This window comes from Uranotaenia lowii, chromosome 2 (assembly GCF_029784155.1).
Source record: "Uranotaenia lowii strain MFRU-FL chromosome 2, ASM2978415v1, whole genome shotgun sequence".
NCBI classification, from domain to species: Eukaryota; Metazoa; Arthropoda; class Insecta; order Diptera; family Culicidae; genus Uranotaenia; species Uranotaenia lowii.
Genome location: NC_073692.1, coordinates 436,512,307 through 436,631,728, shown reverse-complemented (window position 1 = coordinate 436,631,728; position 119,422 = coordinate 436,512,307). Strand labels below are relative to the sequence as shown.

Sequence of the window (119,422 nt, the reverse complement as noted above, 5' to 3'; positions counted from 1 at the left end):
TTCCATCTGATCGCCCGCAATTAAACCAGTATTCAAATGATATATTAACCCGAAACTTGACTTTCTTCGAGCGATTCAACTGGACAAGTAGGTACATACGTTTGAAGTTAACTTAACTAACGTAGGCATATACAAATTCGAGTTTTTTCTTCTATCATGCATAGAACGTAACTCATCCGAAGGATACGTCTCATAATGAGCAAAAACCCTAGAATAAACTGGTGGTTCGTTATCATCAACAATTGAACATCCGAATAAGGCAAACCGATTCCACCATTTGAAAAAAAAAAAGAAGTCAGCATTCGAAAACAGAGCTGTGCAAAATAATGTCTTCATTTCCGAAATTGGTTTATTTTGGTTTTAAATGTTAATGTTAAAGTCATTTTTACCTACCTTGGAGCTCTGAAAAGTTTTGAAATGTAAGATAAAGTTGGTCAACACAAAACATTCAGCAGAGGCTAAAGTGAAATTATTCGATTCTTGCAGCTTACTTTCAAATTTGTAACCTGTTTTTATCTTATGTGCGACCATTTGGAATAAAAAATGAATCGAAATTAATTTTTGCCCTGTTTTTTTGTCAAAAAATACCAGATGGCTCCGAAAGAATCGCGCAGCTGGACAAAGGTTTATGATTCAGGTGGATGTGAGTAGTCAACCAAGCTAAGCTAAGCTAAGCTAAATACAAGATGGCTCCGAAAGAAAATTTGTACAATAAACTCTCTGGAGCCACCTGGTATTAATTGACAATTTAAGGGGCAAACATTTATTTCCATCCATTTTTTTTCAAATGCTCATAAGATTATCTTGTTATACACATTTACGGATGTCTTGCAATACTTTTAAGTATTCATTGTTGATAAATGTTCCTAAATCCTTCATCCGATTCGAGTCACTACATTATGCTCGGTACTGTAACAAGGACTACCGGCAAACTTTTCCTCAATATCATCTCATTTGCAAGGCGAACGAGGAGAGTTATGAAGAAGGTTATAAAAAAAGTGATTGCCACAGAAAGTTGCAAATGTGCCGTCCCGTGAAGTTACCATTTGAAAAGGTAAACGAGTATGTTGATGTTATTGTACCTAGGTAAGCAATTTCTAGCTGCGCACTTCAAAGCCCGACTGACTTCACATTTTCTTCTGTGGAATGATAAAACTTGGCGTGGCTAGGTACAAGTGGTCGTGTGCATCCCCATTTGCGACGGTTGTTTTTTTTTTTCTTCCAACATATTGGGTAGGATAGACCATTTCAATCTCATCTTTTAGCTAAAAAAATACTGAAAGAAATCCCATCCTATCTTTTTGTAGAGTTTAGAAGAATGTTGCTGACACGTTGTGTTTAGAAAAAAACATCGAAGACATTTCCTTTAATCTGTAAACAGTAATAATAATTTTCAACAAATTTAAAGCCCGAGCGCCTTTCCAACGAAATTCGAAACCTATGCTCAGCAATCAGCATTACTCTGAAGAAAATACCTTTTAGACTAGACTAGCAATAGGAAATGCATTTGTGTGCCAAAATCATAAGCCTGAAATATGAGCACCAATTTGAAAAAAAAAGTCAGCATATATGTTTTCAGTTTGAATGTTGGGACTTCTTCAAAAAGATAAAATAAGGTAAATTCACAAAAGCTGGTTACTTTTTCAACATACTCTCACCAAAATCTCAATTAGACCGCTGAATAAATTCACCTTTCGAGAACACGAATAAGACCATAATGGAGTCACTAGCTAGCGCTTGGACTCTTTTCCTCTAGAGATGGTTATGATTTTGAGTCTGTAATATATGCAGATGATGATGATGATGAGATGGCTGGATCATTATAAACAGTTGAAGATTGTGTGTTATGGTAACGATAATGATTCTAGAATTGTTTGCAATGGAGGTTATGGTTTTACTTGGCCGAAATTTTCATCTTTCATCATTAAGTTCAAATGGATAAGAAAATTTAAAAATTAAATATAACAATAACAGTTAATTTAAAGAATAATTCACGTACTTTGAAATACAAGATTTAAGTAAAAGATTCAAATATTCGTTAGAGATTAACTGTCAATGCTCTTCGAGGAAACCGCTAAAGTTGCCTTGTTAAATTGTCGTTCACCATCCAGAAGCACGAAACCTTACTCCTGTAATTTCCAGAATTCCACCTAGTTAGCGAACAATCTGAGAACTAGCCTCTAATTGCATTCCCTCCGATCAATGAGCCGGATGGTAGTGAAATAATTTCACGTTCCGCCAAATTCTTGACACCACTTTTCCTTCGTCCAGTTGTTCCGTTTCCGACCCATTTGAACAATGAGAACTTCCAAAAGCCATCTAAGAGTGGATATGGGGATGGGAAGAGAATTTCAGGTGTGCAAAAAACGTAATTAGAAATCGAAACTCTATTGATTCTTTCTCCGGTTGGGGGGACTATCATCGGCCGGTTCGAGATAGAGCCCTCCCCTATCATTATGAATGTACCTACTAGGTGCAAAGTTTGCTCCTCGAGACGTTTGCCTTCGTGCTCAACGGGCGATAAGATTGGTACCATCAGGGTGGTTGTGAGGATTGTTTTCCTTTTTGCTATAATAGGTGGATTTTTAGACTGAATAAGACAAGTATATTTTAATTAATTATTCGATCCTGTAACATAAATAGAGGTGGACTTAGAAATAAGATAATTCCACCACCTTAAAAACATCCACCCTAACAGGAAAACACAGACTGTTTCTTCCCTACTATATACTCGCTTTAACAATGAAAACGAATTTTCGGCACAGCTCGCCGGAAAAAAAACTACTGAGCTCGAAGATCTCGAATGAACAGGTCGATTTTCCAATATCCACGCCAGGCATGAAGCATCAGCAATTGGGCGCAAACAACACGGATCAACGCGCCGAATTAATTGGATTCGAGCACTTGATTTTTAATTTTCCAATGCTTTCTGTACTTTTTTTTGTTCCTTCGAACGTCCCTATCTTGTCCAGGTGAGTCTGAGGAAAATGTGGATTGAGACCATCTTTTGGAATGCCGTTCGGCATAGTTTCGTTGAAACTTTTCAATTCTAATATTTAATTAAATTTTAATTCGCCATTGCGTTGCCTGCTTTTGTTTTTCGAAGACAATTACCGAGTTGCTTAAATAGACAATAATCAAAACAGTTGTAAATTGATTACGTTACCTTAATTGAAATATTTGCAGCTGTGTAGTTTTGCTTAAGCAACTTTTCTGGATTTAATTAACTTGCACAGGAAAATAACAGAAAAAATAGCCTTTTTAGTCTTGTCACCAACTTCTTCTCTTAGTTTTTATTTTGAGATAAGGCCTTCAGAATCCTCGACATAATGTATTTTAGGCTACTCTGATGAGCACTAGGGTGTCCCAAAATTGCATAATTTCTGGAAATCTGGGGGCTCAACCTCCAAATGGTAGATAAGGATGTGGAGAACCAACATTTGTATGGGGCCAACTAAAAAAAATTACGCTAGGTACACATTTTGGTCAGTTAAATGCCAAATTTGGCCCAAAACATTTTTTTTCTTAAAAATAGCTTGCTTATTTTCAATTTCGATACAAATTTGGTTCATTTTTCATTTTTAACATGTAGTATTTAACCTAAACAAAATTTAAAAAATATAAAATATAGAAATTTTGTGGAAATTTTTGGACCCAGAATTTATTTAAAATCAAAAATGGACTTTTTTCAAAGATCGCCCTTGCGGAACCTCTAAACATGTTTTTTTTTTTAGTCGGCCCCATGCAAAAGTTTGTTCTCCACATCCTTATCTACCATTTGGAGGTTGAGCTCCCAGATTTCCAGAAACTATGCAATTTTGAGGCACCCTAATGAGCATTTGTTGATAGCACTGTTTAAAATCTAGAAAAGAAAACAATTCTGGACTGAACTGAAATGAAGAGAAGAGTGGCCAGGGTGGCCAATGGGTTTACATTTTCAAATTTCCGTTTTTCCCTTTGAAAGATTTTATGTTTTTCACGGTTTTAGAATACACTGTTTAATACGTTTTACAAGATTTATTGACCGAACAAATATACATTTTATAATATTTGTAAGTGAAGTGTGTGAAACTGAAAATTTTCAGTGTATCAATTTTGTAATTCGAATTCATCACAACTGCAAAAATTGCGGTGAGACTTGTTGGATTTCGTACCGATAAAGAAATATTAAAATGTTGTATTATAAAAGGGTAAAAAAATTAATTCCGGTATACCATTTGTTGAACGAAAATTGTCACATTTTTTTTTATTCGATTATAGTAGTTTTAACATTTGTATGTCATTCGCGACTTATATCAACGATGCAGTAGGCAGACAGTAATTGAAAAACTTATCCGGTACAACTGTGATCGATGTTTACTCTTGGTCTCGATCTCACGGACATCGGCTCAGGAAGCTACTGGCTTGCCAACTGAGCTATATCTCAAGCCCTAACATTGTCACCTTGGTTTTATTCTTTGATAACAACTTAATCCAACTTTGACAACTGGTTTTTCGGAAACTTCTTTATTTTAATAATTTTAAAAACCATTTTAAAACCATATAATTATATCGCGTGATACATCTAAGTTGATGTTCTGGATCTCAAATTCTTTGGAATATTTTAAATTTCGTCCAACTAATCAGAACCGAAACTTCCATTTGACAATAAAAAAAAATTTGGGGTTCAAAGGTTTTTAAAATTATTGCGAGAAAAATATATTTTCCGAGACATTTAAGGTTAGATTTTTTCGTGAAAATAATTAAACAATGTCTGAAATGCAAATCATTTGTCATTTTGATATGCGATACCTTAATTTTTATGAATTCCAGGAAAAATCATGTTAGATTTGTTAGAATTGGACGCAAAAATAGATATTTATTGTCATTATTTCCTCCATAACTTTAAAAGGAACAAAAAGCCCAATATGATGTCTTAAAATGAAAGTTGCAATAAAAAGGGCTGGAAAATAATGTATTTTGCCGAATATTTGATGATACAAAACTTCCATTTGACAATAAAAAAATTTTGGGGTTCAAAGGTTTTTAAAATTATTGCGAGAAAAATATATTTTCCGAGGCATTTAAGGTTAGATTTTTTCGTGAAAATAATTAAACAATGTCTGAAATGCAAATCATTTGTCATTTTGATATGCGATACCATTATTTTTATGAATTCTACGAAAAATCATGTAAGATTTGTTAGAATTGGACGCAAAAATAGATATTTATTGTCATTATTTCCTCCATAAGTTTAAAAGGAACAAAAAGCCCAATATAATGTCTTAAAATGAAAGTTGCAATCAAAAGGGCTGGAAAATAATGTATTTTGCCGAATATTTGATGATACCGGTGATCCTTTTTATTAGATTTCTCATGTAGAAGTTTACTATATGTTAATTCAGAACCTGATAAAATTTCAATTTATTTGATTTTAATAACAAAGTTATAAAGTTTAAAATGTACATTTGAAAAGGGGTTCATCAATCTCAAAAATCTCATATAATAAAATCGATAAAAATTGCCAGAATGAATCAAATTTGAAATCATTATGCTCAGAGAAATAAACAATGCATATTTCGTGCTGTTATGGTATTTTACTTTTCAACTCGGACTTTAAAAGTTGAACTCAAATTCTAAAATACAAACGGTATTGAAATTCTGAACCATAAATGTCGATATTAGTTTTAAAATTCTAATTCTGAGACTTAAACTTAGAAATTTAGATTATTTTGAATTGCTTAAATAGCATTCCTACTGTTCTGATTTTTTTTACTCTGAATATAGATATATGATTTTCAAATGTTATTTGAATAATTATTTCTGAAATCATAGTACTGTATACTGGTCACTGAATTATGGATATAGATTACTAGTTAATAGTTTCTTAATTTTGGTTTCATTTCTGTTCTAAAATGAGTATGTTTAATCCAGATAATGAGTCTCAAATCTCAAGCTTTGTTATATTTTTACATTTTGAAATTCAATTTTGAGCCCGATTACAAAACTTGAAATCTCAAACTTATACCAGAACCTTTTTAAAAATTCATCTGCATTTTCAATCCAACTTTTGAATGCATGATTACAGTCTTAACACAGAGAACTTAATTCGAGCTACTTAATTCTGAGTTCAGAATCTATATTTTAAATATCATACTGAGCCTGAGTTCTTAATCAAATTTTTCTATATCAATTTTGAATCCAAAATTTGGATTCTGAAATTAGAATTTAGAACAACTCTGACATTAATTTCTAGAATGGAAACACGCTTAAATTTTTCCCATTTCGTATTTTCATCATAGAAATACAATTAACGTCTATGTCAAATTCTCAATAAAAGTTTACTCGTGATTAACTTCAACCTTCTCTATACGTAGGATTTAAAGTTGCGTTCTAAGATGAATAGAATCGCTTGAAGCTGCGCACTCTCTTCCAACTTTGACAAGCTGCAATTTCTTCCTCGGTTGATATTTTTTCATGAAATTTCCACACAATTTAGTTCAATCATCCAATTAACGCTCTACAAAATTTGAAATCTTTTCAATGACTGGAAACAAAGATACAGCTTTTCTCGTAAATAATGGAAATTGGGAATCGCTTTACTAAATTTGCTGTATCCTTGGGAATTTTCATTGAAAAATCTTGAAATTTGGTACAAAGATGTAAAAATGTTTGATCTAGTACCTGGCCAAGTTTCGTCAAAATCAATTAACGCAATCAAAAATGATGCCGAATAGAAATTCAGATTCATTACTATTATTATTTCATTCTTTTTTGGACGGATGTTCGTTATCAATGTTTTCTTGGTTTTTTTCTTTCAAAAAATGAAATGCAGAATTGATATTCCACCATAGAATTCAGAATAAGAAATCAGAACTTTAAAAAAAATCGTAAGTTTAAAACAGAAATCGGATTAATTCAGGTTTCAGAACTAAGAATAAGAGTTTATAGGACATATTTCAATAATCAAATTCAGGATTATGATTGAGAATCAGAACTATATTTCGGATCAGTATCAGCATCTAGAACCATAACTAAGAAAAAGATTGGAACTTGGAACTTTAATTTGAAATAAGAATTCAGTAGGTAGCAAGATAATAATTCAGAACATGTTAATGACAAAAAAGCTTAGACAGAGCAAAAGGAATTGAAATTTAGAATTACAATAGATTTGAAAATATATTTAACCATTGTATATTAACAATCAATTTAAAAACGGAAAAGGATAGTCAAAACTTCGAAATAAATATTTTGAAACGGCCATCAAATTTTTATAATATGATTTGATCGAAAATTGCCTCAAAGATTTTTCGGAAACTGATCGGAACGTATTAATTTTGCGAACAAGATCCTGTTAATCGTTCGTATGATGAATCACACTCCCCGATACGTGGTTTACAAGCCGGTCAAAAACCATGGGCAACAACGATGTGACCACATTTCACGCCTCAATCGGCAGCGTTAAAAAACACAGTGTCGAAATTAATTGATTTATTCTCCTGTCGTTCGGGATTCCTGACATTCCGTGTCCCTACAGTCTACAAAACAGCTCCAAACGACCAACCCGAGCCACGGTTGTCAAATGTTGGTTTATTTTATTTTTGCATCCTATACGCCCACATTTATGCTGTATCAAAGCTAGGAGAGAGCAAAAAAATTCAAAAACCAATAAATTAAAAGCGGAGAAACGATTTTGTCAATTTTTTGCGGAAAAAAATGTATCTCTTGCCAATGATGGAATGGTCATCAGATTCTGTCAATGGAGATTGGATAGGGATCTAGCGTAAAAAAGCCATAAAATCGCGTCACGCTTTTCTGCATTTTTGCTGGCTTTTTGATACGCGCGGATCGCATCAGTTTTGCATCAATTTCAACGATAATGACATCCAATCAATAAAAATAAAGGTGTAATGTGGTGAAATGAGAGCTCTTTTATAATCGATCCCGAAATGCCCTGTAGGGTTTTGCGGGGATAAACCAACACACGAATACCCACTGCCACGTGGCTTTCAAGCGAGGCCATGGGCGTCGATTGGAAAAAAAAACTTCTCTAGCGTAACGTACCTATCTATGTATTATACAATGCTAATATATACTCGAACAACTATTGAGTTAAGTTTAGCAAATTTTGAAGACAAATTAGTTTTAAGATGACGAAATTATTCATTAGATTAAAAGAATCTCACACTCTAAAAGGGGAGTGGGGGTGGGGAGATTCATGCTAAATCAATGTACGACACACCTCGAGCAATTTTCAAGTGTTTTTTATGAAATTAGAAATCCGTAGTATGTGAATAAAGGTATTGATGTGTGTAACTGCAGAATTTAACCCTTTAATGCATAATGTTGTTTTAAAACAACAGTGAAAAAAGTCAACTTTTATGCATACCTTCTCAAATAACTTGTATATGGTTGCAAAATCAGTTTCAACAACATCCTTAACTGATTTGTTGTAATCTTTAGCACAACTTAAGCAAAGGAACGTTCCGTGAATATCAATGCGTTTTAGAGATAAATTTGATTTAATAAGTGTTGTTTTAAAACTGCACTATGCATTAAAGGGTTAAGATGATAAGGCTTTCCATCTATAAAGGGTTGTTGTAACGAAACGTCTTGAAGAACTATCTTATTCGCGATTTGCGAACGACAAAATACTTTTTCATTTGACATCCCTACTTCTAAAATGGAAAATTCTGTGATATACGAAGTTAAATACAGTTGAAATATATTACAGTTGACCACCGTCTACAAAATTTACATGCTTCACAAATCTTTGTCAGAAGAATTCTGTTGATATGACATGACACTACTGTTTATATTAACTCCACGGTATTATTCATAGAAGAAGCGAAGGAAGAAAGGACAGGTGCCAGAACAGCTTGACATTAATAGGTACCTTTCCATTGGATTTGTGGTAGAACAAAGTCTGCCGGGTTAGCCAGTATATTACTAATTTCAACGACTAGATTTTTATGATAGAAAAGTGAATAAGGTATTTTTTAAGCTGTATGAAGTTGTTTGATATTTACGCAAAATGTTTCCTAACGGCGCTCGTGCTTTGGAAATCCACTCCATCTGTCACCTGATGGCTCTGAAACGGTGGCACCGATCCAATCCTCATTAAATTGGCGCTATGGTTAGACTTCCTCTCCACTTCTCTCATACCTGCATAGGTGGTAGCCATACAGCCTCTTTCTGGATAGTCCTCCAGGGTAGGGATATTGAAGGGAAGTTAAACCCAGCACCGATAATGGGCAGAGTTGGTAGCAGGGAAGCAAATAACGATTTCAACCGGTCATCAATTTTAACGGTAAAACAATTTGTCAGATTATCCCCTCCATGTGGCCCCTTTATTTTATTTTTTTTTTTACTTTTGAAACTCGGTGAGTGCATAATTTAAGTCGATTTGAGCATATCATCAATGAAAATTGCGTGCGTGTGCTTGTCCTCGCACATCCTTTTTTGTCGATGCGATTAAACTGCAATAATGGTTTTAGCAATTAATGAGCGGCATTCAACGAGTATCCATTCAATCTATAAAAACAATTGTTAGACAATCTGTCAGCTGGTAAAAACTGTATCATAATCCAAATCAATAGTGCAGAAGGTTTAAGTTTGCTAGAAGCTAAATGTTTTCTGAATTTGATCAATGAAAAATCTAAATTGTAAAAATGAATAACAGGGTTGCTAGCGATATTTCGTTTTCAAATTCCAAAGTTTTTCCCGGTTTTTCCCCGGCTTTTTCCCGGTTATAAATGATGATTTTCCTATTTAATATTCTCGTTTTTTTAATGAAAAACCATGGTGAATAAAAAAAATAATCGTGAAGGGCCTCAAATTTCTAACAATTGTATCCCAAAACTTGTTAAACGGTTAGAAATCATGACAAATACTTTGGCTACTAACACGTAATCTTTTCGTATCAATTTTTTTTCATGATTTTTAAAAACAAATCTAAAGAAATTGGCCTCTATTCGTTGTTTTGCTCTACAATTTCAAAAGTTTTACAAAAAAATGAGGTCAAATGATCTTGAAACTATAATGTAGCACTTTTGAGCCACTGTGAAATTTTCTAGAATTTTTATAGAGTTCTAGAAAAAAAAAATTCATAGTTTGTATAGAAATATGTAAAAAAAATACATCGAAACATAATATAAAATCAGTTTGTCAACTTGAATAGGGATTTGTCTTACAAAACTCATAATCATTAGATTGCAGGAAAAATTTTAGTTACTATCTGAATGCGGTTAAACTTTTTGAGGAAATCCAAAGACATATTTGAAAAAAAAAATGTTTTTTTTTTCTATACAAAACAATTAATAACTTTAGTAGTGCCCTAGTCATTTGAACTAAAGATTCGTGAAAATATAGAAAATCGTGTATAAGACAGGGCTGAACTTTAATCGTTTGGATGTGAGATATTATTCTGTAGGGTAAAGGGGACCTTATATTTCGGCAGGAGCTTGTTTTCGATACAATTTTTACATAAGACATATAAACGAGAAAAAATGTTCAGTTCTTTGGACTCTTACTTATCCAGGTTCGAATGTAGTAAGTTTTGTCGATAAAAGTTTCATTATTTAATTTACAACATTGGAGTTATGCTTGTAAGTATAGCATACTTGCGGAGAGCGAAAAAATTAGATATCTAATTGCCCCGCAATTTGTTAAAACAGCGATTCAAACTTTGTTTGTTTACTAATGAACGAAAATAAGCGTTTATGAGACAAATCTATATCAAGACTGCCAAAAACTATTCTTAAATTTAGAAATAATTTTGAAAATATTTTTGAAATTCCGTGAGAAAATCTCAAGCATGACAATTTTCCCGGTGAGGTGCCGAAATTCCCGGTTTTTTTCCCGGTTTCCCGGTGACGAGATGAAATTCCAAAGTTTTTCCCGGTATTCCCGGTTTTCCCGGTTCGCTAGCCACCCTGGAATAAAGAATAGACCAGAAAGAAATAATAATAACGCTAAATCCGGAATTGATACTATTTCATTAAACATTGTTTAGATTAGTTAGATTAAATCAGTTTCAATGAAAATCTGTCAGATCTTTATCACTAACGACAAAAAAATTGTCTTAAACACACTAAACACAAATTCAAATAAATATCGATAGCAGGATATTGCAAATACTTTGCGGACCAAATACGATATACCCATTTCGTTTTTTTCTCTTGCCATCCATGTGCTCCACTCAGAGGCAAAACTCAAACGTAATAAATTAAATCATGAAAATAGATTTTACAAAATTTTATACAAGATTCTCGGTGAGAATAATGATTTTTTTAACAATGTCTTCGCGACCTTTAATGTGTTAAGAACCCGATAGTAGAAAAAAAAAATCCATTGGTTTTGAAAACTGATCATATTATTGGTTCAGATTAGTTTGATTCAAACAAAAACTCAGTGAGCTTCAAAATTCGCCGTACATCCAGGCGCTGTGTGCGTGCGTTTCAACTTTGCCCTTTCATAGCTTTTTACTGAAATGGTAATTTTCTCACTGGTAGAGTAACTATCTCACTATTATCTGACGTCATTTCACGTCTTTTGAATTTATGATGCTTGAGGTATATCACTTCTACGAAAATTTGACTGTTTTGGATTCCTTTTATTCAAATTATTATGTCTCACATGTTACTCAGCGCAGTTCGCTAATATTTCACTAAATGATAAACAAAAAATTAAAATAAAATTGATGAACGATCATCATACCACATTTTCAGATTTCTCTTTCAAAGGATATTTCAGAACTGATAATAGAAATTTCAAAATTTTCGATGGAAGACTGAACTTCCCCGCGTAACTCTTATTTTCCCGCGATTTTTTTTAATTTCACACACGATTTCATTTCATTTCAAAAACCTTTCAGTGAAAATTCAGCTAAATACATTGAGTAATATGCTAGATACTGCATTGAAAGAAGTCCAAAACAAACAAATTTTCTGAAAAATGTATCCAAGTCTCAAAATTTTAAGAGACGTCTTATCTCGGCAGATAGTGAGATAATTATCCTATCTATAATAGAAAGTAACGAGAGAAAATATCAATGCAATTAAAAGTTTTGGGAGTGAAAAGTTGTAGACACACGAACACAAGCTATCGCGACTTTACGGCAAACCCAGTATCCAGAAGGGGGTGAAGGTTGGCTGGTTACGCTGGGTAGGACATGTTGCGAGAATGCCGGACGACTGTCCTACAAAACAGGTGTTTGCTGCTAATCCTGTAGGAACGAGATGAGCAGGGGCGCAACGAGCAAGGTGGTTAGACCAAATGGAGCGTGATCTGGCAAATGTGGGATGTCCAAGAAATTAGAGAACGGTCGCCATGGACCAAGTGAATTATGTTCATCAAGTTATGTCGTGTGACGGGGAACTATGTTAAAAAATAAATGTATATGTCTACATGAATTCATTAAGAAATAGTCGATGTTATTGTAGTATGATCGTAGTGCTGAACATGGAACCGGAATACGAAAACAATAGTTTTGACCGATCCAACAAACCTTACCATCGGAGAGGAGTTGTGTTTAAAGTAGACGCTCTCTGGAGCCACTCTTGATGAAATTATTCTCCTCGTACGACGGGCATGAACCCCCTCTTTTTCGAATTTCACTGAATCTGCGGATGAAAGGCTATTAGTTACATTCAGAGCAGACATTTTTCAAGCATCATAGTTGACATGGTTGCTGATTTTCCGTAGTCACGTTGACTACTAGTCAAGCTTCAAGGGACTAGAAAAGCTTGACTTTCGTCATGGATTTCTGTTCACGTGACGGATGTTATTTTTCAAACGACGGTCGTCAAGCAAGTTGACGGCGTCGGTTCAAAGCATTTTATGTATGATTCAAAAATTTGTGTGTATTTGGATTGCTTGTTGGGCGATTTGCCAGTGTCAAAAACAAATAAAATTCAAATACAAAAAGTACTACCAATTGCGGAATTACAATATTGTAAATGAATTTTTATATAAATTATTATTAAAGGCAATTTTTTGCGTATAATCGATATTGTCCTTCTAGTCCCTAGCGAATTCTCATCGGTCGTCACAGTTAATGTTACGTTCGAAAATGTCCCGGTCCCGAACTATCCTGGACTGATCTCCAAAAACGGAAACGATGATCGTTGTTTTCAGATTTTTTTCCAGCCATGATCATAACGAAGCTTGTGTTTTTCGGCGTCGTCTTAAGATGTTTTTTTTATCTATACATTATTCCGTCACAGTCAAAAAGACGACGATGGGCTGAAGGCGACTATGATCTTCCGACGCTTCATTTGACTGAAGGTTGAGGCGAGATTGTTTGCTTGGTTACTCATTTGAAGGCGTCTGTTATGAATGCGACTGCTTTAAATTTTTCACAGTCACAGTTTTATGACTCTGCTACATTGTTCATTTACTGGTTACATTGTTCATTTACAAAAACAAATCGAATCACATTTCATTGACTTGGAAGACGTGAACTTCACAAATTTTGAAAATTTTTAATTTGCAAACATTCAACTTTTCTCTGTTACAAAAAAAATTAAAAATGTTTCTTCTTCTAGAAATTGTTGTCAACACTGCACTGTTTGATTACACACGAATTCAAGTACGTACTACACAGAAAAAAATTTCTAAAAGTATACGGAATCTAAAACACGAGTAGTCTAATTTTTTACAAGTGTAAATCGAAGACGATGTAATTTTCAACTCCTTTTGATGTAATTTTAGTCTTTTTTCAAAAAGTGAATAGAAATACATTGTTTTGCTATAATTTTACATTCCGTGATGTAAAAATCAAGCGGTCGATGAATTTTATATCACAAACAGTGTAAAATTGTATGTTTGATTTAAAATTAAATGGAAATGTGCAACTTGTGTGGAGCGCGTCGGATAAAAAGTAAACAAGTAAGAAAATGATTCGAAAACGAGTCGTAGGCGTAGCTCTAGCATTTCCAGAATCCTTCAAAAGCTGGTAGGTTCATAATTATGTCATATTGAAAAAAGAATGCTGTTGAAATTAATCAGTTTTCTCTCCATTGCAGCAAGATCCGATTTTTCGCAGCGGCAGTAATTTTTCGGAGAAAGTTTCGTCAGGCGAAGGTGACGCTGACCGAAAAATAATGGTGTTCTGGGACGAATCGAGGATCCTGGTGACTGCCATCTGTATAACATCACCGTGCTGGGAATCATCGGATGAAACAAAAATTCCAGGCTGACGCTGTGCGTGATGGTGTATATCTTTTTAGGTTATTTTTGGAAATATATGCGAAATTAAAATTTTAAAAGCAGCGTATTCATTCATAGACAACAGCAAAACCTGAATATTTAGCAAAGATTTCTAATATTTACGATAATAAATTTTAAAATTTACTCCCAAGTGTATTTTTACCCGACGGCTTTCGTCGCCCGATTTCGTGCATTGTTTTCGATCTAAATTTACACGCCTCAAAAATTACATTCTTGAAAAAAATACATCGTGATAGAATTTTACATCAAAATCGATGTTCCGTTTTCGTGCATCGTTTTCGGTCTAAAATTACACGAATTTTTCTTGCTGTGTAGACATGAAAAGTGTGTTTTTGTTTTGCATATTTTGACTAATAAAAAGGGCATACAAATCCGATTTTTCGAATCTGTGATAAAATTTCTCAAAATAACTATGTAGAATCAATCACATATGTATGTATTTCTCTGTGATATCCATCAACTTTGCTTTTGGCATATTGTGTTGTAAAAGTACTAATTAATTTTTTTTCATAGCTTCGTTATTGAACAAGATAAATTACTTTTTTTTATTCACAAAACAAAATATTTCATAGCTTCATAACGAAGTAGTCGGAAAAAATTGTTGGCATAAGGTTTTTTATCTGTAGGAAATCCGCAAAAAGTAGTGGAGGTTATGGAGTTTCGAGAAATTCTATGCATTTGAACGTTTTTTTTTTTTTCATTTCGAACAAGTTTTCTTCGTCTGTTTATTTCAACATTTATCATTCCTGATCGCGGTCTACTTCGATTTATTTCTCCTCATCGTGTGTTATATTTATCTTTATTACGCTAGATTCAATTGTAATTATGTAAGTTCATTAATCTTTTATTACACTGCAGTGTTAGCAACATGGATTAGTTTGAATCGGTGAATATGGTAATCTGCGTATTTTTCTCTCTATCTGTTTAGTTCTCAGCCTGGTGTGACATGCTTTTGGGGCCTCTCTAGGTCGCTTTCAATTTTTACAATTCGATTCGATGATTCTGGCAACGACTTAAACCTCCACCTAAGTTGTTTTCTGTTATAGCTCTCTACCACACTTAATTGCGTCTAAATGTTGCATTGTAAGGGATAGTAGAGGAAGTTCAAGTATTCAATTTTTCGTATTTAATCCTTTATTTAGACTAAGACAGATAGGCAACGAAGTTTACGGGATGGGTGCGCTTTTTTAACTTATTGGTGATGATGAACAACATCAATATAGATCTATTAATTCTGAGCATAGAAAATTATGTGAACAAAAATGTACATCTCACTGTCTTAATTTACAATTATGGAACAAATATAAGAACTTTCAAACTTTTTATGATCAAGCATTATTTTTATTCATTTTTTGCTTATTTTTTAATGTGTCACAGCGCTAACTTTTGTTGAGAAAGCAAGGTAAACTTCTGCCTTTTTTAAACCATGAAATGAAATCATTGTTATGTTACGATAAAACGTTTGTTTCTTTTTTATGATGCAATAGTTCAACGATGATCAACAGAAAGGAAGGAAGTTGTACTGCTAAAGATGTTGCACGTTCGTAGTTGACATTTTTGAGATTTTTAGAACTTCACCCTTGGGGTTGCTTTTACGATGTTATCAATTAGGCTGGGATTTTCAATTTACGGTTACAAAAATTAGTAATCATAATCAAAAACTCACGCCATGTAAGCATTTATGCAAATAGCGTATATTTTCTCGCAGTAAGATGCTTAGTTTTTAACAGAAAAAGGAATCTCGCAGTATTTGCCGAAATAAATTTATGCTTCCCTTTTTGCTGAGTTATTTGCATAATTTTTCGAGCGAATCCATGAGCAGCTATCTATCGTGTGATGATGAATGGGTTCGCCTCTTCTTCCTTTACCTCCAACCCTTTACCAAATCATACACCCCATTCGAGTTCAACTTTCCGAACTAGATGAAAGAAGGGTAGAAACCCCTAATCGGAAAAGTGTCGTTTCTAATGTTTGTTTCAAATTTTTACCGTTACCGGTACAACTTCACATACCCACAACCACTTTCCCCCATAAATCAAGGATGTGAATTGTGTTTGATGGTGAAGGAAGAATGGTGCTCTAGCAAAAGGTTCGGAATTGAGCCAAAAGGATGATTGTGGTTTTCCGTAAAGGTTTCCCAGCGGAATCTGTTGTGGCTTTGCGGGGTTGAGGTGGAGCTCTGTGGTGGGGGAGTACCTTTTGGTGTTTCTTGTTGTATAGATTTATTATTGCTGTATTGTTGTTTTATTTCGTGTTATCTCCGCACAGCACCAATTTTCGACATTTGCTCTTGTCTATCCGGTTGTTTATACTTCTGAGAATATTTTTATGAGGCATTCAAAAGGCGATAAGTTACGAATAATTTAAAAAAAATGCAAATGAACACTTACCGATTTTTAAATAACTATTAAACATCAAAATTTTCCTTTTTTTGCAGAGTTTGTTCAGTTTAAAAAAATGTCATGATTGTAAAAAAACGGCAAACTTTTAATTATTACTTCAAATCTATACAACATACATTTTTAAATTTGAGTAAAATAACAATAATGACGATCCAGATTTTTTTTAATGGGGATGAAGAAGCAGATATCCTCCTTTCTTCCTTTCGGCATCGGTTTAATCTTTTAAATTAATTTGTGTTACAGGCAAAGATGACAGGCATAATGAAAGCAATTCTCGACAACTTGATGTTTCAATTGTATTGTTATTCATAGTCTTATTGACCAACAGTATTTTTTGTTTCGTTTCTATAAGCCTAGTTCTAATCTGTAACCTGTAATCATACATCTTACAACTTAAAATTTACATACATTATTTTCAAAATATCACACAAATTTAAATCCTTTCTTTATTTGTTTCACTTACTACATACTTTCGTTTTTCCTAAACGCTTAAAATAATTTTACTGTTAAACTCGATAGTTGAACCGTGTCTTCGGAGAAGGTAAATCAATCTATTTTCTTACCAAAATGGATTGATTTTCGTAGATGAAAAAAAAACATGTATCTGACCTTCATTTTCTAGAGCAACACCATGCAGAGAAAGATCTATATCAAACTACGTGGTTCTCTCGACTACGGGTTTGCATATTCATTTATAAATTTTGATTTACTATCAAATTTTTCAATATCTCAGCTATAACATCGGCAGGTGCTATTATCTATCTAAAGAACGTTGATATCTTGCTGCTTAGTTTCATTTGAATCTATTTTCTTCAACACCAGTGCAAACGCAAAAAAAATGTGAATGCTTTCGACTGTTTTCTATAAACACGGATACTAAAATAAATATGATAAATCTGATTTATTGCGTTCATACGCATTTAAAAATTAAAAAAAAAACTAATTGAAAACAAAACTAATGTAGAACAGCTGAATGTAAGGAGAAAACAGTTCTCTAAATGACAAATGCTATGTCATTGCTCAACAACGTCGATTGCTTGATCTATTTTTTTGCTGAACTCTCTTTAATACTCATTTTATCGACCATTTTTGTAAGCGCTGGTTGATTATTTTTATTGTTCATGGTGTTGCCACTGGTGCCGGAACTGGATAACGCTGAAATCGCTGATGACTTAGATGCTGCCGAAGCTGTTGTGGTTGTTGTAGTGGCCGTTGTAAGCGGTGCTGATGTGGTGGACAGTTTTGAAGCGACTGTGTTGGTAGGACCAGTATTGGACCATGCTGTTATCGATGAGGATGTTGCAGCTGTTTGAATGTCTGAAGAAGAAGATGACACCATCGAGAGAGGTTGCGCAGTTGCTGATGATGGTGCTACTGTAACAGGAGGTGCTGCGCCGGAATTTACCGACGGTGGCGTAGCAGTAATGATTGTTGAATTCTGATTAGAACGCCAAACGCCGGGTACTTGAGGGGTTTTAAGTGGCGTGTTGCAACACAATGGAGAAAGGACACATTTGCTCTCAGCTGCGCTTCTGGGGTGTAATCTATCAGGAGAAAGTGCTCGCCGAAGTAGAGGAGAACTTGGTTCAGCAGTTTTAGCTCGAGGAAAACTTTTCTTTGCCGGTGGTGTTGGCGATCCAGTTATGGCTACGATGCCTGGAACACCAGATTGCGTTGATGAACTGGAAGCATTCGGTAGAACTCCAGGACTGTACGACTGTGTTGTATTGGATGAACCATGCGGATGGACCACGGGGAATGCTAACGGACTGGAGGAACGCGTTGGTGAAGCTGGAAGTGGCGAAGGACTAGGTGTTCGTGCTAGTGGAGACAATGGCATGTGATCGGCAGATTTTCGTCGATTTGGCCGACCGGCGGCTGTTGTTGCCGAGTGTAGAGCTTTACTACTAGCAGCACATGGCGAAGAATGGAGCTTATGCTTCAAAACATGCAAAGTCGATGGCCGCTGATAGAGAGGGGCTCCGTCGTTGTATGTGAGAGTACCTGTTGGAGTACTGGGAGCTGAAGTGCTAGGCGATGATGAAGGTGACGATTGATAAGCGCTGATCGTATTCAACGGCGATAGACTAAGCCTATTAACAGGGGATGCCGTCAACGAGGTTGATGGAACCGCTTGAATAGCATTTAACTGAGTATTTGCGGTTGTTGCCAAATTTGGTTGACTACCTTGAAGCCGCGCAAACGACTGGAAACTTCGACTAGGTGGTACTGATGTGGGCGATTGGATTCCCGCTACCATCTGTTGCATTTCGGCACTTGCTCGTTTACTACTGATGCGTCTAAATAAGGACGTTTTTCTTTTCTTTTCGTTATCTTTTTTCTGCTTTCTTCGACTATGTGTACTCTTTTTTGCAAATTTGCTCTGCCACGGTTCTCGCTTACGACCTCCACTCTGAATACTGGTATGTTCCAAAGGAGTTGCTCTTAAACTAACAAGCTCAGCACCACCCAAAAGAAGCTGTAATACCTGTGTATGGTATAAACCTTGCACAGCTTCTCCATTCACATGAGTTATCAAATCGGCAGGCCTCAAACCGGCTTCAAAAGCAGGACTTCCTTCGTCAACGGCCATCACTAAATGATGCATTGTATAAAAATCTGTATCACCGTAATAAACTCGAATTGTGTGAACGGTAAAGCCAAAACCACGGGGTCCACGTCGTATAATCATCGGCGGTTTAAGATTAGTGACTAGAGGACTCAACTCCCGACATGGCGAAGTGTCACGTGAACTAGCAGTACTGGAGCAGTTGCCTGCGGAATGCATAGTTGAGGCCATTCCGGTACTACAACCAGATGATGAAGACAAGTTTGAAGCAGTAGTAGTAGCATTATGAAGTCCAACACCACCTCCCATGATTCCGCTTATTCCGCTAGGTCCCGCAATAATAGCCGTTGAAGAGTCGTCTGATGAGGCGGCCATTAAAGACAATCCCAGTGCTGAAGCGCTTTTAACGATATGGCGAGCATTGTTGTTCAAATTGTTCAATGAGCTTGATGGTGATGTGTTAACTACTTGGGAGGGTGTCGATGAAGATGTTTCGTGACCGCTCTGATCGTCTTCTATGGAAATAGAAAATTTGGGTAGAATCCCACGATTGTGAACTGTTCGTCGTTTCCGTTGAATTTGTGGCGACACGTCGTCACTGTCAGTTTGCGAAGATTCCGGTGTCGAGAGCTGTTTTAGTGATGACAGCGGGTAAAAATCACTGAAACGTTTATTGGTTTCTGGAGTTTCTGGAGTCGTGGCCAATGGCGGCTGCTGAAGATGTTGAGGCCGTAGATTAAGATGACTTATGAAATCTTCACGATCAGGAGTTGCCAGTTCTGGTAAATATTCCAAATCTGGAGTTGATGGCATCTTGTATCTAGATGGATTGGTATTAAACTTACGCAGATCCGGAGTGATGATAAGTTTGCTGACGTCGGGAATGGGCTTCGGTTTAGTGATATCAAATCCATCTTCAAATAGAGACGGTAGCTGTGATTTCTCTTTTGCCAACGATGAAATGGGAAGTGCACTCGGTAGGGGAGCTGCAAGCGATTCCTGTAGTTGAGCTGCTAAAGCCGATGTATTTTGTACCGATGGAATACTATGCTGTTTCCTATATTGTGGCGAATAGGAGTTGAATGAACCGAAAAGCGGTGAGTCTTCCATGTCATCCGTATCATCATCACATATATCATGATTGTACCGATCGACCCGCGTATCAAAGTAACTTGTATCTTCTTCGTTGTCTAGTTGAGGTACAAACTCAGCTTTCTGTCGCAATAAATTGTTCCAATCTAAGCCATAGAAGTAGAAATGCTCCTTCACTTCATGTGCACCACCCGTTCCCAGTCGATCTCTTGGCAGATGTTGCAGTAACGCTGAAATCAAATCTTTCACCTCGTCCGGAATGGGCCAATCATCATTATCCGGCCATTCTATATCATCATTGACCGTGTGTGCAAACAGCTCTTCTGGAGTCTCCCCGAAAAACGGAACACAGCCAATAAGAAATTCATATAATATAATTCCCATGGACCACCAATCCACGGGTTTTCCGTAACCCTGTCGCAAAATTACTTCCGGAGCAATATACTCAGGAGTTCCGAAAACCTGCTTATCCGAAAATTGTCTTGTTTCACTATCCAAATATCCTTCGTACAAATTGGTTGCTAGCGACATTAAACCCATCTTAGACAACCCAAAATCAGTCAACTTGATATGACCTAGAGCCGTGATTAAAAGATTGTCAGGCTTTAAATCTCGATGAACGATCCCATAACTGTGCAAATATTCCACAGCCAGTACTGTTTCGGCAAAATAAAATCTCGCCATATCAAATGGTAATGGGCCGATATTCTTCAACAAAGTGGCGCAATCTCCACCCTCTACGTATTCCATCACTAAACAAAGATGCTTTTTAGTTTCAAACGAACAGTACATGCTGACGACAAAAGGGTTATCCGCGAAACTCAGAATATCCCGCTCGGCGAACACCTGCTCCACTTGGTTTCGTAACATCAAACTATTTTTGTTGATTTTTTTCATGGCGAATCTTTGTCGAGTTTGCTTGTGCTTGACTAAGTAAACCGCTCCGTAGGCCCCGTTAGAAATTAACTTCAGAATATCGTAGTCTTTTTCGTTCGGCACTGTGCTAGTCATGCGGGCTTTCAGAGTTTTACTGTTATTCGCTGCCATGCCACTTGTGTTAGAACCTATACTCGTATTGTTGTTATTGGACTGGTTTTGATTAATAGTACTAACAGTGCTATTGTTAAGCGATCCTGCACCCTTTGGAGTGCTGCATGTTAGAGAACCACTGCGCCTTTCTCCCAAAAGTGACTGATTGGGAGAAATGTATGAGTTATTATTATCCGAGGAATCACCACCACAATTGGTGGTGTCTAGAGATGAGTTTAATGAAACCGATTCCATCAGCTCTTCTTGCAACTCTGCCATAGGATCTCGATTCAGTCCGAGTTTGGTAATGATATACTGCGGAATGTCTGCCTTAATGCCTTGGGTAACCTTTGCCTGTCCCTCAGCTACCTCAAGTAATCGATAGAACTCTTCCGGATCGAATTCAAGACATTCCAACAGTCTCGCCGGGCGGGATATTATTAGTAACAGTTTCTTTATGACCGCTGTTATCTCCGGGGCAGCTTCCGGTGATTTTTCTTTTGTTTCCATAAGAAGACGTTCCAGGTTCTCGTTCATTTCATAAAAGTAACGTGATGTAATGAGTTTTGCGTGCGATTTATGAAGACAATCGCGTGCCATTTCCAGCACTTGATGGTGAACAAAACGCATAATCGGTTGCGAGATTCGAGCACTATCGTTGATGATGTTTTTATTTTCATTTATGAAATGTGATAACCGTTCTTCCATCTGTTGGGTTGCTTTTGGAAAGCGTTCTTTATAGAAGGTATTCATAAGGGATATTTCGTTGTCCGTAATCGGACTATGGGAAGGACTACTGAGGCTGCGGGATCGTGGACGATGAATTGGGGATCGACAACCGCAAACATTGTTTAATTCATCCTTACAGCTACTTCCAGATTTCATTGAATGAGGACTGTTGCAGTGGGTTGGTTGTGATTGAAGACTCAGCGGCTGATGCGTCGAATGTTGTAGATGGATAGCATGCGGAGATACTGGTGGATTGAATCCACTGCTACCGCTATGAGCATGTGAGTGATGTTGGTGCAACTGGTGGTAGAACGGGTGGTGGTGATGATGGTGGTACACATTACGGCCTTCCAAACCTGGGTTGCTATCGTTACTCGAGAAATGTAGAGACAGCATATGCAGATCATCATTGGTCGGAACCGGTGGAAATTGATGAAGTTTTTCCTGACTGGAGCATTGCGAAGAAATATTGGAGCTGCCAGGTGTAGTCACGTAACCAGAGCTTGGTAGTGAAGCAACAGACCATCTTCTACTGTCGCTATTTTTGTTGGTTATTCTTTTTATAGGAACAAAAGGGAAGTGGATTGTGCTTGGCGAGTTGATTCGAGGACTGTCAATTGGACTAGCGGGAATGGGTGAATGAGATCGCGGTGAAATGTTTGCCACAAAACTAAGCCGATGTCGAGCTACAGCGCCACTTCTTGCTGCCGAGGAAGAAGTTGATCGACGTTGTCCAAAGCCTCCTTCTTTGGAAGTAATCGATAATGTTGGTGCAGAGTTTCCAAGCGTAGAATTACGAACTCGAACGAGATTGGAAATGTCGCTTCCGCTACCAGAATATCGAAGCGAGTGGGAATGTTGTGGTTTATAAGATGATTTTCGATAGGAAGCTGACTTCTGCAATCCTGATCCAGATGATGGTCGCAGCACAACAGCAGCTGGTGGAGCCGTAGTAGATGTTGGAGACGGCGCTATAGTGGTTATAACCGGGGCCGTCAGTGCACTAATCGGATGCGTTCCAGGTAAAGCTTTGGCCGGTAAATCGACCGCAGCATTACTCAAAGCTGATGATGGTGCCGGAACGGACGACGATTTCAATAAGCAAGGTTTCGGGTGTTGCGGTTCAATCTTTACCGATGATTGTGGTTGTATCTTTTTTATACTGGATTTTGATGGGCTCCCAGGAGGTTTCATTTCTGGATCAACTTGTTTCGCAGAACTACTATGTGGTGGTTTTGATGCCGATACTATTACAGGATTAGCAGAAACAGCAAGTGATGGAGATATCACTGATGGCATAGCAGCAGTTGTTCTAGTTGTTTGATCCTTCTTAGGTATGGACGGTTTTGATGTAGTTTTGCTTTTGGCTGTATCAACTTGTTTCGTGCATGGCGATTCATCTCTTTTAACAGCCTTTTGATCGGAAACTTTCTTACTAGCGCCCTCCGCAGTGCTCTGACTTGGTTTGTTCACCTCAAGATCGTCGAAGTTTAAAGATCGTACAGTAGGTGATGATTTGCATCGATCCTTGTTTGTATCGTTTTCAGTGAATTTCGATTGATGAACTACTTTGGTTTCATTCTTCGAATCACTTGAATTATTACTGTTATTTGCCACCGATACCACAGTCGCTGGAATCGAACTAGTCAAATTACTAGCTGTGGTTGGAACAGCTGAAGTAGAAGACACTGACTGCTTACTCGCAGGTGCACTGGATGCCCTTTGACTCATGGTGGTGTTTCGTTAATGGATTTTGAGCACCAACAGTAGAACGTCACACACAAACGTTGAGGCGATTATGTGGGTAACCTCTCCACACAATGCACACCACAAAACCAGTTACGCCTCGGCCGGTTGGCACGTTAGATTGCCACTGTTTACTGCAGCTTTAGATGTAATCAAAGTATCTAAAGTGGATATGTATAAATATTGATCAGTTGTTCTACCAACTTAATCTGAACTACATCATAACTTTGAACGTTTCAATGCCAAATCGATGTACACTGAAAGTTTCAAAATTTCAAGGCAGTCTGATGGAATATTCCCAAAACCACTATTTGCACTTACCTGTAATGTGAAAACATCATCTTGAGGCCGCAGAAAACGTGCGCTAGACAAGTTTTTCAATGTTGTGATCGGTTCTCTATTGATAGACCAGTCTCGCTTTTCGAAACTGGTAATGGGGATGACTCAAACCATTATGCCTGTAATAAAAAAAAAATAGGAAACAATTAAGTAAAATACTTTACCTCTCATTTATTTAACAATTACTTTAGTTTATTGTGTTCCGTTTGATAATTGTATGCATCGTTCTATTCCGGTTGGATCCATCATATCAGTTAACCTGTTGGATAAGTCAAAAAGGCTCAATTAAATTCAGCTATAAGGTTGCTTGTTACAGAACTTTAAAATCTCTGATGATTAATTTTACAATATATCCTAGTATCGTTACCGGATTTAATGGAATTTTTTAATGCGTATTTATACATTGGAAAATTTAAATACTCCCACAATTGGTGAATTATGCATAAAAAAACCAATTCAAATAACAATGTTAAACCTCTTTCGTCATTCAACACTGACACTTTGGAGCAGTTTAAGGACTTTTCTACTCCGATGATGATAACTTTGAACGGTTCGTTGCAGACTAACTAAAGTCGACTAACCGATCGTTCTTACTTATGACTCGGCAATTCGCTTTCTGCCACAATAAACATTACTCACAGGCATTTCCCTTTTGGCAGCAGCCAGCCGAAACGCATCTGATTCTGCTGCTGCTCGATGGTGGTAAACTATAGGTTTTTCTGGTTTTTTTCGCATTGTGGAAGCCCATTTTTCTACACTGTGAAATTTTTGGTTTTTTACGTAGAAATTAAGGATTAGTTGGTACTTTAAAATTTCAGATTTCTTAGTAAAAGATTTATGTAATAAGGAAACATTAAAAAAGACTTTTCGACAGATGGCTTTGTCAGCAAAAGTAGCAATTCTTGCTTTAAAGAAATAGTAGTAATAATTGCCGTGGCCGAAGTAATTAATTTCTCAGAAAAAAAAATTACAGATTTATATCTACTAGTTAGGACTCAATGAATGTTGGTAAGATATGTTGTTCAACTATTCGATTGATCAAATTTAGTGTTGAATTGAAGAAACAGAGTAAGAAAACAATAAAAAATCCCATCAGTATCGAATCAAGTATGGTTTAACTTTTTTTTAACTGTGCGTAGCTTTCATATAAACCAGTTCATATGTATGAGTGCTGGAATAAGCGCCGTATATAGTACTACGATTTTCTGAATTAAAAAACAACCCGTTTTAGGGCAAAAAATATCGAACCAACAAACTGAATGCGTTGAACATGTGCCTGATGGTGTCTGCGATGTCGAAGACGAAGATCAGGATACAGGCAAAATTGCAAACAGTTTTTCAAGAGGCACGATCAGACATGCGACGGCTAGTAAGTCATGTCAGACGCAGACGGACATTCGCCCGATCGAGCCGAGAGACGAAATGAGTCATTCATCAGGGTCTATTATTGCAAGATGCGTCGCGCACCCTACCAGCCAATGAAAGGAGCAGGCAGTTAGATATCTACCAGTTTTAAATCAGCACTGATGCCTGTCACCTAATTGAGGGGCTTTACCTCCGAGCGCACTCATCAAGTGGTTTGAAAATAACCCAAGAGCTTTTAGGTAGTAACCCTGGCTGGACTCAACCAAAATATTCGTCACTCATGACATGAGTCGGGGCAAGTGAAATTTTAGGTTGGTAATTTGACACAGTTTTGACGCTGGACGAGGTGATATGAAAGAATTAAATGAAATAAAATATTTTGCCCCTTATTGGACGCAAAACTATTTATTAGTGTTAACTTTGATTATAAAAAAAAATTAAATAGCCCTTTTTAACTGGAATTAGCATAAGTTAGTGTGATCTATCTGCCAATTCAGTGAACAAGTTTCTCTTTAAAAAAAACGAAAAAATAACCAACCTCTGAAACTATGGCAGCTATGGCAGTTGAAAAACAATAAATCCATAGAAAAACTTACATAACAAAAACATAGACAGAAGCTTGTTGCATTTATAGTTAATATTATACAGAAAATAAAGCACCCCGGAGAAGATTAGCTAGAGACAGTGTATAAACAAAAGGAAAAGCGAAGAAGAAAAATCAACTAACGCAGTACACTTCCTCCAGTTACGTGACTTTGACAAGGCTGCACCATATTTTGCACTTTAAGTCGAAGCGTTTTCCTGCTCATATTGAACTTAGGCGGTGTCAATATTTATTTTTGAATTTTAACACCTTCACTCAGAAAAAAGATTTTTTATTTCAAAGGAAAGTGCCGCAAAAACAAAGGATTTTTTCCTTTGATTTTGGGATAAATAAAAATTCCATTGGTTCAAGGACATTTTCCTTTGTTTCAAAGAATTTTTCTTTTGAAAAATCTTTGAGTCAAAATCTTAATGCTTTGAAACAAAAAACAGTTTCATTCGATGCAAAGTTGTTTTCGTTTGCTACAATGTAATTTAGATTTAGATTTAAAAGGATTGGTTCATTGAAATATTTTCCTTTTATTCCAATTGGAAAAAAATATTTTCTGTTGTTCAGAAGTTCCAATTAGGAATTTTGAACAATAAAAAGAAACAATTTACATCTTAAATTCATTTTTATTACAAACTTAACACAAACACTGGTTCACTATAATGGAATTAACCGGTCCTAAATATTGGCCTGAGGGCATTCTTCTTGGACCGCTCAATAAACTTCCGGAAGCAACTCCGGTCATCCAACTGGTGATTGCCGCTGAAGATCGGCCCGAAGAGAATCAGACCGCTGGATTTTGGGCGGAATCAGCCGTGGTCCTGTAACAATGTAAAAGTTTATATAAAATCTTAAATATTCACTTTTTGACTAATGGATTAACACGCACTTACCATGGTATGCATTCCTCATCCTGAATCCTCCTAAATAGCTATCTCTGATTCACTAGTTTTGATTTTTAACACGACCGGCGAAACTTAATTCGAAATTCGGTACTTGCTCAATCCAAATTATCTTCTAAGTTTGAAGTTTTAACTTAAAGAAATTATTCCTTTCTGTTGAAAACATTTTTCTTTGGTTGAAAGAAAATTTACTTTGTTTTAAAAGACATATGCAATTGAAAAAATGTCTTTTGAATCAAAGAATTTGTTTAAAATCAAATTCCAAAATTATTCGGTTCAAAAAATTAATTCTTTCTTTCAAAAATTATTCATTTGAATCAGAACGAGAATTCATTGATTCAAAGAAAACAGGAGTTTGATTAAAAAAACTGAGTGTTTTGAATCAAAGTCAGTTTTGTTTTGTTTCAAAATCCAAGTTTTCTCTGCGTGTTATTTTCAAAATTCTTGCCGGACAAAAAATAACCTAATAGCAGTTTGAAGTTGTTAGCACTATGATCTTAGTCAAATCATGCATTTATAATATAAGCTTATAGCAATCTTCGGAGCAACATCTTTTATCAAATCATCTTCTATTTGTTTTATGATTTGCAAAAAAAAATCAACGTGCCCTAGGGAACAACAGGGCTACCCCAACATATGTACATATGTGTGTATGCCAACACACCGAGGCAGACCCATTTTTAGTGCACTTTGACACGATTATTGGCTCCCAAATGCGCTGTTGGCGCGGTGCGTCGACTGGAATTCATCTGTGGCCAGTGTGTGTGGGGCAACGCCATTCGGACAGCAGCAGCAAAACGGCCACCCATAGTTATTACCGTTTTTGGTGATGCATAATCCTACGTAACAGAGCAGTACGACGGCGCGCACAAGTTTGTATCAATTCAGTGAACTCTCGCGCTCCTTATCCAGCACCATCATCGTTGTGTATTGGATTCCGGTCTGATCAAACCTTCTAGCGATGGACGTTCTGAAACGGGGAGCTGTTGTTGGCCAAATATGATGATGACCAAACGCTGTCTACTGAACTCACGGTAACGCAACAAGAGTGAACGCATCCGGTTTTGCGGAGAGGTTCTTAAAAAAGCACTATCAGAATTCTGCAATTCATGCTCTTATAGGGTAATGCCACGAACCTTTACGGTGGTCCATGATCTCGTTTCACCTTATTCTAACATGTTTCGTGTACTCTATCATATATTCAACAAAAGACATGATCATCTACCTATAATAAGAAATGACAGTCTTTGCAATACAGTTTTTGAGGTTACGACGAAAACTGATCGTTTTGAAAAAAATTGTTTCGAAAAAACTGTTTGGAAACTAAAACGCTAATTCTCCAAAACCAAAAAAAACCATCATGAGTTCAAAAAAAAAACTGATAACAATATTTGGAGAAACTGTGCAAATTGTTTTTTTATTTACGAATGGTTTTATTAAGGCATTTTCTGTGCAAATTGTAAAAATTGAAAAAAACAATAATTAATATTTAAAATAATTAAGTGTTTAATGCATTTTTTTTGCTACAAACAGTCAATTGCCTAAATATTGTCACTTTTATAAAAGTAACACTCATTTGTAAATTATTCAAAAAATAAAGCCCAACTTTTATTGGTATGATCATAAAATTTTATGAAATTATTCTATCGGTTATATCGGTGAAATTTTATATTCTTTGAGAAAGAACATTTAAGAATTGGAAAATAATAGACGGATAAAAGATTAGAATAAGATGGATGATGCTGAAAATGAGCGGAAGGGTATTTTTAAATTTGAAAAACTTTCATTTCTTTGTTCCTCACAGGTCTACTAAGTTGCAGTGGTAGATACAGATAGAAAGTGTAGCTACCACCACACAATAGTAGGCCATGCGTGGTTCAACTCACAAGCGGAAACTAGCAGTGCAAACGAACAAAAAGATGACATGTGATCGCTCGAAAAAGCTTCAAAAAGACAATTAAGAAAAATTCGATAAATTATAAAAATATTCAAAGAATTCCAAGAGCAAAAAACTAACTGTGGAAAGTGGGACCTTTTGTAATTTTTGTATTCGTTTTTTATTTTTTATTTATGATCGAAAATAGCTCAATTTTACGATTCTGTTTAATGTGGATTGTCCCTCCAAAGAAAGATTTGATTTTTTTAAACGAACACGCTGGCCGCTGTTCCAGCCTAATTAAGCGACGCAAGATAAATCAATTTCTATATCATTCGAGTATGAGAAATACACATGATTCAAAAGATCAATAGAAACAGAAAAAAAGTTTAACGAAATATATGACCACATTTAAAATCGACGAGGAAACAAACCATGAACCACCGCATTATTGTTTAGAAGACCCTCGGACGCATTCGCGTTCATTCGAATTAATTCGTTCATTTCCTCCCCAGCTTCCGTCCGGAAAATGATGGTAGCAACTGTGTGATGATGATCATCATGGTGCTGGCAACGATATGATGAGCATCCATTCTGTCCCATGTTTTAGATGGAATATTATAATTCTAGAACAGACTGTTCGGGTTTTCGGACGAACTTGACCTCTGATGATGTCTGTTTTCATCTCTCACACGGTCTGGTTCAACTTTATTTTGGTGATGATCTGGACAGTTCAGCAAAATGACCATGGATGCAGTTGTCGCGTTGGTCTGCGATCTTGAAATAGTCGACGCAGCTCAATTTAACTATAGGAAAGGATTTCAAATTTTCAAGTTTTGATGCCATTCTCAAAACAAGTAGGTTCAAAAAGCTCACAACTGAATGGAGTTAGATTGATTCATTTGCTTTATTCATTTGACGATACAATGAGGCATGTCGAGGAAATTTTGTTGAAACATTTTATTCATTGTTTTGTTACTCACATACATATCGATAAGAAGTATGTTCAAAACAGCATAGCAATTACATACAGCAGGTATCATTTTCATTCAGAATTCGGTGTCTAGTAGTGTGTTTGCTTTAAGATGAATAAGATAAATTACAAATTGAAAGCTCTCTCACAACAGAGCTCATCCCAACCACAGTAATATCCGATGAATAATCAAAAGCAAGTTAATAAGCAACAGGAAATCACAGATCAGCACGGAAAAAATTGTGTGCAGCTGTTGCATTGTTACGTATGCTTGATTCACCAAATACTAAATGCTAACAACTACCGGTTTGTGATGAACAGTTGACAATTTGCAAAGATCTTGTCTTATTTGTTCTAAAAATGACTCGTGATATCTCTTAGTAACGAGATTTGATGTAGTATGAATTACAAATAAAGAAATGTAAACACCGTTAGGGCGTCTTGGTTAGCTCCTGCTTTGTCCACTCAATCGGTGCTCAGTGCTTTCTCATGTAAATGTAGCTCCACTGCAATATACTGATGGTGATAACGACCCCTTCTTATCGCGGATTGAGTAATATCTGCTAACCCCGGCCACGTTCGCTATATATGTAGGTATAAGTACATACTACAAATGCCTCTCGAGTACCTACTGGACTTGCAGAAATGGTCGTAATTTTGCATAAAAAAAACACAATATTGCATCGCAACTTCCGGCTGGAAAATTCTGCAAAAAAATAATGGATGGGTTTTGAACCAAGACGAAGCTTTTTAGACCCCAGGGTTTGAGAAATTCAAAAATGACCACAAATTGACTCAGTCTACACTGCAAAAAATCGACACTTTGATTTTATGTTTCACCACACATACGCTCTTTGAATTCATTGGCTATATGATACAAATAGGTTTTATTAATTGACACATAACATTAATAATTTTCAATTTTGAAAGATTTCACGAATTCAAAATGGCTGCAATTGGGAAAAAACTTGAGCTGTCGAAGGAGCGTGCAATCTTTGTTTTTGCTTCATACACTTAAAAAATTCTACCGTCTGCGGGAGTACCGGTCGGCCTTTCAACGATGATAACAAGGTAGGACGGTTCACTAAGAAATGAATGATAATCGCTTGCAAAGGTCAGTTATTAATTCAATTGATTTGATTGATTCTATTTCTATCGAAATCATCTGCTTTCAGATCAAAATTATCAAACCTTCGAATTGGATCGAGAAAAAAAAGCTTGAAACGGACAGCTCAGACAATGACCCACCGATGATGGACAGCAGTTGTTGAATTAGAAAAATCATGTTAACATTTTGAGAAATAAATTATATCAACATAAAGAACGAATTTAGAAAACAATCGTCTTCGCAGTTTTAATCGCCAGAATGTAGACTCAAAAACTAACTCCAATCGAATATTTCACACATTTAAAACCTGTGTGAAATTTTATAATGTTTATGTCATACATATACCACTGAAATATTTCCTGAAATCTATGTGTGGCACATATTTTTTAATTGGCAGACAAATTGCAAAAATCTATATAGGCAGACACATACCCCTAATGTGTCGAATTTTTGCAGTGTAGTGTACATATCTTATAGCAAAAACGCTATGCAAAAAAAAACACAGATAACTTTTTATGTCACAATGTTAGTGTTGAAAATCATTAGAATGGGATGTATCTGAGATCAGAAAAGAAAAAATATTTTAAACTGATTAAAACAAAACGTTAGAAAATCAAAAAAAAATCTCTATACTCCAGGAAGACACTTTCTCCGCACTCATATGGAACTATAACGACGCAAATTGTTTCACGCGTATATGTATGTATGGATGTAGGTAGGTATCATTTGATCTAAGTGACGCAGACAAGTGGGTGGTATTAATAAAACTTGATAGTCCTCCCTCAGTCTAGGGGTCACACAACTCGGGGGCCGCCCAGCACTTATTACTACAGGTGGCCGAGGAGCTGGCGAACCGCTGGCTGATGTGCTTCTCATAAAACTTGCTGGCATTGACCGTTGGCAATTTGCGTTAAAAACAAAGTCTCGGCCGTCTTCTCATTTCGTTGATCGGGGTTTTGCCACTCGCCAGCAGGCAGGCAGGGTTGAAACACAAGATTGTGAGAAAGAGGAAATCAAGGGATGTTGTTTGAAACTGAAACATCTCCTAGATCCCCTTCCTATGATTGAGATTTCTATTTATGCGATTTTGCGTAAATACCTTAGATCTAGACAGTACACAAAAAAACCTGCTAGAGAAGTCGGGTGTGCTGAAATTTGAAGATACCACTATGTACGTTTCTAGCAAATATTCGGCAGACTTTTTTAACTTTAAGTTTTTAATTCTGTTTAGCTTACGATGAATAGAACGAGTGCTCCTTAGTTGGGAGACAACATCTGAGGCTGCCACCACTGTTTACGAAAACAAAATTGAAATCGCGCTATCAAATCACAATATCTCGTTTACAGCTCTGTTTCGAAAAAGAAAACCAGGAACATTTGGAAAATTGGAACCAGAATCCATCAGTAATTAGTCCGGATATTTAAGGAAGGTATTTGAAAAAATACAAAACTTTGTTTTGTTAATTTCTTCTGCATGCATGAATAAACATTAATGAAATTTTAAGTGAAGTTACCCACTAGTGTAATGTTCAAGTACATGTGCAAATTTTTGTGACGTTCTGTTAAGTGGTTTTTGAGAAGGTCATTGAATACATTTTTTGGGCAGGATACAGAAAAATTAGTCCCAGTGGGAGACTCAAAAACAGATGGAAATCAACTATTCGTTCATATGGTAAATCGTTGAGGAATCCCTAGAGGATCTACAAGTGTGTTAATTCATTCTAATTTTCACTATTCATGAAGTGAAGATGATTGATTCCAAAAGGTAAGGAATATCGGAGGTTTTATCAAGCGGAAATAAAAAATTTCAACAGAAGATGTGACAAAAAAAACTTTTCTTTCTAGTTCATCTTGATGACATATAAACAAGCCTGACTTCATTTCTGCAAGAAAAAAAGCTGCCCACCGTAGATATAAACAAAATACGGTAGTCAAATCGTGCGCAAAATATTGTAACAGCTAGCGGTAAATATTTTGAAAAATTACGTAAAGGACAGCAAAACAAACTTTTTAGCCTGACAGGTTTCCAGCCACAAACTTTTCATTGACAAGTCTCGCCTGAATGTTCCGGAGATCAAGAAATAAAATCATTAATTTGATGTGACGATCTGTGAAAGCTGCAAATCAGTCAGTCTTACATAAATGAATGGCTAAATATACAAAGAAGGTTGCCTCAAAATGCAACTTTTTTTCCTAAATAACACTTCCATAGATCCTACAAAGTTGATACTACGTTTTGGTTGGATCTGGAATGGTGCAATCAGTCGAAAACAGAAGTGGAGGGATTAAAAGTCAAATGTGTTCTTTTTGTTCCGAAGGAGAACAATCTGCTTAAATTGTCATAACTAGTTTTGAAAGTCATGCTTAAGGAAACAAAGACTTGATTCTCAAAAATATGTAATAGTGAGTGGGACGTAAGAAAAAGAGTAATAACGACTGTTAGAACGTCTCACTGTGGGGCTTTCACAAACCACGGAATGAATTGTCATTTCCTTACAGTAATTAAAAAAAGTCTTCATTTGGAAAAAGGGTGGTTTATAGAATACATTATAGATAGCACGTGTGGTGGCCAAAAATTGAAGTCGATGAACTTCGACCACTTGACAGAACGTCACAAATATTTGCACGTGTGAACAAAACATTGCTATACTCGCTAATTTTGAAATAGGGGAAAAGTTCATATAACGCCCCACGTGGCTAATACGCGCCACCCTTGTTTTGAAGATTCTGAAACATTTTAAGCCTGCAAAACATTACCAATTTGTTTTAAATGCTGCGATACGCCATGGCAAGTATGAATTTTTGCTGAAAATGCCCCTGTGTCGTGATAATTTCACAATTTAGGTTTTTCGTCATTTTGATCTAAACTTTAAAACATTTTCAATAAGGTTTCACCAAGCAGAAAAAACGAATAAGACAATATTTTCTGACGCATCGATAGAGGAGAATCTAAACTATGATTTTATGCTAAAAAATCATACTGAACTCGCAAAGGTATACTTTTTACTGGTATGTTCTATCACGGCCCATGCGCTCGTTATAACGCGCCAATCGTAGTAGGCTGAAAATAGCTTAAATTTTTCAAAAAGGCCAATTTTCATTGAGAATGAACAAAAAGTATAAAACCATATTTTGAGCGTTAATTCAGCCCAAAAAATTTACTTTTCCATTTTTTTTTAAATTTTGATTAGTCCATTTTGGTTTTCTTTTCAGTCAAAGTGTCTGTAAGCAAGCATGGAAAAAATCTGATCGAAGTACATTCAATCTGCAATCCGTGGTGAACTCATTCAACTCTAACTGCCAATCGAAGCAATCGGGAAAGGAAAAATTTAACACACCACAATGAACACTAACGATTGCAATCCCGAATGAATGAACTTTTAATAAGTTCGGGTGAACGAAACGAAGCCCGAAACATTCGCCGCGTTCAATTGGATCGTTTTTTATTTTCACCACGACGTTCGCAAATGATTGTCGAAACACAATCGCCAAACGATTGTAAGATTGCATTCGCGAATGTTTCCGTAACCGGTAAAGGATTGCGCCATCAGGTGCTTGTTTTTCGGCTAATTTTGTGCGTGTTTTAGCCCCCGCGCTCGCTGATGGTTTGTTTTCTCATGATGTTATTTTAATTTATGTTTGAATAGGAACATTCAACATATAATTAGTAAAAGTGTGGACTTTTGCACATTGCGTAGAAAACTAAACTGACAATGGGGGGTTTGAAAATAGGAGGCAAGGACGTCGGCCTGGTGTCGATCAAAGCCGTCGATATTGTTTCAGTCGAATAAACGTCGTCTTAGCTGCTGATTTTCCGGTGCGGAATTTGCTTTTATGTCCCAATGGAATACGAACGCGAAACATACGCACGTATTAGGCTTAACATTTTTATAGTTATTTCAATTAACAATAAAAATTTAAAAAAAATTCGAGCCAATACCTCACAATTTTTTATTTCCTTCCGAAAACCAATTCGAACAAAACAAAACGCCTTCAAGTAGGCAAGCACGTAATCGCCCAGATGTAGGCAGATATTTGAGTGCTATGTCGGCTTACAATATTTATGTGTGGGATTTTATAACTTTTATGTGACGCATATAAAAGTAATAATTTTGTATTATGTATTCTTGCAATCTCAACATAATTAAATGATTATTTGGCAATTTTGGTTAAAAAAAATGTGCCAATAGCCAAAAGCTAAATCCCTAGGCTTCGTAAACAAGAGCGGACATTTTCAAACCCCCCTTTGTCAGTTTAGTTATCTACGCAATGTGCAAAAGTGCTGAATGTTCTTATTCGAACATAAATTATAATAAAATCATGAGAAAACAAACCGTCAGCGAGCGCGGGGGCTAAAACACGCACAAAGTTAACCGAAAAACAAGCACCTGATGGTGCAATCCTTTACCGGTTACAGAAACATTCGCGAATGCAATCGTGCAATCGTTTGGCGATTGTGTTTCAACAATCATTTGCGAATCAATTCACCCAACGATCGTCGTGGTGAAAATAAAAAACGATCCAGTTAACTGCGGCGAACGTTTCGGCCATCGGTTCGTTCACCCGAACGTATTTAAAAGTTCATTCATTCGGATTGCCAATCCGACCAATCAGCGGTCGTTTGTTCACGCTCGCATCGCCGATGCTATCATTGTGAACGGAGCGGTGATTGAGAATCATTAGCGTTCATGCTGGTGAACGAATTTTTCCATCCTTGTCTGTAAGTATTGGTGTGTTTTCGGTCTTCGGCTGCTTTCGGGTGTGTTCGGCTGCTAGGCGAGTATTGAATACACAGCGGCGCGTATTTGCAACACAGTTTTGTTCTGTGGCTTTGAATATGGTTTTTAAAAATCAAATTTTTGAAGCAACTATAGCAATTTGTGTAATACAAAATCAAAGGCATTTGTAGAAAACACTTTTCCTCGACGATTTCACCCATTTTTAACACAATTTGTACGTGGAATACATAGAAAATCAGCGATTCGCTTAGGTGGCGCATAATAGGGCATGTTCCCCTACTCAGAGCCCGCCTCCATTTTACTCAGACATCGCCTTTTGTATGGCGCAGCCGTCGCTTGATCTAAAACGACTCAGTTTTTCCGAGTAACGGCTACTCAGACGACTCGAAAATTGGCACTCAGCGAATTCGAGTGCTTGAAAGCGACAACTGAGTAAATTTGGATCAGTTACTGCGAGGCAGTCGTTTTAGTTTGTTTTCGACTACAAAGAATTGGGAAATTGATATGGTAAATGTATATACATTTTTAACGGTAATCTTATAATATTAACGTGCTTTTGATAATTTTACAGGGAATTACGACGATTTTTTGTCGAATCAGAGATGCATAAAAAATTATCCTTCGGAATGCGTTGCAAATTTACCGGCGATAAAGTCCAGGAACGAACAAAAACAGCATCTTGGAAAAATCAGGCGTACTGTGGTTGCGTTGGTTCCAAAATAATGTTTCCCAATCCGGTAACGCAGAATAGGTCCCGGAGGAAGCGTAACCCGGCGCGGGATAAACAGAAAAATGAAATTGTTTAAGATATTTTTTAAATAAAGATTTATGTGCAATAGTTCGACTTTTTATTCATTGAATCAACCAATCCATAATCTTTTCCGAAAATTATACAGGTTTTAACTTTCCCAGCATGAAAAATCCGATCAAAAACCGACCCGAAAGCATTCACGCATTCTGAGTAAGGGGCCGTTCACTAATTACGTAAGCACGATTTTGGAAATTTTCAACCCTCCCTCCCCCTCTGGTAAGACAAAGTAAGATTTTTCGAAAACCCCCCTCCCCCCCTAGTAAGATCTTACGTTTTTAATTCTATAAGAAATTGACACGTTTTTTCAAAAAAAAAACAGCTTGAAAATATTAGAAAAGTGTAATCCATGCTTCAAAGTAGAGCACTTTATAAATAAAACTTAATAACTGCATTTGAAAAGCATAATTTATACAAAATAACAGATGAAATGTCTTAAACGATTATAGAAAACATTAAGTTCTAAGAACATAGCATGTTCGGGGTTACAATAATCTTCAATAAATTTCCACAATCGAATAAACAATATAAAATCTATATTCCGATTTAAAAACAAGTGAGAGATCAGGTTAGCAGAAGGTTCCATCAAAAATGTTTGTTTTTGAACTAAAAATCATAAAAATCAAAATTGGTGCGAAAATGTTTAACGACAATTACGTTGTTGATTAACCTAGAAGCTGAGATTTACTTCAGCGATTAGCGATAAAGTTTTACAATTTTTTTTGGTAAATAGTTTGTAAAAGTTGGTAGTGGCTTGGTTGGTATCACTGAAAAAACTGTCTAGAAATTTATTATCTAAAATCCCCCATATCGATTTTTAAAGATTTCTACTTGATGAAGTCATTTTCGAAATAAAATGTTTTCAAATTGTGTTGTCAGAACGCTCCATTTCCCTTTCTGTTTCTATAAATTTTCAAATTAAAAAGATTGTTATGATGAAAAGCGAATAGCGACGATCTTTTAAAATAATGTGATTCAGTGTTTCTGATGACATGTTGGTTTGAATTGGTTCTCTATTAATTTTATAGAATCAGCATCTTTTTTTATTAATTAAAACAGATTAAAAGATTAATAACATAACATCAAAAATTACCAACAAACAGGTAGTGAGAAATCAAAATAAAACCTGAGTAATATGGTTTCGTATGGCTGTGACGAATTATCGATGTAACATTTCTTACGTAAGATTTTTGGAAACCCCTCTACCCCCCTAGTAAGAGATCATAAGCAAATGTGAAAACCCCCCACCCCCGCTATGTGCTTACGTAATTAGTGAACGGCCCCTAACCTCGACTCAGAAGTCGCGAAAAGGGCAGTTAGTCAGATCTGAGTAAAGGCCGTTTAGTCAGAACTGAGTAAGTGCGGTTTTGGCGACAACTGAGTAACCGTCACTCTGAACTGAGTAGCTGAAAGTTAGCGAGTAGATGGCTTCACAGAAAATTTCATCAATTTCCATAAGTGTATTCAGCAGTTATTCACAAAACAAAGTGTGATGTGTTTCGATAAAAATATAAAGATTCAAGTGTTTTTCTTCTTGATATGTGTTCAATAAATCCTGGGTTTTGCCTCAACTGCCAGGATTTTGCAAGGTTTTATGATAAAATAGCACTGATTTCCCCGGCCCCGATACGTGCGTGAAAAAATTCTGGAAATCTTAATCTACATACATAGGTAAGGAAAAAATCCAGCTTGAAAGAAATGTTAAATTTTTTTTAAATATATAGGTAGGAGTTCCAAAAAATAATTTTCTTTGTTTGAACACTATGATATATCATCAATCAACTGAGACTTGGTGTATCTATACGAAGAAAAAATCAATCGTAGTATCGAAATTCTAGATGTTATTCAGTAAAATCTATTTCGAGGTAATTCATCCGCAGCATACTGTACCGCAAATCAGAGTACAAATTCGCGATCTGATCACGTCAGAGAAACGACGAAAAACATAAACAACCGATATAATAAAGGGTGCTATTTATAGGCTCGGGTAAAAAATGCCAAGAAGCTTTGTATATTCATGTCATCTTAAAGAACAGTTGGGACATTTGACGAGAGAATGATGGGTATGGGACGGGACATCATGAGACGAATTCTGACTGCCTGAGGTGTTTGGCGGTCGGATGTGAACGCATGAGCCGCGAGGGAGCCCTTGTGTACAAACTAGATATAAAAAAGATTCGTGCGGGTGGTTTGCCATAAGCAGGTCTATTTCTTTTTTCGCGGTCGGTAGGTCGCAAATTGAGGTGTCTTGTATACATGATGGCTTTACTTCGGTGATTGTTTAGCACCATTACTGGGGGATTAGCAAATGTAGAATGAAAACAAACGCTTTAATAATAGCGAATATAGCCCGCCAATGTTTTGTGTGGTAAAGCGAGCCGTCCGAGGGCAACCGAGGTTGATTTTAGAAGGTTAACATGATTCTTCGGAAACGCGATGTAAAATTGTTGGCATACGTTTCAATTTCAATGCTCTCAATGGGAAAAATTCGTCTAAGTTTAATTCGTCTAACTAGCTCGTGCTTTTTCTAGTAGGTTAATGAACTCACATATATGAATCTTAAATACCGGAGCTGAAAATTATATTTAGTACAACGAAGGGTGTCTAATACTATTCATTTTTTACATGGTTGACATTTATATGGATAAAATTGAGAGACGTGATGGCCCTTGTTAAATTAATGAAGTTTCAATCGCTGGTGAAAAATACAACTCAATTTCAATGATCGAGTTTCGTCTTTTAATAGTTTCGGAAATGCATCGGAATTGCATTGGGACAGTTTATGATAGCGTTAAAAAATAAAAAAAACTTTTTTAAAATGAATAAATTTAACTCCCCCGAATTTCGGTTCATTAACAAAAACAGAAACAGCATTCTTGATTGATCAAGTGGTATTCTCGTAATGTCAGTAAATAAATTTAATTCTCAAGTTCATACCAGCGAAAAGCAATTATAATTTGAGAAGATTTTCCAAGAAAAAAACAGACATTATCAGTATTACAGACAGATTTATTGCAAGTCAACATTTAAAACTTTTTGTTTACTGCATACTTAATGCATACAAACGGAACCGAAAATATCTTTCACTTTAATGACGACAACCGATACTATCTGCCAAATGTGCTGCATGTTCCGAAGCCTTGCAGACACTTTCATTATTTATAGGCATCGGGGATCTATTAAAAGTAACCGACAGAGAAAAAAAAGAGAGCTGCAATTCACACCTTCGCATATGGACGAAACGTTTCTGGTTGAGATTCACTTTCCGAGACAAAAAGGCTTATGTGCGGCAAGGCAAAGCAACTCATTCGGCAATTGAGCCGCTTCAGATCGACAATTAGCGAACGAATTTCATCAAAATGCCGATTAATCCACCCACTAAACATCGGAAGCTATCAACAACGCAACTCGGTACAGTAGCAAGTGTTGCAGTTTGCCGATTTCTGGTGAAATGCGGCTATCCTCGATAGGTTTCGAGGCAATAAAAGTGAAAGAAAAGTTGCATCAACCAATAATTTAAGCTTGTAAAAATCTTATGTTTCATGAACTTTTATAAAGGATAATAAAAAATTGAATAAAGGTGATTAACAAATTTTGTAAGAAAAAATAAAAACAAATTGCCTAACAGTTGACGACTAATTAGAATTTCATTGTCTAATTTCGAGACAATTAGTGGTATGAATAAGGTTTAGCAATTGCTTCGGTAGCTTTTACTTAGCTCGAAATCAATCAAAGCAAAAGTCCAAAGCATTTGCTTAGTTTGGTATGAATAAACATTTGCTTAGCGGATGTGTACTAAAGTCTTAGAACATAGCTTTTGCTTCGAAAAATAGAGCTATCCAACCAGCAGAATCTGAAGTTTTCTAAAGTAAAATGAAAGAAGGCGATCAGAAAATTGAAAAGTACGGCTAAAGTAGCCTTGAAGTCGACGAAGCGGGTGGTGCGTGTAAGAACGACTGGATTTTTTTGTTAATGCGTGCTCGTATGTTGATGTTTAAAGAAAAATGAATACATATTCGAATATTGTCAAACAAAAAATGGCCTAACTTTAATATTTATCATAAGCTCTCCCACATGTATTCGGATCGGGATAATCCGATGTATAAAAAAAATTGGCAATAGGCGCACATTTTAATTTAGATTTTTTTTTAAATCTTTATAAAAAATTATATAAAAATGAGAGATCTGTATAATGTTTTAAATTATTACAATTTATTTCTTACTTTGAGCCAATTGGGACTTCTTCCACTATAGCCGGATTTTTTTAATATGAAATATTTACTAATTGATTTGTTTATTGTCATCTTAGACGAATGATTTTATACAACGACAGGAATATGAAAAAAGTTGGGTTATCACTTCGACTTTTCTTCATCCATGTTGAAAATACCCGTTTGAATTGTTTTGAAGTGAAATATTGCTAATTTGATAAGTTCATGACGTTATTAAAGATTTTTTTTATTGGAAAAGTCTGCTACCGAGCATGCTTAGAAAATAAAGCAATTGCTATGAGATTTGTCGAGCAATTGCTTCAGATTTGAGCTTTATTCATACAAAACTAGCTTGTTCTAAAAGTAAAAGCTCCTGACTGAGAAAACAGCTGTCAAGAAAAACTTTATTCATAACAACCGAAGCAATTGCTTTAAGCGACTGCTCGACTGCTCGATTCAGTTTAGCAAAAGCAATTACTAAGTTTTTTTCATACCACCCAATGAAATTCCACAAAATTTTAAACTTTTTATTATTTCAAACCGAAAATAAATTGCTGACAGAATCAAGAAAACTTGAACGGCATCAGGAACGTGTGGCTTAATAATGCATGAAACTTTTTTCTATGTACATTGCTACAAAAATCAATGAAAATCGCTAGCAAAATAAACACAAGAAGCAGTGTGGATTAACAAGCTCGTAATTCACCGACCGTCGAGCCGATACACAAGCTCGTTTGCTAAATTTTGACTTAAGCACTTTGTGCTGGCTACCTTCATTGGAGAAGTATGTAGTGTGTTTTTTTCTTTAACTCATCTCACCACACCAACAATATTGCCCCGTATAAAAAATACTCAGTACGCACCTCGAAAAATCCTCCCACAAGCAAAAGCGGCAAGTGTGGTGTAAAATTCGGTTTCATTTCAATTTTATTTGGGTTTGTTTTGGTTTGGTGGATTTATGAACCACCTTTGGCTTGGTTTATTATTCACTTTTGGCCAGCGTCTATCCGGACAACAGAAACCACGGTCGATGCAAGGAAAAATCATCTCTAAATAATTATCAACAGTTTTTCCTTTATTAGGATCTTGCGATTTTTAGAAATGACTAGTGACGGCAAAATATTAAGCGTATTAAACATGTGAATTCCGAAAATAATTTATATTACTTTCAAACTCTCTGAAACCTGCGATTTTTTTGCAAATAAAAAAACATTTATGCTGAACTAGAATAAGAAAACCGTTTCAAACACAATCAAGGATTGAAAAACTCATTCAAACGAGCGACGGAGCCTGCATCGCTCCGATTTTTGCTCATAAAAAATGCCCTGGAACGCGAATGAGATGTGAGTGAGAATCTCCTGTTCTCACGAATCAAGCCCGACCGAAACGAAAACACGACCAAGGCTCCTGATTCCTTTTTGCCTTGCTTCCTTCTCCGCACACAAAATCTAGCATCAACCCGACGATTGCGTAGCAGCGAGCCGATTCGTGAAACTTTTTACCAAGCCGCTCATGAGCCGTGTTAGTAATGGTATTATTCTTTCCCGTGGAAAAATATTCGTCCCTTTGCCTTGAGCTTGAACAAACACTAACAGCAACAAAGATAACGCCAAGCCTTGTTGGCTGTACACAGTAAACGAAAATTACCGAGTTCGGTAATTTTTTTACCGAAATCCTAACATGTGTAAATCGTTAAACTGTTCGGTAATTTTTTCGGTAAAAAATAAACGAACATCGGTAAATGAAGAGTCGATTTACCGATGTTCGTTTATTTTTTACCGGAAAAATTACCGAACAGTTTAACGATTTACACATGTTAGGATTTCGGTAAAAAAATTACCGAACTCGGTAATTTTCATTTACTGTGTAAACACGCGTTGGCCAAAAGGAATGGAAAATAAGAAGAATGCATACGGCCGGCACATCTAATCCATTTTAGTGATGTTATTATTCTTTTCAAGCAAATATGCCGAGCCAAAAGAATCGTTTAGCTTCTTGCTTTGCTAGTGCTGTTATTATTGCTTCCTACAAAGAATGTGCGTCACTTTTTGAAGCTACGAGCTTGAAAGAACATCAGTAACATCAACAGCAACAGTGTGCACTTGTGTAGGCCAAGTCAATCTTTAAACGATCGGTGCCCGGACGGTACGGACGGTTTGTCTCTGAGAAGGACGAGCCGAAAGATTCCTTTTTCTTTTTTTTCTTCCTACTTTTTTTCTTCTGAACTGGCGTACTTCCTTCCCTAAACAGACAGCAAGCTCGGTATCAAAATTCTCATGAAGCAAATTCGAGTCTCTCGTGATCCCGTTTCTCAGACTCGCTCATGAATATTTTTCAATACGAGTAGCATAGAAACCGCCGTCGTAGAATCGTTTTTGTTGCTGTTCGTGATTGTATTGAACACAAACGAATAGTGAGCCGGTGGCGATGCATTTTCGTGTGCGTTTCGAGGAGTGAGCGATTTTTATAGTCCTTGAACACAATCGATACTGGCTAAAAAATCTACTACTGAGTCTCGTGAAATTCGACCAAGTTTCCCAATATGGTGTTGAAAGTAGATCCTACGCATTTCGACATCAGCTAAACAACATCGTAAATATCATCAATCGATTTGCCATCAATTTAGCACCATTAGAGGCACTTCATCCAGAACAACCGAAAACATTCGAACCTATCAACAGCGAAAAGTCAAAACAACCGAGAAGGTATACGACTTTGTGTACTATTCTACCGGTAGAAGTTTGTCGGTAAACGTTAGCTCAAATGCTATGCGGGTCTCGCCTTTACTGTAAACCAAATTATACGAGCTAACCCGACGAAACGGAACAACAATAATAATAATGGCAGTAAAAAAAGAGGTTGGTAATTCAGCAAATCATAGACATTTCGAAGTGAAGCGTTCCGTAATGTATTTATACCTACATCTACCAATATACCTCGAGTCACGAACCGAAATAGTTCAAGGAACCACTTTTGACACTTGCCGATGGATACTTTACTGTTCATTGTTGTCAATATTGTACGCTGTTCATAGTGGAAGGATGTACTGAAGAACTGACTTTTTTTGGTACTTTCATTATTCTCCTCAATGTATCTTTCAACGACTCTCCCAAGTTCGTATTAATTTTAAACTGATTAACATGCTACTAGGGACTTCATATTAATCCGAACGGATATTATTGGTCGTTCATAAGAGTTTAATTAATCGATTTGAGGAAATGAAATAGGACTATCAAATTCAGGTTCAAAAAGATAGAGCTTCTTTTATTAAAGACATTCTAGGAACGAAAGGCTTGTGATTTAGAACATTTGCTTGCTGCTCCATGAGTTTGAGCCCAAAGTACACATCAAAGACACTTGTTCCAGATAAGTTTTTCAGTGACTATCCGCCAACTACACCGTTGTTATAAAATCGCTAATGACAGAAGGATGTTAATACAACTGTAATTAAAAAAAATTAAGAAATTTTATATAAAATGTTTAAGATGTATGTGAACCTTTTTCGTTCAACATGTAACTGGAAAAGTGAAATCGAAGAGGTTTCTTAATTACACCACGGTGGGGTATTTTGAGTTCGTTCACAAATATATTTCGCTAGTCACTAACAAGCATTTTCCAGTGAATGTTATCGATTGTAAATCTATTCTACTCGACATTCACTAGAAAAGTTTTTTTAATCAGATTTAGATTTATTTCGTACATCAATGGTGGAACGCATTGGTGTTGATGTTATTAAAGTGGTTTTACATAATTTGGTTAAAAGGAGACAGTATTGCACAGCACAGTTAGAATTATACATTTGCACAACAATAGGATCGGTTCCAAAGCAGAAAGAAAAAACATGATCGCATTATAGAACAAAATTTAAACTTTTTTAAGTCAACCTTAAATTTAAAATTAAGTCCTGAAAAAGTTTGTTTTAAAATCTAGAAATAGGCATAGATGAAATGCAAACGCTAAAAAAACTTTCAGGACCTCAAGATAAAAAAAAAGGAAATGCTTTCGAGTAGATTCAATCTGCACCATTTGGCGGATAATAGAATGTGGTTAATTGTAGTTTTAACACCCATAAAAGAGGTTACAAAACTCCAATGCCTATTTAGCAAATCTCTGTGCCGAAAATGCGCTGAAAAGTGTACTGTGTACTGAGATGATATGGTTAAAAAAAACACTACTGGCATAAAGACTCAAGTTTCCCAGCAAAATAATGCATGACCACTACATTCAATTGAAATAAGAAAAACGCTTTATGAGATTTTCACCCTATGGGATAATTCATCCCGGAAACAAGAAAATTAAAATAAAAACAATGTGTCGTATGAAAGTGAGAATCGAATCACAACACCACTTTTATATCGTCTTGCCATCCGACACCTTAACCAGTCTACTACCTGGGCCGGATAGAGGACGAGGAATATTTGTCATAGGGTTTCTGCCACCGATCAATCACCAAAAAAAGCTGGGCAGCTTAGCCGGTGGTTGTTTGCCTGCTTGTTTGAAACAATCCTTTTGCTTCTGTTACATATTTACACACTGGAGTGCCCCAAATGACCCGACTTTTAAAAAAGTCATGCGCTGCAGGCTAAAATTCATCTTAGGCCTAGTACAAGATCTCGTGCCAAATTTGGGCCAGATCGGATCACGGGAAGGGTTGCTCAACGACCCTGAATTTTGTATGGGATTTTGATACGCTTTGTTTGGGAGGAATATAAAAAACTAGTTTTTCATCAATAAATTTAGTTCTCTTCGATTTCTTTTGAATACGGTTTTTCTTAAAGCCCAAATAGTGACAAATATTTCACTAGTGAGGTTTTATTTACACTCGAGAGCAAAGAACAAATGTAGGAAACTCACTACAAATTCCAAACGGCGAGGGGAAAACGATTAAAAAAGGTGGTCAAAATTGTTTACGCCAAAACGAAGCGTTTGATCGTGTCTTCAGGATATTTTACCTACATTACAAGTACTTTAAAATGAGCTTTTGATAAAAGTGATTAAATCACATAGTAGTGAGATAAAAAAAAATTGTTATTTTCATTTTAGAGCTGTCGTGTCTTGAGCAAGTTTTTAGATTGTAAAAAGTGTAGTAACATTGTTGAAGACGTCAACATAGTAGAAGCTAACTTTAAAAAGTTAAAATCAAAAAAAAAATCAAAATTTTCATTTTTTTTAACGATATTTTTTCAGACAGAGCTTATTGGGAGTTGGGGGCTAGTTCGGGTAAGTTCGGTTAATGTTTTGATTCTATTATAATCAGGCAGATTTCACGATTGTAAATATTTATAGTTTCCAACGTTGGACCGTTTTTTTAAAAGCTTTGAACGTGAACGTGTAATTGAACGTGAACAAATCTTATTTTGTCAATTTTATTATGAATTTGCATCATGACGAGGGAAATGGAAAAAAATCAATGAAACCAGTGGATTTTCATCCATGTTACAAAAACGAAGATTAAAATTTTGATTGCTATGATGTAGGTACTCCGTCAAGGATACAGTTACATTTTCAACAAATGTTGCCGAAAAAGCAAAAATAATTTGAATGCATACCGTCAACATGCAACAATTTTTAACTTCAATGGCTTCTAAAAACTCCACACATAATCATACCGCTTGTACATAAAAAGTTCTAAAGTTGATGGGACATCAAATTGACGTAGTAAGAAAAATTATTGATTTCACCAGTTATTTTTTAATTTACAAAAACATACGATTTTACCCTACTTAGAAAAAGGAGTAAGTTGCCATTAACTTTGTTTTTAATGAAAAATCAAATGAAAACGTTTGAAAATTCATAGTTTTTGATATATTTGTGATGTCATAACTCATAAAGCACCTATTGCAGTAATTTCTGGTTTTGTTCGAATTAAATTTTACATTTTTCATCTATTGCTCGATTATTTAAATTTTCTATAAGAATCAAAAACTTATAAAAACCATCTCTCGATGTGCGAATTTATGTCATTATCATTTTGTTATCTATAAATGATAATTTTATTTCATTATATCAAAATAATAATTGAATAAGTGTTGCGGCATACAAATGTTGCATCTAACCCGGACCCTTATAGTTTGTACGTCACAGCTGGTTATATCGAATATTAAGAAGTTCCATACCTTTTTAACCAAATTCTAGCAAATTATGATACGTCAACAATGCCTACTTTTGCTAACAATTGAATTTTATATCAAAATGTCGTAAAAATCAACATAAAAAATGATGTAAATGTTCAGGTGTATGCACTTCAATAAATCATATAAGGTACACCGGGGTAAGTGGGGACGCGGGGTAAGTGGGAACGGTGGCTATTAAAACAATACTGTGAACTATGTTTTTAAACTTTTAATGCAGAATGTTAAATTTACTTGTAATCTATCCAATAACTGTAAAAGAGATACGGTTCCGACAATTGCGTATGTTTACGGTGACTTTTTTGTAAATTTTCTATTTTTAACTACGATGTGGAGCTGATGTGCATCTTTTTCAATAGCAAATTTCTCGTAAACTAGCTGGCTCTTGACGAAAAACTCTACATTGAAACAATCCTTACATTCGAAACAACCAGTTAGGAAAAGAAACGATGCGACGGTTCAAAATTGAGAAATTTGCAAAAATCTAAAATTTTGTTTCCAAACCCTACCTGGGGTAAGTGGGGACGGCCAGTGTTCCGAATATCACTCAATTTTCATGAGAGACACTGATACGTTTTCAACAGCGAAAGCAAAAACTAAATTGTCGGTTTGTTTATCTCCCAGCGGGGCAAAGATTGTGTTCGACAGCGCTGCTCCGAGAATCAAAGAAACAAAATTTGAAAGAGAGACGATCCTTCTCCAGTTGGAATTCTCAACTGATTGAGGAGCTACCTGATTTTCAGTTTCTTTTTTCGCTCAATAACTTTTCTTGATCACTCACTCACTCACTCATTCATTTACTGATCGATGATCGAATGCTGTCTGCCTAAAACATCTTGCTTTGTTGTTGCTGTTGTTGCGGAGGATCAAAATAGCCATTCAAACAGGCAGGCAGTATATATGTACATAAGTATCTGCGCTATGGCAGAAAGTAGGCAGGCAGTATGAACCGATGCAAAGCCGCATTGATTGAGTTTGAGTGAGTGAGTGAGTGGATTTTCGAATTGGATCTTGTATCAGTAAGTGTCTCAATCACTTCTGATACACCAGGTAGTGAGCCTGAGAGATCGACTTTGATGCGAATCCACTCTCGCTTTTGAATCTTGTTTACATTGACTTCGCATTGTCGTTCTGCCGACTCTCAGGGAACTACAGGCAGCAGCATTCGGCTTTGAATTTTTCCAACTAGAAACCTATCATGAGCGTTTCTTCCGAGTGATTATCGGAACTCTGGGGACGGCTTTATAAATACTTGATGTTTACACATTTTTTTCAATTTTCTCTCCTTCATTCAATACAATTTAGCTTTATTTAGCATTCAGATCATGAAAAGTTGGGAAATGTACTTGTTTTTACTAAAATAAGTATATATTTTCGATAATATCGGATTACACACAATAATCATTGAAAGATGCCTTACCATGAACTCTTTTCAAAATTTCGAACGGTTCGAGCAATAAACTAACATATTCACGTATTCAACCAAAAAAAACACAAATTTGTTGAACATTTCTTGAGAAATCGAAGGGAAAATCTACCGTCCCCACTTACCCCATAAAGAGGGGTAAGTGAAGACACCAGCAGTCCATAACAATTTACGTGATAACTTTTTTCGCTTTGCGTCTATCAAGCTCATCTCTTCAGCATTTGTAAACAACATATTCTGCATCACATTGAACGCGATTTTAACAAAATTGACCCACTGCTGATTTTTTAATGATTTTTAAAATTTGAACTATACGAAAAACCGTCCCCTCTTACCCCGATGTACCTTATTAGATAAACCTATCATCTTTGTACAGTCAAAATCTTATTTGAAACGTTCCTCATGATCTTTAATGGTTTTCGAGCCACCAAGTATTCCAAAGTATACCTATATCCGGTCAATTGGTTTAAAAGCTAAAACACCAGAAGAGTAGTGTACGTACAACCAACTAAATAGCGAGCGTGTTCATTTTTTTTCGGTTTGCCCCGATTAGTACATGTATCTAAGCGGCTTGCTAAAGGTAAACATTGCTCTTGCCAGTCACCCCTGTTCCGTTGGGGGTGTTGGGGCACAGTCGTGCATGTAACGAACGAATAACGCTTACTGACGAACGTCTTACTCATCAAGCCGTCTCGTCATCAGCTTTGGCAAAGTTGTATGCGTAGCTCTGGCATTTGCCTCGGAGCAAAAAACATGGAATCATGCTGGCTGTGTTGGATTCGCCTTCAAAGTCACTGACTGAAACGCGCCATGTCTGGAAGTAAACTATCCCAATGTTGCTGGTGAACTGACTAGACGTTTGTGTTTCAAAAATGTAACCAAAATCTTTAAAGCCTGTCTGTCTCCACGTTACAAAGGACCGAGTAACCTTAACTACCGAACCCCACTGATGTGTAGTTAAGGCCTGCACAAAACAATCAATCGACCACCCCACCCCCACCCCTAATTGAACATGACACAGCAATGCTTTGCAATACCCCCTCCCCATTAAGCGCGTTACGTAACATGTAGGAATGTAAATGCCAAAATCATCTATTTTGAGTTAAGTATACATCTCAATCTACATCTAATGCAAAACTCATTCTAATATGTGTTGTGAGACTATTTGGTTGAATACTTCTACTGAATCACAGCAATCGAAAGATTCCCTTTAATTCAACCACGGTAAATGAGAAGTTCAAACACCGGTATTTCGATAGCAACTTACTATCTTCTACAGTGAGCGTTTTCGATTGATGAATGTGTATCGTTTCCCTCCCTTATATTATTCGAGTTAGGTAAGCTACTGATAGGTAGCAAAAACCTCCGAATGTTCGGCAGTTGAGCCGTTGTCTGTTTTTTAGCTACCCTATTTTGGGTGTTTTCTGGTAGTTCTTTATTATTTTCTACCCGATTATGGGTATTGTCAGGTAAATTATTTCGTCTTACCTAAGAATTTGAACAACCACCTGACCTGGTCCTGTGTCTCCGTTTAAGTGATGAACTGATTTTTGATTGAAAATTTAAATGCTTTCAGCAACATCCAATTTAAGCGAATAACTATTCAAAGACCGAATTAGCGAAACATTTCCTCGATCAATAGAGTGATCAGATTCACACATGTGTAATGCTACTGTAGATCTAGGATTCGTTGAAGGAAGGAATTTCTTTTTTGAGTCAGATTTAGTTATAGCGAGTCTATCAACCAATTTTCTTTTGGTTTGTCCAACGTACACCTTATCACAGTCGGAACAACTGGAGATCTATGAAGGAGATCCACTGGATCTTTAGTCGATCTTAAGATGGATTTCAGTTGATAATTTGAGCTAGTGAAGTTCAATATCAAACTTTGTCAACTTTTGTCGCATTTCAACTGTATTGACACTGTTGAACTCCATGGACCTCCGTTGAAACTCCTTCTGAATGGTGCTCGGTATTACCCTCATGGTATTTGTCGGCTTTCTATAGATTTCGAATTGGAATAGGCCTTCATATCTTCTTACCAGGACATCCAGAAAAGGTAATTTCCTGTCTTCTTCTATTTCGCAAGTTTATTTTATATTCTTAGTTTTGATCATTTTCATCACTTTTCGATTGAATAAAAACTGCTCGAATTAATACATGAAAAGTCGAGCATCTTGACAACTTTGAAGCGCGTTTTTCCGAAACTACACCCCTCTGGTCGTATAAGCACCTCAGTTGTATTTTTTTTTGTTTCGATCAGGGTTGGTCGGCTCTTCTCAAACAACAAAGAGCCGGGAGCAACCAACACTGTTTTCAGTTCGGCTTCCGAGTGTAATCCTCTTTCGCTGATCGTGCTCCACTCGTTACCCGAGTTTACACGAGCTGTAAGTGACTCGGACGGCAAGTGTGAGAGCATTTGCATCCGAGTGGGAGAAAGAGAATTCTAAACAAAGAGCGCCCTGTGTTTCAGTCATACACCTCGGAGTAAAGAAGGAGAAAATTATTTAGACTCCCACCACACAACGTAGAAAAAATATAAACAATTTCTACTCCGCTACCATGCCTACTGCTGTTAGCTGTTTTGAATTTTTTTTTTTTTGCAAAAGGTAGCGTTCGAAGAAGAGGTGACAGGTGGTTTCATCAAAAAATTAGGACACCGCGAAGAACAAAAACCAGGATTTTTCAGGACCCCAGTAGATTGGTGGAAATCAAATGCAGCTCTTCTTAGATTGCATAAATTAAGGCGAAATAGCGGTGCAGTATACGCCTTAATTTATGCAGCAGAAGAGATATGAAGTTAGGTGGCTTTTCGTTTATACCGAAAAACACCGTTCTAATATCATCTGAACTGAAGATTACCATTGGTTTAAGAGGTTAAACTGTTTTTATTGCAAAATCAATTGCAATTAAGATCAGGACGGCTTCTAGAAAATAAGGACACCGCTGGGAGCTTTGATTCGTAAAGTAGCATCTTTTCTCGTGAACGTACCAAGAATAAACTGAGTTAGCTCTCGAATTCTCCTCAGCACATTGCGCAACAGATTTTTCCGGAGAAGGGAATTCTCTTCATCAGCGGATATGAATGCTCTCGCTCACTCTTATGTGTTGACAATCTCACTCCCAATTTCAGTGCGATTTATCTCTCCCCGCACCGATTGGGGGAGCAGACGAAAAAAATTGCACTCTCTTTCACAGGACAAGCCGATCTGAGGAGTTTTGCCACCCATGGTTTCGATTATAGTCGTTTTAACATCTTTATGTCATCCGCGACTTATATTAACGATGCAGACAGTCATTGAACAACTTATCCGTACAACTGTGATCGATGTTTACTCTTGGGCTCGAACTCACGGACATCGACTCAGGAAGCAACTGACTTGCCAACTGAGCTATATCACAAGCCCCAGTTGTAATTATAAGTTTGGATTTAGACTCTTAAATACTGTTACCAATCCCTTGCTTCGAATTCTGATTTCAAAGTCTTAGTTCTCGGTATGAATTTAGATGTTAGATAGGTAACTGATTAAGATTAACCCTCTACTGCATAAAATATGAATGCGTTGAGAATAAGAAAAATTAATGCTTGAAAAAACATTATTTCCCTCTCTAAGAAATTTATTTCAGAAAAACAAAATTGTTTTTTCTTATATGTTTAAAAAGTGTTGGAAATTTAGGCATTTTTTTAAGGTTTACCAACACCGAGCTCTTGTCGATGATATTTTTGGTGTATTTAAATGATTTGAAATAAACTAAAAAATGAAAGTAAAACTTCGAGTCCATATATTTGCTCGTATGCAATAGAGGGTTAAGTACTCAGATTGAAAACACTCTTATTCTGAGGCAGAATTTAAATTAATTATTTTTTCCCAGAATTCTTAATTTGTATTCGAACTTCAAGTTTTGAAATTGTAGAACAGTTGATAGAGCATAATCACAAGCAATAAAAATGTACTACATTACGATTAAAAAAACCAGAACTTCATGCATGGCGTTTGCAATTCTTTCAACAGAGTGTCCATCGGCTCGCGTACACATTGCAAAGTGTAAGTTTTTAAGCAAACGTTCATATGTAGAATGGTCATTCCACAAGACCATGGGGTAATGATGATGGCATCGCTATGAACGTGCACAATGCTGCAATCTGCTTTTCCAAAGCTGAGGAAATCGAAAAATTCTTGTGCTGAAAAACCTACCGAGTGGTTCTATTTTTCCTTGAAAGCAGCAATTGCGGGGTCATCTTTTTCAAAGCAGAATCGTAGACTGGGTCGATTGCTTTCTCACCCGGCAGGATCTTGTTGATGCAGGGTACGATTTTGGCAGATAATCCTGTTGTCGGCAATAGCACCGTCGTTCGATTGAATGCACTCACGGTTCGGTAACGATAATTTTAAGGTGTGAGTCATTTAAAAAATCAACCTCATAAGCACCACAGCCAATAGAACTGATTTACCAGCAGTGTTTTGTAATTTCTTCAGTACAATCAATTCACCAAGAACATTTTGCCAGGATCACGCGAATCTACGATCAGGCATAGACGACGGCGCACACGATCGCTCTCGATGCCACTCGGCACAGGTAAACCGCAAAACTGAATTGAACTGGCCACAGTATGATCGACTGATTCGCCAAAACGTCGTCAGCATGGCAGAAGGTAGACGTAGATTGTGTTCACACACCACACGACGACCTGTCTAACCAATTCCGATTCGAATCGACTCGGGCCAACTTAGCTCAAAGCAAAGGTACAGTGAGCGTTGTTCAACGTTTTGCTGTTGGTTGTTGTTGCTGACTATGACTATGACCAAGTGCGATGTTTTTCCTCCTTCCTTTTGCTCGGTATAGTCTCAACAACAAAATATTGTCTGAACGGTCTGAATGATACAATCACAACACACGATGTGAGCTTACTACATCTTTACTCTCACTCAGGCTCGTTGAGAGTTGAAAGCATATTCGCAAAAAAATCGACCATATAAGTGAGTCATACACATGCACAGTGGTACAATGTGCTATGCAAACTTTGTCTGTATGTAGTGAAATTTAAAATTAAGAAGCTCAGGATCAGACGATGCAAGTAGAAAAAAATGCTTCGATAAAACAGGCCTTACATTTTTTTTAAATGATTCAAATATTTTCTTAGGTACACAATTTTTGCATTGTGTTACCTTGAAGCCCATTTACAGTTTTCGTTCGAAAAATAAACGTAATCTTATTTTGCGAATATGTCAATAACATGCTCAACTAGTAACATGGTGGAAACTATGGGGAATGGTTGAAAGATGACATTCCAGGCAAACACGTCCTCTAAAACTTTCTATAAAGCACACCAGGTTAGGTGGGGACGATGGCTATGAAAACAATACTGTGCACTATTTTTTTTTTCAAACTTTTAATGCAGAATGTAAAATTTACTTGTAATCTAGCCAATAATGATACATCAACAAAAGATACAATTCCGACAATAACGGATGTTTACAGCGACTTTTTGCTAATTTTCTATTTTTAACTACTGCCGTATTTGTTTTCACCCTGGTGGTTTACCGGCTGTGCACCAACTGCTGTTAAAGCGTTTTTTTTTTATATGAAGATGACAGCAGTTGGTGCACAACCAGTTGGCAACCAGAAGAAAACAAATACGGCATACGACGCATTGTGAGGCAGAACCTTTAAACAGCCCGCATACTTAAAAACCATATCTCAAACAGTCTCTACGATACAACTACGGTTTTAGAAATAGTGATTGTATCTGTAAACGTAGCTGTTCTTCTAAACTTTACTTCGCCTATGATAACAACGGAATATGAACGTTCATGTGAACACGTGCAATGGTATCTGAAAAGGTGATAGAATGATATGAACGATTTCCTTCAATTTTTCTTTAATCGTGAAACTGAACTCTAACCATAAAACAAACCGTCCATCCCTTCTGTCATACTTGTCATACTCGCACGTCAAAATCAACGAAATGCCCGGTCAGAGATGCCAGTTGGTTTTGTACAAACTCTGTTGCTACGGCCCTGAGAGGGTGAAATTAGGGGGAACATCAAACCCATTTTGTGACAGTTTAATAGTTAGACAGGTAAGAAGAGAAAGGAGAAAAGAAAAAGTAGGAAAGTCGGAAAGAATTGAAAAACGTGTTTGATAGATTGGTTGGTGAAAATTATAGTTCTGCTTGAGATTGTATTCTCTCGTGCCGAAGTGCAGCATTTTCTTAGCTGAGTTTGATGCTATTCTAGCAGGATTCCAATCGGTAGGTTGATTAAACGTAAGTTATGATAATATTCTCCAAATATCAAATACGATTTGCTAATTGAAGAAATGTGTTCCGATTAGGTCGAATTCACTGCCGTGAATTGTCGTTCCCGGATAGATATTGTATTTGCGAAATATCTTGCTTTATATTCTCCATCAGATCGTAAGTAACCTTCTTTGTTGTAAGGGCACCAGAAAGTAACTTTATCGTAACTTAACAGGAATCCGAATCCGGAACTGATTGTAGGATCTTCGGCAAACTCATTTTGATCGAAGAAGAAGACTTATTTGTAAGTAATCTGGTCTCATATTTATAACAAAATTGTAAATTAACAAAAGAATAAATTTTCTAGTTGAGTCACGTCAAATACGGACTACAAAAAGTCTACAAGCTCAAAAATAATGAGTTCGCGGGATCCTAACCTCAATCAGTCGAGGACGACTGCTGCGGAACACAACTGTCTCGCCTGTTCCCGTCCGGATGGCGCTCGCATGGTTGCTTGCGATGCCTGCGATAATTGGTGGCATTTCGATTGCATCGGCGTTACCGAATCTGTTGCCAATCGATCGTGGATCTGTGGTACCTGTGAGAAGAAGCGCGGAATGGAACATCCTGCTGCATCGACGAAATCGATAAGATCCGTGACATCTGTGCGATCTAACAGTTCGGCAAGATTGCGCCTTTAGCAGCTCGAGGAGCAGAAAGCCCTGGAAGATAAGATCCAGAAGGAAAAGGATAAAATCCAGAAGGAAAAGGATAAGATCCAGAAGGAAAAGGAAGAGAAAAATCGCCAATATCTTTCTCAGAAGCACCAACTTGAGCTCGAAATCGAGCAGGAGGAAGCAGTCGGTGGCAGCGTTTCCAGTCTGAGTGCTCGGGATCGGATTAAGGCAGTGAACCATTGGGTCAGTGATGTACGACAGCAGGCGAATCCTGAAGTGATACCTGCTACTTCCACGCCACTTTCGAGAAACGTACCGACTGGAGCGGTTCCGAAACTATTTAACCCGATTGCTCATCAGCTTTCCGTGATTCCCGAATCAAATCAAACTGAATGGCAAACAGCAGCACTGATGCCCACATTCCGAGCTCCACGTTTTACAATCCCTCCGGGATTTCCTACAGTTTTGCACAACGAAGCAGTTCCCCCGACGGAAAATCCGGGCAGAACGTGCGTTCAGCAGAACGAGTCAAACCAGAGGATCCGGGATATTGGACAGTTGCCAGATAAGCAGTTCCCGGCTGCTTATGCAGGAGTTGGAGCGGCTTCAAATCCGTATGGCATCCACGGCGTTGGACCCACGGATAATTCACAACCGCAGCAGGCCCCAAATTCCTGGGCCTATCCTGCTGCTGGTGTGATCAGCGCACAACAAATCGCAGCGAGACAGGTGGTGTCAAGGGACCTACCCAAATTCTCCGGAGATCCCTTAGAGTGGCCAATGTTCGTTAATGCTTTCGAGTCTACCACACGGATGTGTGGTATCCAGCCTGACGAAAATCTAGCCCGTCTGCAGAGAGCCCTCATCGGCAATGCCAGGGAAAAGGTTCTCAGTATACTGACAATTCCGTCCACCGTACCGCAAATAATTACGACCCTTCGGGATGAATGCGGAAGACCGGACCAGTTGGTCAACTGCTTACTGACCAGAGTCCGAACAGCAACACAACCAAATGCCAACAAGCTTGGGACGCTTGTCACATTCGGTCGAGAAGTCCGGAACCTGGTGACGTTTATGGAAGCAGCACAACTACATTCTTACCTTTCAAGCCCTATCCTACTTACGGAGATGGTAAGCAAGCTCCCACCATGTCTGCAGTTACAGTGGGGCCATTACTTGATGAGCGTTCCGGTACCAAATCTAGAAGCGTTCTGCAACTTTATTTCGACGATCCGGACAGCAGCCTGTAACGTTTCGACAGCGACGGAATCCTCCGTAGAAGTGTCGACGAAAAGGGAGAAGCGGAAGGAAAAAGTAGGAGGCTTTTTGAACGCCCATCAGGAAGTTACAGTGAAACCAGAAAATCCGAAACCCTGCCTCGCCTGTGACAGCGTGGGGCATAAGATTCGTGAGTGCGAAAGGTTTCGCAAGCTTTCAGTCAGCGAAAGATGGAAAATAGTCGAGCGAAAGATGAAAAATAGTCGAGCGAAAGAAAATGTGTCGAAGATGCCTATTTCCACACGGCAAGTACCCCTGCCGCACAAAGTATCCTTGTGGAGTAGACGGTTGCTCCGAGGCACATCATAAACTGCTTCATTCTACCAAAAGGTCGGACCAATCGGATGCACAATCGGGAACCTCAGGAACTGTATCGACGCATCGGCATTCTCGAGACAAAACGCTATTCAAAATTCTCCCCGTGAGACTATTTGGAAACGGGAAATCTGTAGCGGCGTTTGCGTTCCTGGATGACGGTTCCGATCTAACGTTAATCGAGAACGAAGCGGCAGAAGAACTTGGCCTCGAAGGCACGGAGAGTCCACTATGCCTCGAGTGGACGAACAACGTAACCAGAAACGAAAATTCTTCCCGTCGTGTCAATCTAGCCATCGCAAAGATTAACGGAGGAGAAAAGCATCTGCTGGAAAACGTCCGTACAGTCAGAAATCTGGGTCTCCCGAAGCAGACAGTTAACTATCCCGATTTGGTCAAGCTCTACCCGCACCTTCGAGGGCTACCAGCCGAAAGTTACAACGAAGCAACCCCTAGCATTCTGATTGGGGTGGACCATGCTCGGCTGATTATGACGCTTGGTAAGCGTGAACGTCGGAACGATGAGCCTGTTTCCGCCAAGACTCGCTTAGGCTGGGTAGTGTTTGGTGGCAGAAGTTTAACCGCAGAGCAGTCTCGAGTCAGAGTGAACGTCTGCAGATGCGCTTCGGATGAACACCTAGAAGACATTGTCCGAGAATTCGTCTCTAGCGATACCATCGGCATTCAAGGGCAACTTCCACCGGAATGCGAAGAGGACATGCGAGCGAGGAAGATTTTGGAGGGAACCACGGTACGAACCGCTTCCGGTCGAATTCAAACCGGATTGTTGTGGAGATCGGACTGCGTCAAGCTGCCAAACAGTTACCATATGGCGAAAAGACGAAATGATTGTTTGGAGAGGCGGTTGTCAAAAGATCCAGAGCTGAAAGCGAACATCACTAAGCAGATTCTCGAATACCAACAACGTGGGTACGCGCACATAGCAACCGAACAAGAGCTCCGATCATCCAACCCAGACCGAACATGGTATTTGCCCATAGGAGTGGTTCGACACCCGCGTAAACCTGGTAAAGTCCGGGTCATTTGGGACGCAGCAGCGCGGGTCGATGGCGTGTCAATGAACTCTGCCCTCCTCAAAGGTCCAGACCTACCAGATCCAGAAGATCGGCAGGCTCAAAGGTTCCTGTGGCGTTCAAGTCCTGAAGCAGAACCGGAGGTGTACGTCATGGACGTGGCGACGTTCGGAGCAACCTGCTCCCCCTGCTCGGCGCAGTACGCGAAAAACCTCAACGTCAGAGAACACCAGGAGAAGTATCCCGATGCATCGGATGCTATCATCAACGGAACATACGTCGACGATTTTTTCGACAGTCGAGATACAGTAGCCGAAGTGGTCAAATTAGCACAGGAGGTATCGATCGTGAACCGAGCAGCGTGTTTCGAAATACCATCGTGGCAATCCAATTCCCATGAAGTTCTTCGGCAGCTAGGCGGTGAGTTTGCCGAATCTGATAAGTGTTTTTCGGCAGTACAAACTGCGTCATCGACCGACCGAGTGCTCGGTATCGTTTGGAAGTCCCACGAAGATATTTTTATATTTGATGTCCAATTTCGAGAAGATTTGAAGCCTTTGTTGTCTACTGAAAGTATCCCCACCAAACGTCAGGTGCTGCAAGTGTTTATGAGCCTCTTTGACCCGTTCGGGTTTATCTCTTTTTATACCATTCACGGGAAAGTGCTCATTCAAGAAATCTGGCGCTCAGGCGTCCTGTGGGATGAGAAAATTACAACAGAGAACATTAAAAGTTGGCAGAGGTGGATAAAACTGTTGTCAGAGTTGAACGAAATCAAAATACCTCGATGTTACTTCCCGAATTATGAAATTGGAAGCTACGAGTCTCTTCAATTGCATATTTTTGTAGACGCAAGTAAGATCGCGTACAGCTGTGTCGCATTTTTCCGCATTATTGACCGTGGAGTTCCACGTTGCTCACTCGTAGCAGCAAAGGCTAAAGTAACCACTCTAAAACCCCAATCAATTCCCAGAAACGAGCTCAATGCAGCACTTATCGGTGCTCGATTGGCAAAGACTATTCAAGAGGATCATCGACTGGTCATCTCGAAGCGATACCTATGGACAGATTCCTCCGTCGTTCTCTCTTGGCTGCAAGCCGACCCCCGGAAATACCGGCAATACGTGGGCTTTCGTGTGGGTGGAATTCTATCGATATCGAAGATCAAAAATGCACTGAAAACCATAGCTCCTCGCAGCTCACTTGAAGACGAAGAACTGATGACCCTTTTGGCTGAGGTTGAGATGATAGTGAACTCACACCCGTTAACATTCGTTCCACTTGATTCACCAAATGCTGAAGTGCTCACACCGAACAGCTTCCTGTTGATGTGCTCAAGCGGAAGCAACGCAGCGAAAGTGCCGATAGACGAACCAACGGCGTTGAACACGAACTGGAAGGCGATGGATTACATGCTGGATCAATTTTGGAAGCGGTGGATTGCGAGCTATCTTCCAACCATAGCACGCCGAACCAAGTGGTTCCAGGATGTGAGACCCCTACGTGAAGGAGACCTAGTGGTTATAGTCGACGACAGCGATCGGAACGGCTGGCTTCGTGGAAGAGTGTTGAAGACGTTTCCTGGAGAAGATGGACAGATTCGGCAGGTCGACGTAGCTACCAGCGCAGGGATTCTTCGCCGTGGGGTAGTTAAGGTTGCATTGCTAGATGTATGTGAAGGTAAAGCCCTCTAAAGTGGGCGTTACGGGGTGGGGTGTTGCTACGGCCCTGAGAGGGTGAAATTAGGGGGAACATCAAACCCATTTTGTGACAGTTTAATAGTTAGACAGGTAAGAAGAGAAAGGAGAAAAGAAAAAGTAGGAAAGTCGGAAAGAATTGAAAAACGTGTTTGATAGATTGGTTGGTGAAAATTATAGTTCTGCTTGAGATTGTATTCTCTCGTGCCGAAGTGCAGCATTTTCTTAGCTGAGTTTGATGCTATTCTAGCAGGATTCCAATCGGTAGGTTGATTAAACGTAAGTTATGATAATATTCTCCAAATATCAAATACGATTTGCTAATTGAAGAAATGTGTTCCGATTAGGTCGAATTCACTGCCGTGAATTGTCGTTCCCGGATAGATATTGTATTTGGGAAATATCTTGCTTTATATTCTCCATCAGATCGTAAGTAACCTTCTTTGTTGTAAGGGCACCAGAAAGTAACTTTATCGTAACTTAACAGGAATCCGAATCCGGAACTGATTGTAGGATCTTCGGCAAACTCATTTTGATCGAAGAAGAAGACTTATTTGTAAGTAATCTGGTCTCATATTTATAACAAAATTATAAATTAACAAAAGAATAAATTTTCTAGTTGAGTCACGTCAAATACGGACTACAAAAAGTCTACAAACTCAGCACACAATTATGACAATAATTTGATTTTTTCTTCTATCATTATACTTAACGAAGTTCAGCTCTTGATTTAGGCCGATGACATAGTGCACGCGATGCGAACCACATTTGAGGGAAATAATATAATAATAATAATAATAAATATACGTATAAGTGCATAAAAGTTTATTTCGAGAAAAACGCTTTAAAGTTGTTGTGTTTGGCCATTTTGAATACATATATTTTTCGAAAGTTTGTTTTTTGCCCTCGATCGTAAAAGTATGTAAATAGAATTAAAAAAATCTGAAAAATTCACCAAATAGTTTGAAATACGAAGAATCATTTGGCATATATAACTCAAAATCAACCATTTTGTCACTTACCCCTTTGGCTCTGAGGGCCTTATATTTTAAAATCTTGCGGTCGAATTGAAACTATAGAAACAAGGTAATAATCGATATTCTTTTAAATCAGTACTTGGAAGAAAACTCCAAGATTCTAGCATTTACACAGAAAAAAAATCTGAATCCTTAACGACACTGAAATTGAAAACCTTTATTATTACATGACATGTAACGCGATTTATTGATGTAAATTTACAAAATAAAAACTGTTGAATCCTTAACAGCACTGAATTCTAATGACACAAATATTACTTGACACGGAACGCGATTATTTGATGCAAATTTACATCACATATGATGTAAATAAAAAGAAGCATCACATACGACGGAATTTTCAGTGCGAATTAAATATTACACGTCTTAATATTTTACATGTCTTTCAAATTTTACACGTCTGTTGAGATTGCAGACGTGTAATATTCAAATCGCACTGAAAATTCCATCATATGTGATGCTTCTTTTTCGTTACATCATATGTGATGTAATTTTACAATTTTTTTTGGTTACACGAAATTCTCAACAACACTGAATTGGAAATTTCTCAAAATTACACGACATGAAATATTACAATACACTGAACGTGATAATGTCATGTAAAATTATAAACTGTGAAGAACAAGACCAGACAAATGTGACAAAAACTGTTAAGTCGTGCGCCAAAGTATTTTCCCCGCGCGCGAGTAAGTTAATCGGTGTTGATGGTTCCCGGAGATATCCGAAAAGCAGGGATGCGGTTCTGGAAGCGGATCCACGGTGTTCAACATTGGATCCGGTACTTCGCGGAAAAAATAAAAGAAATAAAATATAATGCATGTGTGTTAAAAAAAAATTTGCCGCTTAATAAAATGAATCATATTAATTATAGATGAGTTTTATTTTCATTAAGAGACGTGAAAATTCCAGTATTGAATCATATTAACAATAAATAAAACAAAACAAATTCCAATTGGAAAGTTTTTCTTCCAACATTCAGTGATTTTATAATTTACATCATTTTTATTTTACACGTTGCTAAATTTTACATCATTTTTTATTTTACACGTTCCAAATATACTGGCGTGTAATTTCCAACTAGCACTGAATATTCCGTCATATATGATGCTTCTTTTTATTTACATCATATGTGATGTAATTTTACAGATTTTTTTGGTAGTGTGTAGCTCATTACTTGCTAGCATCCATTTAAAAAAATAGTACGTGTTACACATACTATAATATATTTAACATATTATGTAGATATAGGTAATTACCTTTTTCTCAATAGATTATCGTCGAGGAAGAATTATACTCATCTTAAAACGGGTGAGAACTTATGAAATTCATAAATCTGGCATCACTGGCTAGCTTGGCGCGCTCTTTCAGAACGTTTTGTTTTGTTTTTGTGGTGCAAATTATTCGCGTTTTCGGGATATTCGTCGGCGTTTTTGGCCTGGAATCGATTACGGCTTCACCCGAAAATTGCCCGTTGTAACCTTCCGTTACATATATTTTTATGTGGCTCCGCCACAAAATCGAATCATCCCTGTCCTTTACGGAAAAACAACAAATGTCACCCAAAATAACGGCTAACTTCACCCAACCCAACTGTCATTCCGCACAGGCACTCTCTTTCTCTGAGTGATCCATAGGCGTCGTGTTCAACCAGGGACGTCACGGGGAAGTGTGTGCACCCAGAGAACGACGCACCGTGTAAATTTGCTTCCGAATATGTATGTATGTGTGTCGGTCCATTGAAAGTAAAGTCTCGCAAATATCCTCACTGCAGAACTTGTTCTTTCTGTCTGTGATCTCGTTAGAGGAAACATGTACGCGTCGTGTGAAGTAAATGTAAATTGTTATAGTCAGTTGAAATTTGTGGTGTAAATTGATTAATATATTTCTAAACTTATTCTAGAGTAAATAAAATTACAAAAAGTAGACGTATTACAAACACCAAAGTAGTACGGTGCGGTTTATTAGTAAATTAGTACGGTTAGTAAACAAAAACATAAAAACGTGTACAAGCACATGTTAAAACTTAAATGTAATTAATGTTATAGATAACGAATTGTTAAAAGAACATAAATAGTGTGAACTGAACTAAACAACAAACACAACAAAGAAAAGGTAAATAATCAAACAATAGACAAACTAAATTTGTAAATCACGTGGACAATGTAAGCTCGAACGTCACTGGTATCTAACCCTTGGCAGGTCCAAGAGGGCCTTTTCTTATTTTATCGGCTAATAGTACAGCTAAACACACACGGCAACATCTAAAAACAACCAAAAATCCAGACAGAAAACCCGAAACATAACCTTGTTCAAGGTTATCAACAAAAACCATCCGGTGGAACAAGGCCCGCAACATAACCTAGCCGTTTTGAGGTTACGGACGAAAACCATCCGGTGGTACAAGGCTCCTCCGACTGCACAAGTCCGGAATCACAACAAGCAAGCATCGGGTGCTTCCGGGACGCCGGAAGACGCCTGTTGTGAATCCGGGATTGCCTTTTGGAACAACAACGCATCATTGTGGTTCCAGTCCGTCTGATTGTCCGCTGATCTAGCGGTCGGTTGCAGCTCAAGTTAAGTCCCGTACATAACAAGAAGATTAACCGCAAGTATGTAAAACTATGTGACGTCACAATAAGAATTATGTTTAACCTTTGTAAGAATAAACACCCAACATAATGTAAACTCGAAATCAAAGGCAGTACTTTTCTAGGAGTATTTGATTAATTTACACCTTTATTAATTCGATCTCGTCTCCATCCATCACTCTAGCGATATCCATTCGTGAAATTAGATGTTCTGAGTCCGCGTTTTGAGTAACATGTAAATATACCGGACCTGGGTGCAAGCATGAGAGGTAATCACCCGTGTACGCACCTGGTCGACGCGATTCTGATTGGATCACCCTGCTGCGAGTTCCGCGGAAAGAAAGTGTCGCGTTGCAACATCAAAACGACCCTGAGTTCCCATTTGTTTACCTTTCCCAAATTCCCACCCACTGAGCGAACTCCGTGTTACACCGTAGACGCAGCTTCTTCCACTTACAACAAGTACTTGAACGGTTTGGTGCGGAAAAAATCAAACCATGGATAAGCCATCCTCCAGCAGCCGGGTCCACTTGTGTCGGCTATATTTGCTTCCCTTGAAGCTGCCGGAAGATCCCGTAAGTTTAATGTTATTTAATCCAGCAAGAATTGTTTGCTGACTGCAAATTTTTTTATTTCAGTTCCCCGCACAATTGTAATCGGAAGAAGGATAGCGCTGGAACTACGATAGCGCCTTTTCGCTGTACCTATGGCCGGATGGAACCGTGTCGTTGGCGAGCTCTACTAAATGGACTTGCAATTCCAGCCGGGTGAGTTCGTAGCCGGTTGGAACATAGTTCATTTTCCGCACACATACATCGCCCTAAGAAAGGTGTAAAGGAAGGCCCCTGGTAGCGCAGAAAAAAACGAATGCACCTACAAATTCTGGGCTTCTTCGCCGATTGATAGCCAATAGAGTGAAAATGTAAGTTAATCAAATAAATAAATTTAAAAAGTCGAACAAAAATGGCTTCATAAAAAAATCCGAAAAACCATGTGTGCACATGTGTGCGTGCCACCTTCCTGATGTATGATTCCAATAAGCGTAGGTATACCTTCAAAAGATACGCTTTGTCAAATCTATAACACGATTACATATATACATATTACTGCAAACGTTCTGTTACAAGAGAACGTTAATAATAAATGTATCGAAAACAGTTAGATGACCAGAATACGTTTTCCACGAACGATTCTTGGACGTTATCTCAACTGTTTGTATAAAAGTCGCCCCATACAAATGTTTTAACAGTTTTAAACAGTAACATAACTTAACGCCACATTCAACAGACCGTCGTTTTGGAATTCAAGATAAGTGCAATGTTTTTTATGGTTTCAGATATCATTTTCTAAACGTTTTTTTACGCTGTTTTTTATCGTTTTATAACTACAACAGGAACTGTTATGTTACAATATTTTCGTATTCGGGAGGCCAATCTCATTTGCCTTTTTTTGGATAAAAAGTTAATAAGTACCTACATATTTATATTTTTAGAAACTAGATTTATAGCGCATATCAAAACTATCAAGGACTTAAAAAAATAGATTTTTCGGGCAACTTGTTTACTAGGCAAAATTAAGATAAATATTTTAAGAAAAATGAGAACGAAAGAAAGATATTTTTGGCGCTCTGTAAAAATTAATCTGTCAAGATTAACCAAATGTATCAACGTTAACCAAATGTATCAAATTCTTAGAAATTTTATTAATATTTATAAAATTTGAAGATATGAAATTTACAAAATACTTGGTTCTAATTATAGCAAGAATAGTTTGACATAAAAAAGCACAGATTTTCACCCTTTTCAAACATCTTAAAGTATAGTTTTTCAGAATAATTCCACGTCTAATTACATATTTAAATGAGGTACTAAAGTTTCAACTTTTTGAAAAAAAAGTAGTTGCTAATACGTGCTAATGAAGAAATTATTCAACTTTTTGTGAGGAATGTTTTTGTGTTTTTTCATGAAATTTAGCTTTTTTATCAGTAACTTGTTCTTCGAATGGAAGCTTTCTGTCTAGTGTGGAATCTGTTTGAAAAATACAAATAGCAGTTAAAAAATATTTTTAATTTGTACTTTAATAACTTCAAAATTCAAACTGAATCCATTTTCTGCGTAAATGTAAGATAATATTATTGAGCTAATGTTTTCGTTATTGAAACCTTTTCTATTTTTTTATTTTCACTTTTCCAGGGCATGCATTTAGTTGTAAATAGAATTATGCAATGCTTTTTTATGCTAATGCTAAAGCTAACTTTTTCTATTTTTTTTTTTATTTTAACTTTTCCAGGTCATAAAACAACATGTATTGAGTTGTAAACAGAGTTATGAACTGCTTTATTATTCATCAGTTGTCATTTTGAAGTTTTTTTTTCAAATTTTCGAACTTATACCTACATTTTTGCATAAAGCGAGGAAAATTTATTAAAATGCTTAGTGAGCGTCAATGGAAGATTCAAGGAAAAGTTCAATAGCGCTCATGCAATAACTACGCTAGGATCGACCTTAAATTTTCTTCCTAGTTTTGCTACCAATAATTTACGTATATGAACTGAAATTATGCGAAAGATTTACATAGGCTACATTTCATCTGTTTTTAAGCCTTATTTTTCTTTGACACTGAATAACGGCAAATAAAAGATCGAAGCGAAATTTATTTATTGTATTTAGATTACAAGACAACAAAGAAATGAGTTTAGTCAATTATTATAAATATACATACCCCGTTCGATTTCGGCAACACGCCCGTACATTTTGTGTTGCCAAAATCGAATGTTGCCAAAATCGAACGGTTTTTTCTCATCTTTTTTTCAGCTATTTTTACAAAATAACTATTATTATTACCAAAAATGTTATTTTTAGTCAATTTCCGATCATTTGTAGTCGTTTTTTAATTTTTTCATCATGTTTTTGATGCATTTTGCACTATTCTTGTTTTGTTTATAATGTTTGTTTTCTTTTGTCATATTTGCTGTTTTTGTCATTCTTCATAATTTTTTAGTTGTTTTTTGTTTTATTCTGTCTTTTGTTTGAATTTGTTTTTTAACTTTTTGAATTTTTCACCTTTTTGTGATTTTTGAGTACTTTATAAAATTTTTAAAAATCTTTGGTTTTTATTACCTCTCAAGGTTAAAAGGTCTCTAATAAATATTATTATTATTTGGTTTTTTTTGTGGCATTTAATCACCATTTAAGATTGTTTTTAAAAACCGCTCGATTTTGGCACATGTGCTGCTGAACTCAATCCTACACAGTAAAAAAAACACACTTCAAGCACTGATCATACTGACATGACACTTAGAACAAAAATTCAACCATTTTCTGTCTAATTTTTTTTTTATCAGATTTTGTAGGTTCGCAATACCGACGGCAGGTGGCGAACCTGAAAAATGTGACAAAAATGCCCTGTAGGAAAAATGTACCTATTTAGCCCGATTTTATCGTAAACATTGCCTGTTTTTTCTTAAAATTTGGGTGGCATTTCCTGACTGGGATAGCATTTCTTCAAATCGATCGATGCGCACTCTGGAATAGATATTGCGCCCTCTTGTAAAAATTATCCAGAAAACGAAACCGAGTGTCCGAGTCTTCAAGCATATGTTTCTTCACACATACGTTGTTTTATTCAATCTGCTATATGATACAAATAAAATTTCTGTTTGAGATTTAGCTAATATTAAAATAAATTATGAAGTCCATAAGTTGATACATAGTTTTATGGTTGTCATCTTTGAAATATTTCATCCATTTAAAACGGCTGAAATCGGAAAATAAACACGAGGTGCCGTAGAAACATGCAAAAATTGGTTGATCCAAAAATAATCACGTGAGTATTTGAGACTCTAGAATCCAATTGGAACTTACGTCTCCCAAAGACCGCAGAGCATTAAAGAAGGGGAGTTTGGAATGCAATTCATTTCGCTTATTCGTGTTAAATATAGATAAAAAAAAACTCCAACTTGTCATTCTCAGTGCGTCAGCGAGAGAGTGCGGTCGGATTGAATCACGCGGAAGTTGCTGCAGTTTTTTTTCATTAGCGTATCTAGTCTTTTCGGCGGCTACTGAAGTTCCAAGCGGTATTAAGTCGGTCGATTGAGTTTTCGGGTGTTTTGATCCTGGAAAAGGTGTTCTAAGTGCGTGGATTGGGGTTAAAATTGGCTTTTGCACGCCATTTTGGCCATTTTGGGAAAGGTTGGGTAAGGCGAGCAAAAGTGTAAGACGAGCCATCTTGAATGCTTGATGCGGTTTTGGTCTGGTTTTCCTTGAAGTGGAGTGAAAGTTGGTCTTAGAAATAAAAAAGAAAGCGGGTTGGAAAGTGTTTTGGGCCTACGTGTGTAAAATCAGCATATTTTCATTGGAAAAAAGCGATAGTTCCCCGAGTGAAGAAAATTGAAAGCGGGAAATAACAGCGCTTAAAGTGGTAGTGGTTTTGGAAGAAGTAAGTGAGAAGTGGAGAAGCAAGAGAAATCTCGCCCTGGAAGAGTCGGCAGAAAAGAGTGTGGGAAGTGGTGAATTTAATTGCACACGTAAGGCCTGAGTGGTGAATAGAGAGTTTGAAATTAGTGTTGGTGAAGGAGAGAGAGGAAGAAGGGAGCAGTTTATAACAAAGGAGAGCAAACGTGGTTGTACAAGTGAAACCAGGCGTTTGGCGACTGGGAAAGTGAAAAAAAAAGAAAACGTAAAACATCAAATACAAAGAGAAATAAGAAGCCCGATTCAGGTTAGCTAGTAGAATTAAACCAAAAAGGAAGCTCAAAGCTGGTTAAATTATTGGTTTGTATCAGGCAAGTTTGATCAAAAACCAGCAATAAGGTAAGATGTTCCAGTCAATATTATATTTTTCAATATTTATATGACTACTAGCTGACCCGGTGTGCTTTGCTACACCTTTCCAAAACAAATGATATTTTCAGAAATTATTCAAACTTTTATTGTTTTGTTGGCTTTATTTTAAAACTGCTTAAAATGAGAGCTGCAGTTGGAGTTTCGAATTGCAACACAAAGATGACATAAAGTAATTTTTTGAATTTTGATCTATAAATTGGTGTTAAAGATCTGATAATTTTAATCTGCTTCTTTAAGGAGGGTCTCAAATTAATCGTACGCAAACAATCTAACTTATAAAATATGGTTGTTTTTGCTTGATATTCTCTGGATTTATGCTAAAAACTGATAAGAGAGCCTCCCCTGCCCTTCCCTTCACCCCCTGTCGTCGTCTTTAATAATCATACCCATTTTTCGTGCCCAAAAATCCTCTTATATCAAATATAACTCCATTGGTTGATAAGTTTTTAAGCTTTACAACATAATTTATAAGGAGCATCCTCCTTTCTTCCCCTCTCTAAACTGTAAAGCGTAGGAGTCTATATCTATAACAATCGTAGAAACATATCTCGTAAACAAAAACCTTTCCATGCCATATTTATTTCCATTTGTTGGTTTCGTTTGCATAAATTGAGAACTTATGCTAACAAAATTGTATTGGGCTCACCTTCCTCCTTCTATGTACCTACTCATTGAAAGGAGGATGGTGTGTCAGATATTCATTGAATCATAGCAAAATGATTTTCCATGTTAAGTTTTGTCCATTTCTCGGGTTTTATAAAAAAAAAGTAAAATATAAGCCTTCTCTTCCCTTTTTATATTCCCAATTCTATCATCCTACTGCAAGAAAGGAATTGTTTCACATAGAAAAACTATTTTTCGTTCTCAAATACTTTTTGATGCCAAATTTAGTTTCATTTGCTAAATTTATTCTCGAGTTATGCAAAAAAAATGTATGGATGCCCCCCTTTCAATTCATAATAGAAACATTTCTCGTATCCAAATACCCTCACATACCAAATATGGTTCAATTTGATCGATCAACTCTCCAGTTATACTGAAAATTGTAAGGGAGACCTCTACTCCCCCTTTTCATCCACCTCTTTGAAGGAGTGAGGGATACCAAATATTCATAGAAGCATTTCTCGCACCCAAATATCGTTCCATGCCAAATTTGGTTCCATTTGCTGTTGTAGTTCTTGAGATATGCAGTAATAACTGTATGAAACTTCCCTCCCTTTTTCCTTTCTCCCTGCTGGAAAAAAGGAAGGCGTCTCAAACAATCATAAGAATATGTCATGTTCCCAAATACCCGCCCATGCCAAATTTGGTTCCATTAGCTTAATTAGTTATTGAGTTATGAAACAATTATAAAAGAGGCCCCCTCCCTCCTTTATATCTCCCTACTGGAAAGAGGGAGGGGTCCTAGATAATCATAGAAATATTTTTTTGTATCCAAATACCCTCCCATGCCAAATTTGGTTCCATTTGCTTTATAAGTTTTTGAGTTATGTATAAAAATATGAAAGAGGCCCCCTCTCCCTTTCTACTGGAAAGAGGGAGGGGTCTCAAATAATCATCGAAATATTTTTCGTATCAAAATACCTTACCATGCAAATTTTGGTTCCTATATCTTGAATAGTTTTCGAGTTCTATGAAAAATTGTAAGTACCCCCCTCCCCCCCTTCCTAACATCCCACTGAGAAAAGGGAGTGGTACCAAATATTCATAGAAATATTCCTCGTTCCCAAATACCACCCCATGCCAAATATGATACCATTTGTTTGATGGGTTCTCGAGTTATGCAAAAAATTGTCTTTTGTTTGGGAGGCCCCTCCCCCTCTTTATGAGAGAGGGAGGGGTCTCAAACCACAATAGGAACCTTCCCCTGCCTCCAATAACCCCACCTGCCAAGTTTCACTCAAATCGGTTCAGTAGTTTCCGAGTCTATAGGGAACAGACAGACAGACAGACAGACAGACAGACAGACAGACAGACAGAAATTCATTTTTATATATATAGACTAGCTGACCCGGTGTGCTTTGCTACACCTTTCAGAATCAAATGATATTTTCAGAAATCATTCAAATTTTTATTGTTTTTTGTATCATTTTAAATCAAATTATGACGAAATTAATAAGCAACCACTATAAAATGAGAGCTTCAGCTGAAGTTTCAAATTGCAACACAAACCATAACTTATATTCTGAATCTTGATTTATGAATTTGTTTTAAAGATCTGATAATTTTCATCTGTTTCTATAACTTTCGCCCTAAAAAGAAGGGTCCCAAATTAATCGTTCGCAAATAATCTAACTTATAAAGTATGGTTGTTTTTGCTTGATATGTTCTGAATTTATGCTAAAAAACTGATTAGAGAGCCCCCCTCCTGTCCTTCCCTTCACCCCCTGCTGAATGGAGATTGTAATCTTTAATAAACATGTTTTTCGTTCCCAAAAATCCTCTTATATCAAATATAGTTCCATTGGTTGATAAGTATTTAAGCTTTACAACAAAAATTGTATGGAGCCCCTTTCTTTCTTTACCTCTCTACACTGTAAAGCATAAGGCCGATGACATAGTGAATACGATGCGATGCGATGCGGTAAATGCGATTCAATGCGGTGAACCACATTTGATGAAAATGTATGTGAATCGCTTAAACCTGACATACTCAACGCGGCGAAGCAGATGTCAATTTGTTCCGCCGCTCGAGTTCGCGTAGGCTGCGTCCGTAAATTTTCCGCCAATTCGCATCGCATCGCACTCACTATGTCATCGGCCTAAGAGTCTATACCAATCGTAGAAACATATCTCGTAACCAAGTACCTTTCCATGCCATATTTGTTTCCATTTGTTGGCTTCGTTAGCATAAATTGAGAACATATGCTAACAAAATTGTATTGGGCCCACCTCCCTCTTCCCATGTACCTTCTCACTGAAAGGAGGATGATGTGTCAAATAATCATAGAGTCATACCAAAATGATTTTCCATGTTGAGTATTGTCCATTTCTCGGATTTTGTAAAATAAAAGTTAAATGTAAGCTTCCCTCTTCCCTTCCTATATTCCATGCCATGCCAAATTTTGTTTTATTTACGTAGTAAATTTTTGAGTTTTGTATAAACTTGAAAGGAGGTACCATCCCCTTTCCGTTCTCTTCTTTCAATAGAGGGGTGATAACTTAATATTCATAAAAGTATTTTTCGTACTCAAATACTTTTTGATGCCAAATTTGGTTTCATTTGCTCGATTAATTCTCGAGTTATGGAAAAAAAATGGAAACCCCCCCTTCTTCCTTTATATCTTACCGCTTAAAAGGTACGGCTTCAATTTATAATAGAAACATTTCTCGTATCCAAATACACTCACATGTCAAATATGGTTCAATTTGCTCGATCAGCTCTCCAGTTATACTGAAAATTGTAAGGGAAACCTCGCCTCCCCCTTTTCATTCACCTCTTCGAAAGAGTGAGGGATACCAAATATTCATAGAAGCATTTCTCGTACCCAAATATCGTTCCATGCCAAATTTGGTTCCATTTGCTGTTGTAGTTCTTGAGTTATGCAGTAAAAATTGTATGAAACTCCCCTCCCTCTTTCCTTCCTCCCCGCTGTAAGAAGGAAGGGGTCTCAAACAATCATTAGAACATGTCACGTTCCCAAATACCCGCCCATGCCAAGTTTGGTTCCATTTGCTTAATTACTTTCTTAGTTATGTTGAAAACTATAAAAGAGGCCCCTCCCCCTTTATATCTCCCTATTGGAAAGAGGGAGGGGTCTCAAATTATCATAGAAATATTTTTCGTATCCAAATACCCTCCCATGCCAAATTTGGTTCAAATTGCTTTATTAGTTTTTGAACTATATAAAAAAATATGAAAGAGGCCCCTCCCTCTTTCAACTGGAAAGAGGGAGGGGTCTCAAATTATCATAGAAATATTTTTCGTATCCAAATACCCTACCATGCCAAATTTGGTTCAAATTGCTTTATTAGTTTTTGAACTATATAAAAAAATATGAAAGAGGCCCCTCCCCCTTTCAACTGGAAAGAGGGAGGGGTCTCAAATAATCATTGAAATATTTTTCGTATCCAAATACCTTCACATGCCAAATTTGGATCCAATATCTTGATTAGTTCTCGAGTTATATGAAAAATTGTAAGGTATCCCCCCTCCCCCCTTCTTATCACGCCACTGAAAGGAGGGAGGGGTACCAAATATTCATAGAAATATTCCTCGTTCCCAAATACCACCCCATGCCAAATATGATACCATTTGCTTGATGGGTTCTCGAGTTATGCAAAAAATTGTCTTTTGTTTGGGAGGCCCCTCCCCCCCTTCATGAAAGAGGGAGGGGTCTCAAACCACAATAGGAACCTTCCCCTGCATCCAATACCCCCACCTGCCAAGTTTCACGCAAATCGGTTCAGTAGTTTCCGAGTCTATAGGGAACAGACAGACAGACAGACAGACAGACAGACAGACAGACAGACAGACAGACAGACAGAAATCCATTTTTATATATATAGACTAGCTGACCCGGCGTGCTTTGCTACACCTTTCAAAATCGAATGATATTTTCAGACTTTATTCAAATTTTTATTGTTTTGTTGGTATTATTTTAAATCAAAATATAACATAACTCATAAGCAACCGCTATATCTTTATTTGTGTTAAAGATCTGATAATTTTAATCTGGGAGGGTTCCAGATAAATCGTACACAAACAATCCGACTGATAAAATCTGGTTGGTTTTGCTTAATATGTTCTGGATTGATGCTAAAAAACAATAAGAGAGAAAACACCCCCCACCCCCTCCTGTTCTTCCCTTCCCTCAGCTGAATGGAGATCGTGATTTTTAATAAGCATACCCATTTTTTTCGTTCTCAAAAATCTTCAGGTATCAAATATTGTTTCATTGGTTGATAATTTTTAAAGCTTTACAACAAAATTTATATGGAACCCCCTCCTTTCTTCTCCTCTCTACACTGTAAAGCGTAAGGGTCTATAACAATTGTAGAAACATATCTCGTAACCAAGTACCTTTCTATGCCATATTTGTTTCCATTTGTTGGCTTCGTTAGAATAAATTGAGAACTTATGCTAAACAAATTGTATTGGGTTCACCTCCCTCCTCCTATGTACCTACTCACTGAAAGGAGGATGATGTGTCAGATAATCATAGAATCATACCAAAATGATTTTCCATGTTAAGTTTTGTCCATTTCTCGGATTTTGTAAAAAAAAAGTTATATGTAAGCATTCCTCTTCCCTTCCTTTATTTCCAATTCTATCACCCCACTGCAAGAAAGGAATTGTTCGACATAAAAAAATTTCTCATATTGAAATACCATCCCATGCCCAATTTGATTTTATTTGCGATGTAAATTCTTGAGTTATGCATAAACTTGAAACGATGTACCAACCCCCTTCCATTTGCCTTACTGAATGGAGGGGTGAGAACTTAATATTCGTAAAAGTATTTTTTGTACCCAAAAATTTTTGATACCAAATTTTATTTCATTTGCTCTATTAATTCTCAAGTTATGCAAAAAAAATGTTTGGCCCCCCTTTCCCCTTTATATCTTTTCGCTGAAAAAAGGGTGGGGCTTCAATTTATAATAGAAACATTTCTCGTATCCAAATACACTCACATGTCAAATATTGTTCAATTTGCTTGATCAGCTCTCCAGTTATACTGAAAATTGTAAGGGAGACCTCGCCTCCCCCTTTTCATCCACCTCTTCGAAAGAGTGAGGGATACCAAATATTCATAGAAGCATTTGTCGTACCCAAATATCGTTCCATGCCAAATTTGGTTCCATTTGCTGTTGTAGTTCTTGAGTTATGCAGTAAAAATTGTATGAAACTCCCCTCCCTCTTTCCTTCCTCCCCGCTGTAAGAAGGAAGGGGTCTTATTAGTACATGTCACGTTCCCGAATACCCGCCCATGCTAAGTTTGGTTCCATTTGCTTGATTACTTTCTTAGTTATGTTGAAAACTATAAAAGAAGCCCCTCCCCCCTTTATATCTCCCTACTGGAAAGAGGGAGGGATCTCAAATAATCATAGAAATATTTTTCGTATCCAAATACCCTCCCATGCCAAATTTGGTTCCATTTGCTTTATTAGTTTTTGAACTATATAAAAAATATGAAAGAGGCCCCTCCCCCTTTCAACTGGGAAGAGGGAGGGGTCTCAAATAATCATTGAAATATTTTTCGTATCCAAATACCTTCCCATGCCAAATTTGGATTAGTACATGTCACGTTCCCAAATACCCGCCCATGCTAAGTTTGGTTCCATTTGCTTGATTACTTTCTTAGTTATGTTGAAAACTATAAAAGAGGCCCCTCCCCCCTTTATATCTCCCTACTGGAAAGAGGGAGGGGTCTCAAATAATCATAGAAATATTTTTCGTATCCAAATACCCTCCCATGCCAAATTTGGTTCCATTTGCTTTATTAGTTTTTGAACTATATAAAAAATATGAAAGAGGCCCCTCCCCCTTTCAACTGGGAAGAGGGAGGGGTCTCAAATAATCATTGAAATATTTTTCGTATCCAAATACCTTCCCATGCCAAATTTGGATCCAATATATTGATTAGTTCTCGAGTTATATGAAAAATTGTAAGGTTGCCCCCCTCCCCCTTTCCTATCACGCCTTTGAAAGGAGGGAGGGATACCAAATATTCATAGAAATATTCCTCGTTCCCAAATACCACCCCATGCCAAATGTGATACCATTTGCTTGATGGGTTCTCGAGTTATGCAAAAAATTGTCTTTTGTTTGGGAGGCCCCTCCCCCCCTTCATGAGAGAGAGAGGGGTCTCAAACCACAATAGGAACCTTCCCCTGCCTCCAATAACCCCACCTGTCAAGTTTCCCGCAAATCGGTTCAGTAGTTTCCGAGTCTATAGGGAACAGACAGACAGACAGACAGACAGACAGACAGACAGACAGACAGACAGACAGAAATTCATTTTTATATATATAGATATAATAGAATTTTCAATCACATGCCAACTGGCCACACTGTAAATTTTTGCCTCGGTTTCCAGCAAAAAAAATTGCTGGAAACGTTCAGCAATCCAAATTTTTGCTGGAAACCAGCAATCGGTTTTCGAATTGCTGGATTTTTCAGCATTCGGTTATGTGCTTGTCATTTTTGCTGAAAAATCAGCAATCGGTTTTCAAATTGCTGGACTCTCCAGCAATTGATCTAGTTTGCTGGAAAATCAGCAATCGAGTTGTCAATTTCGAGTTTGTTTTTGTTTCGTACGCTGAAGTAAGGTGCGATTCTATTTTACGAATTTAGGTTAAATTAATATAATAGTTTTATTTTCCTCTATATTCTAGCAATCAGGCATCAAGTCAAGGGTAAGTTTTTATTGTACAGGTAGATATTCCATAGAAGATACTAATCAAAACTATTTTTACAGGTGGCGGATGATCAACACTTTGGCACAAAGCGGCCACCCCAGAGCCGGTGTTAGAAAGTGGTGAAAAAAGTTTTTTTTTGAAAATGAATAAATCCCTTATTGAAAATGGGAAAAAAAAATTGTTTTTATTGCTTATTGTATGCACAGCCAATATTAAACTTTAATTTTGAATTGAAATATAAATTTCATACTAAATACTGCCGGTTGTGTTGAAAGAAATAGCTGGTTTCCAGCAATCTGGATTGCTGATTTTCCAGCAATTTGAATTGCTGGAAACCAGCATTAACGTTTGCTGTTTTTTCCAGCAATTGAAATTGCTGGAAATTTTGCTGGAAAGTCAGCGGGACAAAAACCAGCAAAATTTTGCTGGTTTCCAGCAAAAAAAAATTTGCTGTGCAGGTATATACACGGATGCCGGAATACCTGTGAAAATATATGAAATTAAAAATTTCATAAATTGGGAACTGGTTGTGCAGATGATTGAAATATTCGTCCAGAATATACAAACAGCAACACGATATACATACATCCACAACAAAAAACACGAAGCCATGGTGCCGGGTATGTCATACTCTGCATTAAAGATAGGCCGAAACTTTTGATCTAAGGGATGCAGAGATGTTCATACTTTGGTAAAACTGCGGTGAATCCGTGCACCCATGGTGGATTACCTACATACACCCATAGAAGAGGTTGCAAAAATCCAATGCCTTTTTAGCAAATCTCTGTGCCGATAAGGCTGATGTCATGCTGAAGCAACTAGCAACGCGACCTACAACGCAACGTTCACACGACTAACCAGCTCTCATTTGATCTCCATGGAAATCGCGCAGACCTGTCATACTGGTCGCTTTGTATAGCGCGACCAATCTGATGCCAATGTGTTTTGTAGCGCGACTAGTAGGAAATCCAATAGGAACATTGTTTTTTCTCGATTTGAAGCAGTGATTCCGGGTTTTAAGCACAATAGTACGAAGATCTGTCCGAACTTGTGATAATAAACTAAAAACTATCTTAATCGGCGAGAAAATTTTCATGAATTCTTAGTTCCGGCAAAAAAACAAGGAATTTGGTCGGTTCAAATTTCGGCATTCTTGCAATCCGGGTCGTGATTTGATGAGTTTTTGATGGCTCCGGAAAGAAAGGAGACGATTCAAAGCATTATCAGATGTAGAGAAGTGATGATTTGTAGGGAATTTCAAAGTGACAGGTCGCGCCAGCATGACATACCAATGCAATGCAACGCAATCTTATTGGAACGTTGCGTTGCGTTGCGTTGCTAGTTGTTTCAGCATGACATCAGCCTAATGCTCTGAAATGTGCACTGTGCCGAAGACGGTATGTTTGAAAAACCGTAACTGGCATAAAGACTCGGCTCCCAACCAAAATGATGACCACTACATTCAAGCGAAACAAGAAAAACATTTTATGGGATTTCCTTCCTATTGGATAATTCATCCCAGAAACAAGAAAATAAAAATTAAAACCACAGCGCTGTAGTGAGAATCGAACTCACATCACCAATTGTAGCGTCTTGCCAGTCCGACATTCTAACCAGTGTACTATTCGAGCTTCATGCAGGACGAGGTATATTTGTCATAGGCTTTCTGTTACCGATCAATCACAAAAAACGTACAACGGCGGCTTCCCGGCGTTTGGCCTCCTTTCAATGCATTCCTTTGTCTTGCGATGGAAACGGGAAAGGGAACGGGAGTGAAGGAACGGGAAACCCATTGAATGAGAACTGTGCTTTGCTTACTGCCTGCTATTACATACACACGCTACATATACACAGCTGCTAAAGCCGGGCAGCTTGGCCGGTGTTGTTTGCCGGTAAATTGAAGGAATGTTTTTGTTGTTGCTTTTGCTACATACACACGCACAGCTTAGCCGTGTTTGCCGGTTGATTGAATTAGAAGGATGTTTTTGTTGTTGCTTTTGCTACATTCACACGCACAGTGCTCGGTTCGCTGGCTGCCTGGTGTTGGCCGGTATTTATTTCCATCCTTCTTCGGCTTGTGATGCGATTGGGAGGGACGCGAAAACGTTTTTATTTTGTTTCATTCAGACATACGCAATTCGGTTACGCTGGGAGGTTAATGCCGGTGGGCGCAAATCGAATCAGTGCCGGTCGCGTTATCTTCTTGTACCAATGATGCTATGAAATTGACTACACGCCATTGGCACAGAGGCTGAATTTTGGGTGTACATACATACATACATAAAAAAAAACTCCAACTTGTGACTCGTATACGGTACAGGAGAAACAGATGCTCGGCCACCGATGAAGGACAGGAGTTAAGACGTTGGACTAAAAAATAAGTTTGCATATTATAGTTTTTTTTAAAATAAATTTAATTAATGTTTAGCACACAAATCTGTATAACTTTTAAACGCCGGAAAAAGATAATAGAAAAAAATATAAATGACAATTTGCTGCCTAATTTTCGGGGTTTTTGAACAAATAATTCACACATATAAAGTCTGTGTGTGAATTTTTATTATTTTTATGTGTCGCATATAGCACTGAAATATTTCTTAAAACACATGTGTGACACATATTTTTCAATTGGGAGACAAATTGCAAAAATCTATATTGGTTCACACATAGCCTAAATATGTCGATTTGGTTGAGTGTAGGCCTAGCACAAGGTCCCCTATGAAAAATTTGGGCCAGATCGGCCAGAAGAGTTGAGATGAAAATAAAGTTATTAGTTTTCTGAATATATGGGCTAACAATTTTAAGGTTCAATTCACGAAAAGTATGTACCTACTGTTAATGAGGCTTCAAAATGCGTGGTCGCCCTGATCGAAACGTTTATGTAATTTTAAATGCACGCCATTTCGTGAAATTATGACCGATTTAGGTATTTCAACCAGTTTTGTTGCGTTGGATAGCTAAATCTTTAAAAACAATGAAATGGCTGTGAATAGTCCTGATAACTAAGTTTTGATATTCTCATACAAATTTGTATTGGAATTTTGAAGGAATAGAACACAGTATCGTTTTAAAAGACGTCGTTTTCTCTTACAATCGAAAGTATTGCATTTTTTTTCGAGTACAGTTCTTAATTCATGTAGTGAAATTGTTTGAAGGGGCCCAGAGTAAGGTTGCCATCTGTCCCGCAAAAGCGGGCATGTTCCACTTTTTTGTTGAATGTTCCGCCGTTCCGCTTTTTCCTCAGAATCTTACTTAAATTGCATTTTATTATACACCACCGACTCAATTGTCCAAAATATACAATGATGGAAATTTTCTTGAGTTTTCAAATTTTAAAAACAAATTTTAAACTTACATTTGTTATTGCACAAAGGTTTTTACGCGATATTAAATCCACCGTTTACATGTAGGACTTGTTACTTTTCTCTCAAATAACGTGTTAATTAGCGAGAACCGTGTTTATGGAAAAAAAAAACCCTGTGAATAGAAGTCATGTGAGAAAAACTGAGAAAAATCAATCCACGTAAAAAACCTTAGTGTACTTTCTATGAATTTGGTTGATAGTAAACGTATAAGTTTTGCAACACAATCAACCTTGTCCCGAACCAATGTCCCGATTTTTTTTCTGAAAATATCAGGCAAGCCTAGCATAAAGGATCTAACGGTGAGCTCAATGTTGAACCAAACAAAGGACCAAAGGACAGTCTGACTATGAAGGAAAATTGAAATGAAATTTTTAAAAGTTGATCAATCAAATTCCGGTTTCGAAATTTGGATTAAGGAACGCAGTCTTTTATATTATCTAACTGTTTACTTTTTTTAAATATTGTCGTGATTAGCGATACATTAATAATAAGGTACATCGGATTAAGATTGAAAACAGCCCATGAAGGTTTTGATGCTTAAAGAGTTTAAAAAAAAGATAAAATATGAGGAGAATGTATACTCCTAATATGAGGGTATCAGTTAATCACAGTTGGGAAAATAAAAATTTTGTTTGGTAAACAATGTACTATTACATCTTTACCGTTATAAGCAAACGATTTTCGATTAAGTGAGCTAGTTTGAAGTACATTTGGAAATACGTATGCATTAATTTAAAACTTTATTCTTCAATCAGAATAGAAAAATTATAACCCCTTCAAAAAGAAAAGTAAAAATTTAGCTGTTTCTAAATTAACGCAAACGCATTGATTTTGAAAGTTTTTAATATTTTGATATTTTTTTAACAATTTAATTCAAATTTGACAAAATAAATTTTGTTATACTGTCTCATGCATTGAATAAAAAAATAAAACAGTGCTGATTTGGTCCAGTTACATCCAACTTTCTCACTATGCAGACAGAAGCACGATATAGGATCCAACCTACGAGTAATCCTACTCTAGATAGGGAACCTTCGATGAGATAGATAGAGGCAAAAAATGCTAATCTATAATGAGAAATCCTCCAAGTGGCCTCCAAAAGGAACCACATGCGTGAGTTTACATTTTATATAGGAAAAAGTATACTAAGTGGCTGACTAGTGCTAGAGCCAAGTGAATATAATTGCCTGCTTCCGCTGTACATTGTGTGAATAAGCAACTTACCCTGTCGAATCTCGATGACTCTCGGTGATATAACGTTAGAGTTGTAGGGCTGTTGCACCGAAAATTCCATCCGTTTGCCAGGATTTCCTTGTTTTGTATAGGATAATAGATAACAGGAGCAACACAGAAATCTCAGGGTATGGTGCCAAATTTCTTGCTTCGGATCAATAACAAACCACGTCCGGATTTACAATTCCGGTAGGGCAGTTCAATACACTGGCAACAAAAAAACCTCTTGAACCAGGAATATACTTCGATATCAACCGGTTACATGGAACCAAAGTTATATATTCCAACAGAATTCTTTTTCTATATTTTTTGTTGTTGGACCTTCGACGAATTTCTGCCAAGGGTTGGGGGAAGAAAAGATTCCATGATAAAATCGATTATTTTCTACGAGACCACCAAGACAACCACTGAATTAATCTTCCGAATCATCTCCAAACAACACTCACATGAACCGGATGTGAAATTGAAACTATCCGCGGCACTGTTGTACACCAGGAACACTTCACTTACAAGCTAGAAGTTCGAAATATTGAAATTAAAATTGTCAGCCATACTGGAGCTGTTTTCTGCTTTTCTACTGCTGCTGCTGATGGATGGATTATTTTGCTCTTCTTATTCGTTCCTCGACGGGGCGGATGCAAAAAGAACACTCCAAATGCGCAGGGTAGGTTGCTGTCAGTTTGACAGTTCGGTGTGCAAAACAGAACAAATCAGTGGCGGGGATTCGTCAGTGAGACTCGATATTTAGGTGGGAGTAATAACTTATTTTTGAATATAAACGGAATATAATTCGTTCAAATATAATATATTTAACAGGGATCCAAATAAAAATCAAACAGTCCTAGATTTCAAATAAACTTTGATAACAAGTTAATATATTGTATTCATTGATTATCACAATTTTCTAATAACATGAGCTATTCAATTAGGTTGTAGCACAGAGAACAGACGTACAAGCTCGAACAAAAAATCGTGAAAAAAGTGTGTAAAATTTCAAATGCTGACACCCAAAAAAAACGTTAGAAATTGACTACAAACAGTGCCATCTATTGCGCCGTTCAAAAGTTACAAATCAACTTTAAAGTGCCCAGTTTTCAAAAAGGCGTAATCGTATATGAGCTCACAAAAAATGAATCCAATGTCTCAGTAAAATGCACGGCTTTAATGTATTGCTAAATAAATGAAATCAGAGTTACTTTTCACTGGGCGAAATTTCACTTTCTTTATTTTTGCACTACTATGACTGTTAAGATAACTAACAGCTTCGGTTTAAGTTTTCGCACTTCTTGAACAGTAATTTATGTAAGAAAATGCATCTCCTATGTCCAGTCAAATACAAGAACATTCTTGACGATCATTCTTACACAGCAGTATTGATTCTAGGCATCTCAAAGCGGGTTACTTTCATATATCACTTTAGCATCCAGCTGTTTAAAACTATGTATTTCAAACAAATTTGAAGGAAAAAGATAATATCTAACTTTTATGATTATTTTTTCCATGCAACATGATGAACGTTCTTTCATCAAGTTTCGAACGAAACTTCAACAGCGATTTTCTTGAAGCATGCTAAGCAGCACATACGACATTTAGAAAACTGACTGAAACTTAGTCAGCTTTGTTTTGACAGTTCTCTTTGGTGTGTTTGGAGTCATCTGGTGGCCCAGTCAAATGACAAAAATTGGTTCAAAAAGGGTGTTGGGATTTTTACACAACTTTCGTGGGCTAGCTTGTATGTCTGTTCTCTGTGGTTGTAGGTACAGGTACGTGATATAAATAAAGAAAAACAACATAAAGGGTAATTTAAATATCACGAAAAGAGTTACGGAGAGAGGGACATATCAGCTCTTTACGTTTTGTTGATTTTAAATTAAAAAAATAGAAGAATATGTAACGTATGGAGGAAAAGAGGTTGAAAATCCGTTACGTAATATTTGGATGTACCCTAATGCAAATCAGGGCTAGAATGTGAACTTTTAAAAACTGCAAAGAGTATCGTAACGTGCTCTTTTAGATACTCTGTTCTTCCTTACAGTTCACGACCAACTTCAACAGAATTTTTCGGGAAATCGACATGCGTCTTTTTGGTCATTTTTGTCATTTTTGTCATTTTTGTCATTTTTGTCATTTTTGTCATTTTTGTCATTTTTGTCATTTTTGTCATTTTTGTCATTTTTGTCATTTTTGTCATTTTTGTCATTTTTGTCATTTTTGTCATTTTTGTTGTCATTTTTGTCATTTTTGTTGTCATTTTTATCATCTTTGTCATTCTTGTCATTTTTGTCATTTTTGTCATTTTTGTCATTTTTGTCATTTTTGTCATTTTTGTCATTTTTGTCATTTTTGTCATTTTTGTCATTTTTGTCATTTTTGTCATTTTTGTCATTTTTGTCATTTTTGTCATTTTTGTCATTTTTGTCATTTTTGTCATTTTTGTCATTTTTGTCATTTTTGTCATTTTTGTCATTTTTGTCATTTTTGTCATTTTTGTAATTTTTGTAATTTTTGTTATTTTTGTAATTTTTGTAATTTTTGTAATTTTTGTAATTTTTGTAATTTTTGTAATTTTTGTAATTTTTGTCATTTTTGTAATTTTTGTAATTTTTGTCATTTTTGTAATTTTTGTAATTTTTGTAATTTTTGTCATTTTTGTAATTTTTGTCATTTTTGTAATTTTTGTCATTTTTGTATTTTTTGTATTTTTTGTAATTTTTGTAATTATTGTAATTATTGTCATTTTTGTCATTTTTGTCATTTTTGTCATTTTTGTCATTTTTGTCATTTTTGTCATTTTTGTCATTTTTGTCATTTTTGTCATTTTTGTCATTTTTGTCATTTTTGTCATTTTTGTCATTTTTGTAATTTTTGTAATTTTTGTCATTTTTGTCATTTTTGTCATTTTTGTAATTTTTGTCATTTTTGTAATTTTTGTCATTTTTGTAATTTTTGTCATTTTTGTCATTTTTGTCATTTTTGTCACTTTTGTCACTTTTGTCATTTTTGTCATTTTTGTCATTTTTGTCATTTTTGTCATTTTTGTCATTTTTGTCACTTTTGTCATTTTTGTCATTTTTGTCATTTTTGTCATTTTTGTCATTTTTGTCATTTTTGTCATTTTTGTCATTTTTGTCATTTTTGTCATTTTTGTCATTTTTGTCATTTTTGTCATTTTTGTCATTTTTGTCATTTTTGTCATTTTTGTCATTTTTGTCATTTTTGTCATTTTTGTCATTTTTGTCATTTTTGTCATTTTTGTCATTTTTGTCATTTTTGTCATTTTTGTCATTTTTGTCATTTTTGTCATTTTTGTCATTTTTGTCATTTTTGTCATTTTTGTCATTTTTGTCATTTTTGTCATTTTTGTCATTTTTGTCATTTTTTGTCATTTTTGTCATTTTTGTCATTTTTGTCATTTTTGTCATTTTTGTCATTTTTGTCATTTTTGTCATTTTTGTCATTTTTGTCATTTTTGTCATTTTTGTCATTTTTGTCATTTTTGTCATTTTTGTCATTTTTGTCATTTTTGTCATTTTTGTCATTTTTGTCATTTTTGTCATTTTTGTCATTTTTGTCATTTTTGTCATTTTTGTCATTTTTGTCATTTTTGTCATTTTTGTCATTTTTGTCATTTTTGTCATTTTTGTCATTTTTGTCATTTTTGTCATTTTTGTCATTTTTGTCATTTTTGTCATTTTTGTCATTTTTGTCATTTTTGTCATTTTTGTCATTTTTGTCATTTTTGTCATTTTTGTCATTTTTGTCATTTTTGTCATTTTTGTCATTTTTGTCATTTTTGTCATTTTTGTCATTTTTGTCATTTTTGTCATTTTTGTCATTTTTGTCATTTTTGTCATTTTTGTCATTTTTGTCATTTTTGTCATTTTTGTCATTTTTGTCATTTTTGTCATTTTTGTCATTTTTGTCATTTTTGTCATTTTTGTCATTTTTGTCATTTTTGTCATTTTTGTCATTTTTGTCATTTTTGTCATTTTTGTCATTTTTGTCATTTTTGTCATTTTTGTCATTTTTGTCATTTTTTGTCATTTTTTGTCATTTTTTGTCATTTTTGTCATTTTTGTCATTTTTGTCATTTTTGTCATTTTTGTCATTTTTGTCATTTTTGTCATTTTTGTCATTTTTGTCATTTTTGTCATTTTTGTCATTTTTGTCATTTTTGTCATTTTTGTCATTTTTGTCATTTTTGTCATTTTTGTCATTTTTGTCATTTTTGTCATTTTTGTCATTTTTGTCATTTTTGTCATTTTTGTCATTTTTGTCATTTTTGTCATTTTTTGTCATTTTTTGTCATTTTTGTCATTTTTGTCATTTTTGTCATTTTTGTCATTTTTGTCATTTTTGTCATTTTTGTCATTTTTGTCATTTTTGTCATTTTTGTCATTTTTGTCATTTTTGTCATTTTTGTCATTTTTGTCATTTTTGTCATTTTTGTCATTTTTGTCATTTTTGTCATTTTTGTCATTTTTGTCATTTTTGTCATTTTTGTCATTTTTGTCATTTTTGTCATTTTTGTCATTTTTGTCATTTTTGTCATTTTTGTCATTTTTGTCATTTTTGTCATTTTTGTCATTTTTGTCATTTTTGTCATTTTTGTCATTTTTGTCATTTTTGTCATTTTTGTCATTTTTGTCATTTTTGTCATTTTTGTCATTTTTGTCATTTTTGTCATTTTTGTCATTTTTGTCATTTTTGTCATTTTTGTCATTTTTGTCATTTTTGTCATTTTTGTCATTTTTGTCATTTTTGTCATTTTTGTCATTTTTGTCATTTTTGTCATTTTTTGTCATTTTTTGTCATTTTTTGTCATTTTTGTCATTTTTGTCATTTTTGTCATTTTTGTCATTTTTGTCATTTTTGTCATTTTTGTCATTTTTGTCATTTTTGTCATTTTTGTCATTTTTGTCATTTTTGTCATTTTTGTCATTTTTGTCATTTTTGTCATTTTTGTCATTTTTGTCATTTTTGTCATTTTTGTCATTTTTGTCATTTTTGTCATTTTTGTCATTTTTGTCATTTTTGTCATTTTTGTCATTTTTGTCATTTTTGTCATTTTTGTCATTTTTGTCATTTTTGTCATTTTTGTCATTTTTGTCATTTTTGTCACTTTTGTCACTTTTGTCATTTTTGTCATTTTTGTCATTTTTGTCATTTTTGTCATTTTTGTCATTTTTGTCATTTTTGTCATTTTTGTCATTTTTGTCATTTTTGTCATTTTTGTCATTTTTGTCATTTTTGTCATTTTTGTCATTTTTGTCATTTTTGTCATTTTTGTCATTTTTGTCATTTTTGTCATTTTTGTCATTTTTGTCATTTTTGTCATTTTTGTCATTTTTGTCATTTTTGTCATTTTTGTCATTTTTGTCATTTTTGTCATTTTTGTCATTTTTGTCATTTTTGTCATTTTTGTCATTTTTGTCATTTTTGTCATTTTTGTCATTTTTGTCATTTTTGTCATTTTTGTCATTTTTGTCATTTTTGTCATTTTTGTCATTTTTGTCATTTTTGTCATTTTTGTCATTTTTGTCATTTTTGTCATTTTTGTCATTTTTGTCATTTTTGTCATTTTTGTCATTTTTGTCATTTTTGTCATTTTTGTCATTTTTGTCATTTTTGTCATTTTTGTCATTTTTGTCATTTTTGTCATTTTTGTCATTTTTGTCATTTTTGTCATTTTTGTCATTTTTGTCATTTTTGTCATTTTTGTCATTTTTGTCATTTTTGTCATTTTTGTCATTTTTGTCATTTTTGTCATTTTTGTCATTTTTGTCATTTTTGTCATTTTTGTCATTTTTGTCATTTTTGTCATTTTTGTCATTTTTGTCATTTTTGTCATTTTTGTCATTTTTGTCATTTTTGTCATTTTTGTCATTTTTGTCATTTTTGTCATTTTTGTCATTTTTGTCATTTTTGTCATTTTTGTCATTTTTGTCATTTTTGTCATTTTTGTCATTTTTGTCATTTTTGTCATTTTTGTCATTTTTGTCATTTTTGTCATTTTTGTCATTTTTGTCATTTTTGTCATTTTTGTCATTTTTGTCATTTTTGTCATTTTTGTCATTTTTGTCATTTTTGTCATTTTTGTCATTTTAGTCATTTTTGTCATTTTTGTCATTTTTGTCATTTTTGTCATTTTTGTCATTTTTGTCATTTTTGTCATTTTGGTCATTTTTGTCATTTTTGTCATTTTTGTCATTTTTGTCATTTTTGTCATTTTTGTCATTTTTGTCATTTTTGTCATTTTTGTCATTTTCGTCATTTTTGTAATTTTTGTCATTTTTGTAATTTTTGTCATTTTTGTAATTTTTGTCATTTTTGTCATTTTTGTCATTTTTGTCACTTTTGTCACTTTTGTCACTTTTGTCATTTTTGTCATTTTTGTCATTTTTGTCATTTTTGTCATTTTTGTAATTTTTGTCATTTTTGTCATTTTTGTCATTTTTGTCATTTTTATCATTTTTATCATTTTTGTTATTTTTGTCATTTTCGTCATTTTTGTCATTTTTGTCGTTTTTGTCATTTTTGTCATTTTTGTCATTTTTGTCATTTTTGTCATTTTTGTCATTTTTGTCATTTTTGTCATTTTTGTCATTTTTGTCATTTTTGTCATTTTTGTCATTTTTGTCATTTTTGTCATTTTTGTCATTTTTGTCATTTTTGTCATTTTTGTCATTTTTGTCATTTTTGTCATTTTTGTCATTTTTGTCATTTTTGTCATTTTTGTCATTTTTGTCATTTTTGTCATTTTTGTCATTTTTGTCATTTTTGTCATTTTTGTCATTTTTGTCATTTTTGTCATTTTTGTCATTTTTGTCATTTTTGTCATTTTTGTCATTTTTGTCATTTTTGTCATTTTTGTCATTTTTGTCATTTTTGTAATTTTTGTCATTTTTGTAATTTTTGTCATTTTTGTAATTTTTGTCATTTTTGTCATTTTTGTCATTTTTGTCACTTTTGTCACTTTTGTCACTTTTGTCACTTTTGTCATTTTTGTCATTTTTGTCATTTTTGTCATTTTTGTCATTTTTGTCATTTTTGTCATTTTTGTCATTTTTGTCATTTTTGTCATTTTTGTCATTTTTGTCATTTTTGTCATTTTTGTCATTTTTGTCATTTTTGTCATTTTTGTCATTTTTGTCATTTTTGTCATTTTTGTCATTTTTGTCATTTTTGTCATTTTTGTCATTTTTGTCATTTTTGTCATTTTTGTCATTTTTGTCATTTTTGTCATTTTTGTCATTTTTGTCATTTTTGTCATTTTTGTCATTTTTGTCATTTTTGTCATTTTTGTCATTTTTGTCATTTTTGTCATTTTTGTCATTTTTGTCATTTTTGGCATTTTTGTCATTTTTGTCATTTTTGTCATTTTTGTCATTTTTGTCATTTTTGTCATTTTTGTCATTTTTGTCATTTTTGTCATTTTTGTCATTTTTGTCATTTTTGTCATTTTTGTCATTTTTGTCATTTTTGTCATTTTTGTCATTTTTGTCATTTTTGTCATTTTTGTCATTTTTTGTCATTTTTTGTCATTTTTGTCATTTTTTGTCATTTTTGTCATTTTTGTCATTTTTGTCATTTTTGTCATTTTTGTCATTTTTGTCATTTTTGTCATTTTTGTCATTTTTGTCATTTTTGTCATTTTTGTCATTTTTGTCATTTTTGTCATTTTTGTCATTTTTGTCATTTTTGTCATTTTTGTCATTTTTGTCATTTTTGTCATTTTTGTCATTTTTGTCATTTTTGTCATTTTTGTCATTTTTGTCATTTTTGTCATTTTTGTCATTTTTGTCATTTTTGTCATTTTTGTCATTTTTGTCATTTTTGTCATTTTTGTCATTTTTGTCATTTTTGTCATTTTTGTCATTTTTGTCATTTTTGTCATTTTTGTCATTTTTGTCATTTTTGTCATTTTTGTCATTTTTGTCATTTTTGTCATTTTTGTCATTTTTGTCATTTTTGTCATTTTTGTCATTTTTGTCATTTTTGTCATTTTTGTCATTTTTGTCATTTTTGTCATTTTTGTCATTTTTGTCATTTTTGTCATTTTTTGTCATTTTTTGTCATTTTTGTCATTTTTGTCATTTTTGTAATTTTTGTAATTTTTGTAATTTTTGTCATTTTTGTAATTTTTGTAATTTTTGTCATTTTTGTAATTTTTGTCATTTTTGTATTTTTTGTAATTTTTGTAATTATTGTAATTATTGTCATTTTTGTCATTTTTGTCATTTTTGTCATTTTTGTCATTTTTGTCATTTTTGTCATTTTTGTCATTTTTGTCATTTTTGTCATTTTTGTCATTTTTGTCATTTTTGTCATTTTTGTCATTTTTGTCATTTTTGTCATTTTTGTCATTTTTGTCATTTTTGTCATTTTTGTCATTTTTGTAATTTTTGTAATTTTTGTAATTTTTGTAATTTTTGTAATTTTTGTCATTTTTGTCATTTTTGTCATTTTTGTCACTTTTGTCACTTTTGTCACTTTTGTCATTTTTGTCATTTTTGTCATTTTTGTCATTTTTGTCATTTTTGTCATTTTTGTCATTTTTGTCATTTTTGTCATTTTTGTCATTTTTGTCATTTTTGTCATTTTTGTCATTTTTGTCATTTTTGTCATTTTTGTCATTTTTGTCATTTTTGTCATTTTTGTCATTTTTGTCATTTTTGTCATTTTTGTCATTTTTGTCATTTTTGTCATTTTTGTCATTTTTGTCATTTTTGTCATTTTTGTCATTTTTGTCATTTTTGTCATTTTTGTCATTTTTGTCATTTTTGTCATTTTTGTCATTTTTGTCATTTTTGTCATTTTTGTCATTTTTGTCATTTTTGTCATTTTTGTCATTTTTGTCATTTTTGTCATTTTTGTCATTTTTTGTCATTTTTTGTCATTTTTGTCATTTTTGTCATTTTTGTCATTTTTGTCATTTTTGTCATTTTTGTCATTTTTGTCATTTTTGTCATTTTTGTCATTTTTGTCATTTTTGTCATTTTTGTCATTTTTGTCATTTTTGTCATTTTTGTCATTTTTGTCATTTTTGTCATTTTTGTCATTTTTGTCATTTTTGTCATTTTTGTCATTTTTGTCATTTTTGTCATTTTTGTCATTTTTGTCATTTTTGTCATTTTTGTCATTTTTGTCATTTTTGTCATTTTTGTCATTTTTGTCATTTTTGTCATTTTTGTCATTTTTGTCATTTTTGTCATTTTTGTCATTTTTGTCATTTTTGTCATTTTTGTCATTTTTGTCATTTTTGTCATTTTTGTCATTTTTGTCATTTTTGTCATTTTTGTCATTTTTGTCATTTTTGTCATTTTTGTCATTTTTGTCATTTTTGTCATTTTTGTCATTTTTGTCATTTTTGTCATTTTTGTCATTTTTGTCATTTTTGTCATTTTTGTCATTTTTGTCATTTTTGTCATTTTTGTCATTTTTGTCATTTTTGTCATTTTTGTCATTTTTGTCATTTTTGTCATTTTTTGTCATTTTTTGTCATTTTTGTCATTTTTGTCATTTTTGTCATTTTTGTCATTTTTGTCATTTTTGTCATTTTTGTCATTTTTGTCATTTTTGTCATTTTTGTCATTTTTGTCATTTTTGTCATTTTTGTCATTTTTGTCATTTTTGTCATTTTTGTCATTTTTGTCATTTTTGTCATTTTTGTCATTTTTGTCATTTTTGTCATTTTTGTCATTTTTGTCATTTTTGTCATTTTTGTCATTTTTGTCATTTTTGTCATTTTTGTCATTTTTGTCTTTTTTGTCATTTTTGTCATTTTTGTCATTTTTGTCATTTTTGTCATTTTTGTCATTTTTGTCATTTTTGTCATTTTTGTCATTTTTGTCATTTTTGTCATTTTTGTCATTTTTGTCATTTTTGTCATTTTTGTCATTTTTGTCATTTTTGTCATTTTTGTCATTTTTGTCATTTTTGTCATTTTTGTCATTTTTGTCATTTTTGTCATTTTTGTCATTTTTGTCATTTTTGTCATTTTTGTCATTTTTGTCATTTTTGTCATTTTGGTCATTTTTGTCATTTTTGTCATTTTTGTCATTTTTGTCATTTTTGTCATTTTTGTCATTTTTGTCATTTTTGTCATTTTTGTCATTTTTGTAATTTTTGTCATTTTTGTAATTTTTGTAATTTTTGTCATTTTTGTCATTTTTGTCATTTTTGTCATTTTTGTCATTTTTGTCACTTTTGTCACTTTTGTCACTTTTGTCATTTTTGTCATTTTTGTCATTTTTGTCATTTTTGTCATTTTTGTCATTTTTGTCATTTTTGTCATTTTTGTCATTTTTGTCATTTTTGTCATTTTTGTCATTTTTGTCATTTTTGTCATTTTTGTCATTTTTGTCATTTTTGTCATTTTTGTCATTTTTGTCATTTTTGTCATTTTTGTCATTTTTGTCATTTTTGTCATTTTTGTCACTTTTGTCACTTTTGTCATTTTTGTCATTTTTGTCATTTTTGTCATTTTTGTCATTTTTGTCATTTTTGTCATTTTTGTCATTTTTGTCATTTTTGTCATTTTTGTCATTTTTGTCATTTTTGTCATTTTTGTCATTTTTGTCATTTTTGTCATTTTTGTCATTTTTGTCATTTTTGTCATTTTTGTCATTTTTGTCATTTTTGTCATTTTTGTCATTTTTGTCATTTTTGTCATTTTTGTCATTTTTGTCATTTTTGTCATTTTTGTCATTTTTGTCATTTTTGTCATTTTTGTCATTTTTGTCATTTTTGTCATTTTTGTCATTTTTGTCATTTTTGTCATTTTTGTCATTTTTGTCATTTTTGTCATTTTTGTCATTTTTGTCATTTTTGTCATTTTTGTCATTTTTGTCATTTTTGTCATTTTTGTCATTTTTGTCATTTTTGTCATTTTTGTCATTTTTGTCATTTTTGTCATTTTTGTCATTTTTGTCATTTTTGTCATTTTTGTCATTTTTGTCATTTTTGTCATTTTTGTCATTTTTGTCATTTTTGTCATTTTTGTCATTTTTGTCATTTTTGTCATTTTTGTCATTTTTGTCATTTTTGTCATTTTTGTCATTTTTGTCATTTTTGTCATTTTTGTCATTTTTGTCATTTTTGTCATTTTTGTCATTTTTGTCATTTTTGTCATTTTTGTCATTTTTGTCATTTTTGTCATTTTTGTCATTTTTGTCATTTTTGTCATTTTTGTCATTTTTGTCATTTTTGTCATTTTTGTCATTTTTGTCATTTTTGTCATTTTAGTCATTTTTGTCATTTTTGTCATTTTTGTCATTTTTGTCATTTTTGTCATTTTTGTCATTTTTGTCATTTTTGTCATTTTTGTCATTTTTGTCATTTTTGTCATTTTTGTCATTTTTGTCATTTTGGTTATTTTTGTCATTTTTGTCATTTTTGTCATTTTTGTCATTTTTGTCATTTTTGTCATTTTTGTCATTTTTGTCATTTTTGTCATTTTTGTCATTTTTGTAATTTTTGTCATTTTTGTAATTTTTGTCATTTTTGTAATTTTTGTCATTTTTGTCATTTTTGTCATTTTTGTCACTTTTGTCACTTTTGTCACTTTTGTCATTTTTGTCATTTTTGTCATTTTTGTCATTTTTGTAATTTTTGTCATTTTTGTCATTTTAATCATTTTTGTCATTTTTGTCATTTTTGTCATTTTAATCATTTTTATCATTTTTATCATTTTTGTTATTTTTGTCATTTTCGTCATTTTTGTCATTTTTGTCGTTTTTGTCATTTTCGTCATTTTTGTCATTTTTGTCGTTTTTGTCATTTTTGTCATTTTTGTCATTTTTGTCATTTTTGTCATTTTTGTCATTTTTGTCATTTTTGTCATTTTTGTCATTTTTGTCATTTTTGTCATTTTTGTCATTTTTGTCATTTTTGTCATTTTTGTCATTTTTGTCATTTTTGTCATTTTTGTCATTTTTGTCATTTTTGTCATTTTTGTCATTTTTGTCATTTTTGTCATTTTTGTCATTTTTGTCATTTTTGTCTTTTTTGTCATGTTTGTCATTTTTGTCATTTTTGTCATTTTTGTCATTTTTGTCATTTTTGTCATTTTTGTCATTTTTGTCATTTTTGTCATTTTTGTCATTTTTGTCATTTTTGTCATTTTTGTAATTTTTGTCATTTTTGTCATTTTTGTCATTTTTGTCATTTTTGTCATTTTTGTCATTTTTGTCATTTTTGTCATTTTTGTCATTATTGTCATTTTTGTCATTTTTGTCATTTTTGTCATTTTTGTCATTTTTGTCATTTTTGTCATTTTTGTCATTTTTGTCATTTTTGTCATTTTTGTCATTTTTGTCATTTTTGTCATTTTTGTCATTTTTGTCATTTTTGTCATTTTTGTCATTTTTGTCATTTTTGTCATTTTTGTCATTTTTGTCATTTTTGTCATTTTTGTCATTTTTGTCATTTTTGTCATTTTTGTCATTTTTGTCATTTTTGTCATTTTTGTCATTTTTGTCATTTTTGTCATTTTTGTCATTTTTGTCATTGTTGGCGAAGCCCCTCGTAAGCTGGATGAAAATGAGATGTGAGTCCCAGGCTCTCGTATTTACATAGTTGTTTAGAATGTAGCAAAAGCGGAATGTCATTATGAAAAATCTGTGAATTTGGAAAAAACGTGTTCACAAAGTAATAGTTCGGCAAATTTCGGATTTATTAGAAAATCCAGTTTAAAACCGGTTATATTCAGTTATATTTTCTGTATGAAAGTGTAGGTAATCGAGAGAATTTATTCAAGTGTTATTTTTACCTTAACTTGTTACTAATAGAAAAGCAGCGGCTAGACTAGCCAAGGCAAGGTACTTGAAGAGTACGGAACCTCAGGGCCGGCTGGCTACTGGGTAACCAAGGACTTACGGATAAAATACAGAAATCGGAAATTTCATGTTTCTATGTTTGCTTTTATTAATGTTTTTATGTAGCGTGTTGTCTGTGTGTACAATAAACAATGTCTGTCTGTAATGTGTGGCGTGTAAATTCTCACTAACCGTGGTTGTGCTGCTGGTGGTCTTGCGTCGCGACGTCGTAGTTCCGGAAATCCCGTTCCGGAAGCAGGAGGGCCGTCGATATATAGGCGGATCGACGGAGTGCCGAAACTGTCGGCGCCAGCGGGCGTTGCTGGACTCAGTTAATGCAGGCGTCTTCCTTCTTTGGCGTTTAATCGGCCTGCCCACGAGAGTGCCCCGTATCCGGACAGGCCGAGAAGGGAAGTCCTCCTTGGAAGTTAGGGTTCCTCAGAACCCGAGGACGATGATGATGGTCTTTTACGGTTAGGCGCGAGACCACAAGGGATCTGCGGGCCGAGCCGTGAGGAAGCCAACCGGTGTTTCCGGGCGAATTCCGTGGAATTTCACGAACACTAAACACAACACGGACTTTACTCACGGACGCCTGGTACAGAAGAGCCTCGAAAAACGGAAGCAAGCTTCCTTTTCGGCTTTTTCATTTCATTTTCCAAATATTCCTCCTTTCCTCCTCTGTTAGTTGACAGCAGCCAGCAGTAAAATGTAGCCTACTGTGGTGCTATCTTGGTGTCAGACTCAACAAGGAACATGAATTTTCTAGAGCTAAACATTCAAAATTACAAAAGAAGACAAAAATCAAACGATTTGTAACCAACCGGTTACACTATCCACCACTCCAATGAAAAAATGTGAAAATACGAAGTGTTTTGCATTTTTTTGTTTCCAGAACAATCCTCCGCATTTATCGAATTGTGGCAGACAGATTACTTTTAAAACGACAAAGCATAATTTAATTTTTTATTTTTGCAATGCATCTTAAGGGCTAAACATGCATAAAATAATATATAAAAACAAACTTTAATTCAACGTGCACTGAAAATTAAAATTATTTTAAGACTATGGTGAATAAATAAATAAATAAATAAATGATAAACAGACCAAATTATAAATAAACGTGCACGAATCATTAAAAGTATCTTACAACTAGAGAATAATAAATTAACATGAATATCACAGATCATATTTGAAAACGCACATTAAATAAAAATCCAAACGTGGTAATAAATAACACACAACAGGTTAAATTCATTTAAACGTGCATCACAAATATAATCTAAAACTATTCACTTAACTTATATCACTATTGTAATTACATGCACAATCAAGCTTTCAATTTTCACTTTATTTGTTTCACCAAAATCAACATAATTTTAATTCAACAAGCACTAGTTAAAAAAACACTTTAAAATAAACTAAAATACTTATCACTATGTTGCGCAACACTTAAACGATCGATCGTTCTAAACATTAAACATTACAACAATTATTTCGCGAAATTACACTACCCTATTTACAACACAAATATATACAGTACCCTATTTGTGATTTAGATCACTTTCAAAATGATCATCACGAGCGGGCAAATAGGTGGCGGGCAATATCATGATCGATGATCATGATCATGACAGATCATCGGATGTCACATCGAACTGTCACAACATTATGTTGTTTATTTATGTTTTATTTTGCCTTAAAAAGTGCGTTTTTCCTCGGATGATCACTGATTTGTTGCTCCACCGAACAGTGATCGAATGCAGCATGCATCGATATGCTATGGTAAGTTTTTACATACATTAGGACGTGTTAGGGTTTAATTTTCTTGTTTTTTTTTTATCTTAATTTTTTTAGATTGACGATCATCGTACTAATTAGGAGGATTTTATGAATCGATTCAATGCTGCAAAGATATGTTCTTTTAAACGTAAAAGGACTTGCAGCGAATCTCAAATTTATCCCAGGACACCGTATCAAACATCTTTTCAGCAAAAGATTAAATAGGTGAGTACTGATGAATTTTATCACCAACTATCAATGGTTAAATTGATCAATGTTGATCTGTTTTAGAGCTGGCCAGGCTCAATGGGCAATCCCCTTGCGCACACACCACAAACCGCAGCACCATGGAAGAGCCACAACGGGTTTCCCCTTCCATCGTCGACGGATGCCTGTGCCGCTATGGATTCCCAGATTGATTAAGAGGTTTGTACCAATCAATAATCAATTTGAATAAATATTCTTGTTTTCTCTATCTTTAATTAGCTTCCACCATTTAACGACTAGCAAGTTTCCTTAACTCCAGTCTATTGCGTGGGTGTTCAACAACTCGGAATACAAACTTTTGACTTCTTATTTGTTCTTTTTTCTTCCAGGTTCCTAACTGAGTCGGACGAGCGGATTCACCGTAGGACAAATATCGCCGGTTTTCATGGATACAAAATTGCACCATGGAATCCTTCCGAAAACTTCCCTAGAGGAATCCATTCATTCCATGCTCAGTTGGTAGCTTTCGGAATTTAAAAAGTACAAACAATCTCATATTTCAATAAATAACTTAAAATTAAATTAAACATTCATATCACAATTTAAATTATCCATATCACATTCCTATATCACAGATCCAATTTCTAGCCGTTTTGAAAATAACTATTAATGTGTTTCGTAACTTCTTGGTTTTCATTTTTTTCTTACTTTTGAAGATTTCGACTCGCTTTTCTGGGGATTTAAATGATGATCGACCAGACGATCGACTATTTGATACAACCTTTCCTCTAACCTGGCACAAAAATCAGGAGTTAGTGTATTGTAACCGGATGTACTAGATTCATAATCATCCTTAGGCCTGTTGGGAGGCTTATGTTTCCAGTAGCATCCATCAACTCCGGATCCTGATTTTGAATCAGGCTGAGAAAGTTGTGGTAATTCTTGTGTGTCTATCTGGCTATCTGAAAATGAATCAGTTGATTCGAGACCATCTGAATCGGAACTTGTTAATGAAGATATCGTACTATTCAATGGATCATTTCTACGGTACTCACAAGTTCCGATGATTGGTAAGTGTCTCGTTTCTGCGTCTTTCAACAGGATCTGTAGACTATGTTGGAAGACTTGCATAAGTCTACGACTACCTACCAAATCCTTCGGTTCCAGTTTTCCCTGAGCATTCATATAATTCAATGAAGCCAGTGATGTTTGCAAATCGGCGACCAACCACTCAACCGGATAATTGGGATGCGAAGCGCTTACCGGGCACGGCATTTCCAAACAATCATCGCAATCCGAAAGGTCAGCGTCGTAGTCCGTCGATTGAAACTCCACTGGTTCATATTTCACTTTCAACTTCTTTCGCTTCGTCATGTTTGTTTTGATTTGGCTTCTGGTGATTACTGACAGCTATCATATGCTGAAAAACTACGGGTGTGGGTAAAAAGTGTTGCCATAGCATTTGAAATTAAAAATTATGCAAAATAAAATTATGCTTTGTTAAAACATGAAACATACATCATAAAATTTAACAAAATACGCGAACAACCAAAACCATCGAATTCTTCGGTGGGAAAAAAGGTTTTAGAAACGGCTTAAGGTCCTTCTTCTGGTCGAGACCTTCACAAAACGCAAAACATCATACTCAGCACGTTTTTCCAACAAAATAGTGTGATAATGTAAGGCGACAGCCATTCGTGGATCGCACGAATCCCTGCCACCTCCCGTCAGAAAAAAATCCTTAGATTTTGGTATTCTACGCGGTCGTCTCTTGGTTACCTTTCGCGGACTTTTAGTTGGGCGCCATTTGTTACTAATAGAAAAGCAGCGGCTAGACTAGCCAAGGCAAGGTACTTGAAGAGTACGGAACCTCAGGGCCGGCTGGCTACTGGGTAACCAAGGACTTACGGATAAAATACAGAAATCGGAAATTTCATGTTTCTATGTTTGCTTTTATTAATGTTTTTATGTAGCGTGTTGTCTGTGTGTACAATAAACAATGTCTGTCTGTAATGTGTGGCGTGTAAATTCTCACTAACCGTGGTTGTGCTGCTGGTGGTCTTGCGTCGCGACGTCGTAGTTCCGGAAATCCCGTTCCGGAAGCAGGAGGGCCGTCGATATATAGGCGGATCGACGGAGTGCCGAAACTGTCGGCGCCAGCGGGCGTTGCTGGACTCAGTTAATGCAGGCGTCTTCCTTCTTTGGCGTTTAATCGGCCTGCCCACGAGAGTGCCCCGTATCCGGACAGGCCGAGAAGGGAAGTCCTCCTTGGAAGTTAGGGTTCCTCAGAACCCGAGGACGATGATGATGGTCTTTTACGGTTAGGCGCGAGACCACAAGGGATCTGCGGGCCGAGCCGTGAGGAAGCCAACCGGTGTTTCCGGGCGAATTCCGTGGAATTTCACGAACACTAAACACAACACGGACTTTACTCACGGACGCCTGGTACAGAAGAGCCTCGAAAAACGGAAGCAAGCTTCCTTTTCGGCTTTTTCATTTCATTTTCCAAATATTCCTCCTTTCCTCCTCTGTTAGTTGACAGCAGCCAGCAGTAAAATGTAGCCTACTGTGGTGCTATCTTGGTGTCAGACTCAACAAGGAACATGAATTTTCTAGAGCTAAACATTCAAAATTACAAAAGAAGACAAAAATCAAACGATTTGTAACCAACCGGTTACAAACTTTAACTTTTATAGTTGGGAATTTTGGCCACAATTTCTGTAACAGCAAGTCGTGAAAAATTGTCATCTGTTCTAACAGATTTTGGTAAGATTTGAACCAAAAATAAATCTTAGTTAAATTTATTAGTCAGATTTAGTTAACCTTAAATTAAAATCTATTAGGAAGCGCTGATTGACCCAAAACGACTCATCTGAAAATTAGAGATATAACCTCAATCTACATCCGCTGGCATTTCCGTAATTACAAAGGCACTTAAATGTAAGTTTCTGAAACCTATTATAAATTAAGTTAACAATACTGAAAAATTATAAAATTTTAGCTTTGAAGCAACTTGCTATCAAAATAAGTGTTGCTTATTTACTGCCTTGATCCGAACAAATCTTCAAAGATTTAATGATCATGAGCAACATGGATGCAACCAGCGGTCAACCGAAAGTATCGGAAAAGCAGTACAACTGCAAAATGTGTAGCCTTCCTGACTCTGCAGGCAATCTCGTCGGTTGTGACACTTGTGAAGCATGGGCTCATTACCAGTGCGCAGGAGTGACGGATTCTATTGCAGATCCGAATCGTTCGTGGAAATGCGAATCTTGTAGAGCCAGCGGGGAGAAAAATAAGTCTCAACAAAGTCAGGCAGCTTCTTCAATTCATTCCAGAAGTAGTAAACGTTCGGCGAGATCCGAGCTAAATCTGCAAATGCTCCAGGAGCAAAAAGAACTTCAACTTAAAGCCCTTGCCGAGGAAGAAGCAGCTATTAAGGAAAGTTCGAAAAAGGAAGAAGAGTTGAGGAAAAAGAGGGTTCGTATTGAGGACGAATTCATTCGGAAGAAGTACGGCAGTCTGAATGACTTTGCGGAAGATGGCGACAGCAGAAGGAGTCGAACGAGTACCCGAGCAAGCAGCAAAAAGGTTGTTGATTGGTTACCAACGGTAGATCCAAAAGTAGGACTAACTGAATGGGAGTTACCACGTCAACCTCAGCTTGGCCGAGCCAAATCATATTCGACAGCAGATGAAATTGGACAACAAAATGTAGCACCAGTAGCTACCTTCAATGAAGCCAACGTAGTATCAGCTGAGCATCAGTCGGAGAGCCATATTATAAACAGCCGTATAACTCCCGTTTCCGCATCTACTCCACAAGCAAGAAAGTTTCCGGACATTCAAGTTCCTCTTCCAATCAGAACACCCAAAATTGAACCAAATCTATACTCCAATATTGAAGTTGGACAGCAATTTTGTCCCTTCACTGAACACCAGCCAACAACACAATTCTCCGGTGCAGTTGAGGAGATGAGACTTATCCAGACTAATCGCGAGCCGATTATGGCTACCTTGATTTCGGGAACAGCTGTCAGCACCAAACCGAAGTATACAGGAGCCATTCCAAAAACCACAAGATTTTACACACCATCAACAGCTGCCATCGGAAAAATACACCGTCCGAAACTATCCATAGTCGACACTTTTGGCCGGAATACACCAACAACAAACCCTTTTCCAACATTTCCGCTAAGTCAGCCCACTGTGACACGTAATAACGCAGTACCACATTCCAGTTTAGGAGGTATGGAATCAATTTTATCGTCTGGTTTTAGAAATATTTCCATAGGACCACCAAACACGACTGTACGATCCACAGCTGATATGATGATAAGCACCACAAACGCACTTGCGCAAAAATCCGTTAATTTTGGATTAGCCACTCCTCAAGCCTTTGCTGTTCTTCCCGAAGTGAACAGAGCAAATGTAGTACCATCGTTTGCTCCCAGATCCTCCCAAGAGATGAGTTCGCATCAGCAGTGGGCTAATAGTCATCAAGGAGAATTTGATATGGGACTACCCGCCAATTCGAAACAGCTCGCTAGTATTTTTGTCATTTTTGTCATTTTTGTCATTTTTGTCATTTTTGTCATTTTTGTCATTTTTGTCATTTTTGTCATTTTTGTCATTTTTGTCATTTTTGTCATTTTTGTCATTTTTGTCATTTTTGTCATTTTTGTCATTGTTGGCGAAGCCCCTCGTAAGCTGGATGAAAATGAGATGTGAGTCCCAGGCTCTCGTATTTACATAGTTGTTTAGAATGTAGCAAAAGCGGAATGTCATTATGAAAAATCTGTGAATTTGGAAAAAACGTGTTCACAAAGTAATAGTTCGGCAAATTTCGGATTTATTAGAAAATCCAGTTTAAAACCGGTTATATTCAGTTATATTTTCTGTATGAAAGTGTAGGTAATCGAGAGAATTTATTCAAGTGTTATTTTTACCTTAACTTTAACTTTTATAGTTGGGAATTTTGGCCACAATTTCTGTAACAGCAAGTCGTGAAAAATTGTCATCTGTTCTAACAGATTTTGGTAAGATTTGAACCAAAAATAAATCTTAGTTAAATTTATTAGTCAGATTTAGTTAACCTTAAATTAAAATCTATTAGGAAGCGCTGATTGACCCAAAACGACTCATCTGAAAATTAGAGATATAACCTCAATCTACATCCGCTGGCATTTCCGTAATTACAAAGGCACTTAAATGTAAGTTTCTGAAACCTATTATAAATTAAGTTAACAATACTGAAAAATTATAAAATTTTAGCTTTGAAGCAACTTGCTATCAAAATAAGTGTTGCTTATTTACTGCCTTGATCCGAACAAATCTTCAAAGATTTAATGATCATGAGCAACATGGATGCAACCAGCGGTCAACCGAAAGTATCGGAAAAGCAGTACAACTGCAAAATGTGTAGCCTTCCTGACTCTGCAGGCAATCTCGTCGGTTGTGACACTTGTGAAGCATGGGCTCATTACCAGTGCGCAGGAGTGACGGATTCTATTGCAGATCCGAATCGTTCGTGGAAATGCGAATCTTGTAGAGCCAGCGGGGAGAAAAATAAGTCTCAACAAAGTCAGGCAGCTTCTTCAATTCATTCCAGAAGTAGTAAACGTTCGGCGAGATCCGAGCTAAATCTGCAAATGCTCCAGGAGCAAAAAGAACTTCAACTTAAAGCCCTTGCCGAGGAAGAAGCAGCTATTAAGGAAAGTTCGAAAAAGGAAGAAGAGTTGAGGAAAAAGAGGGTTCGTATTGAGGACGAATTCATTCGGAAGAAGTACGGCAGTCTGAATGACTTTGCGGAAGATGGCGACAGCAGAAGGAGTCGAACGAGTACCCGAGCAAGCAGCAAAAAGGTTGTTGATTGGTTACCAACGGTAGATCCAAAAGTAGGACTAACTGAATGGGAGTTACCACGTCAACCTCAGCTTGGCCGAGCCAAATCATATTCGACAGCAGATGAAATTGGACAACAAAATGTAGCACCAGTAGCTACCTTCAATGAAGCCAACGTAGTATCAGCTGAGCATCAGTCGGAGAGCCATATTATAAACAGCCGTATAACTCCCGTTTCCGCATCTACTCCACAAGCAAGAAAGTTTCCGGACATTCAAGTTCCTCTTCCAATCAGAACACCCAAAATTGAACCAAATCTATACTCCAATATTGAAGTTGGACAGCAATTTTGTCCCTTCACTGAACACCAGCCAACAACACAATTCTCCGGTGCAGTTGAGGAGATGAGACTTATCCAGACTAATCGCGAGCCGATTATGGCTACCTTGATTTCGGGAACAGCTGTCAGCACCAAACCGAAGTATACAGGAGCCATTCCAAAAACCACAAGATTTTACACACCATCAACAGCTGCCATCGGAAAAATACACCGTCCGAAACTATCCATAGTCGACACTTTTGGCCGGAATACACCAACAACAAACCCTTTTCCAACATTTCCGCTAAGTCAGCCCACTGTGACACGTAATAACGCAGTACCACATTCCAGTTTAGGAGGTATGGAATCAATTTTATCGTCTGGTTTTAGAAATATTTCCATAGGACCACCAAACACGACTGTACGATCCACAGCTGATATGATGATAAGCACCACAAACGCACTTGCGCAAAAATCCGTTAATTTTGGATTAGCCACTCCTCAAGCCTTTGCTGTTCTTCCCGAAGTGAACAGAGCAAATGTAGTACCATCGTTTGCTCCCAGATCCTCCCAAGAGATGAGTTCGCATCAGCAGTGGGCTAATAGTCATCAAGGAGAATTTGATATGGGACTACCCGCCAATTCGAAACAGCTCGCTAGTAGATATTTCTCACCTAACCCGAATCAAATTCCACTATCACCGCAAATTGCTACTAACAATACCAGCAGCCGAAATGCCCAATTGCCATCTCCAAGTGAGGCCGAATGGGGAACACACACGCACAGTTCCATCCACTTCGCAGCACCTACGAAAACACAGCTAGCAGCGCGGCATGTGATGTCTAGAGACTTACCACACTTCTCCGGTGACCCACATGACTGGCCGTTGTTTTATAAGTCGTTCTGCAACAGCACAGCCGCATGTGATGCCGAAAATCTGGATCGACTGCAAAAATGTTTGAAAGGTCGTGCTCTTGAGGCGGTGCGAAGTAAACTATTGATCCCTGACTCAGTTCCTCAAGTGATGAATACCCTCAAGATGTTGTTCGGACAGCCTGAGATTATTCTCTTTACTGTCCTGAAAAAGCTCAGAGAAACCCCCGGGCCGAAATACGAAAATCTCCAGTCGATTATAACGTTCGGGTTAGCAGTTCAAAATGCTGTGGATCATATGGTAACTGCAGATCTGACTGACCATCTTTTTGATCCGATGCTGTTGTATGAATTGGTAGTAAAATTACCAACTCCCTTAGCAATCGAGTGGGGTCGTTTCAAACGGCAGCATAACTTCGTTAACCTGGCCGTTTTCAACAAGTTCATGTCTGAGCTGGTAACCGTGTCTTCCGATATTAGTATTCCCATCCCAGTCTCTAAAGAAAAACATGCTAAGAGCTTTTCGGAGAAATCGAAATTGTATGTGCACTCTGAGAATAGTACCATCAACAGTGACCAAAGCTCCAGCCAGGTCTTGAGAGGAAAGCACACAGTTAAAACTACCAACCCTAAAGCTCAAATTGAGAAAACATGCGTCTATTGCCAGAATCCATCACACGAAATCGCAAAATGTCAAGAATTTATATCTCTGGATCTGGACAGGAAATGGTTCTTCGTTAAGCAGAAACATCTTTGTTACCTCTGTTTAGTTCCACACAAAAGATGGCCTTGTAGATCCGGTAAGGAATGTGGCATTGGAGGATGTAGGTTACGACATAATGTTTTACTGCACGCCGATCGAAACAGTACCAACAATAGCAACATCTCCACTAGTGATAGCGCTCTCGCTCAACAAAACCATCATCATTCTTCTATATCATCTGCTCTTTTTCGATACTTACCGGTTGTCATTGAAGGCGGAAACAAATCTATCGAAACCTTTGCCTTCCTTGACGACGGTTCGTCCTCCACGCTTTTGGAGGCCAACATCGCGAAGGAACTTGGTATTGAGGGTACCAAGGAGACCCTATGGCTTAGCTGGACAGGTAATGTGTCACGCGAAGAAAAGGGTTCGCAGCGAGTCTCGGTTTCAATTCGTGGTAAAGGGTGTAAAACACGATACGAAATTGGAAACGTCCGAACAGTGAATCAGCTGAAACTAACCAGTCAAACCATCGATTACGAGGATTTGCAAAAACGTTACCCGCACTTGAAGGGATTACCTGTGATGAGCTATGCTGCAGCAACACCAGGTATCATAGTGGGACTCGAACATGTCAGCTTGTTGACCCAGCTAAAAGTGAGAGAAGGCGGACAGCATGATCTCGTTGCCGCTAAGACGCGGCTTGGGTGGTGCATATTTGGTAAACAAGGTTCGCTAATAAAACCTTATCAACAACTTCACGTACACAGCGATATAGAGAATGAGAATAAAGAGTTTCATACTCTTTTGGGAAAGTTCTTCGGAGTAGAGGAGGCGTTCGTAAGCATCAAGCCAGAATCGAAAGAGAATAAGCAAGCACTAGACATCCTTGCCCGAACCACACGACGAGTAGATGGGCACTTCGAAACAGGATTGCTGTGGAGATTTTCAAAACCAAATCTACCCAACAGCTACCCAATGGCTATTCAAAGAAATCGATCTTTCGAAAAGCGTCTTAGCAAGAATGATTCTTTGAAAGCAGCTGTGGAGGAGCAAATCGAAAATTACCTTGAAAAAGGGTACGCTCACCTGATCACAAAAGAGGAGCTAGCATCGTCGGACAATAATCTAGTGTGGTATTTGCCTTTGGGAGTTGTGTGTAACCCGAAAAAGCCGGGCAAAACTAGGTTAATTTGGGATGCGGCTGCTCGAGTAGATGGTACTTCTCTCAATGATTTATTGCTTCCGGGACCCGACTTGTTAGTTTCTCTTCCGGCAATATTGCTTCGTTTCCGGCAGAGGAATGTCGCTGTGTGTGGAGACATCAAAGAGATGTTCCACCAGATAAGGATAAGGGCAGAAGATCGCCAGGCGCAGAGATTTATTTACCGTAAAACTATTGAGGATCCAATTCAAATTTACGTCATGGACGTGGCAGTTTTTGGTGCTTCGTGCTCACCGTGCATAGCACAGTTTATTAAGAATTATAACGCAATGGAACACTCAAAAGAATTTCCCGAGGCTGCTCATGCAATCGTTTATGACCACTACATGGACGATTACATGAGAAGCGTGGACTCGGTGGTGGAAGCAGTGAAATTAGCAAACGACGTCAAAACAGTTCATGCTATGGCTGGATTCGAGTTACGTAACTTCATATCGAACTCCTCAGAAGTGATGAGAGAGTTAGGAGTGACAAGCTGTCCGGAGATGAAATCCCTGAGCCTAGAGCCAGGACTGGCCGAACCCGAGAAACCTGAGAGAGTTTTAGGCATGACGTGGCGTCCTGGTCAGGATGTTTTTACCTTCGATACGAGCCTTCACCAAAATGTCGCGGAGTTACTCAAGGAACAAAAAAGGCCAACAAAGCGCCAAGTCCTGAAAACCATAATGAGTCTTTTTGATCCCTTGGGGCTAGTGGCACATTTTATCATACATGGCAAGATACTAATGCAGGAGGTGTGGAAGTACGGTTCTGGCTGGGACGAGTTGATTCCCGAAGAACTGTTTGATCACTGGATTCGTTGGAGCAATATGCTGAAACAAGTAGACCGGGTCGAAGTTCCTCGATGCTATTTTAAAGGCGTTTTGAGTAGCGAATTGAAAAACGTACAAATACACATTTTCGTGGACGCAAGCGAGGCAGCGTATGCTTGCGTCGCCTACCTAAGAGCAGAAGTAAATGATGTTCCCCTTAGTGCATTTGTTGCGGCTAAAACCAAAGTTGCTCCCTTGCGTCCACTTTCAATCCCTCGTCTCGAACTACAAGCGGCGTTAATAGGGACCAGGCTTCTCAGCAGTATTATTGGATCAATCGATCTTCCAATTAAAAGACGGTACCTTTGGACAGATTCCCAGACTGTGCTGGCTTGGTTGCGTTCGGACAGCAGGAGGTATCATCAATTCGTGGGCTATAGAGTTGGAGAAATACTGACTACTACTTCTATTGATGAATGGCGGCACATTCCAACCAAGTTGAATGTGGCAGATGAAGCGACAAAGTGGGGAAACGGTCCAATTTTCACCCCAGATTCCAGATGGTACACCGGTCCGGAATTTCTACGTCAATCAGAGGTTGATTGGCCGATTGATCCCAAGGATGCACAACAAACTGACACAGATCTCCGAGCAATATTCTGTTATCACGGGCAAGTAGTAGATACAACAATAGATATTTCTCGTTTTTCGACATTAGATCGTCTATTGCGGTCTATGGTCTGTGTTTTAAGAGCTACCAAGGCGTTCCGGAAGCAGAAGGTTTGTGGACCAATCACGGCTGAGGAATTTCAGGCTGCCGAGAATTTAATTTTCCATCAAGTACAGACAGAAGTTTATCCTGAAGAGATGGGAATTCTGCAGAAAAACAACGAGTCGGAATCAATAACCCCACTAGACAAGTCCAGTCCATTATACCAACTATCCCCTTTTCTTGATGAAGCAAACGTGATGCGTATTGACAGTAGAATCAGATCGGCACCAAGTGTACCCTTCCATTCAAAGTTCCCTATTATTTTGCCTAGAAATCACCCGCTTACAAATCTCCTTGTTGAGAAGTATCACAAACGTTTTGTCCACGCGAATAATGAAACAGTTTGCAACGAAATGCGCCAGAAATTCCACATTCCTAATCTGAGAGTTGTGATTAAGAAAGTTGCTAAAGAATGTCCCCTTTGTAAATTGCGGAAAGCAGTTCCACATCCCCCGAAAATGGCCGTCCTGCCAGTTGTGCGTCTAACACCGAATATCAAACCATTTACACATACTGGCATCGACTACTTCGGCCCGTTGCAGGTCAAGCAGAGGCGCAGTTTGGTGAAACGCTGGGTGGCCTTATTCACCTGCCTGACTATTCGGGCAGTTCATGTAGAGGTAGTCCATTCTCTAACTACTAATTCCTGCATTCTAGCAATCCGTAGGTTTATCGCTCGAAGAGGGCCACCAAGTACGATTTACTCGGATCAAGGGACAAACTTCAAAGGCGCGAGAAATATATTATTGGAGCAGTTACAACCGATTCATGAGAAATGTGCCATTACCTTTACTAATGCCTCTACACAGTGGTACCTAAATCCACCCGCAACCCCCCACATGGGAGGCGCTTGGGAGCGCATGGTGCGCTCAATCAAAATCGCGATGGAAGCAGTGGCAAATCATGCACAAAATCCATGCGACGAAGTTCTTGAAACGGTAGTGTTGGAAGCCGAAGCGATCGTGAATTCTCGCCCACTTACATACGTGCCACTTGACTCGGCGGAAACGGAAGCACTAACGCCAAATCATTTTTTGGTGATTGGAGATCAGGCAGTAACACAACCCATGAGCGAAACCTTACTGAGCGGTAGCGTACTACGGGATAGTTGGGAATTGACTCGACGACTTGTAGATATTTTTTGGACGAGGTGGATTAAAGAATATCTACCTACACTAACGAGACGTTCGAAATGGTTCGAAGCAACAAAGCCCTTGCAGCCAGGCGATGTTGTAATTATCGTGGACGAAAAAAAGCGGAACGGGTGGATTCGAGGGCGTGTACTGGAAGTAATACCAGCATCTGATGGAGAAGTTCGTCGGGCGTATGTCAGGACGCCCAATGGCGTAGGTTTATATTCAGCAGTCAGGTTGGCGCGATTGGATATCAAGGATTCCAGGGAAGACAAGGTATCGACGATCCCGGAACATCACGAAGGGGGGAATGTTGGCGAAGCCCCTCGTAAGCTGGATGAAAATGAGATGTGAGTCCCAGGCTCTCGTATTTACATAGTTGTTTAGAATGTAGCAAAAGCGGAATGTCATTATGAAAAATCTGTGAATTTGGAAAAAACGTGTTCACAAAGTAATAGTTCGGCAAATTTCGGATTTATTAGAAAATCCAGTTTAAAACCGGTTATATTCAGTTATATTTTCTGTATGAAAGTGTAGGTAATCGAGAGAATTTATTCAAGTGTTATTTTTACCTTAACTTTAACTTTTATAGTTGGGAATTTTGGCCACAATTTCTGTAACAGCAAGTCGTGAAAAATTGTCATCTGTTCTAACAGATTTTGGTAAGATTTGAACCAAAAATAAATCTTAGTTAAATTTATTAGTCAGATTTAGTTAACCTTAAATTAAAATCTATTAGGAAGCGCTGATTGACCCAAAACGACTCATCTGAAAATTAGAGATATAACCTCAATCTACATCCGCTGGCATTTCCGTAATTACAAAGGCACTTAAATGTAAGTTTCTGAAACCTATTATAAATTAAGTTAACAATACTGAAAAATTATAAAATTTTAGCTTTGAAGCAACTTGCTATCAAAATAAGTGTTGCTTATTTACTGCCTTGATCCGAACAGTCATTTTTGTCATTTTTGTCATTTTTGTCATTTTTGTCATTTTTGTCATTTTTGTCATTTTTGTCATTTTTGTCATTTTTGTCATTTTTGTCATTTTTGTCATTTTTGTCATTTTTGTCATTTTTGTCATTTTTGTCATTTTTGTCATTTTTGTCATTTTTGTCATTTTTGTCATTTTTGTCATTTTTGTCATTTTTGTCATTTTTGTCATTTTTGTCATTTTTGTCATTTTTGTCATTTTTGTCATTTTTGTCATTTTTGTCATTTTTGTCATTTTTGTCATTTTTGTCATTTTTGTCATTTTTGTCATTTTTGTCATTTTTGTCATTTTTGTCATTTTTGTCATTTTTGTCATTTTTGTCATTTTTGTCATTTTTGTCATTTTTGTCATTTTTGTCATTTTTGTCATTTTTGTCATTTTTGTCATTTTTGTCATTTTTGTCATTTTTGTCATTTTTGTCGTTTTTGTCATTTTTGTCATTTTTGTCATTTTTGTCATTTTTGTCATTTTTGTCATTTTTGTCGTTTTTGTCATTTTTGTCATTTTTGTCATTTTTGTCATTTTTGTCATTTTTGTCATTGTTAAGGCCAATCCCTCAAAACTCGCCGGTCCGGTAAACCAACGGTAGAATGTTCGGACGATAATTAAATACGCGCACAACAGGTGATACGATCAAGGGAACATATATTTAAACTAAAATTAAAAACGATCAACTTTTGAACGAGCAACAGTGGACTGTATTTTCAATGCCTTTGCAAATGCGACTGACCCACACGGGTGACTCGCTGACTCTTTTTCTATCTACAAAACAGCTGCTATCAGCAGCACGTAATTACCGATCGAGTACGATCGGTTATCGGTCATTCCGTTTTCCACTGTGCCACACGTATTGTTCGTCCTGACCACTGGAGATGACCACTGGAGATGCGTGTGGCAGAGGTAAAACAATTGTTGCTGCTTGTGGCTGACGCGGATATCAATGATCGATCATCTTTTGGCTCGCGCTGTTGCTGTTTGGCGCTAACATACCGCCCGCCTTGAGTTGACTCAACATGAAGCTGTTTTCTCAAGTAGGCGACTCCACCATCTTGGACCTCGTTCCACTCAGGTTGCGATGGACTGTTGGTTATTGGACTGTTTGGCATGAACGTGTACGCTTCCAGATCGATGTTGACCGGCTGAAAACGAAAAGGATTGATTCTGGGTTGATTTCTAAATGACTGCAACGTAACTTGCACAACGGCCCCCAGGCATCAACAAAGAATAAACTTCGCCAAAAGCCTTAATGCGCCCCTCTCGGGGGCTGATGATACTCAGTGTTTTCAGCTATCCGGCAGTAAGAGAAAAGGTCCCAAGTTTTAGTGCGTTCCAGAGGTCCTGTTGAAGAAAAACGCACGACAGTATCGCCAAAATATTTACGGTTGAGGAGAACATAACTTTTATATCGCCCCCTGGCATCGACGGCTAGTATGCCGTTCCTAGCCACTTTCGCCCCTATTGGGGGCATACTTATCTTACGATGAAACATTTGGATCGATCCAAGACCCAATTAGCAGCAGCAGGTGTCATCATGAGTGAGAAATGAGGAAATCTTCGATCATCATACGCGGTGCAATAAAGAATCCTGGCGGAGGAAAATTCTGTAGGTTTCGCTAACAAATAGGTACAATGAGACGTAACTTAACGCTTGGCCCCCTGGCAAATACAGCAAATGTGCCGTCAGTGCCAACAGTGCCACTCATGGGGGCGCAATATACTTATTTTTTATTTAACCGGGAACTATGAACGAACGTTGTTGCATCCGAATGAGAAAACGAAGGAGCATATCGATGATATGTGTTGACCATCCTGGACTTCAATGGCAAATGATGATGTGTACAACCCTGGCGGAGGAAAAAACACTATATGTTCCGCAAACAAATAGGTGGGATTACACGTAACTTATCGGTCGGCCCCCTGGCAAATACGGCCAAATATGCCGCCAGTGCCAAAAGTGCCCCTCACGGGGGCGGAAAATACTTATACTATAACGGTTGTCCAGGAATAGTGACGACGATGGTGAAATACTATTGCTGCGATTGATTGCTTAACTTAGGCTTATTTTCTTAAGACGCTTGGTGGTGCTGCTTCGTTGGTGCTTTCAGAAGGGTCTTGTCATGGATGTCGCATGCAATCACATTCTTGTGGAATGTTATCCATGAGCTGTTGAGCCCAATCAGTTTGTCCTTCAATTTCGGCCAATGCAATTCATGTGTGCATGATTCATCGCAAGAATGCTTTAGTTTCCAAAGCTCTTGGAGAAACACATTAACCAGGACAATAATCGGGCTTGCGAGAACACAGTGGTCGAATAAAAACGCAGCGACGAAACAGACCAGATAAAACATAAATAAAATTTGTCTCCAGCAAGTTAATTTGTAAACGGTTAAATTCTTCGGTGATTCAGTGGGCATCAAAGCACTGCAAGAATAAACGGTCGGTTCTGGTAGCTCTCCAGCAACAATCCATCCTAGGTGAGAATTCTGGAGGATTGGACCGACCTCATCAATTCTCATCTGATGCGGCAACAACACTTCGTAGAATGTGGAAACTCCTAATACTAGATCAATGGGGCCGGATCTGTTAAAATCGGGATCTGCCAGGCTGATAGAAGGCGGTAGTTTCCAAGTCCTAGTATCGATGCTTCTTTGAGGCAAATCCAATGTGATTTGGGGAAGCACAAAAAATTTCCTCTCGCCAGTAGTAAACGCAGATGTGCACGATATGATACGAGCAAATACAGCTTCCTTCGAGATGCTTGAAGACCCTCCAACACCATTCACAGGAAGGTTCTCACGAATGCGCTGAAACTTGAGCTTTTGCGACAAATTCTCAGTCATCATACTAATCTGAGATCCATTGTCCAACAGGGCACGAGCAAGAACTGTGTTGCCACTGCTATCAGCTAGCATGACAACGGCTGTCGACAGCATAGCAGTGTGAGTGTTCCGTTGTGTACTGAGTAGTGTAGTGTGGTGACTTACAGTGGGCGTGTTTGTGGGAGGTGGCTGTAGTGTAGTTTGCGAATTGTTCTCTGTAGATTGGAAACTGTTCGTCTGGGCATGATTCTGTTGTGTTTCAGGTTCACTTCTCGATTGACTGATTGCGCGTTGAGGTCTTCTTGGGGAACGAGAATAGAACTGCAAGTTTGACTGGCTGTCTCGGTTTGGAGAATAAGGATGCAGTAATACGTGATGGCGTTGTCCACACTTCGAGCAGGAACAACACGAGCAGTTTTCAACGAAATGTCCGGAATCAAGACAGTTAAAACAGAGTCTCAACCTCCGAACCAAATCCTTTCGGTCAATCACCCTCATCCTGTAGAATTTGGCGCATTGTTCGGTCTTGTGCGATCCACTCCTGCAGACAGGACAAAATTTCTCCATAGTCACCGTGCTGTGACTGATGGGAGCTCTGTAGCTTCGATGGTCATCATTTCCATTTCGACTCGCAGTTGATTGTAGGATGGAGCATTGGTTTTCCAAAAACAAAATCATCGATTCGTATGAAGGTACGTCTTTAGAACCGTGATGTGTTTCCCAAAGACGGTATGTGACTGGGTCCAATTTTTGAGAGAGCATGAACGCCAACAATGTGCTCCAACTGCTAGTCTTCTGGCCCAATTTCTCCAACTGCTGGAGGTTGATTTTGAATGTTGATATCAGTACATTTAAGGCTTCAAAACATTCTGTCGGCATAATAGGTGCTTCGAAAAGAGCTTTCATATGCTCCCGAGCTATCAGCTTGTGATTCTCGTATTTTGCTTGCAAAGTGCTCCACGCCAGACCGTAATTAATCGCTGCTACCTGGATCTGATTAATCTGCAGAATGGCATCACCTTTCAACGATGTTCGGAGGTAGTTAAATTTATCCATGTCATTTAGCTGTGCGTTGTCATGGATCAATGATTTGAAATTGTCCCGGAAGTTGATCCAATCCGAAAGTTCTCCAGAGAAGGTTGGCAACGTCAGCTCAGGATACTTGGTGTGGCATGGCAAAACTGGGTCAGAAACGAACGGTCCAAGGTTAGTAGGCTGAGCAGGAATCGACTGGATTTTCGATAGCATTTGTTGTTTCAGCGAGAAATATCTGTTTACGAAATCCTTGTACACAGTCTTATTTTCCATTTTCCAAGTTTGCTTCTTGGCATCATCATCAACAGAATCATCTTCAGCATTAACGTCTTCCATGATTACTTCTATCTGAATGCGTAGGTCACAAAATCTCTCATAAGCCTCGTCTAATTTTGCTAGCCGAGGTTGCAGTGAGCCATAGTCTCTATCATCCTCATAATCTTGCAGAAAATCCTCCAAACTTTCAAGTAAATTCCACAAAATTTGTTCTTTTTTGGACAGACGCCTGATATCCTCAGTCATTTTGAAACACAGGACACTTTACAATCACTTCTCACTTAATCACTCCCGAGACCTCAACGGCAATGACGACGAATTGACAAATTTATTCAATGTTGACTAAAAGAAATATCAATTTTTCCTGATCACTTGATCAGTTTGTGTCTAATTGAATATGTTTTCAATTTGTTTATGACTTCAGCTATCTACCGGAGAACACTTCCATAGAACCTTGTGATGCAATTCTCACAGTTTTCAACAAAACGCAAATTTAAAATCATATCAATTTCTCGCATTCAGCCACCTCAACCATTCATCAAGTCATCCATACACACACTACAACTACTACCTAGTACTTATCTTTTAATCCGTGGCGTCCTTTGGTTTGCGATGAATCCTTTCCAAACTCAGCAATAAACTGAAGCTCAGCTTTCGATGAACAATCAAAAAGTTGCACTCAACAGGAATACGATGCTGTTTATCGCAATTTTCACAATATTCACTTTTTCTCGAGGTGTTTTTAAAAATTCAATTTGTACACTGACCCAAGGGAACACAATTGTCTATTTTCATCACTAGCCCCCCGCCAAGGCTTCTAGAGAACACTTTCTTATCACGGGTTAACCCAAGCCCACGAGCGTTCGACGGACAAACCCAAGCCACCCAGTTTCAAAGGGGAACCGCGCAAAATGAAGCAAACCCAAGCCAAGCCACAGGCTAACACAATTGGTTTTCTTCCTAGAAGACGTTCACGCACAAAAGATTCACAAACAAAACGCGCACAAACTCCGCGGTTTAATCCGGTCGCTAAGGACCAAATGTTAAGGCCAATCCCTCAAAACTCGCCGGTCCGGTAAACCAACGGTAGAATGTTCGGACGATAATTAAATACGCGCACAACAGGTGATACGATCAAGGGAACATATATTTAAACTAAAATTAAAAACGATCAACTTTTGAACGAGCAACAGTGGACTGTATTTTCAATGCCTTTGCAAATGCGACTGACCCACACGGGTGACTCGCTGACTCTTTTTCTATCTACAAAACAGCTGCTATCAGCAGCACGTAATTACCGATCGAGTACGATCGGTTATCGGTCATTCCGTTTTCCACTGTGCCACACGTATTGTTCGTCCTGACCACTGGAGATGACCACTGGAGATGCGTGTGGCAGAGGTAAAACAATTGTTGCTGCTTGTGGCTGACGCGGATATCAATGATCGATCATCTTTTGGCTCGCGCTGTTGCTGTTTGGCGCTAACAGTCATTTTTGTCATTTTTGTCATTTTTGTCATTTTTGTCATTTTTGTCATTTTTGTCATTTTTGTCATTTTTGTCATTTTTGTCATTTTTGTCATTTTTGTCATTTTTGTCATTTTTGTCATTTTTGTCATTTTTGTCATTTTTGTCATTTTTGTCATTTTTGTCATTTTTGTCATTTTTGTCATTTTTGTCATTTTTGTCATTTTTGTCATTTTTGTCATTTTTGTCATTTTTGTCATTTTTGTCATTTTTGTCATTTTTGTCATTTTTGTCATTTTTGTCATTTTTGTCATTTTTGTCATTTTTGTCATTTTTATCATTTTTGTCATTTTTGTCATTTTTGTCATTTTTGTCATTTTTGTCATTTTTGTCATTTTTGTCATTTTTGTCATTTTTGTCATTTTTGTCATTTTTGTCATTTTTGTCATTTTTGTCATTTTTGTCATTTTTGTCATTTTTGTCATTTTTGTCATTTTTGTCATTTTTGTCATTTTTGTCATTTTTGTCATTTTTGTCATTTTTGTCATTTTTGTCATTTTTGTCATTTTTGTCATTTTTGTAATTTTTGTAATTTTTGTAATTTTTGTCATTTTTGTCATTTTTGTCATTTTTGTAATTTTTGTAATTTTTGTCATTTTTGTCATTTTTGTCATTTTTGTCATTTTTGTTATTTTTGTCATTTTTGTCATTTTTGTCGTTTTTGTCGTTTTTGTCATTTTTGTCATTTTTGTCATTTTTGTCATATTTGTCATTTTTGTCACTTTTGTCAATTTTGTAATTTTTGTCATTTTTGTCATTTTTGTCATTTTTGTCATTTTTGTCATTTTTGTCATTTTAATCATTTTTATCATTTTTATCATTTTTGTCATTTTTGTCATTTTTATCATTTTTACCATTTTTGTTATTTTTGTCATTTTCGTCATTTTTGTCATTTTTGTCGTTTTTGTCATTTTTGTCATTTTTGTCATTTTTGTCATTTTTGTCATTTTTGTCATTTTTGTCATTTTTGTCATTTTTGTCATTTTTGTCATTTTTGTCATTTTTGTCATTTTTGTCATTTTTGTCATTTTTGTCATTTTTGTCATTTTTGTCATTTTTGTCATTTTTGTCATTTTTGTCATTTTTGTCATTTTTGTCATTTTTGTCATTTTTGTCATTTTTGTCATTTTTGTCATTTTTGTCATTTTTGTCATTTTTGTCATTTTTGTCATTTTTGTCATTTTTGTCATTTTTGTCATTTTTGTCATTTTTGTCATGTTTGTCATTTTTGTCATTTTTGTCATTTTTGTCATTTTTGTCATTTTTGTCATTTTTGTCATTTTTGTCATTTTTGTCATTTTTGTCATTTTTGTCATTTTTGTCATTTTTGTCATTTTTGTCATTTTTGTCATTTTTGTTGTCATTTTTATCATCTTTGTCATTCTTGTCATTTTTGTCATTTTTGTCATTTTTGTCATTTTTGTCATTTTTGTCATTTTTGTCATTTTTGTCATTTTTGTCATTTTTGTCATTTTTGTCATTTTTGTCATTTTTGTCATTTTTGTCATTTTTGTCATTTTTGTCATTTTTGTCATTTTTGTCATTTTTGTCATTTTTGTCATTTTTGTCATTTTTGTCATTTTTGTAATTTTTGTCAGTTTTGTAATTTTTGTCATTTTTGTAATTTTTGTCATTTTTGTCATTTTTGGCATTTTTGTCATTTTTGTCATTTTTGTCATTTTTGTCATTTTTGTCATTTTTGTCATTTTTGTCATTTTTGTCATTTTTGTCATTTTTGTCATTTTTGTCATTTTTGTCATTTTTGTCATTTTTGTCATTTTTGTCATTTTTGTCATTTTTGTCATTTTTGTCATTTTTGTCATTTTTGTCATTTTTGTCATTTTTGTCATTTTTGTCATTTTTGTCATTTTTGTCATTTTTGTCATTTTTGTCATTTTTGTCATTTTTGTCATTTTTGTCATTTTTGTCATTTTTGTCATTTTTGTCATTTTTGTCATTTTTGTCATTTTTGTCATTTTTGTCATTTTTGTCATTTTTGTCATTTTTGTCATTTTTGTCATTTTTGTCATTTTTGTCATTTTTGTCATTTTTGTCATTTTTGTCATTTTTGTCATTTTTGTCATTTTTGTCATTTTTGTCATTTTTGTCATTTTTGTCATTTTTGTCATTTTTGTCATTTTTGTCATTTTTGTCATTTTTGTCATTTTTGTCATTTTTGTCATTTTTGTCATTTTTGTCATTTTTGTCATTTTTGTCATTTTTGTCATTTTTGTCATTTTTGTCATTTTTGTCATTTTTGTCATTTTTGTCATTTTTGTCATTTTTGTCATTTTTGTCATTTTTGTCATTTTTGTCATTTTTGTCACTTTTGTCATTTTTGTCATTTTTGTCATTTTTGTCATTTTTGTCATTTTTGTCATTTTTGTCATTTTTGTCATTTTTGTCATTTTTGTCATTTTTGTCAATTTTGTCATTTTTGTCATTTTTGTCATTTTTGTCATTATTGTCATTATTGTCATTTTTGTCATTTTTGTCGTTTTTGTCATTTTTGTCATTTTTGTCATTTTTGTCATTTTTGTCATTTTTGTCATTTTTGTCATTTTTGTCATTTTTGTCATTTTTGTCATTTTTGTCATTTTTGTCATTTTTGTCATTTTTGTCATTTTTGTCATTTTTGTCATTTTTGTCATTTTTGTCATTTTTGTCATTTTTGTCATTTTTGTCATTTTTGTCATTTTTGTCATTTTTGTCATTTTTGTCATTTTTGTCATTTTTGTCATTTTTGTCATTTTTGTCATTTTTGTCATTTTTGTCATTTTTGTCATTTTTGTCATTTTTGTCATTTTTGTCATTTTTGTCATTTTTGTCATTTTTGTCATTTTTGTCATTTTTGTCATTTTTGTAATTTTTGTAATTTTTGTCATTTTTGTCATTTTTGTAATTTTTGTCATTTTTGTCATTTTTGTCATTTTTGTCATTTTTGTCATTTTTGTCATTTTTGTCATTTTTGTCATTTTTGTCATTTTTGTCATTTTTGTCATTTTTGTCATTTTTGTCATTTTTGTCATTTTTGTCATTTTTGTCATTTTTGTCATTTTTGTCATTTTTGTCATTTTTGTCATTTTTGTCATTTTTGTCATTTTTGTCATTTTTGTCATTTTTGTCATTTTTGTCATTTTTGTCATTTTTGTCATTTTTGTCATTTTTGTCATTTTTGTCATTTTTGTCATTTTTGTCATTTTTGTCATTTTTGTCATTTTTGTCATTTTTGTCATTTTTGTCATTTTTGTCATTTTTGTCATTTTTGTCATTTTTGTCATTTTTGTCATTTTTGTCATTTTTGTCATTTTTGTCATTTTTGTCATTTTTGTCATTTTTGTAATTTTTGTAATTTTTGTAATTTTTGTAATTTTTGTCATTTTTGTCATTTTTGTCATTTTTGTCATTTTTGTAATTTTTGTAATTTTTGTCATTTTTGTCATTTTTGTCATTTTTGTCATTTTTGTCATTTTTGTCATTTTTGTCATTTTTGTCATTTTTGTCATTTTTGTCATTTTTGTCATTTTTGTCACTTTTGTCAATTTTGTAATTTTTGTCATTTTTGTCATTTTTGTCATTTTTGTCATTTTAATCATTTTTATCATTTTTATCATTTTTGTCATTTTTGTCATTTTTATCATTTTTATCATTTTTGTTATTTTTGTCATTTTTGTCATTTTTGTCGTTTTTGTCGTTTTTGTCATTTTTGTCATTTTTGTCATTTTTGTCATATTTGTCATTTTTGTCACTTTTGTCAATTTTGTAATTTTTGTCATTTTTGTCATTTTTGTCATTTTTGTCATTTTTGTCATTTTTGTCATTTTTGTCATTTTTGTCATTTTTGTCATTTTTGTCATTTTAATCATTTTTATCATTTTTATCATTTTTGTCATTTTTGTCATTTTTATCATTTTTATCATTTTTGTTATTTTTGTCATTTTCGTCATTTTTGTCATTTTTGTCGTTTTTGTCATTTTTGTCATTTTTGTCATTTTTGTCATTTTTGTCATTTTTGTCATTTTTGTCATTTTTGTCATTTTTGTCATTTTTGTCATTTTTGTCATTTTTGTCATTTTTGTCATTTTTGTCATTTTTGTCATTTTTGTCATTTTTGTCATTTTTGTCATTTTTGTCATTTTTGTCATTTTTGTCATTTTTGTCATTTTTGTCATTTTTGTCATTTTTGTCATTTTTGTCATTTTTGTCATTTTTGTCATTTTTGTCATTTTTGTCATTTTTGTCATTTTTGTCATTTTTGTCATTTTTGTCATTTTTGTCATGTTTGTCATTTTTGTCATTTTTGTCATTTTTGTCATTTTTGTCATTTTTGTCATTTTTGTCATTTTTGTCATTTTTGTCATTTTTGTCATTTTTGTCATTTTTGTCATTTTTGTCATTTTTGTCATTTTTGTCATTTTTGTCATTTTTGTCATTTTTGTCATTTTTGTCATTTTTGTCATTTTTGTTGTCATTTTTGTCATTTTTGTCATTTTTGTCATTTTTGTCATTTTTGTCATTTTTGTCATTTTTGTCATTTTTGTCATTTTTGTCATTTTTGTCATTTTTGTCATTTTTGTCATTTTTGTCATTTTTGTCATTTTTGTCATTTTTGTCATTTTTGTCATTTTTGTCATTTTTGTCATTTTTGTCATTTTTGTCATTTTTGTAATTTTTGTAATTTTTGTAATTTTTGTCATTTTTGTCATTTTTGTCATTTTTGTAATTTTTGTCATTTTTGTCATTTTTGGCATTTTTGTCATTTTTGTCATTTTTGTCATTTTTGTCATTTTTGTCATTTTTGTCATTTTTGTCATTTTTGTCATTTTTGTCATTTTTGTCATTTTTGTCATTTTTGTCATTTTTGTCATTTTTGTCATTTTTGTCATTTTTGTCATTTTTGTCATTTTTGTCATTTTTGTCATTTTTGTCATTTTTGTCATTTTTGTCATTTTTGTCATTTTTGTCATTTTTGTCATTTTTGTCATTTTTGTCATTTTTGTCATTTTTGTCATTTTTGTCATTTTTGTCATTTTTGTCATTTTTGTCATTTTTGTCATTTTTGTCATTTTTGTCATTTTTGTCATTTTTGTCATTTTTGTCATTTTTGTCATTTTTGTCATTTTTGTCATTTTTGTCATTTTTGTCATTTTTGTCATTTTTGTCATTTTTGTCATTTTTGTCATTTTTGTCATTTTTGTCATTTTTGTCATTTTTGTCATTTTTGTCATTTTTGTCATTTTTGTCATTTTTGTCATTTTTGTCATTTTTGTCATTTTTGTCATTTTTGTCATTTTTGTCATTTTTGTCATTTTTGTCATTTTTGTCATTTTTGTCATTTTTGTCATTTTTGTCATTTTTGTCATTTTTGTCATTTTTGTCATTTTTGTCATTTTTGTCATTTTTGTCATTTTTGTCATTTTTGTCATTTTTGTCATTTTTGTCATTTTTGTCATTTTTGTCATTTTTGTCATTTTTGTCATTTTTGTCATTTTTGTCATTTTTGTCATTTTTGTCATTTTTGTCATTTTTGTCATTTTTGTCATTTTTGTCATTTTTGTCATTTTTGTCATTTTTGTCATTTTTGTCATTTTTGTCATTTTTGTCATTTTTGTCATTTTTGTCATTTTTGTCATTTTTGTCATTTTTGTCATTTTTGTCATTTTTGTCATTTTTGTCATTTTTGTCATTTTTGTCATTTTTGTCATTTTTGTCATTTTTGTCATTTTTGTCATTTTTGTCACTTTTGTCATTTTTGTCATTTTTGTCATTTTTGTCATTTTTGTCATTTTTGTCATTTTTGTCATTTTTGTCATTTTTGTCATTTTTGTCATTTTTGTCATTTTTGTCATTTTTGTCATTTTTGTCATTTTTGTCATTTTTGTCATTTTTGTCATTTTTGTCATTTTTGTCATTTTTGTCATTTTTGTCATTTTTGTCATTTTTGTCATTTTTGTCATTTTTGTCATTTTTGTCAATTTTGTCAATTTTGTCATTTTTGTCATTTTTGTCATTTTTGTCATTTTTGTCATTATTGTCATTTTTGTCATTTTTGTCATTTTTGTCGTTTTTGTCATTTTTGTCATTTTTGTCATTTTTGTCATTTTTGTCATTTTTGTCATTTTTGTCATTTTTGTCATTTTTGTCATTTTTGTCATTTTTGTCATTTTTGTCATTTTTGTCATTTTTGTCATTTTTGTCATTTTTGTCATTTTTGTCATTTTTGTCATTTTTGTCATTTTTGTCATTTTTGTCATTTTTGTCATTTTTGTCATTTTTGTCATTTTTGTCATTTTTGTCATTTTTGTCATTTTTGTCATTTTTGTCATTTTTGTCATTTTTGTCATTTTTGTCATTTTTGTCATTTTTGTCATTTTTGTCATTTTTGTCATTTTTGTCATTTTTGTCATTTTTGTAATTTTTGT

The 119,422-nt window shown here is 35.7% G+C and overlaps 1 protein-coding gene across 6 annotated transcripts; it reads right to left on the bottom strand.

Annotated features, from left to right (window-relative positions):
- Positions 1-14,907: 14,907 nt before the first annotated feature.
- On the bottom strand, positions 14,908-80,535 carry LOC129743697 (microtubule-associated serine/threonine-protein kinase 1-like). 6 transcript variants are annotated; one of them, XM_055735798.1, is made up of 5 exons: positions 80,366-80,535; positions 79,911-80,253; positions 24,304-24,376; positions 24,100-24,236; positions 14,908-23,939 (listed from the first exon to the last, which is right to left on the bottom strand). In XM_055735798.1, the coding sequence occupies exon 5, from the start codon at positions 23,761-23,763 to the stop codon at positions 17,656-17,658; it is 6,108 nt and encodes a 2,035-aa protein (XP_055591773.1). In that variant the 5' UTR covers positions 23,764-23,939; positions 24,100-24,236; positions 24,304-24,376; positions 79,911-80,253; positions 80,366-80,535; the 3' UTR covers positions 14,908-17,655. The 6 variants fall into 6 exon arrangements, with proteins under 6 accessions (XP_055591773.1, XP_055591772.1, XP_055591774.1 ...); XM_055735797.1 differs by having other exon boundaries at positions 79,911-80,535; XM_055735799.1 differs by lacking the exons at positions 79,911-80,253; positions 80,366-80,535 and adding an exon at positions 52,445-52,929.
- Between the last annotated feature and the right edge of the window lie 38,887 nt (positions 80,536-119,422).

Bases quoted from the DNA above. Each gene is read 5' to 3' on its own strand.
- LOC129743697 (XM_055735797.1), bottom strand. From the start codon at position 23,763: ATGAGTCAAAGGGCATCCAGTGCACCTGCGAGTAAGCAGTCAGTGTCT.